General features: G+C 37.1%; 2 protein-coding genes across 4 annotated transcripts; one reads left to right on the top strand and one right to left on the bottom strand.

Annotated features, from left to right (window-relative positions):
* Positions 1–9,433: 9,433 nt before the first annotated feature.
* On the top strand, positions 9,434–27,034 carry LOC149078040 (coiled-coil domain-containing protein 149). 2 transcript variants are annotated; one of them, XM_089241609.1, is made up of 13 exons: positions 9,434–9,513; positions 13,123–13,243; positions 13,405–13,563; positions 13,992–14,048; positions 15,105–15,209; positions 16,188–16,307; positions 16,580–16,752; positions 17,788–17,860; positions 19,951–20,032; positions 21,046–21,178; positions 21,455–21,537; positions 23,654–23,941; positions 24,144–27,034. In XM_089241609.1, the coding sequence occupies exons 2-13, from the start codon at positions 13,190–13,192 to the stop codon at positions 24,506–24,508; spliced, it is 1,692 nt and encodes a 563-aa protein (XP_089097735.1). In that variant the 5' UTR covers positions 9,434–9,513; positions 13,123–13,189; the 3' UTR covers positions 24,509–27,034. The 2 variants fall into 2 exon arrangements, with proteins under 2 accessions (XP_089097735.1, XP_089097736.1); XM_089241610.1 differs by lacking the exon at positions 21,046–21,178 and having other exon boundaries at positions 19,881–20,032.
* Positions 27,035–27,146: 112 nt separating this feature from the next.
* On the bottom strand, positions 27,147–126,748 carry LOC149078039 (lysyl oxidase homolog 2-like). 2 transcript variants are annotated; one of them, XM_089241607.1, is made up of 9 exons: positions 126,596–126,748; positions 116,396–116,805; positions 61,939–62,231; positions 58,987–59,169; positions 58,389–58,542; positions 50,822–50,956; positions 42,074–42,191; positions 37,656–37,908; positions 27,147–28,546 (listed from the first exon to the last, which is right to left on the bottom strand). In XM_089241607.1, exons 2-9 carry the CDS (start codon positions 116,679–116,681, stop codon positions 28,424–28,426), a joined length of 1,545 nt encoding a protein of 514 aa, XP_089097733.1. In that variant the 5' UTR covers positions 116,682–116,805; positions 126,596–126,748; the 3' UTR covers positions 27,147–28,423. The 2 variants fall into 2 exon arrangements, with proteins under 2 accessions (XP_089097733.1, XP_089097734.1); XM_089241608.1 differs by lacking the exon at positions 126,596–126,748 and adding an exon at positions 124,006–124,780.
* Between the last annotated feature and the right edge of the window lie 1,841 nt (positions 126,749–128,589).

Raw genomic sequence — 128,589 nt, 5'->3', positions numbered from 1 at the left:
TTGTTGATGGAAGTATATTTTCTTGATAGCATTAGAATGAATAATAAGCAAAATTGGGCGTGGTAGCCCAGGTCGATAAAATACTCGCCTAAAGTACTGAAGGATGTTTAGAGGTGTTTCGAGTTCGATGCCTGGTTCATCCTTGTCAGAAACTTTCCTGACACAGGGGTACAACAGAAACGTGAGATGACCACAGAAAAACATTACAACTGCAGGGAGTCCCACACTGAGGGGTTAGCACACCAACCTCTCGGTGAGTATGAAAAAGGCTGCCATTTGGAATCGGCAATGAATTGTTGGTCCTGTTCTAATTAGCCCTCGAGTGCAGAAATGTTTCTCAATCATTTATACAGTACTGGCAAAACTTATTTTCATTAGAAAAAACCATTTCCAAAGGCTAAACAACATAATTCATATCAAGTGTTACACAATTTTCACAAGGCATTCTGGCTGAACAATTAAAACAGGCATTAAATTATTAAAAAGACTAAAACTTTGCAATAATTTATAAATTTTTAGGCTTTTAAACAATTTGTAGTATATGGAAAATCATTTCAGAAATTGCTCACAAGTTATTACTCACAATTGTGTCACAATTTACTAGTAAAGTTTTTGAGGACTTTTGCAAATTGAATGGTATAGAGCATCTTACTACTGCTCCATTTCATCCCGCCCCTAATGGCGAAGCAGAACGTTTCGTCCGGACATTCAAAGAAGCTATGAAAAAAGCTGTGTGGGGAGGACACCACAAGTCAGAAGCACTCCAAAAGCTTCTAATAGCATGCAGGATAACACCGAAACCTGGTTGTGATAAGTCTCCTGCAGAACTATTGCATGGCAGACAGCCTAGAAATCTGCTCTCCCTCTTATTTCCTCCAAAGGATAAAAGCATTACATTTTCACAAGACAGTACTACCCACAAGTTCAGTATTAACAGCAAAGTTTTTTGTAAGAACTATTTGAATGGTCCTAAGTGGGTTAATGCCAAAGTTCTCAAACATCTTGGCAAAATGATGTATTTGGTTCAGACGAATCGTGGGAAATGGAAATGTCATCAGAACCAAATGAGAAAAGATCATTCTTCAGAGAAACATCCTGCAATGCCGTCTTCTGAGTGCTGTATGGACTATCAAATATTGCTGCCTCCTTCTACTAACGATTCAAGGTGTCCAGAGACCGCTCCCAAACCTGCCGATGGTGGTTCTCCGATTACTGCCAATACTTCAGTTGGACATCCTGAATGCTCTACACCGATTTCTAACACCTCTTCTGTTCTTCGTAGGTCGACTCGTAAGAGAACACCGGTCGAGAGATTCATTCCATTGTGAGGGGAGGAATGTTGTGAAAACTATAACAACTACGAACTAAAAACTGTGGTCAATGCCGTCCTTCTTCTGTTGTTTACCTTTTCTACTTCCCGGGCCACGATGTTTATCCACTCTGTATAACCACATTTAATTACATGTAATAGTTTTTTTGTCACATTAAAGTATGCTATTTTCCTACAATATGCTGATCAATGCAATTCCGTTTTCGGCTCCACCATTTCTTAAAAATACAACACAAATAATCAATCAAGGAAACAGTTATTTTTCCGGATATTATGCTGAGGTGAGCTCGGAAAGAAAAGTCATCACGTCTCCGCCGGGACTCGAACCCAGGCCCTCTTGCATACCGGGCAAGCATGCTACCATCTACACCACTGGAGACACATGAATCTGCCTTCCTAATTTCACGCACTGTGTCGTGAGGCGCTGAAGTAGAGGCATTAGTAGCCTCTCTTAACTTCAGGAAATGGCCCCCGGGTGGGACGGTTTAGAGAGATTTAGATGGCTTTTTTCTCAGCCAGAGATATCAAGGAAACAGTTATTTTTCCGGATATTATGCTGAGGTGAGCTCGGAAAGAAAAGTCATCACGTCTCCGCCGGGACTCGAACCCAGGCCCTATGCAAGAGGGCCTGGGTTCTTACAACCCAACTGTTGATAAGCTCGAACATTGCAGGAAGCGCCATCAGCTGTAACTGACCATGTTTCGACATCGATGTCATGAGGTTTTGCCAAACTAACATTAATCAATTGGCATAAAACATCAGAATTGATCTTATCTACAAAAAAGTAGGCAATTGGTATTTTGAAATTCTTGGTGAAAGACACAATGGCAAAAACCAATGCCTCGGAAGCTAGGCAATGCTCTTGGCCATCCACTAACCCAGCACATTCAACATACCCAGAGTATTTTTGCCTGCTTTTATCCCACGTAATTTGTTTTCTAATAGACATAGAGTCGATTATTAGAGCACAATTCAGGAGAGTGCTTCCTGGCGATGCAAAATTTTCAACATATGAGAAAGCTTCACTCATGAAACCTGGGTAACATTTGGTAGAGCTCACCCATGATCTCAGCATTGCTGGGTAGGGAAGGGTAAACTTTTTCCGCAAATAATTATACGAACGAGGAGAATAAAAATATAAGGTAAGTGCAAACTCTTTCATACACGATGTATATCGTCTCTCACTTGGTTTAACATTTTTATTCCTCAGCTGATGTACTAGTAGTTCGAATGGGACATCTCCAAAAGTGTCTTTCAACAATGTAACAGTTTGCGTAGGCATTCCACATACTTTTTGCGCCGTTGTTAACAAAGAGGTAACATCAGATATTTTTTTGTCCCTTTGTTTCAATTTTTGCTGGAGCAGTTTCATTTTTCACCTCAGTTCAGCTTTGGTGGGACTATCTGACTTTGGCACTTCAGAGCTGATCTGGCTTGGAAAATTAGTGCTACCTTCCCTTGACAATGTGACTGTAGTTAGTTCCGATATTGCTGCAGTAGCTGCTTCAAATTCATTATGGCTATCTGAATCAGTGTTTCCCATGTTGTCATGATCCAGAACTGAAGTTTTCAACCTTTTAGAAACCTGAAAAAAAAAAGCCTAATTAAAATATTTATTTCATATACTGTGTAAAACCTCTTATAATGGCCACCTCCGAACTACTGCCAAGTTTTGTTGAAACCAAAGGTGTTTCAGACTTAACATTACAAGTAACTTCCGATCAACTATTTCCAGGGTTGGTAGGTTTTTGACGGTTTAAACTGTCACATAAAAAACCTCAGATATTGCTTTTCAATATAAAAATTCCCACTGAAAATACACACGTTAATTGCATGTAATGTTTAAAGTGACTGTTATACAAAGAATAAATATTTAATATGATTGTAAAATAATTTTCTACAGCATTAATTTTGATAATATATATATATATACAGTTCTTTTTTAATAAAATATACAATTTGTATAAAGCATAGCATAAACACTTAAGGGAAAACTATGGAATGATCTGACATTCTTTGTGACTCAAGATGATTCTTGACCTTCTAAAATTTCTCCAACTGCTTATATATGTCCATTGATATGAACCATCTGCTATACTCAGTGGCGTAGCCAGGTTTTGGTCCATAGGGGAGCGAAATTGCGAAAGGCGCCATTTTTTTATTTGTGCTTACGGCGCAAACTTACATTAGTGGAAAGAACTTTAAATTTCCCAATTTAAAAAAATCAAATTTATTTTGTTTTCGGTTGATGTTATTTTTTAAAAATTAAATTAATTACCTTTCAATTGATTAATGTATTTTAATTTTTTAATTAATTTTAAATTCCATTTCATGTTTTGTGTACGTATACAAATGCAAACACCAAAACAACTGGGAAGTCACCCTAAAAGGTAGTTGGAAAAAAATTTAGATTAAAATATAAAAAATGAGAAAAAGGAAAAAAATATATATTTCTCTCTTTCTTTCTCTAAAATTATTCCAAGATATGAAAGTACAGAGAAATCTTCATGCTTTTCCATTTAATCTGCCGGCAAACCTCACGACACCATAGTTCATATTAGAAAGTATTGTAAGCCCTCGGAGATGAGTGCTAATTGGAAAACACCAGATAATATTTAAAGAGTTGACTCCCCGTTTCGTGGACACTTTTTTTCTCTGAAATAGTATACGTATGTATCTTCAGTTACTTTTAAACTTTCCTCGTAATACATGGACAATTCCAGGCCCGGTCCAGGTGCCCCAAGTGCAAAAGGGACTTCATGAAGATGAGATCCAGTTAAAATTTCCGAGAGTGAACTGTTAGGCAGGCATTTCTAAACAGGTAGAGGGCCTCAGAAAAGGCCCTTTGATGCTCTTAAGAAGGCTCTGCGTAGACCACCAATAAGTTGTTGTCGGAAATAAAGAAACGAATAACGCCCGGAATTCTGCTTTAAAAAGCGATGAGTATATATATAGTGCATTTCATTATTTTATTTCGGAAATATTCAACAGATTCTCAAAGTGCGCGTGGCGCATCGCCACCCCTTTTCTGAGGGACGTCTCAACGCGTTGGTGTATTGATGCATGCTTATTCAGTTCTTTGCTGTGGGTTTCTTTTTACATTAGACCAGGAGGTTCTCCAACTGTGCACTGCGACACCCTGGTGCGCCTCCAATCTTTGTCAGGGGCACCACGGAGGTGACCTGACAAAGGTTTTTCAAAAATATTTTTTATTAAACAGCTTTAGGGAGCAGGCAGAGCTTGCGGATAAGTATCGAATAGGGGAAAGGGACACCTCGGGTGGAAAAAGTTTGAGAACCCCCTGCGTCAGGCAATTCCGGGAAGTTACGGATAAATTATGATTAAGTCGGGGGGGGGGGGGGACATGGGTGCCAAAAGTTTAAGAAATACTGGGATTAATTGGAGGGGAGATATACGTGTCACACAGGCCATAACTTTTCCAGGAACCAGGAAATAATTTCTCAGATTCTGCACCCTGCTTCATATGCATAATGATGAAACAAACAGTGATTCATAGGAAAGAGAAACTACGCCATCAAAAAAAGATGTGTCTGAAAAAGTCACATTTTAATATAAAACTATGCACTATCACCATATGATATAGCACAATATATTGCCGTACAAATATATATAGAGAGAAGACTATAATTTCCACTCCCATTGCCTACATATCAGAGTGCTATTGACCCAAAATTATAGGTTTTTATTTACCCACCATTAAGAAAAACTCTTAGTAGGAACAGCATCATCTTTCAAATACCGTTCAGAAGAAGACTTGTAGCTGTCAGCTGTGAAATGCTCAGAAGAAACAGCAGATGTTTTATTAGGACGCCAACTTTTCACAGCTTCCACCCATTGTTTAAGAACTTCAGGGTTTCAAAGAGGAAACGTTTATTTTAAAGCAAAAGTATTTATTAATTACCAGGCTTCAAGAAAGCAATGGAATCAATCAATTATTGTTCATAATAATAGCCTAACTGATAATTACAATACATTGATAATTTATATACTTACATATTATCAACGTAATTATAACACTTTGATGATCATGATAGTTATTATTTTGCATAAGCCTAAAAACTTTAACCCAAATAGTAATAAGCAATTTCTACACGATTTCAAAAAAATATTTACGAATTAGAAAAAATTTATTAAAAAAGTTATAAAATTCCAATGGAATTAATTTGTTATTTTGAATTATGCTCATCAAACAGAAATTGAACGTGAAATGAAAACTACAAGTGTTTAATTTTACAAATTTAGTATAAAAATGAATGCATCTTTTAACACAAAACCACGTGCACTTACTTATGAAACTGAAGTTTATTTCCATCTCCCTTCAATTTTCCCCATCGGTTGGTGCAATTATAGGCAGAACACATTATCACCATTTCTATATGTGCGGATGGACAACTATACTAATGAAATAATATGAAAACAACTGAAAAAATACTAAAGATGAGAGTTTCCCCCCATTGCCTACATGCTGAAACCCGGCAATGTTTTGCCCGCAGCGATGGTAACCTCGTCAAGCAAAATTTCCCTCGAAAATTTCCCTTTTGACTAAATTGTTCCCACACATTCCGAAAATTGTGCTCTCAAAATTTACCACAAACGCCAAGAAATTTCCCACGAGTTACCATCACTGTTTGGCCGTCTCCAGGTAGAATAGAGACGGCCCTAATCTGATGCGCCACTCTAGGAAAACACAAACGCGTAGCGTAATTATGTAACACGTTTCTGCCGGCGCGAAATGGTCTAATTCGGCTCACGCAGCGCAAGAAACCTATTCCTGGGAAAACCCGGCTTTAGATCGTAAAAAGTGAATTATTCCACACTGTACTTTATAGTAATGTGCTGCCATCTAATGTCAAATTTAAAAGTGACTCATATGGTGATGATGAAGTTCAAAGTGAAAAAAACTATATTCTTTATTCCGCTCAGTTCCTTATAAACAAAGCTCGTGAACTGAACTGGAAATTTAAACTATAAGTTCGGTTATTTTATTTGAGCATAAGGAGACGTCCAAAATAAAGAGCCTCTTTAGAGAGAGCAGACGACAGAAAACAAGTCGGTTCCCTAGAAGCTAAGCTCACAAACAGAACTGGTAGTTTGAACCGCCAGTTCAGTAATTTTTTAAGGACGCAAGGAGACGCCCAAAACAAGTAACCCGGAGAGAAGCAGACGACATTACTGGTCGGAAGACTGGACGGACTTATTACTGGAGGGAGCATCCAGCCACCGCGACTGCAGCGACATCAAATGCAAGGAAATTACGTGACTCGGTCAAAACAAACTTCCCGCCTGGCAATTTTTCCATAGAAATGTATAGTTCGGTCTCTAAATATTCTGTTTTAAAGATTTAAAAAAAGGTTAGAGAGAAGGACTCATCTAAAGAGAGATGAAAAAAGATTAAATTATTTTCATTTAATACCGGAATCTCATGTCTTTCATAATTTCTTGAATTTTCCTTCATTAATTATGGAATTTTCCTTCATTAATTATGGAATTTTCCTTCATTAATTATGGAATTTTCCTTCATTATTTTTTGAATATTCTTTCATTAATTCTGGAAGTATTTCCTTTATTAATTATTATTTCTTTCATTACTTCTGAAATAATTGCTTTCATCAATTCTGGATTTGTTTCTTTCATTAATGCTGAAATTATTTCTTTTATTAATGCTGGAATTATTTCTGTCGTTGATTCTGAAATTATATCTCATTAATTCTGGAATTATATCTCATTAATTCTGGAATTGTCTCCTTCATTAATTTTGGAATTGTCTCCTTCATTAATTTTGGAATTGTCTCTTTCATTAATTTTGGAATTATCTCTTTCCTTCTATTCTGGAATTATCTTTCATTAATTTTATTAATATCGCTTTCATTAATTCTTTCACTAATTTTGGAATTATCACTTTTACCAATGCTGGAATTATCACTTTTATCAATGCTGGAATTATCACTTTTACCAATGCTGGAATTATCACTTTTATCAATGCTGGAATTATCACTTTTATCAATGCTGGAATTATCACTTTTATCAATGCTGTAGTTATCTCTTACATTAATTCTGGAATATTTTCTTCCATTAATGCTGAAATTATCTTTTTTTAATGCTGAAATTATCTTTTTTTAATGCTGAAATTATCTTTTTTTAATGCTGAAATTATCTTTTTTTAATGCTGAAATTATAACTTTCATTAATTTTGGAATTATCTCGTCCATGCTGAAATTATTTTTTCATTCATTGTTCTAAACTCCTATTTATACCATAAGAAAATAACGGGAGGGGGTGGGGTCCGTGTTTGTTTTCACCGAGTCACGTGATGTTCCGACGAAAGATATTGGGAGACACAGTTCTCAGCACTGCCAAGGCGGAGACCGCTGACGTCCTACTCTCTCCAGAGGCTTGATTTATATACTGTTGGTGCTGCCATTTAATCTCGAAATTTCAGGCAACTCATGAGATGATGAAAGAGAGATAGAGTTCTTTGTCATTTTTTGGCATGAAATTTTTTTATGAGACCAAAATTTCGGTAACAAAATTCGTACACTTGCAATAATCGATTTTATGTAGAAAAAGTAATTATTTCTTTCCACAAAAACATACGGACAATATGGATGATCGAACAAATAAGTTAAACATGGATTATGTGGTCTTAAAATAGGGTTACCAGATTCAAAACTGAAAATGAACCTTAGGCAGTGCCGCTTAACGCATGCTTCCCCCACCCCGGCCCGTGCCCGCAGATCATCAAGAGAAGAGGTGCCTCAGAGAAACGAGACGTAGTTAAATTTTTCGAGAATTTTCCAGGTAGGGCTTCCAAAAAATCCCTTAGCTCGGGGGGGCCTATGATGCTATTACGACGATCCTGCCTGTCAGCCCTACTCTTGTGGAAGTCATGGAATTACAGTAATTGATTCCTTTACTTCTATTAATTTACATTAATTACGCAAAAATAGCAATAAAAAATTCGAAAAATGATCAACTTTATCGAATTGCAACGTATATTTGATAAAGAGATGATGAAGCGCTTTAAAAGTATGACAAAATTTTATGACTGTTCAATATGATTCGAGCCACGATGTCAGCAGGTGGACCAAGTGCCCGAGTGGCATGGTGGTAAGATGCTCGTCTACCATCGCGACGGTTGTTGTCAGGGTCCCGGGTTCGAACCCAAGGGACGAAATAGATAAGTTATTTTCCCTAACGAACTCGAGGCGACCACCGATAGACAGCGCCTTCACTTCCAACCCATCTCACTAATGGCAGTAAATTGCAATATAGCGATATGGCCAGAGTTGGTGTTTGGTGAAGTAGCAGGTTGACCACGCGCTAATTATTATTAATAATCTATGAATTTTGTAAAATTAATTTAAATGTAATTTTCTCTCAATGGATCGTGTTTGATTACGATCCAGACTATCAACGCGTTCCTGAAATAATGAAAAAAATTAGTGTAATAAAATGCGTTCTCTCTGAAAACAAAATTCCCCTCCAAGATTTATGTTCGCAACTCGAAAAGTTTGTAGGTTGGGAACAACTACATAAAATGTTTTTAGAGGGAGCCGCAAAAATCTTTTTTTGCATTGGGCCGCGAAATTCTCCTGAGCCCGACCCTGTCTCCGATTTTGAATTTAAATATCTCAGGGAATAATGCAGTTAAAAACATGTGATTTGTTTGTTGGGCTCAGAAGAGAAAGAGCAACAACTGTCTGATTGGAAATTAGAAGGGGGAGGGATCGTACAAAAATTTACATTTTTTATTTTGTGTACACTGTATTTTGATCCTCAAAACTCGTACAGGATGATTTTTGGTCATATTTTGAGAATTTTTTGAAGGTTCTGCCTAAAAATTATATACGAAAAAGGGCTCCTCGAGTTAAACAGGGCTCCGTCATAGAAATTATATACTGAAAAGGGCTCCGCGAGTCAGAAAATGTTGAGAACCGCTGATCTAGATTAAGCAAGGTTGAAAAAAAACCTCGAAGCTGACGAGAAAACTCTTATTTTTAAGAGTATCATCTTAAAATAAGAGCCAATAGTCTCAGAATATACGAGATTTATCACAGTAGCCTTTCTTCACCAATATCCAGGTAAATATCATCATGTAGCAACTAGTAAACAAACTTTCCGGTATAGACCCGCTAATAATGAGTTAATTACTGAATGTTTCGTAAGTGCATTATTTATACTGGAATTTTTTATTCGATTATTATGGTGTAATTTAATGAATTGTTTTGTAATTACGGAGATATAACTGCAATTATCTTTGATATTGATATTTGAAGTCACACTGACTGATTCATATTTCTCTCGCATTAGCCGCGCGTATATAATTTACTGTGCTTATTTTCTTATCGAATACCCTTGTAAAAGGGTGAAAATGTTAACATGACCAACATGGGAATTTCCGTAGTGTTGAATTTTACACGACTTCGGAGCAACAGCTGTTTGCCAAGTCGGAGCTCGTGGTCTCTCTCGAATGATCGCTTTAAATAACTAAAGTCCCTACTTTCATCCTCCACTCGGAAATATACAGTAATACCTCGGTATAACGTCATCCCTGGGGACAGAATGAAGTTGACTTCATAAGTGGGGTGCAAATGCATGCCCCACCCTCCCCACAACATCCTAGAGCTGTAGCATTTATTGTGCAAAAAAAAAAAAAAAAAAATGATGGGATTCATCCCCTGGGGACTAGGGCTGCAACTAGGTTGGAGCAGGCAGATTTTGTGGCTAAGGTACTGAACTGGGGGAGGGGGGGGTGCCGAATTCACCATTTAACTACTCTTTCTACAATAGGTCGCGCACATAGTGCAGTGACCAAGAGGTACAGGAGTGTATAGTAGAGACTGTAAGACCAGACGTGATCCAGGCTCTGAATATGTATAGTAGAGACTAGCGGCAAAAACAATTTGTATGGTTTTGTTCTACACTGCGCATACTTGAAAAGCGGGGCAAAGGAGAGAAAGAGGCTACCCAATGAGATGTGCAATGTGAACAAACCTGTTTGTTTTTCACCTTGATCTGTTGATTTTTGCTATTTGTTGATTTGCCCGTTTCTCCTCCCGTTTTTGTTTTCCTCTTCTGCGGAGAATTTACCATCATCACGCCCTTACATTTCAGAACCTAGTCATTTTCTCGATCTTCTTCCTCCTTTACTATGTACAAACATCTCTTCTCCCACCCCATGCATTTTTTTCCTTCTAGTTGCACTTCTTGTAATTCATAACTCTTTGCTTCACTTTGAGCGCAGCCTTTCGCAGAAGCGCCAAAATGTATGCTTGCCCCGGATGACAAAGTATCTAGTTGTATCCTTGCTGACGACTTCCCAAGCTGAAGCTCCTACCATGTTGGGGTCCATGGGAAGTAATTTGGTAATGAATAAAGCACCAATTATACTAGTAGGGATGTACTAAATGTGCTGTTTATACTAATAGGGATCTTAAAGATGATAAAGACATTTTACTCGATGGACGTTATATCAAGATCTGGTTGTATCAGAGCAGGGCAAAGCATGCTGGGCATTATTACTAGGGCTCGGATTTTTATGATGTAAAAATTGTAAAAATATACAAGCATTTATGACATATAAAATGTAATTGAGCTATAAAAGTTAAAAAGAAATATGACCTTATAATTTCCCCATTATTTCATCTCTTCTTTTTGCAGTTATTGCTTATTCTTCAAACTTCGAGATGCTAATGCGAGCTGATCTCCCCCTTAAAAAGTCTCGCCACAGAGAGCAACAGGCCTACGACGATAAAATATTCAATCATTACGCTTCACTCATGGTTAGAAAAGCTGATTGCAGATGGCAGCACTACACATAACGAAATTACACAAGAACAAAAACTTTGTTAGGTTCACAACATGGACACGCACATTCTGACGTGTACCTATTCGTTAGAAGTTCCACAGAGGAATAGGATGAGGTGCATGTCTCGTTTAGTAGTAGCTATTGCTTGTTATCTTATCAAGTTAAAAAAAAGCACATTAATTTACCTTTTTTTAATTAAAGTTCTCTTGCAAAATTCAAACGGAAAACACTCCTAGCTTATGCCACGAAAGTAGAGTGGGCAGCGGTTTCGGGTGGAAACAACGAACACCATCATAAAATTGTCAAATTTTAAAGTTGGGGGCGGTGGCAAAAATCATAGTTATGGCCCTGCCATATACATGCACAATAACTGTTTTTTAGTAAGTTCCATAACCTGCATTAAATTTTATGAGATGCAATTGCAAGTGTTTAAAAGAAACAAAAACCCTGCTATTGTTCAGTGTCTTTTAAGAAATATTTGAATTAACTACTTTGCAAAAGTTTTTTTTCTTTTTTAAATTCAATGAAAAAATACTAGATGGAGCAATATTTTAAGAAAGTTTGTCATAAAGCAGATGTTTAGTTTCTGCAATCTCGTTGATTGTTTCTCAAGCTTAATTGCAATGTTGCTGCACATTAAATCGGTTTTGTGTTTGAATTTAGTATTTTGTTAAATATGTCATAAGTTCAAACACAAAACCATCGATCCTTCTTTGAAACTGAACACAACTCCAGTCTAACATCGTTGGGCAATTCACTATTGTTTTACCCTCTGTCAGAAGTGACTTGTGCCGTGTGTGTGTGTGTGTATGGCACATCTGAGTGATATACCTAATAGTCTGCATGCGTATCTAGTGGTGTGCGTGAAGTTAGTGCTGGTATATGTATTTCGAATTGTGAACGAAGCGCAATGCATGAATATTTTTGTATAGTTGCAGGCAGGGCCACAAATACGAGAGAGCTGGGCATCTGGTGCACCAAATGCTGAACCAGGAAGGGCACCAGTTTGCCTTTTGTTTGTTCAAAATTAGGAGGAGCTGAAATGGGTACTTGCTTTGGGGGACAGTGTCAATTTTTGTTTTCAGTTGCGGACTTGTTGTGAGGCTTTTTAAATGGGGCGATTGATTCACATTTGCATCTGAAGCTGGAAAACAGTAGAAAACCAACTCCAGTCAACTGCCATTGTATCATCCGAGGGACTTGATCCCAGGTCCTTGTGATTCGAATCCCGCACTACGCCCTCAGAGTTCCCCTTCACAAACATAGCAAGAGAAGAAAAAAGTGACTACTACTACTAGGAATCCAAATTCTTTTCAAAAAAAAGAAAAGACAAATTCATTTTAGATGCATAACTATATCTCTGAAGAAAATGCCCTCAGATTAGAAATTTTGGTGATAAAACGGACCAAATAACGATCTATTGCTTGAAAATTCCTTAAATATGACCAACAATTTGAAACTGACTAAAATATGATCAATAGCTTGAAAATGGCCAAAATATAACGTCATAAAAATCCGCCCTAATTATTTCATTTGCCCTTCTCCAGCGCAGGTGGGAGAAATTGCAATTGTGGTTACAGTTGCCCTTCTCCACACACAAAATTTCATGGGCTAAAATCTTAAATTTTTGTTTCTTTCGACACTGTGAATTTTACTAACACGCCAGATTATTGGACAGGCGGGACTACCACATGGCCGGATTATCAACTGTATATACACTAATGCAACATGTTCTGACATTTACAGATTCGTTAGAAATTCTGCAGATGAATGTGTACAGCATGCATTCATCTGCTCTGTCAGGCTGCTATCGAAAGCGCTTCAAATAACACATTTGGAAAAGCTGTTCATGACAAGCTTTTCATTGCGATGATCATCTTGATGATAGTTCAGTACTGTTTTCTTTTCATTTATTGGCTGAATACGAAAATTGTAATTTCTAAATTGGTATCTTAACTCCAGGTCCCGGAATCTTCCATACATTTATTTGAGTCAACCAAAATTGCTTATCAAGTCTAAGAAAAGTGTCATGGCTGGAAAATTCCAAAAGCTTGAGGCCGAATATCAGTATTTATTGGGAGAGGTATGAAAGACTTACTTTAATTCAATTATCGCTATCATTTAAATTGTGTTCACAGGTGACCCGTTTTATAAGAATGAATTGTTGTCACAAGAAATGCTGATCGCTGAATGCTTCATCGCATGGTTTTTTCATGCTCAGATTCTAATCAATGTCTTTTTCAGTACAATAACTTGAAATGCAAGCTCGAGTGCAAGACCGATGCTTTAGTCATCCTCAGTCATGAACAGTCCAAGTGTTGCTCTGAGAGGGATCAGTACAAATTGATGGCAGAGCAGTTGAGAGAGCGGTACAGTGCACTGAGGAAAAGAGTCGAAGGATGGGTAAGACATCAATCAACTTGAAAAGAAAACTTTTTTAAAACAATTCATTGTTTGAATTTTTTTCTGAAAAATTATCCTCATGTTCAATTAGTGGAAAAATTTTAATCTAAATACAAATTCAAGGCCACAACAGGCAAAATGCCCAACGAGGTGGCCGAGAAAAAGATGCACATAACAAATATGGATGTCATATAATTTCTAAAATACAGCAACCCAATTAAAATTGTAATTACTAACAATATATATACATGATAAAATATTATACATTGCCCATAAAATGTATTTATGGTTGTCTTATTCTAAGTATGGATAGCTTCTTGATTGATGTACAAGTTGTTGATCATTGAGTGATAATTATAAATTGATAATTTTTTAAGAAATGAGTTCATCTTTTCATGGATATTGAAATTCATTGAAATTTGTTTTAGGGTCCATCCTTGTTAGGTGCATATGATGTCCATGGACTCAAAGGAGAACGAGAACAGGTAAATAAGAAACTAACTCTTTTTATTAGTTTTATTATAATTACCAATACTAGAAAAGTTCCAACAGTATCATATACAGTTAAGTCACATTAATGTGACTGACCATCAGAGGCTTACGCAAATGGAGTAGGTAATCATAATGTTTTGCCCGAATTTTGGTGTTGAGTAGTCATCATGATGTGTAATCTCTGTGTAGAGTAATGGTTCTTAATCAGGTGTCCTAGGAGAGGTTTTAAAGTGTAGCTGTTATGGCCTTCATTCAATGGGGTTGGGGTAGGGGGATCCCTAGCCTTTGTTTTATTTGTACAAAGGGACTGCGGAGCACAGAAAGTTATGAACCTCGGGCATAGATACTTTATTAAATTCAAGGGTGTCTTGCATTCTTTCCTCTAAGTTGTAAAACGCCACCAGTGCTAATGATGGAATAGATAGATGGGTGGGGGGGGGGAACTTTCCTTGCAAAGCAGGCCATCACTATACGCATTCATACGAGATCACAGTATCCTTATCGGTTAAACTGCTGAATGTTGCATGAGATAATGTAGCTACCTGTTTTTAGCAAGTCATTGCCAAAGCTGCAATGGTTTCCAGTTATACATTATACTGTATACCAAGGGTTCTCAAACTCATTGGAGTTACTCAGAACTCATAGAGTTACAGCTCCCTGATGCGCTGCCAACCTTTGTCAGAGGTACCACGGAGTGGCAGTCCTAGTAAAGGTTTTTCCTAAGAGATTCTTTGTTAAGTTGCTCTGGGGAGCCACGGATAAGCATTGATTAGGGTAAGGGGTGCTGTTAGTGGAAAAAATTTGAGAACCTCAGCTGTATACAGTAAAACCCCTCTTTTAAGGACTCTGACAGGGCAAAGAAAAGGTTTCCATAATAGTGGGTTGAATGTTTATGTAACAGGAGTTTGAAATGAATACTTTAAAAGACAGTTAAGAGGGGGTTTTACTGTATTTAACAAAAAAAAAGCTATCTAAGGCAAATAGTATTTGTTAGCTCATCATTTGCATTAAGAGAAAAGGAAATATTTTTTTCTTTGCTTGATTTGCAGAGCTTGGTTCAGTTGCTGTGCGAATTGAAAGAGCAAAACAAATACCTTCAGCACGAGGTTGATGAATTGAAACAAAAACTAGCAGATGCTGAAGGAGACATCAAGGTACGATTTTTTTTCCACCCGCCAATGCATAATCTCTATCTATTACTTGGTTTTGCCATTCGTCATTTTCATTTTAACAGCCATATTTTAAATTTCGAATGTCAAAATGAAAGATGTGAGCCGATCTCCTCATTAAAAAGTCTCGCCACAGAGAGCAACAGACCTACAACGGTACAAATATTCAATCATGATACTTCACTTATATATTTGGAGAAAAATTTACTGTCCAATTGTGTTGATATGGGATATACTGAAAAATACTAAATTTTTTTTTCAGTATATCTCATATTAACAAGTGGAAAGTACATCTTTCTCTAAATATATGTCGCCATATGGTGGTCTGATGTCATTTATGAACCATTACTAGCTTATTGCTGTCATCGGCCATTACCCCATTCAGCATATATATATGTGCTCCATTGGTTAAATATTTTATCAGCCACTATAGCTTAGTTGGTATTGCACTCAACCAGCATTCGAGGGACCCAGGTTTGAGTCCCAGTAGCGGAAGAGATAAGATTTTTCCAAAAATCATTATCTGCAAAATTAGGCAGTTTTTCAGTATATCTCGTACTTCACTCATAGTTCAAAAAATAGATGGCACTTGCCGCCTTGCAGTCCAGTGGTTAGGAAGCTAGCTTCTGACTGTGCATGTCTGAGTTTAAATTCCGGTTTGGACATGGATGTCTACTAACACATTCTCTGGACAGATCTTATGGGTCTCTTAGGAATATGTGAAGATCATGTGTTAGATGGCAGAACTATAACGAGCATTACACGGAAACAAATTTCACGTTAGGTTCACAAGACATGCAGGCACATTCCAACATGCATTTATTTGTTATAAACAGAGATATATGGACGAAGTGTATGTGCGATTTAGTAGTTCTTCACTTTTTATATTTCCTCTATTACGCTTTTGTCAGTTTTATTAGGTTATGGTATTCATATAACATATATTTTATTATAATTGTTCAGATTCTGAGAGAAGAGCTGAGTAGGAGTCGTTCGAATTCGCTTCAGGGAGAATTGCCAAAATTATTGTTACAAGATGAAAGAGAGAACCTGGTGAAACAATTGGAGATGCTCCGACACAAAGTAACTACAGTTTTATTGATGTATAACTGAAATAACTGAATACAAATTTATTGATCATTCAATAAAATGATTTGTTACCAAAACGCAGTGTTCAAAAATACAGTGAATATGAGTTGCTCAACATTTTGTTGAGGCCCTAGGCCACTTAATTACCTATCTTTGTAATGGGACCATGACTAAAGTAATGATTTGTAGTAGTTACATTTCATGGTATCTTTCTCATATTGATTTTGCCATTTGTTGTACTAATTAATAGTTTTATCTTCCTGCAGTGCATACAATTGGAAAGAGATTTGGAAGCTATTCTGGATGAAAAGGAAGAACTTGTTACTGCCAGAGATGCTTACAGGCATAAATTTGAAAGGTTGAACCAGCAGTTGAACTGCCTGCTGAGAGGTGATCAACCTACCTATGTTGACATTGATGGGGTGATCATGGAGAACAGGTATGTACAGCACAACCCGTTCCCAGGATAATCAAAACTTTACTGCATGCCTATGTTAGTTCCAACATTTTTACTATTATGTTCGAAAAGTTCTGAGACTTGTTTCATTATGAAAGAATGAATACAGGTGGAACCTGTTTATTTGGTGTTTCCTTCAAAGTAACTACCCTGTGCATACAATTATGCATTTTTTGCCATTGCTCATAGAAAGATGTAAATATGGACTGCAAGCCTTTTTTTGCCACATCCTCCAGTGCCTTCGTTGTTCATTGCTGCTCACTTCTTCAAAACCTGAGAACTGAGAATTTTTGCCACTTAAGCAAATTCTTTATCCGTGGGAAAAGTAAAGTCACATGCTGCAAGATCAAGAGAACAAGCTGGTTGTGGAAGTGTTAGAAGGAGGAACCAGGAGGAACCTGTGAATCCTTTAATATCTGCAGGATTTGGTGAGATGCAAGTGACCAGATCTTTCGAAGGCCAAGTCATTGGTGCGTGCTCCATCACAACAGCTCCGGTGTCCCTCTTTGTGTCGGATTACCTGTCAAAACATCACATTTTAATACGTCTACAACCAGCTTACTCCCCTGATCCTGCCCCATGTGACTTTTTCCTTTTCCCCTGATAAAGAATTTGTTGAACGGGCAATGATTCTCAGGTTCCAAAGAACTGCAACGAGTGGCAATGAAGGCACTGGAGAATATGACAAAAAAAAGACTTGCAATTCACATTTACATCTTTGTATGGACAATGGCAAAAATGTATAATTGCACAAGGGCAGTTACTTTGAAGTAAACACCAAATAAAAAGGTTCTATCTGTATTCATTCTTCCATAATAAAATAAGTCTCAGAATTTTTTGAATGTAGTAGTATATCTTACTGCAGTTGTCTCCAGGCGCTTTGGGAAGAGAGGACTAATTCCTTGTTATTTTGAGAATTGGACAATGGGTGAAGTGACTGGACTTCTGATTACATTCAAAGGTGTTAATAATAATATTTATAATTACTTATAATTGTTGATATTTTTATACTCCTAGGTATTTACAGGATAGAATAAAACTTATCATTGAGGAGAAGAACATGGCAGCTGCCGCTCTATCTAAATGCAAAGTGAGTTTGCCTGTAAAGATTTAACACTATTGAATATTATGACCACTCGTGCTATTTCTTTCTATAGACGCTCCCTATATTTTCTTGAAAATTTGAAGTAGAGGTTGAAAATATCCATTTATTGCCAAAACAAAATTCAAAAGCTGAGTTGTGTATGTAGACGGTGAGCCCCCCCTTCGAGGTGGCCATGTGGATTGCAATTGGTCAGGGGTTATCTGGAAAACTGCAGAAGGATAAGGGGAAGGAAAGAAAAAGTTCTTTGAACTATGCTGAAAATTTTCACTTCGAGTTGAGGAAAATTTTCAACAGTGAAATACCACTGAAAGTTCTGTTGCCATCTGAAAACCCAAATATTCAACTTGTCTTGTAATACACACTTTTGAAGCTAAGAAATAAAGTGTGTTGTTGGATTTAAGTAAATGCAGTACAGTCGAATCCAGTTTTAACGAATACGTTGTAGCAAAAATCTCGTTTTAACGAATACGTTGTAGCAAAAATCTCGTTTTAACGAATACGTTGTAGCAAAAATCTCGTTTTAACGAACACTTTTCTAATCCTCCAGATAAGTTTGCATAGGAACAATGCAAAGACCTGGGATTCCTTTATAACGAAATTTCGTTTTAACAAAGTTATTTTTTCAGTCTGTTGGAGTTCGTTATAATGGGATTCGACTGTATTACTCTAAAACCGTAGCAGCGCTAAGAAAAATTCGCTTGAGGTACCCTTGAATTTCAGAATTAATGTAGATATGTAAACTGACCACAATCAGAATTTAAACTCTGTAGATTCCATCGAACTGCTGCATGAAAATTTGTGATATGTCCAGTAGGATAATTAATTGTGTACAAAATTTCTGTTTTCATACCATGTCCAGTGTATCTAACTTTCACCAATAAACATCATCCTTCTGCATCTCCCCCCCCCCCCTCCGCCACCAACAGATAAAACTCCAAAATTGTTCAGTATAGGAACAATAATGGAAATTCAAAAGCATCTCTTTAGTCTATTTATTGTGTAGGTAAAATTTTATCCAAACCAATCTATTAGCGATAAACTCTATCAGCCCTAATGTCTATTGAATAACTGTATTGTTATGAAAATGATCACCTTGATGATAAAAACTTAGATTTTTTTAAAAATTATTATTTTTTTTAACCACAGATGCTCAACCCTTGACCCACTGGCCAAACGTGGCCCCTCTGAGTTATCTCATGTGGCTCGGGACCTCAAACCTAATTTTTTTTTAAATAAACTAATTGGCACATTACCAGATCACTTAAATGACCCGCTGTGCACTTCCACATAACTTTAGTGATTCATGATGCTTTTACAGATCACCCAAATGACCCACGGCACATTTCTAGAACATTTTAGTGTCCTGTGACTCAGTTCTAGGTTACTCAGATGGTCAGTGGCACAGTTCTAGATCACTGAAAAGACCTGTGGTACTTTTCCAGATAACTTTTAAGTGGCCCACAACAATGGTAACTTTAGCCCACTGTCATCACTTAAGTTATCTGGGATAACTTAGTGACCAACAGCATATTTACAGCTCACTCGATTGACCTGCAGCATAGTTCCAGATCTCTCAAGCGTCCACAACACATTTTCAAATCCCTTGTCACCTATCAAGGCACTGTTCGCAGTCACTTAAGTGGCCAGCGAGACATTTTTATATCATTGAAATGGCCCATACTGTCCAAAAGGTTGAGCACCCCTGTTCTAAACCAGTATTTCTCAAAGTGGGCAATATCGCCCCCCTGGTGGGCGATGGAATGGTCCAAGGGGGTGATAGAACCTACTGATTTAACATAGGATCCTATGGGTTTACTTGAGTTGGAGGGCGATGAGAGGAAAAAAATTCTGATAAAGGGGGGGGGGGGGCGATGGAACAAAAAGTTTGGGAGACTATGTTCTAAACTGTCTTTTTCATTAAGAAATAGGACGACAGATATTGAATTATAATCAAAACCACAATTCCCTCGTTTTTTGCTAATTATTGTGATTTTTTTTGTATTAGTGGATGGCTGTGCCGCGTTTGATAATTTTGATGTACTTAAAAAGATGTTGTTTTTATCGTCTTAACAAAGGCTTTATTGGAGAAGAAGAGAGCTGGATCTGGATTTCAGCTGAGTTCTATTGCATCAGGACTAGCGATAAGTGCCAAGCAAAGTATGTACTCCTGTTTAATCATGTTTTTCCCATTTTTTGGCTTATCACAGGGATGTCTGTATACTCATGATCAGATTAATGCTAAATTTTGTAAAAAAAAGTAGATGAAAAAAATGGCCGGTCTGGTTCATATCTTTGGATGCAATGATTGTGATATATTTTTTAACATAACAATTCTCAAAGGACAGGAGAAACGTAGCATTGTAAAGGAGTTAGTATTATAGATTGAGGTGCTCAACCTTTGGGGGCATTTCACATTGATTTGAAAAAAATGTCACGGGCAACTGAATTAAATGATCTGTAAAAATGCCATGGTCTGTGTGAGTGATCTCGAACTGTGTCGCGAGTCATTTCAGTGATCTGTGAATGTATTTCAGGTATTTTAATTGATCTGTAAATGTGTAGTGGGTCATTTAAGTGATCCGAAAATGAGCTGCAGCTACTTAAGTGCTCCGGAACTTTGCCACAAGCTGCTTCTCAAGTTATCCATAAATATGTCACGAATCAATTAAGTGATCTGGAACAGTGCCAAAGGTCACCTTAGTGACCTCAAAATATGCCGCGAGGCACTTAATTGCTCTGTAACTGTGCCACACATCACTTAAGTGAATTGTAAATGTACTGCGGGTCATAAGAGTATCTGGGAATGTGCTACAGCTCACTCAAGTGATGTGAAACTGCATAGTGAGTCACTCGAGTGATCTGTTTGTATGTTGCATAGTTCATTTTTACAAAATTAGGCTTTGAGTCGCACAAGCCACATTAGATTACTCTGAGGTACACATTTATCCCATGGGCCTTGGGTTGAGCATTTATGTTGTAGAGAGAATATATCAACACTCTGAAGAGTGCATGTGGACCAAGGAGCAATATCATTATATAAAGGGAATACAGTTATATAGTTCTTTTGTTATGTATCTCACAAAATCTCAGCTTGAATGCTGTATATCTCAGTTTGAAAGATTCAAAACATTTACATTAGTTTCTTCACTCAATTGCTTGTTTTTTTCCAGTCGAGCATCTTCTTCAAAACAATCACTTTCTCGATAAAGTAAAGAGCTCAGATTTCCGTAACCTTCTCCTGACGCTATTGGAAGCTTTGAGCGATAAAACACTAGCACTTTCTCATCAAAGGAAGACTAACAAGTAAACTTGCTCTAACTAACATTTTACTTCCCCCCCCCCCACCATTAAAATGAGGCTTACTTTTTTGCATGTCATTGATTTCCTAACCATTCCAATTCAGTGATCGAGTATTTTTTTTGCTGTGTTATTAATCCGTTTATTTTTATTATGAAATTCTTTGCATTGGGTGTGCATGATGCTTACATACTTTCATTGGTACAACAAGTCAGCAAAGGGTGCTTACATATGAACAACAAGCTTTATGAGTTATCGTTTTTTTTTCTAATGTTCTTCTAGAGTTCTTGGTAGCAGAGTAGCGGAGCTTGAACAGAAGATTAAGATGCTTGAAGCGACAAGCCTTTGGCAGTTTCGAGATGCAAGTAATTACAATTTCTTGTACTTTTCTAATGCACACCATAAAATAAAACTTTTAACTATACAATATCTGAATATCGGTACATGTTCACATATGTACATTCAGAATTTTCAATAATTTGGAATGTTACTGCAAGGTTCTTCAATCCTTTTTGGGTCTGCTGTGCCCATCACCAGCAGAAAAGCACTCCACATGACTATTCTGCTTGAACTTAAATTACTGTGATGTTTATCATTGGGCGCAACTTGAAAAAGGAGTTTAATTGAGGACAAGGCTTCACAAATCTGAAAAATATTTAGGAGCCAGCAAAATTTCCTAGGAGCGAAGCATGATTTGTCCCTCACGGAAAACAGTCCTAAATAATGTTTTTGACTTCATTGACTTAATGCAGCACCTCCTAGAGATAAAAGGCCACCGCACTCTGATTGTGACGACGTCAGCATGTAGTCCATTTTCCCTCAGAAAATTCAGGGGAAAACATTTTCCTGCTCTTGCCAGTATCATCATTGTGTGGAAAAGAAATGACCAGGCTCAGAATTGGCAATTTCTATATCCCACATCTGATCACCATGCGGTATTTGTGAGCCAACCAGGAAGATTCTACGCTAAAATAAGAAGAAACAATTGGATGCTGTGGTTGAAAATGTGGCAAACTTGCTAGGTAGTCTTAATGACGTTATAGATGAACTTGGCAACTCCTGCGGAGCCCTTCTATCTGTAAGACATGCTGCTTAACTGCCCCTTCTTATGTTGAAAGACACATTGCAATGAAATAAAAACATTGTGCGTCCTCATTTAACTCTAATTTAGCAATCACATGTAGAAAATTTTAGGTGCCAATACCAATTTTCTAATTGTTTATGGCAGCCTAGGATTTTTTGAGCCCTGAATTGGAATATTGGCAACTTTTTAGTATGAAATCAGACACAACCATCAAGCCCTCCTGGGTGGTTCCATAAGCAAGAAGTTGACGCCTGATGTACAGTGTTGTATGTTTGTGACTCCCATTATTTACTAGTCAGGGCTGTTTTAACAAATAAACTTATGCAGGTATGGTTCAAGGAGAAGGAGGGAATCCTAAATTGGGGCTGCCTGGTGCTCAGGTCTGGCAAGGTAAACCCCCCCCCCTCCCCCCACAGTATCTCTTTGCCTAGAGGCTCATGATGCTGTTCTCTGACGAGAATGAAATTTATCATTATACAACATTTGTAATAGTTTGACCATATTCCCCCGACATTAACCGGCATACCAGGGAAACATTGAGGTAGACCAGCATGCTGGGAAATTCGAGTCACAGAGTAGAAAATTATCAAATATTTGGACATTAATAATCGATTGAATTGGCTGATGCTTATCTGATCTGTGAATTTTTAGGATGCGTTTTACAAACTACGTTGGAGATGATTTGAATTTCACGTTTGTTGCTTTGAATCTTGGTTTATTGTGAATGGTGGGTACTAAGCATGTTTGTTCCTGTAGATTAGATTTCTGCATTTACTCTGCATTCTGAACATGCAGAGCATATTATTTGTATTCCATATTGGGCTGAAGATATTTAGGTTAGAGTGATAAGTAAATGCTCAATTTCTATTACTGTTATCAAATACTTGGGCAAAACACATTTGCTACATTAAAAACTGTTACTTTATTCTACTCTCCTTTGCGTATTTATTCACTATCTAGTATTTCCATTTGTCTTCTGAATGTATCATGTAATCCTTACTGAACCTCACTGTTCCCTGCATGCCAGAAATAAACCACACTCCAACATTGTCGAGGGGAATATGGTGAAGCCGATTGAGAAGGGTCAGCGCTGCTCAGTGTATAATTCACACATTGTTGCCTGTAATCATGCTACAAGTGATATGTTTTTTTTTGGTAACATGTATTTTGATAAAGGATTATAATGCATTTCTTTGTCATTAACGGAAGAACCTGAAGGTGTCAATGAAGCATCTAAGTTTTTAATCCACCATCATATGTTCCCTAGAGTTGTTGCTGAAAATGTCACCCATTAACTTACTAAAACAGATTTTCAATTAATTTTAATATTTTCCATACATATTTTTCTTGTGTACATTCATACTGACTTGAATGATTCGAATGGTTTTCCTTTTCAGACAGGCTAACGTCTGCGCTCAAATCGGACATTGATTTGCCAGAGGATCCTAGTTCTAAAGAAACGACTCCTCAGCACTCAGTTGGTTCCATTGATAGCAGTAGCATCAAACTACTGAGTCACATATCATCCATTTCCCCAGAGTCGGTACTTGATGGAAAAGAAGCCTTAAATTCGAAAGAAAAATGTGATTCTCGAGATGATGGCAAAATCAAAGATGCTGGTAGACCTGAATCAAGCTTCAGTGATCTTGATTTGTTGCCTACAAAAGATTGCAATGCAGGCATCGGTAAGATTTTCGTGTTGATTTCTTGCTTATTGGTATGCTCGCTTATTTCTTGGTATATTTTTTGGTACGTCTTGCATATGGTGTATGTTTTTCAGTTGGATCAAATATTTGTATTCACAAGTGTGCAAAAACAGTGTCGTGGTTGTACTCATATTTATCTTTTATATGCAGTTATAGAATAATGAAAAGTGTTTTCTTATAGGTGTCTGGAGCCCAAAGAGAAGCATAGTGTACCATAGAGCTAACAGTTATGCAGGATCCATCAACGGCACGCCTGTTTCATCGCCAATTCACAGGAGTCATACGATACACAGTGATTCTGAACTCACTCCCACCAAGAGACCTTTGTTACGAATATATTCCAGCTGCAGTCTTCCCACCCCGTGTGAGAATAAGATATGTGATCCCTCCTCTCTAGACATTGATGACCTCCCACCGAAGTTACAAGAACTACTTGTTGCAGCTCTGGCAGAACTAGACGATAACCCAGATGGCAAGAAATCAAATGGACAAACTGCGAAAAAGGAAGTTTGCTTCCCAGTTGAACCTGATGACCCAAGTTGTTGATTCATGCACATCAAGATGATGATGTCTAACACATTTTCAAATATGGGTCATGCAGGAGTTTTCAAAATCCACTATGTTGCTGGAAGTCAGCGGACACCCATTGATCTTAACTCTGGCGGTACTTGTAATTAATAGGATGTGGGACTTTTTTTTTTTGCTTTCACTAACACATTAACCTTACTTTCCTGGGTAGGATTTTGTCGTTTTGGTAAAATTTAGATTTTTTTGTTGTAAAATTTTGGATAATTTGTATGGGATTTTTGAATGAGTGGATATAGAATATAACTGATGCTCCTACTCATCCCAAAAATGCTCTATAGTTGCCACTCAATTTATGAACCTCCTATTCATGAACCAACACTCTTTTACTAATCAGTTCTTTGGTTCATTTCTTTGAAGGGGCGCGGTAGCCCGGTCGATAAGATGCTCGCCTAAAGTACCAAAGGATGTTTAGAGGTGTCGCGAGTTCGATACCCGGTTCGTCCTTGTCTGAAAACTTTCCTGACACAGGGGTACAACAAAAAACAGCAATTTGACCGCAGCAAAAAAAAAAAAAAAAAAAACTGCTGCTGCAGGGAGTCCCCCGTGGAGGGGTTAGCGCACCAACCTCTCGATGAGTATAAAAAACAAGCCTGCCGTTCGGAATCGGCAGTAAATTGTAGATCCCAGGCTAATTAGCCCTCGTGTGCAAAAAATGACTGTGGTGCGACAAAAATGATCAATGATCAATTTCTTTGAATGCTTTCCCCCCCATTACAGACATTTGATTTTAAAAATTAATCATTTGAGTTTTCCAGAGTTTTTAAAAATGAGTGTTGACTGCATTTGGTTTTAATCGGGGCTTTGAGAGAGTGACACTTAAGCATGTTAACCAGATATATGGAAGGGAGAAGTGACACATACAGAGACATTGCTGATACAGGGAAAAAAGCTGGTTAGAAACTGCTGTTACTACAGTGTGTAGAGTACATTATTGCCCGAAATGTTTTTTGTTCATGTTTCCATGAATTAAAACTAACTGCCCTAGACCAAATTATCAAAACTGAATCCATAGCATGACATTACCTTCACCAGATTTCCCTCTTGTTACAACAGGCTCAGATTAATATCATTTGCTTGGCATCATACACAACCATCTGAGTGCCTGATCATGTATTATAACTAGTCATTTCAAAAGACCCTTTCCTGTTGGCCAATCGTGATGTTTCTTACATCAATCCAAATGCAAAAATTGTCAATAAGAGTGACTCAGTAGCAACATCATGAATCATAGTATGTTTATCTCCCAACAAATATTCCTATCACTAATCTGTTTATCTGAACTGTGACGGACGTTTTTTGTAATTATCGACAAGTATGTCTGATGGGAATTTTTCACAAAATGCTTTAAAATTCTCTAGCACCAACTACAGTGGAACCTTTAGATACTGCTTGGGCGGACACTCCTCAACAAAACAAAAATGTTGGTCCCATTTTGTCCATTATCAAAAGGTTCCACTATATTTAATTTTTCAAGGCTACCATAATGATTATTTGGTTCATTGTATCGTTGACGTCTCTACTAGACAATTAGTTACTGACAGCTAGAGTGGAGCACATTTAACTGCTGGGAAATCTCTTGAACAGAATGTCAAATTTATTGACCCTTATTAACATGTCTCTTACAAGGAAAGGGTCCCAAGGCAACGCCCTCAAAAAATTATGAAAAAATGTAAATTCATTCATCTCACCCAGAAACACATAAAGACAAAAAATTAGCGGCAAAGTGCAATTAATAAAGCCGCAAAAAGTTAATAAAAATGATAACAGTTGGCTGCTCATTGCCACTCATGCTTAGCGAGATCTATAAAAAGATTCTTTTCACACTCTAGCTCTCTTTTTTTTTCCATTATTTTTTTTTTCTCCAGCTTTTCTTTTCTAGCAACTATTTTTTCCCCTTTCTTTGTCTGTGCTGTACGTGATTATATATTGTTTGAATGGCGTCACTTCTAAGACTGTCGGGCAGTGCCGTAAATAGCCATAAATAGCCTAAATGCAAGAATTTGCATTTAGGCCCCTTGGGCCCATTTAGAGCCCCCTCCAAGTGGGCTCTGTGCGGGAGCACCCGCCTAGTTATGGCACTCCTGTAGGATTGTGGGATTTTTAAATTAATTTTCTTGGCCTCTATATATTAACATCCAAAATATTTATATAAAATTTTTGTTTTTTGAGTGACCCATAATAATTCCACCAGATTTTTCTATATATTTTTGTGCACATTAAAATGAGTAGAATCAGTGGCAATTTTTTCAAAGACGTTACCTTGGGATCTTTTCCTTGTTAGATGAATTGAACTTTTTCCATTGATTAATATTGACAGCAGACAGTTGATTCTGAAGCATTTTTGTCTTCACTAATGTGGCATCAAACTGGTTTATCAATTTCAAATTTTCAGCAAATGGGCTGTCTGGTGACTTTTTGGCCATACACTGTATCTCTAGTCAATAAGTTTTTTTTTTCTTTATATCATAAATAAATATCTGTTTGTTATTCATCTCATTCTATTTTCTGTTTTTTCCCCTCAAATCATATATTCATTATTGGATGAGAAAAGTTTGAAAAAAACCAATAAATATCAAGTAAAAATTGATACTTATGATCATCACGAATCAAATCACTTTAATTTCTTCAATTTAATTCACACAAATTCTCTATTTTGGACGGAGGGAAGAAAAAAGACGAGAAAACTTTCGGAATCATGATCTTATTTTCAAGTCGTACATCATCAAAAAATTTCAATAATCTTCATTGCAATAGTTTTCAATAATAACATTCATTTTTTCGCATCAAAATTACTTTAATCTATAGTAGTCTATACGGTTATATTTTTTGAAACTGATATCATTATGTTCAGAAAGTTACACAAGGAAAAAAATATAATCTACAGGTGGCGCCTTGGAGTGATTAAAAGAAAAGTGTAGGCAACATCTGGCCATGCCTCTGAAATAGCCGAACAAAGACAATAACAACAATAATAATAATCATTATCAGTCCACTCGTGGAGCACTGTAGTCCACGACAGTGTGCAGATCATCTCATTGATAGTGTATATCCATGGTAATGAACACAGACACATAAATACATGTGGTCGTATAATTGTCCACCTTCATCTGAAAGGCAATGTCTTTGGCAAAATTGGCAGCAAAGATACAAAGCAAAAAAAAAAAAATATATATAATAAAACACAATTGGCATTTTAAGACACGAAAGGCGTTGATACAACACCACATTCAATAACAGACGTAGATAACACTATTTTTTTTAGAGTACGTATATCGATGACAATTGCCACATATATACGGACGGCCATCTCGTCTTTGTAACATTTTCACCATCACACGATCAGGTATGTCAAATACCGATCAATTGTCCTTTTATTGTCAGAATACACACACCACACATACATAACAGGAGGAGGCCATTGCAGATGACATATGCACTGATCCACGGCAGTGATTTTTTACACTTCACGAGGGCAGTAAATGTTTTTTTTCTGATGAACGACTGTATGGATTGGATGTCACAATTCTTGTGGATGTACCAAGCACTCCTCGGATTCATCCGTTGTATAACTTACTATATGGAACGTTGACGAAAAACAAAAATATCATCTGGAGCATTGTGTCTGTCCTCTTTGCTGATTGAGTATTTGATGTGCATGCTCAACCGAGATTGATGAAAATAACGCTTTTCTTCTTTTAAACGAGTCCTCGAAGATAGAAACACCTTTAACATGACAGAGAAAGGAAGAAAGAAAACACTTATATTCTTAGGATTTTTCGTCTGGATATCTCGCACACACACACACACACATAATGTCTAAGAATTATTCCTCACTGGTTTTTTTTTAATAGATCTAATTTGATAAGTAGTTCTTCAAGGCCTTCCCAACGTGCAGTTGTACACTTGCGCCGAGACGTAGTCGAAATGTACGATACACGTCGCGGCGTTGTTGTCGTAAGAAAGCTCGGCTACCTTCAGCTCTGGGTTGACGGATACCTGCGAAATAATAGAGAACGGGTGAATATAAAATTACTAATAAATGATAAAACCTCAAAGGGGAGGATAGAGCACCAGTATGACCCCCCACAAGAATGGGACTGACAGGCCCGGGCCTAATCACATCATTTTTTATTTTTCACGCAATAAATATACTAATATACTATAAAGGTGGGGGGGGGGGAGGCGTGAAAGATTCCAGCCCAGTGGCCCTGCTCCTTGATGTGAGGGCCATGAGCACCAGTAAAACATATTTTTGGGCGCACTTGACCGGTTTCGGCTGAAGCGCTGTTATTCTCAAACGGTATGCCGTGAGATGATAATTTTGAGATAAAAATTATAAGATGATTTGTGATTGCGAGTTTGAACGTGATATATTTACGATTTCCTAGAAGGCAGACATTTGAAAACATGCTAAGACAAACAACTGTGAAGTGGACATTCGGCAATGTTGTAATTCTGTCAAAATCGGCATCACTATATTCATCATGCTCATCTAGCCTTAGCACTCAGAGACACATACTCGTGGCATTCAAGACGGCGTAGAATATAGTGAAAGTCCGTTATAACGAGAATCTCGATACAACGAGTGATTTGCAAATGGTTGTGAAATAGCTAATGTTTAAAGCTAAAGAAATATTTGGTTATAGAGAGTTCAAAATTAGGAATAATTTGCTATAGCGTCAAAAGATTTCTAAAAAAAGTGTTTGTTTTTCCTTCTCTCTTCTTCAAGAATTGTCTTCATCGTGGCACATCCTCCTCGTAAAAAACTTACTCTGGAAGTTCTTCAAAGAATGGACACAAAAAGTCCAATTGTTTTAACCCCATTTTATCTTTCCGATTTTAGGGCTTTTCGCCACTATACACATGGGTTATGTGATGATTTTACTCGACTTTAGTCTCTTCTAGTGATTGAGGCTGGGATTACATTATAAAAGTTAGATAAAAGATCTTTTAAAAAACTTTTATAGTGCAATATTAGCCAAAATAGAATTAACTGCTACGAGTCGAAAAATTCAATTTCATGACAAGTTCTTTCCATTAATATTAGAAAAAACGATCTGAAAGGCATGTTAATGCAGATAAAGTAGCAAATTTTCTACAATTTTAAAACCTGACAAAGTAAAACATGGAAATTCGCTTATGATGAGACGTCCGTTACAACGCCAATTTTTACTGTACTTTCCCTTGTAACTTTTGCGTCATAGTAATGTTGCATATCGATTACATCTTTGCTATAGTAACTGGCCATCAATGGAGTAGATGATACTGTCGATTGATTGCGTTTAGCCAATGATACGACTTAGGGGGTCATTCACGTATCACATCAGCATCGAGGACGAGGGGTTTCAGATTTGCTGACTTTTGATGACAAGTGGGGGGGGGTGGGTTTGAAGGTTGCTTACGTCATCAACCTCCCCTTTTTGAAAATATGAAATATTCTAAGCTGCTGACGGGGGGAGGGAGGGGGGGTGAAAAATGGCTGAAAATCTGCTTACGTAATACTTGAATGGCCCCTTATTGGTCATGGAGAGAATGTTAAAGCTCTGGGAGGAATGAAGGGTGGGGGGAAAGAGATGACACAGAACAGGAAAGTTCTACAGATTACAGACCTATAAGTTTCATATCTTTTATGTGCGAGAAATGACTAAATGGTCTACGTAAGGCGGCCTCGAGATATATTTTCGCCCCCTCCCAAAAACAACAAAACAGACCAAACAGTTTGAAAATCCGCAGATTTGTGTCTACTCCATGAGTAGTTTTCTCAAAGATAACATGACAATTGAGTTGCTGAAGCTCTTTACCCCCCCCCCCCCCCAGTCTTATGTACAGTGTATCCCGCTTTTAACGTTTTCCTGCTTGATACGCCTCATTTTCATGGTTCCAACTTTTACTAATACAATGCTCATTGAGATTTCTCGTTTATAGCGTGTCCCCCCACCTCACAACTATGACAGTTTTTCGCAAAACATAAGCGGGATCCACTGTATACTATAATGACTCTATAATTTACTCATATCTGGTTGCATCAACATTTTTCTAATTTTTTCTATCCTTACCTCGGATTTGATGCCTCGTGTGGTTACCCCCTCGTCCCCGGGTCTACGAAAGAAAATCGGCAACTTGGGTTATTGTAATCACACTTTTCCACACACACCTCCACTAAAAATCGCGAATCTCCGCTACTTAGAAATGTTTAAATTTTGGAAACCATTTTTTTTTACGGGTACCGGTACCATGGTGTACACATAACCCTCAAAGAATGACATTGACATCTTCAGTCTCTTAAAAAAATGTCTAGGTCGAAGTTAATCAATGGCTAACGTGTGTTTCGAGGGCGGAATACAAATAACAATCATTTTTTGGTTTAAAAAAGGAACAACTTTCACTTATTCCCCTTAGATGAAGGTTATGACAAAAGGAAGACTTCATAAAAGAACAATGGCGTCTAACAAAGCAACACAGATACCTTGTTCGATTAAACTGGCCCTTTTTGAAACACTTCAAGCGTTTAAAAAAAACACATTTTTCCGAGAGAAAACAATATCCGTTGTGTTTCAAAACCTCTCGTTCTCATTATTCTGAAGATTATTGCCACGATGGGGTCATCATTATTTTGTGATCCATTATTTATTGGGAGATTAAAAAAAAAAATGTTATTAAATAATTTCGAAACGTGGGATGAGATGGTAAACACGTGCGGGGAAAGATTACTCGTTCTTTCTGACATTGTATTCGTGATTCGTTTTTACTATGAGGACATGTTATTTAAATTTGTTTTAAATGGATGACCGACCGACTCTGATGCGTCACGTGGTTTTCATTTCTTTGCGTCATCAAATGATCCTTTTGAAAATTTCGAAATTGTGAAGAAACATGTCGAGAGAAATTTACTGGCCCGTAATCAACCTCAGTCAACTCAGGAAGTTAAGACCGACTTTCGGGTCATTCAAATATTACGCCAGCATCGATGGGGGTTTCCGATTTGATGACAAGGGGGGGGGGGTTTGAATAATGCTTACGTCATCAACCACCCTTCATGAAATATTCTTAATGGCGTCTTACTCGGTACGCCAAAAACAAGAATAACCTTTCTATAGTTTGTGGGCACCTGAACTAACATTCCCCCCCCCCCCCATCGATAAGTCTTAGAGCCATTTTAGTGATCTCTAAATGTTTCGTGGATCCAAGTGCTCTGGAACTGTGCCATGCATCACTCAAGTAATCCGTAATTATGCCGAGGATCACTCAAGTAATCTGGTAATAGGCCGCGGGTAACTTGAGTGATGTTTAGAACGGCACTGGGTGCCACTTAAGTGCTCTAAAAATGTACCACATGTCCCTCAAGGGATCTCTAAATGTGCCACGGATCGCTTAACTGTTCTGGAGCAGTGTCACGGGTCACTTATGTGGTCTGCTAATGTACCACAGGTCAACTTGAGTGATCTGAAAATGTGCCACTGGCCATTTAAATTCTCTGGATTTGTGCCACGGGTTACTTAAGCGATCTGTAAATGTGCCGCTTTTCCTGACCCTCAAAGCGATGCTGATGATGATTATGACGTCTATTCAAAAAGCCTCATTACTGAGAGTATTGAAAATGTGTCCAACCATTATAAAGGCATAAACTATATGCTAACAGGTTTAGAGAAGTGACAAACCATTGTAAAGACATAAAACACGTCTGAAACGCACTGCTAGGGAACCCCGGTAACCAAAGTAAACGTTCGGAAAGTGATTGTTGAGGCCCAAAAACCATTGTTGCCCAACCGTTTTTTGCCCATTTGGGGCATTTGCCCTGCTCTGACGAAATTTTAAAGTAGCCTATCGTTTAAGTCGGGTCCCATTTGGTATACAGTTGCATCCCGTTATAACGAACTCCAAGAGACGGAGGAATCACTTCGTTATAAAGGAATTCCAGGTTTTTGCATTTTGTTCTTACGTAAACTTATCTGGGGGGGATTAGAAACATGTTTGTTAAAACGAGATTTTCGCTATAACGGTATTCGTTAAAACGGGATTCCACTGTATATGCAAAAACACACACACACACACACACACACACATCAATTAATAAGCCTTTTACTGTGGCATTTTTCAAGTTTTATAAATGTACTTTTTTTTTATGAAACTTTTATAGTGTAATCCCGGCTATATACGGGCCATATCAATGAACAAGTAGGATCATCAAATATGTCATCATATTGCCTCAATGTGATGAGCTCCAATTTAAATAATTTCTTCGGTAAATGTCTAGGAAACAGACGTAAAAGCGACAAAAACCGTGTCGTAATATCCGAAGTCGTTTCCATCGACGTTATAAGCAAGGTTCATCAACATTGTTTTCATCGGGAAGTAGTTCAGACCACCCCAGTTATTGACGTTATAGCCAAAGTTTCGATATAATCGAGGTCGTTATAACAGAGTTTGACTGAATACCCATATGGCACAACTTAAAAAATCGGCCAGTGCACAAGAAGACGTTGGTCACCTTGTCTCTATTAACGCATGATATTTCAGAATTTTCAGGTGAGGCATTAATTTTTTACCTCTACGACATTGGAATAAAGAAAAATTTTATTAAAAAAAAAACCCCTATATATGATGCAAATTTTGATGTAAAAATTCAATTTTATGGTCTTACTAAAGCTCCAAAACATTTCAGTCACGTGTTCGAAAACGAAAGTGAATCTGTGTCCAACATGCTTGAGCTATTTTTTTTTATTGCACGCACATTCCTCTTTCCAGGAGCTTTCTTTTGCAACACGTGTTTCAAACGCTCGAGCAGCGTCTCCACATGCATATATAAATTAGTTCTTTGTTCGAACCGATGCCACCGGAAGATTTTTGTAAACGCGAATAAAATACCGAATCATTTATTTCTTGTTCTCTTTTGCATAACGCACCCTAATTTACTCGTTTGAACAGGTATTTGGGTCAAGTATTCGTCCGACTGAGCGCAGCAAATTAAATCGCACGTGATCAACGATCGTCGTCGTCGTCGTCATCATCATCATCACAAAATGACGATGTTTTTCTTATCGTGAAGGAAATTTTATTACGATCTTTTTTTTTTTTCTTCTTCTTTTTTCAAATTTAGACACGGCCTTGATTTTTACAAGATCTTGATGGTAGACTTTTCGAAATTGTGGTTATCGGAAGCAGCAGGACCACAATTAGGCAAATAATGAGGAGTGCAATCGCACCGGGCCGTAAAACGGGATTAAAATACATTGTGTATTTCATCACTTTAACCGCTCAACGATGCCCTAGCTTAAATTTTATAACATTATCCCTTTCAGATCCGAGCATTCGTTTTTTGGAATTTTCAAAATGTTTTTGCATTATTTCGATGCTCAAAAATGCATTAAAAACGTAAATGTCAGTGTAAATCCTTATTTTTAAAATTTTTATTCATTTTTTTCAGCCAAGATGATGCAGGGTATATTCATCTTAACATGCAAATTTTTTCCACAATTTTATTGCTATATATTATGTAATATTACTTATTCCGGAGGCACTCTTGGTAGCCATCTTAAAAAACCTCTGAAATTTCAGCTTTCAGTGCTGCCCTCTGATGAAAGCCCCAAAGTTTATATTCACCATATTTGTAACTCAAAACTTACACAATCCTTCAAGTCAGGGCTTAACTCTCTGAGGTCAAAAGAAAAAAAAAATTATAGTGAGAAAAAGCAATACACACATTTGTGGAACCACGGTCTGAAAGGGTAATATATAGGGTGGTGAGTGTTGTATTCACATCAATTTGAGCAGAAAAACTTGCGTGTGAGCATACACTATCAATTGCACGGGGTTTCGAATTTTTTTTACAGTAGCACCTCCCTTTAAGCTTCCAAATTTTGCCGTTTATAACAAATTACCGCTCTAAAAAAAATGCTCATCATAGAATACTTTCGTGAATTCGAAACTTTGGTTTCGGAAACCCTGCGCTATTATATCTCATACATGTATCTATGGGCGTTTGGCAGTTAGTATACCATGGATCGTTGACTTGGTTTACATCCAGATATTGCAGGTCCTTGACCTCCACGTGAAAAGCTTTAGATGCAAGGTTATAGCGTGCAATTTGCATGTGCGAAATTATTACTTTTTTTTTTCAGAATGATGCTATAGTGCAACAACTGTCCTACTCATGGATTCTAGATTACTTTACGTCCGGCATCATCGATAATGGTATCCTAAAAGTGGATTCTAGATAACTACACCTTTTCACTGTCAGCGGTAATTGTACCGTAGCTCCATCTCTTCTCTCCAACATGACCGAACCCACCAGTGTAAAGGGGCTTATATCCGTGGTAGAGTTGGGCTTTGTTTGGTGTTACAGATTACTACACCTTCGATATCATCTGTAGCACTGCATTCTAGTCCTGGATTCTATATAACTTAACGGTTGCCACATTGGTGGTCGACTGAAGTTGGTTTACTGTAGTTCCTAATTTCAAGGCGCGAATGCGAGCTGATCTCCCCTTTAAAAAGTCTCGCCACAGAGAGCAACAGGCTTACAACGGTAAAGTCTTCAATCAGTACACTTCACTCATAGTACATCTGATGGCAGAGAGAGATGTGCAGCACTCCACACGTTATTACGCTCGTTACACATAACAAGCATTATACAGAGACGAACTTTACGTTAGATTCACAGCACGGACACGCACATTCCAACATGTGCCATTTCGTTAGAAGTTCTGCAGAGGAATATGGACGAGGTGCATGTGGGTAGATAACTAGTGTTTCCGCTCGAGAATTCCCGCCCGCCTGTTCTCGGGAGTATTTTGCGATTTCTCGTTTCCGAAATCCCGAAAAAAAAGTCCCAAGAAATCGGGGAAATTACTATTGTGACACATGAATACTGAAAATGAAATATAAAAATGAAATTTAAAAAAAAATCAATGGTAATATTTGTTCAAAATTTCATTAATTTTCTTTACCTGTAGCATTGCTTGGCAAAGAGATACGGGGGGGGGGGAGGGAGCGGCTGGAGCAAGAATGGATTGAAAAAGAAAACGTGGAGGGGAAGGGGCTTCCAGTTTGAACTGGATATATGAAAAAGGGCATGGTGTTACAATTCCGGGGGCCGCTTATAAACAATCTCTACATTTCTAGCTACATTGTAGAAATTTAGTGCATCGTGATTGGCCGAAATGAGTGGTGAGCCATTACGTCACTCCTGGTGAAATTTTTGCTGGAGACGTTTAACAATAGATACATTTAATTGTGCTGGAATCAAACATCCACCGTTGGAGTAATGGTTATAGTATGAGGCTCACGTACCGAAGGTTGTGTGTTCGTTTCGGTTTGAAACCCATCCAAATTTTTTTTCTATCTTTGCTGTCATTTATTGATTTACTAAAAAGTGTGGTCCACTTTTGTTTCTGATTTAATCAAATGCGGTCCACGTGCATCGAGAAGACAGTAATAACGGCTCGCAAAGCTGGGCCCAACTATCATTTACTGATTCAATAAAAAATGATTTAGTTTTTCGTTAATGAACTTTGAAATTCAGTTTCGCCCAAAACTCCGCCTCTTGTGACGTCTTGCTAGCTTTTTTGCTCGCATTAACCAATCACCGGCGTGCTAATGCTTCCTGTGTTACTAAGAGAGTAGGGATTGTAATTACGCTTCCGGGCCTGTGTTGTGATTTCTAAATGTGTTATAGCGTGTCAATGGCTATCCCAATTATTCTATGTGCGGGGTTCGACCATTTCTGAAAAGCTCTCTGTTTATTCTGTCCAAATTCTAAAGTCAAAGACGCATAACACCTAATATATTTTCATCACTCATCAGCACCCCTCACTTTATGGCCCTAGTTAAGGGCCACTTTTTCCATATAGAATAATTGTGTAATGTCCACCAATGCTTTCTTCCTTGCTTTTCCTCTCTCTGCAACCTCTTATTACTTAAAAACTAATCTTTTTTGTCTTTTTCGCCTATCCACCTGCAAGTGACTGAGAGGAAGTTTTAGGGCTTTACGAAGCCCAATTCGGTGCACCCCTTCCCTGGGAAAGTTTTTCGCTCACAACTGACCCCCTGTTTTTTAAGCAATCCAATCCTACAGGAAAATAAAAGAGGGGGGGGCGGAGGTTGCTTTTTTTTTAATTTTTAAGTGGGATGACCACTGACCACCTTTAAGAAAAAAAACCGTGATGTACAAGAGGAGGGAAAATAACTTTATGCAGTTGACGCTACAAATTTCAAACGTTTAGACGCAGTTTAAAACGCAGAATTCTTGAATGCTTGACTTCCAAAGACATTTCCCCCGTATATTCACTTATTATTCTATTCTGTATTTTTAATTTTTAAATCGAGTGATTCTCTCTAATTCACGCTGTAAAAGTTTTAACTTGATATCGTCCGCCGCATGCGCCAGAGGCACGAATGTACATTTTTTTTTTTAGCAGCTGTTTGGATACATTGTTTTGCTATCTAAGTTGTGCCTGAAACGCGAATGTAACACACGTGTGTTTCAATAATGCACTATTGAAGCACACGTTACAAAACATTTTAGGAAAATAACTTGCATAGAGTAACATGGGTAGAGTAAACATTCAAATGTCATTTCCCACGTTCTTTTTTTTTTTTTTGGTGAGGATATTGCACACTCGTAATTTTGGCACGACGGAGCCGATAATATTGATTATTGTACAAGTAGAATTTGTTAAAATTACATTGCCTGATACATGGTAATTGGCTCAGCTGAATAAAGGCATTCTTTAGTTTTGATATATTTTTAAATAAAAAGAATTTCTTATTTGGGAATTTTTATTTTGGAGAATCTCTCGCGACCCCGCTAGTTCATTGACGCAACCCCCCCCCCCCCCGCGCGGGGTCGCGACCGACGGTTGGCGCACCAGTGGTATAGGTGACCAACGTTGTTCTGACTCATTCTATTGGAGCGATCAACGACACCGTGTGGGCGGAATAAAATTCTTTTTTTTATAGCTAAAATACTATGACACACGCTGCTTTAACGAAATGAAGACCTAAATTGGATCGGACAGCGCGGGGTAATGTCTTGCCGCCTCTTCACTAAATGTGAACCCATTTATGGTCAGTCAGAAATAAAAGGAAAAAAAAAGTGGCCATTTACCTTGAAATAGTACGTCCCGGGCCTAAGGTCAGTGACGTCGACCCACTGGCAGTCGATGTTGTGGTGGTAAGTGTCGACGCATCCCACGGATATTCCTTGGTCCCCGTAGTTCGCACACGCGTACTTCTTGGGGATGTTGGTGTGGCACTCGTTGTCTTCTAGGCAGAAACTTGCCTTGTGGCCCTCGGCGACCTTATTGCCTCTCGCGTCGATGATATCGAAGTGGGCAAAGACCTCCATGCTGTGATAGTGCCTTCGAGAGGGGGAAAAAAAAAAAAAAGATCAATAATTTTTAAGTGTTGTTATTGTTGGCTATTCAAAGAGATCCATTGTTGATTTAAGGGACAAGAGACGTTCAAAATGAAAAATTGCATTTCTTTAATGTTTTCAGCCGATGTGTTTTAAAATAGTCTTAACGCATGAAATAAGCGCATTTCTGCATATCTCTAATCAAATTATTCATCTAAATTTTATGTTTAATGAATAATTTATTGAAAAATAACCGCAAAATTGAAATGAGCGATATTTTGTTCCTGCGTTTCCTATTTTGACGAAATCCAATGATATTTTTCATTTTGCTTCCACAGACTCACATGAATATTTTCAGCAGGCGTGTTTCAAGATATGTTCAATGGTATATGATAGAAAGAAAAAAAAAACACGAATGTGCCAAAAGAATTTCTTTTGGCTTTTTTAAACAATTAAATCACTTTTTATGCGGTAAGTAGTGATGGATCTACAAGTAGAGCTCTGGATATCTCAAATAGGCCATAAGAAACAAGTATGCTAGAACTTTAAATGGAAATTTGGTTTAAAAAAGACATTCTGAATCTCCGTTTTCCGACAAAAAACAAACACGGAGAAAACTATTAAGTATTAGATTTAATTTTTACGCAAAAAAAGCAAACAACAGAATTACTGGAATTTACTTATGTCCGAATTACTGGAAAAGAAATGACTTAAGAATCAATGAAAGAAATAATTTTTAAATTAGTGACAAAAATTGATAAAAAGATAATTGTGTGTGCAAAACTATTCAAAGAAGTGTAATTTGAAGTTTTTTTTTAAAGAAAATAATATTTCAGAATTATTTTCAAATAAATGATTACAGAACCATTTAATGCGATTTCAAAATAATTAAAAGTGATGGATGGAAATTTTTTTTTAGAATTGGTAAAAAAAAGAGATTTCAAAACTTATCACAATTGATAATAAAAGAAATAATTTCAGACCTTAATAACGTCTTCAATTATTCTGGGTTCCCTGTTCATCTCGGAAGGGGGGGGGGGTTTAGCAAAATTATCAAGATATGGCTGTACATTACATTAAGCCCTTCTAAATCCTGATTCTATCTTACAATTTTAAATACCTCAGCATAAGTTGGGGGCCCACGGACTTCGTGGGAAGTTTCAATGTAGCCCGCGATGTCTGAAAGGTTGAAAGACCCCTGCCTTAAACAATTCTAACTCGATAACGCTGATTATTTCTTCCTTTTTTTACAGTTATAATCTATAACTGAACTCAAAATTTCTTTACAGTAATTAATCAAAGTTACGAAACCGAAACCATATTTCATGTCCAGTGTTTCAGACACATTTTCATTTAAAAGAAAACATTTCCCTATAAAAGTTAATCTTTTATTTTCCCACGATGAGAGAAGGAGAGATCCATTGTTCATGTTTCACATCTCTCACATAAAAAACGATTACACCTATACGAAACTCCGCCCATCCAACACGGCCGTAACTTCAAAATAAAATAATGAAAAAAAATTCATATTGTGATGAACAATAACCGCGATATTTCTTCACTAATTCAAAGATTAACTGAAAAACGTTTTTCCATTTTTTTTTCTCGTTGTTATATCCAAAGAATTTTATTATTATTTTTTTGACAATTTCCTAGACTCCACCCTTATAACTTTTTTTTTTATTACTCTTTTATATAGGCATCTCTTAGAATATTTTTTTTTCCTACAGAAATTCTCTAAGAGATAGGCCCCCATGCTGTTTCACAAAAAATTAGGCCTTTCGTCTTTTCTCCTTATAGCACACATTGCATAAATCAAATGACCTACATAAAACATTTTTTCCTATTAGTTTCATTTTCGTTTCGCCACGGTCCTTTTTATCTTTTCACTTGTGAAAGTGCCTGATGCTTCATATGTTATCGGAAACGTGTGTGTGTATAATACATACTATATAAAGATGCGGAAGTAATAATAATAATATGAGAGAGGATATTATCGAAAAGCTAGGCTACTATTATTATTATTGTTATTGTGCTATTACTACTTACAATGTGTCACTGGCTCGAAAATCACACATTAATAATCCTGACTTTTATCACAGAATAATTTCACACTGACCTCGTTTCCGAAAACGAGTAAGTAAATTACGTAATAAGAAAAATGTGAAAGTAGAAGATAACTTTTATTTATTTATCCTTTTTTGTTGGAAGTGTTATCTCGGGAGGATAATAAACGCGTCGTGACAAATCCAATCAAAAGAAAAGAAATCCAGTTGTGGGTTTTTTTCGTATGAGTTGGATTAAGACGAGGCAAGAGTCACACAAAAATTAATGATGCCTGACCAAGTTGCAGTTTCCGTGACATCTTGGTCACGGGTGTCTCTCGATGTTACTGATTGGTTGATTTTCCTTTTTGGACCGTGGAATCCAAGGTCGAGTCTTAGATTTGAGTCATGGGGGTTTGGGATTCTTAGAAAATGACGATGACTCATTTTATTTTGAGCCCTAAAAAAAAAGGACTCGAGCTCAGGGACGTGTCAACGTGTTCGGAAGCAAGACAAGACCGGATTCGGGCATGTGCGATTGCATCAGGCTGCAATATATTAGGAGGGGGGGGGGGGCGTAAAACTGGATTTTATTGCATTTGTTCCGTATAATATTTCTACGATGACTGATTTTCAAAAGTCGGAACTTGAAACTCTATTGATCTATTGATGGAGAATTTTTGCGATTCAATAACAGCGCTAGTGAATTTACGTGGCCCTCAAATCCTTGAATGAGGCCTTGATTTTTGACAGGACCTCAGACTGAGATTTTTAGCTGTCTTATATTTATTTTCAAGAAAATTTATAGTTTTGAACACTGGAACTTAAGACCTAAAATTTATAAAAATTGAAAGAATTGGTAGACTTGAATGCGGTTTGCGAAAAAGTTATTCTCACGAGGATGGATTTGTTTTGGTATAGAAAAAATAATTAGTTCGAATTTTCGACAATAGAGGGCACTGAACATCAGTCCGGCCGGAGTGATTAGACCTGAACTTTTCTTCAATTTCTTCTGTGTCCGAAACGTTCGTACATCTTCAGCCGGCGATTCATGACTGAAATGAAACGACTTCACACCACTAGTGCTTCATCCACCAATGTGAACATCGCAATGAAAACCTTACGTAAGCGAAAGAAACAGGAAAATTCAGAAATGAGCTGTTAATCGCGTACACTCTGCATTTTATAGTACTCTGATTTTTGAATATTTACAATGATTTGCTTTCTTGCAGTGCCCTCTATAGACGAAAATTTGAACTCAAGTATTCCTGTTAAGAAAAACAAGAAAGAAACAACATTCCCCCATCGTGAGAATAAATTTTTCGCAAAACGCATTCAAATATACCGATTCCTCCAATTTTTATGAATTTTGAAACTATATTCACGAATGTACTGTAATTAACACACGCACACACGCACGAACACACACACACACAGGTTTTTTTCCCCCGGGCCATTTTGACATCACTGCTTAAGTCTCGGTGTTTTTCAATTAGCACTTATTCGAGGAACCCTTTGGTCAAACGTCGAGAAAACCATAGACCCCTCTGGTTATCTTATTAAAATCAAAGGCAAGAATGGCGGCCGTGTTATGAAACACATTCCGTGAACTCATTAGCTTGCAGACACCTGCGGTTCGCGGACCACCTTCTGAGATACCAGTTATGCAGGAGTAGCCAACCTGCGACTACTGAGTTTAATCACATGCACGTTGATTCACAAAATTTTTAAATTTCACAATATATCTGAAGTTTTAAATAGTACAGATTCAATGGCCATAACATGCGAATTGATCAACGAGGCGGCTGGTGAGGAATAAAAATACGGATTCATAAAAAAAAAGGGGGATGTACGGGATTTCTCCAAAGTACAGACTAGTCTCTCCTTATATGTGGGACTTCTGGCAACTCTAAATGAGAGCAATGTTAAAGAAGACGAGTCGCATATACCTAAGAATTTTCGTGTTAGAAGGCATGGATTATGGAGTGGGGGACACACACACACACATGATATCCAACATTCTCTGTAGTGTTGTTCTATATACAATATAGTGCATGTACATTGAGATGAGATTATAAAATTTCAATTCAATTCCAGGCATAACATTATATCTATGATACTTACAGATGGCAGGCATGCCATTGCCAAGCATGCTTTGGCAGGAACGGTCTGAAGTCAGTCGTGCCGAAATTTCCAATTCTGGCCGTGAACCTCAGGACCCTCCTTTGAAGATACTGCCAACCTAAACACATGAGAGCCAGTCATGAAACTATTATGGACAAATAATGATTACTTAAAATGTATAGGTGATTTCTCTCTTCAAGCCATCGTCCAAAAGGGCTATTTTTGAAGTACGCTATGGCAACGATTTATCGCCAAATCTTTGAAGCCTATGGTCCGAATGCGACGAATGATGGCAAAGTTCGTAAATTGGTGAGTTTTTCAAGGAAGATCTGCTCCAACGAGGCTAATCATATATGTCGTTCTGGTGTTCCTTAAACAATCTCACTCGTCTTCGAATCTATCACTCATAGCATTTGGATCATACACTCCGAAGATTTGGCGATGAATCTTTGCCAAAATCAATATACCTAAGGTCAAGAACCGAATAACGGGCTTTATTTCGCATAAAGTCATCCAATCAATCGTCATCATAATTTTCTTACCACCGTAAGTTACGAATCGTATAATCTTCTGATGTAATTCCAAATGGCTTCTGCTTGTGTGCTATTTGAAATCTTGGAGGTAAGATTGATGATTTATTTTATGGGCTCTAAAAAGACGTTGGTGACATCGCGCGTATGCGAAATCACGGCAACGCGTTTGAGATGGGCATTCCCAAAGGTCCTGAAGAAATAGCCCTCGTAAATGTGCAGTAGGTCTTGACTTCAGGAAGTCTTCAGTGAATTAAAATGTTCTCATAAAAAGGAAAAAAAAAAGGTCGAACACATGGCACATATATGTGTGTATATATATGTAATGAATATTTATACATATAGTCATATGCGTTATAACAGGGGGGTTCTCAAACTTTTTCCGCCCGCGGCGTCCTTTTTCATTCCTCCGCCGGCTCGCTCCAGAGCTGTTTCACAAAGAATCACTTCGAAAAACCTTTGTCACGATCACCACTCCGCGGTGCCACCGACAAAGGTTGGAGGTGCACTAGGGCACCGCGGCGCACAGTTTGAGAACCCCTTGCGTTATAATGTAATTTTTAAACTATGCAAATTATGTTCTTTCCAAATTTTGGAAAAAAATCATGAATAAAAGCTCCATTGCAAAAAAGACAAAAAAAAAACAGGACATTTTCATTAAAAAAACTCAGGAAGACCAAAATTACGGGAAAATACGGCAATGCCTGTTAAAGAGTCATATCAGTGAGCAAGTCAGAGCTATAAACATGGCCCCCACAAGACCGGGCTGACAGGGCCCGGGACAAGTATCATAATTTTTTGCTTTTTCACGCTATACATGAACTACAGAAGGGCCCGTGAGAAGAGAAGTCTGACGGGGGGGGGGGGGATCGCGAAAGATCCCAGCCTAGGGGCTGCCCTACTTCTGGAAGCGGGGGGGGGGCATGGCTATAAACATGCAATACATAATATGATTTACATTAACAAAAGTTTTTCTTTACGGGGATCACAGCCGGGACCCACCATTTACTGACGTCAAAGCCGAGGTGTGTCTTTATCACCGAGTTTGACTGTATTTCTGATGAATAGTTACGGCTGCAAACAGCTCGGAAAAGTGGAGCTTTAATTGTAGATATCCTGTATACGCACACGAGAAAAACTCAATTGATAATGAAAGTTCCGGTTGTTCGATCGAATCTTCGAATAATAGGAAACGGAATGTTCAATGCCAGGGATTTATTTATACTAGACGAAGGTCGTACACAACCATCAAATGCATTTTATATTCTTCTCGTATTTCGTATTGATTCGATTGTATGTAAAGAGAAAAAAAAAAAAAAGCGTGTCTTTCTCTTTTTTTTTTGTTGTTTTTTCCTGCTTTCTATGTGTCTTCTGCGTGGACGGTTCCGACCTTGTAAGAGATTGTATTCATTCCCCCCTTCGTGTACTTGGTTCCACATCCCAAAAAGAAAGAAGGGGGAAAACTATTTGGTGTCACACAGGATACCTGCTACTGTAATTCTTAGAAAAAGAAAAGAGAGAGAAGAGAAAAAAACAAAGATTGATGCTTCGAATTGATGTCCTTGGGTTGTAGGATGTAGCCATGAATTACATTCGAGATTCCATGCATACAATGAAACAAAAGAAAGGTTTTTCCCCTACGTGGTAAATCGTCTGTATATGCATGTATGTTTAAAGAGAGACAGACAGACAGAGACGGTAACATTTTTGACACCGTTATACATTGTTGAAGGATCAACGTACGCGCAACTGGAAATGACCAACACGAATTTGTTGATCGATAATTCTGCGTGATTCTCAGAATTGTCGATTGCGTTTGGCTTGAAGGTGTGCATGAGTGATCGGCCTGAAACTGGATAGGAATCAGCGAAGATGTGGAAAAAAAAAATAGATTGAGTGTTGAATTACAAACGGTTGAAAGTATTACGTAAAATTCATTCAAAATCACAGGAATTCACTGACAATTTTATGAGAAATCTTACCCTTTCTCGAATCCATTATGAATAATAATTTGAATTCAGGATCTTGTCTGCGAGTTGTACAAATTAATTTGCATAAATGTAAGAGAGCTACGCAGCAACTTATTTTAAACATGGAATCTGATGACATTGATATAGCTCTTATTCAAGAGCCGCATTTTTTCGCAGGCAGTCTTCCGGGGTTTCTTCCCTCTTACACAGTTCATTTTCATCGGTCAGCGGATGTGGTGAAGGCAGCCATCGTCATCCGATCTAAGAAAATATTTTCTTTTCTGGATGTTCGTAACACTGACTTCAACATGGTTACTGTACATATTTCAGTTGAAGGCATAGATTTCTCTCTTCTTTCTTATTATTTTGAACCAGCTAAAAACATTGATTCGGATCTCGGTAAACTCTCTTCAACTCTCTCGAACATAAATGTTTCTCGACTTATTTGGGGGATGGATGCCAACAGTAAATCAGATCTGTGGCATAGCTCTAATACTGATTCTCGAGGACTCAAACTCACAAACTTCTTTTGCACATGGCATCTTGTTGTTGTAAATGAGGACTTTGGCCCAACTTTTGTTGGTAATCAAGGAAGCAGTTACATCGATGTCACTGTTGTCGGTCAAGAAATTCTTAGACAAATCATAAATTGGAACATTCCAGATATTGATTCAATGTCTGATCACAGAATGATTGCTTTTAAAATACTTCTCTCAAATAGAAGAAATCCGCTACCTCCTTTGATGACGAAACTCTTTGACACCAGGAGAGCAAAGTGGAGCCGTTTCAAAACCTTTTGTTCACATTTTGAAAAGGATTTCGTTCGAAGTCTACAAGAATGTTCTGATCCTGAACTGTTGGAGGTTCTAGTCGAGAGACTACAAGACTTAATCATCAGTGCAGCAAATGATTCTATCCCGTTTAAGAGAATAAGAGAACACATTGTTCCTTGGTGGACAGCTGAAATTTCTTGCCTGAGAAAGCAGCTTAATGCCATTAGACGAAGATTCCAAAGAGAGAAATCTCTGCTTATTAAAGATATCTACAAGAGAAAATACCTTGAAACCAGATATATTTATAACCTCAAATTAAAGGAAGCAAAACTAACCTCCTGGAAGAGATTTCTTTCTGATATTGACACTCATAATGTTTGGAGTAAAATTTACAAATCAGTCAAAAACAACTTTTCGAGGACCGTTGAAATATCTGGTATTGAAATTTCTCCGGGAGTCTTCACGGCAACGTATGGACAGTCCATCAGCGCAATCATTGATAAGTCTTTTCCTCCAGACGAGAGAAATGACGATGATGATACTCACAGAGCCATCCGGTCCGATGCTGCACTTCCATTCGAAACAGCTGATGATGTGCCTTTTACGCTTGATGAGGTGAACGGTGTTGTTAAGAAATTGAAACTGGGGAAGTCTCCGGGTCCTGATGGAATTGACAATGACATTATTAAGCATTTCCACCAATCTTTCCCGACGCTATTGCATCTCTTATTCAACAAATGCTTACAACTCGGCGTATTTCCTCTGTCGTGGAAAAGAGCAAGGGTAGTACCTATACCGAAAAACAGAACATCTAAAACTGAAATCAATAATATCAGATGCATCAGTCTTTTGTCTTGCCTGGGCAAATGCCTGGAGAAATTATTCACTGTGCGTCTGAGATGGCATTTCTCGAAGACGGGTCAACTGAGTGATGACCAGTTTGGATTCACTCCTCAGCGCTCAACGGAGGACGCCGCTGCGCGTTTGTGTGATGTCGTAAAGAAGGGAAAGATGAAAAAGATGTATACAATTTTATGTTTCTTAGACTTCAAGGGAGCTTTTGATAACGCTTGGTGGCCTGGGATCTTGCACCTGCTTAGGAAAGGTGGAACTCCAAAGAACATTTACTTGCTGGTCAAAAGTTTCTTGAAAAATCGTTCAGCAGAAATTTCTCTAGGCAATGCTTCTCGAGTCTTTTACCCGGAAAAAGGATGTCCGCAGGGATCGGTATCTGGACCCCTTCTGTGGAACCTAATAATAAATGACCTCCTGCGTGTTCTTTCAAGTCACGAATACTGCTCAAAGATTGCTTTTGCTGATGATCTGCTTTTGATTGTTCAACGGAAGAAGTTTACTGATGCTTGCGGAACGTCTCAGGTAATTCTCGATCTGGTTACTTCTTGGGCCAAATCTTACAAGATGGAATTCAATCCTGAAAAAAGTAAAGTTATGATGGTGCATAAAAAATGTCCGGATGGAGGTGGAGTCAATGTAACTCTGGATGGCGTGGCAGTTGAAGAAGTTGAAGAAATGAAATATCTAGGAATCATTGTCGACAAAAAATTCCAGTGGAAAAAACACATCACATACCTCTCTAGGAAATGTGAAAGGGTTTTGAATGGCCTTTTGAGAGTATCTCAGAATACATTTGGATTGAAATCTGATGTCTTGTGTTTAATATACAATCAGGCCATCGTTCCTATTTTTACATATGCTTCCAGAGTTTGGGGTGATTCCCTGAAAAAGAAAATAAATCGTAAGAATATTCTGAAAGTTCAGCGGAGATTTCTTTTGAGAATTGTTAGAGGATATCGTTCAGTTAGCTACGAGGCACTATTTGCTATTTCTGGGCAAACACCCATTGACATCCTTATCCTCTACAATAACGAGGCCAAGAACATATTTTCAAGAAATTGTGATGACAATTCCCTTTCGGGTATAGTACCTTTTTCATCTCTTCCGCACCCAGCGACACGAGCTGCTATCGCACTTGTAAATTACAATGAAGAGTCTTTTCCTAAGTACGATCTCATCTGTTACACTGATGGCAGTAAAATTGATGGCAAAGTGGGTCTCGCTTACGTTGCTTATAAGCAAGAGAATGAGCTCCTGTTTCGCCAATTCAGATTAGAAAATAACTGTTCTGTTTTTCAAGCCGAGCTCCTCTGCTTGAATCTTGCCACCAAGTGGATTTCATTTTGTGTTGGAAACGATAATAATAGCGCGCTGATATGTTCAGATTCTCTCTCTTCTTTGCAAAGTCTACAAGATATAAATTCTACAGAAAAACTTGTGGTGGAGACACAATGTCTTATAAATGATCTTAAAAAGAAAAAATATATAATCGATTTCACACATGTTCGAAGTCACTGTGGCATCACTGGGAATGAGAGGGCAGATGATCTCGCACGGTCTGCTACACTTCTTAATGTCATAGAAAATGTGAAAGTCCCAAAATCTCACTATAAATATGTGTATCGACACAAATCAATCCATCAGTGGAACACAGAGTATGTCAGTTCCAAAAATGCCAGGCCGGTAAAGAAATTCTTCCCTTCGATTCCGGCGAGAAGGAAGTGTTACCATTTCTCCACAAATTTCCATCTGACCCAATTTATTACTGGGCATGGGAATTTTCAAAGTTATCTCGCGAGAATGAAACTTGCCAGTAGTTCGCTGTGTATATGTGGAACCAATGAAGAAGATCCTATGCATCTTCTTCTGTCGTGCAAAAATCTAACGAAGGAGAGGGTTCATTTCAGAAAAGAACTTAAGAAACTGTCTATTTCTTGGCCGCCTGCATTGTCCGATTTGGTCAAATCAAAGGAAGTCCTTCGCATTCTAAAAATATATGTACAAAATATCTTTGCGAAAAAATAATTGGTTTCTATTTTATTTTTTGTATATACAATGTGTACATTCTCATTTTCCTTGCAAGTGCTGTTTTCGATTCTTGAATAATTAATCAAAATTCCCATTTAAGTACTAATTATTATTATTATTATTGTTATTATTATTATTATTTATTTATTTTTTTTTTTCTCACTATCTTTGTATGTATGTATTGGTGTGTGTATATATATGTGTATGTGTGGATATATATATATACTTATGTGTGGTCGTATATTTTTCTATTCATGTGTGTGTATTGAAAATTTTTTTTTTTTTTTTTTTTTTTTTTTTTTTTTTTTTTTTTTTTTTCATTGCATTGATACCATATGGCATTCACTGGTGCAATATTGCGCTTTGAAGTGCATTCGTATATTGTTATTGTACATACTGATCTGATTTTTCCTTTCTTTTGTATTACGCTGTATTGCAAATTTTGAGTTTCTTGAACCGTATATGTTTGTTGTTGTTACTTACGTTTGTAAGCCTCGTGGCATACTCTGTGGAACACGGGGAGTTGTTTCTGAAGGACCCAAATAAAAAAAAAAAAAAAAAAAATCACAGGAATTCAACCGCATTGGATAAAATCTTCTACAGTCGAATATCCCGTTATAACGAACTCCAAGAGACCGGAGAAATCATTTCGTTATAACGAAATTTCGTTATAAAGGAATCCCAGGGTTTTCATTTTATTCCTTTGTAAATTTATCTGGAGGATTATAGAAAAGCGTTCGTTAAAACGAGATTTTCGCTATAACGGTATTCGTTAAAACGGGATTCAACTGTATAATAAATCTTAAAATTTCATTCAAATTGCAATTTGAAGAGTTACATTGGCTCTTACGAAAGGGGGAGGATTTTAGGGGAAAAATAAGTTAAAATTCTGTCAATAGAGGGCGCTGCACGAACGTCGGCAGGAGTGATTGGACACATGAACCTTTCTTCAATCTCTTCTGTGTCTGAAACGTTCGTAAAGCATCAGCCGGCGATTCATGGCTGAAATAAGACAAACGCCACCAATGTAAACATCACAATGAAAACCTTATGTAAGCGAAAGAAACAGGAACGTTCTCTGAAATGAGCTGTCAATCACGTACACTCTACATTTTATAGTACTCTGATTTGCATATTTTCAGTGATTTGCTTTGATTCAGCACCCTCTATAGACGAATATTTGAACTAAAGTTTTTCTGTACAAAAAGGGGGGGGGAAGTCCTCCATCGTGATAATAATTTTTTTCTCAAACCGCATTCAAATATACCTATTCTTTCAATTTTTATGAACTTTAAACTATTTATGAATTTATTGGACACCCTGTTATATATCATGTTACGTGTATTCATGCTCGGAACTCCTTTCGCGGGCCTCATGGAGCCTTCTGGCGGGCCATCAGGCCGCACTTTATTCGAGGACCGGAGGTTGTGCACTTCTCTTTTCCGTCACAAGTATGCGAAAGATTGTACATTTTCAACGGTTATCCATCGTTACACGAATTCGGATTTAAGATGATTTAAGATTTTCGGAACTTTCACTCATGCTTATGGAAAGTGCGAGAAGTTTCATTGGTATGAAAATTTGTTGCGGGCCTATTTAAGTGATATGTAAATGTGCCGCGGGTCACTTGAGTTATCTGGGAACGTGTCGCGGACCACCTAAGTGATGTGGAATTGCACCACGGGTCGCTGAAGTGATCAGGAAATTTGCTGCTGGCCTCTTATGTGACCTGGAACTTTGTCGCGTGTCATTCAAGTGATCTGTAAATATACCGTTGGTCTCTCAAATCATCTGTCTCTCGTAAAAATATGTCTAATGTAAGTTTTGTGGGAAATAAAATTAAAAATCATTATGTGACGAACCAGTGACTCCAATCACGGTTCTTGTCGTGGGGAGGGGAAGGAACTGGCTTCACCGGCTCCCCCTCCACTGTAAAATTCAATGCGGTGTGAATAATACAAAGGCGTTCTCACTCAAATTTTGCCGACCGGGGCAGTTGCCCATCCCCCGATCCCCTTGCTCCAGTCCTGGATGTTGCACCGCAATGAATATTATAGATATACCGATGAGAGAGTAATAAAAAAGGTTAAATCTTCACTATATTCTTTATAGCAGTTTTTCTCAATCTTTTTCAGCCCATGGGCCCTTTATACGTGGCCACGGGACATGCCCACATGGGCCTCATGGGGTGGTCATAGCCTTGGTTCTATGTGTACGGCTTTGCTTGATTTTCTGAAAGTATTTATATTTTTTTCCTATCACTAGAAGGCTTTATTTCTTCAAAACTCTCTGCGACCTCCCACCCACTTGTTGTGGCTTCTCTTTCATCTGTTTTTACACCCGTGGAAGTCCACCCGCAAGGTAGTCATATGGTCCCTTGTTGAGAGTAATTGCCCTATTCACGACTACCTACCATATACTATTAATTCAATACCAATATGTGGTAATAGCGCATTCTGAAAAAAGACGATAGTAAAATTTCGATGAAAATTGAGTAATCTGACACAGACACATCGTTTCACTGTAGTGTTGATGTATCAGATTTGGCCATAAAATCCAGACGCACACCCAGATGGTGTGTCCATTAATTACCTTGCCTTGTTCTGTCATACGCCGTCGATGACAAGCAGTTCTCCTCGAGTGCGCACTGGAGACTCGACATTGGAATGTTATCGATATACGACGTCCTTTCGATCTCTTTCTCGTCGACAACGAGGTCCGGTAAACCTAAGTTGAGAAATTATTATCGTTTTAATATAATGCCAACAAAAATTACGGTACTGGAAAAAACAAAGATACTTCGGTTAATGAACATTTCAGTTGACATATACTGAAGAGCCAAAAAAACTTGTAAACCTGCCTAATATCGTGTAGGGCCCCCGCGAGCCCGCAGAAGTGCCGCAACACGACGTGGCATGGACTCGACTAATGTTTGAAGTAGTGCTGGAGGTAATTGACACCATGAATCCTGCAGGGCTGTCCATAAATCCGTAGGAGTAAGAGGGGGTGGAGATCTCATCTGAATAGCACGTTGCAAGGCATCCCAGATATGTTCAATAATGTTCATGTCTGGGGATTTAGGTGGCCAGCGGAAGTGTCTAAAGTCAGAAGAGTGTTCCTGGAGCCACTTTGTAGCAATTCTGAACGTGTGGGGTGTCGCATTGTCCTGCTGAAATTGCCCAAGTCCGTCGGAATGCACAATGGACATGAATGGGTGCAGGTGATCAGACAGGATGCTTACGTACCTGTCACCTGTCAGAGTCGTATCTAGACGTATCAGGGGTCCCATATCACGCCAACTGCACACGCCCCATACCATCACAGAGCCTCCACCAGCTTGAACAGTCCCCTGTTGACATGTAGGGTCCATGGATTCATGAGGTTGTCTCCATACCCGTACACGTCCATCAGCTCGAATCAATTGGAACCGAGACTCGTCAGACCAGGCAACGTGTTTCCAGTTCTCAACAGTCCAATGTCGGTGCTGTCGGGCCCAGGCGAGGCGTAAAGCTTTGTGTCGTGCAGTCATCAAGGGTATATGTATGTATGTTTTCTTTCAGGTGGCAAAGGAGCTGAGGCGAGTGATTGGCAACTGAGATCCCACTGGTCCATCTGTGGATGGATTGGTGGAGACGGAGTGCGGTGGTGGCATGGACGGGTGCGGGCTGCCGGAGGGGGACGGACGTTTGGTTCTGTTCTGTTGCTCCTTTGGGCGATGAGTGGCGGACGGGGGTGTTCTTTCGTGGACTAGTGGAGTCGAGGGCCGGCGGAATGTTTTTTGCTGGGTCGGAGATCTGGCGGGCGGTCCACCTGTGCTCCTTCTTGACCATCGGAGGTTTCGGGAAGCTTCTCGGAGTGTGGCTGCTTGGGATGGAGTGGAGTCCCGGCTGGACGGACCCGGTGGCTTGCGAGTCGGGGGATGTTCGCCGGGCCTGGATGTGTGTCAGGAGAGTTCTTCCAGCATGTCCCAGCCTCAAGGTAATCCGCTTATATCCCGCAAGGGACAGAGCGGGGGCCATGTTTGGTGTTATAGTCATCAAGGGTACAAGAGTGGGCTTTCGGCTCTGAAAGCCCATATCGATGATGTTTCGTTGAATGGTTCGCACGCTGACACTTGTTGATGGCCCAGCATTGAAATCTGCAGCAATTTGCGGAAGGGTTGCACGTCTGTCACGTTTAATGATTCTCGTCAGTCCCGTTCTTGCATGATCTTTTACCGGCCGCAGCGATGTCGTAGATTTAATTTTTTTCCCGGATTCCCGATATTCACGGTACACTCGTGAAATGGTCGTACGTGAAAATCCAAATTTCATCGCTACCTCGGAGATGCTATGTCCCATCTCTCGTGCGCCGACTATAACACCACGTTCGAACTCACTTAAATCTCGATAACCTGCCATTGTAGCAGCAGTAACTGATCTAACAACTATGTCAGACAGTTGTTGTGTTATATAGGCGTTGCCGACCGCAGCGCCGTATTCTGATTGGTTCCATATCTCTTTATTTGCATACGCACGCCTGTACCAGTTTTTTTGGCTCTCAAGTTTATATAAGCACACACACACACACACACATGAGCTCTCTCTCTCTCTTTCTCACACACGCACAATACAGCCGCATCCGTGAGCTAATTTTTTTTAATCATAATGAAAATCTAATGAGTAACTTTCACTCGATCCAGATTTATTTATTTCCCTCTCGGAATCGCTTTCACCATATAAACCAATCTTTCTCTTTCAGAAAGATTTTGAGCCATTTCATGTAAAATGAATGATTAAGGAGGTTATTCAAGTATTACGTCAGCATCGACGGGGGGGGGGGGAATTCGGGTTTGCTGACATTTGATGAAAGAGGGAGGGGGGGGGGAGTTGAGTGATGCTTATATATATGTCATCAACCACTCATCATAAAAATATGAAATATCCGTAATGGCATCTTACTCGGTGTTCCAAAAACGGGGAAAAAACTTTCGCTAGTTTGTGGGCACCTGAACTAACATTCCCCCTATTGATAAGTCCTCTACAGAGCCACTATGGTGATTTCTAAAATGTTCCGCGGATCCTTCAAGTGATCTGGAAATGTGTCCGGGTCACTCAAATGCTCTAGATATATATCGCGGGTCGCTTAAGTGTTCTGGGAATGTGTTTCGGGTAACTTGAGTGATGTAGAACTGCACTGGGGGGGGGGGGTGGCGTTTAAGTGCTGTAAAACTGTGCCATATGTCACTCGAAGGGTCTCTAAATGTGACACGAATCGCTTAAGTGTTCTGGAACTCTGTCACGGGTCACTAAAGTGAATGTGCCACGGGCCTACTTGAATGATCTGAAAACGTGCCACAGGCAGCGGTCTGCAAAGTGCTGCTTATTTCATTAGTTCATTTTTACAAAATTACGTTTGAGGTGGCAGGCCACATTAGATAACCCCAAAGGCCACATTTGGTCCGCGAACAATAGGTTTAGCATATGTGGCTTAGAGGGTGGGTCGCAATGAATTTCTTAAAAAAGAAGTTTTGAGTTCTTAGCCTTTTTCAAACAGCATTGAAATTAACAGAAATTGATTATGTGATAACACATATAAATTTACTTTATTCCGATATTTAATTTTTTTTAAAATATTTTTTGTTTGAAAAAAAAAATTTTTTTGATCGTCTGGGGGGGGGGGCACGAGATCCCCCTCGTACGTCTCTGATCTCACCAATATGCGTTATGAGGAATGGGGACAGAGCTGACGAAATTTTTGCTGACGGGGGAGGGTCAGAAATGACAAAAAATCTGCTGACGTAATACTTGAACGGTCCCTTTAAAAGAGAGAGAGAGAGATGTTTTCAGTGTATTGTGGTAAAAAACTCTTACCACCAAAGTGAAAACAATCCGGATAATCTCTAGGACAGCGTTTCCTAATCTTTCTGAACCACCTAAAGACCCCTAAATTACCAAAAAAACTCGCTTGACCACATAGAACTTGAGTAGTGTGATAATATTACCCACATTGTACTTCCGTACTTTGATGTTACCGACATTTTAATTCACGGGAGCTCTCGTTTGAATTTGTAATCTTTATTAAAAAATGTGAAAAATTTTCATAATTCATAAATTATATTACGGCGATTGACGACTTAACGAAATGACTCTAACGTTAATCGCAATGTCCCGTAGTTTGCTGTACTGTATTTTAAAGGGTTTGCTGTAATGTACGAGATCAAAATTTCCCGTATTTTTACTCAGCGAAATACATGAACAATCATGGAGAGCGTTTTTTCCCCAGAAATACATTTTGTTTACTTGTGAATAATTCAATTGTTGAATTTATCTTTATTTCCCCATATTTGACAAATTCTAGCAATAATTGGGAATTTCGTCGAAAATTGAATTTTTTTACGTGACAATTATCCTTGACCTGCATTTAGGATCGAAATTGACCGTATTTGTCCCGATGGGAATATGGTCACCATTTTTGAACAAAAATAATGATATATCCAGTAATATACATATAATTAAACAGTTTTTCCCCTTCGATTTCTTGTTTTTATATCAGGTCTGCCTACGAACCACCTGTGCCATCTTCGCGGATTATAGGTTGAGAAACATTGCTCTAAGACAGTGTTTTTCCACCTGTGGTCCGCGGATCCCCAGGGTGTCCATGAGTACTTTGTTAGGGGTCCGCGGGATTATTTTTATTTACTGCCATTGCATAGATTCATTTCGTGCTGCGAAATTTTAATTTAGAACGTGAACTTTTTATAATATGCAAATTTATAAAATTCAATGCATTTTGAACTTTATGAAGCGGTGGCGTCGAAATTGACCTTCTGATTCTACATGGGGTGCATTGACCTTCACTAAAAGGGGGGGGGGTGTCCGCGACCTCAAAAAGGTTGGGTAACACTGCTCTAGGAACTCATATTTTCTATCTGCATGTGTGCGTGTGTGAGAGAGAGAGAGAAGCTGACTATATTACATAGCACATTATAACTCACACACTTTTGTTTCACTATCACTCACGAACTGCATAGCATATGTCGAGAGTGCTCCACCTTTCAGAGAGTGTGGACCACTTAATTGGTTTGAAAAAGTGTCGCGGACGACTTAAATGTTCTCGAACTATGCAACGGATCACTTAAGTGATCTGGAAATTTGCCGCCGGTCACTTTAGTGATATGGAAATGTACCGTTTAGATCATTTTTGCAAAATTATGTCTGAGGTCACGGAAAACCTCAGATGACTCCGGGGGTCACATTTTGTCAACGGGCCATGGGTTGAGTATGTGGGGGTGTACATAGTGTAAAATGTAAAGACGTTCAGTTTTTCACCTTCCTGCAAGTTCTCCTTCATCTAATTGTTAAGTTGTCTGTCTCAGCCTTCGGTCAGTTTTTGTCTTCTTTTTTTTTAAGTGCTCTTCTTGGTGTGTTTGTGAACTTCAAAGTTACTTTGAAAGTTCTGTGCAACTTTCGGGCTGTTCCTATATAGAATGAATTAGAGTATTTTCCATAGAAACAAATGGAAAATCACGTTTCGGATAACGAATGTGACTCCGGAACGAATCGTTTTCGTTAGCGGAGGTATCACTGTACGTACAAGGGGATTCGGAAGAGGAAAAACTCTCACGATACAAGGAAATGGTCAAACATGGTTAGAGAAATGGACTGGCCGAAATGCTCACATGAGAATATGCCTGTTCCTACTTCAATTAAAAACGAGGCTACATCGGGAGAAAAAAGGGGAGGGGGGTTTATTGCGCAATATTCTCTCTCTCTCTCTCTCTCAAAAAGAATCTAGGTTAAATAAATTACCAATTAAAAACTCACGAAATTACAGTAATTAGAACATGTCGAGATTTTGATCAATAAATTAAAGGTGGGGGGGGGGGAGGGAGAAACTGCTCGCGTGTTGCGTTGTCAGAGCAGAGAGTAAAGTGAGAGCAGCCCATAAATTGTTATTTAATCGCTAAAGAGAGAGTCTGTTTTTATTTCTTTTCGATTGGCAACAGCCGCGTAATGCACGTGCAATGAGAATCTTTAACCCCGTTTAAACATTATCTTTATTATTATTATTATTATTATTTTGTTAGTGAATTTAATTTAAAAGAAAAGTGGGGGGGGGGGGGAACAACGCGCGCGCGCGCGCAATATATAGCGATGGTGAATTGAGAAGGTGAAAACTTGTTCAGCCTGGAGCATCGTCATCATCATAATACGCAGCGGTGCCCATTCGCCACGACCTGCTGCTGCTGCTGCTCCTTTTGAATTTTTTTTATTTTATCTTTTTTTTTTTTTTAAAGATCACGTTCAAACTGGACTTGGTCACACCCAGAGCGAGCGCGAAGAAATAATAAATAAATAAATAAAGTGTAAAAATCCATTTGTGTGGAACGTTCGATGGAAGTGAACTTGTACGTATCGTATCGTCGTCTGATTTGTTGGGTTTAGGAGAATACATATTGCTCCACGAATATGATATATAGTCAGGGACGGGCTTAAGTATTTTGCGGCACGGTGCGAAAAACCAGCGTTGTGGCACCCTAAAGCCGGGTTTTCCTAGGAATAGGTTTTTTGCGCCGCGTGAACCAAACTGCATCATTTCGCGTCTGCAGAAACGTATTACATAATCACGCTACACGTTTGTGTGTTTCCCTAGCGTGGCGTATCAGATCAGGTGGCTATATTATACATAGTATATGGCCCTGGCATCAGCTACTCTGTCGCGTGCATGCTCCGGTTTGAAGGGGAGGGAAAGAAAACACAACAAAAATGAAGAGAAGATCGGTGAAACGCGCAGCGCACGACGCATTTGACTTCTCCAGGAGCAGTCCGCCAATCACGCCTAACGTAAAGCGCCGTCATGAGCCGTACTGCGCGCTCTGTAGAAAAACAGTCATACTGCTTTTCTTATTGGCGATTGGACGGCGTGTCGCGCTGGGCGATTCAAGTTGCGAACGGCACAGAAAACCTGCTCCTAGGAAAACCCGGCTAAAAACAAGTTTTTCACAATCGCGCTCAGCGTCCATTGGCCTCCTGGCGCAAGCAAGGTTCACATTGCGACCTGAAGATGACTATCAAAATGCAATTTTATTTTTAATGAAAAGCCATCGGCAATAAATTTAAACACTGGTGCCCGCTGCCCAGTTAAAAAAGCTGCAAGTTTGCCCCCGGGCACGTAAACGTTGAGGATCACTGCGGGAAAACATCTGAATGCAGGGAACCACAGTGGGAGGGCTGAATGAATGCCAGACCTCTGCCATCGGACTTTGTATGCCATCTCAGCTTTGTAGGGCTGTGAAAGCTAGAGAACCGAATACCTACCCGGGGATGAACTATCTCTGCGGTATTTTGGTCAGAGTTAACTACTGATCAGAGGACCGAAATTAAGGACAGAACTTCAACCACCGGTAGTTAAGAAAAACCACGAACTACCGTTTCAGAATGGTCACGTGACGTGAAATAGTAGTTAGGAGAGGAGAAAATTTTTTTGATCTTTTGAGAGTAGCGAATTTATAATCAATCGGAGTGTCGTTTGAGGCTTACAACTGCAAATAATTATTTAAAAATCATTTTTCTGCAGTAGTGGTGGCAGCGGTTTCATATTTACTGATTGTAAACCAACTTTTTGGAGAGATTTTTGGGAGAGATTCAGGGCCGCAATCAGATACTTTTCTAGCCGTATCTAGCTGGGTACTTTTGTATTAAGGGTTAAAGGAAGAATTTGGCACTCGTCCTGGTACATCCTCACCCCCTTCTTCTTGGCTTAGCGAAAGGGGGTTCTGTCAGAACGATAGACTGGAGCTCAGTGTCTGAACATGTCCTAAGAATGTCTTGAAAAGAATTTTAAGCTATTGGCTTTGTTAAGAAGTTAAAATCAAAATTGAACCAAAGCATATTTTTATCCCGTTTTGCGGCCCCTAAAATTTTACGGCTCTTTGCGGTCGCACCCTTCGCACTTGCTCAAGTCTGGCTCTGTATGTAGTGACAGAAAAAGACGCGAGCCAACTACAGTGCACACTGATTTAACTCAGACATTTATTGTAATGGAAAATAATAGGTGCTGGGATACTCTATCGCAGAACGTCCCATATTTTACGCTACGGCTCAATCGCATCAGATTGATGGAAAAATAATCAAGTCAACGGTCCGTTAATCCATCTCATATTGATGAAGATACTTACTAGCTGCGCATATTACACCGGCGATGTTCTCCTCTCCCGGACAGAAAACCCTTCCGATCCTATCGTGTAGACAATCGGCAATATTTTTCTCGTTTCCTGTGCATTTGACTCCGCTCAGGACCATATTGCTGTGATGTCCACCATACGCTCCGCTCTGAAAAAGAAATTTCTTTATCACATCAGGCTCTTTCTATGGTAATTAATATGAAAACATTAATCTTTATCGAACGCGTTTCAGTTTTGATGCTACACAGGGTAATTCAAATTTGCTTGTCCGCAGGATTATTTCTGCAACCGTTGACATTGACAAAAATGAGATCTGGTTGAAATTTTCGAGAATTTGCCTGATAGGGCCTCAGAAAAATCACTTGGCCCGGGGGCCCATGATGCTCTTACGTATCCCTGTTACGTATACAACCCGTTGAAAATTCTGTCATTTCAAGAAACCACACGTCCTTTAAAAACTTTTTGCAATTGGAAGTATACTTCTGATGTCAGCAGTTGCAGAGATAGTTCCATGATACAGTCCAGAGATAGTACCTGAACAATTTTAATGAGCCTTGTATATACTATCGTGCATAACTTGATCAGGACTGACCTGTACTGATGACCTGGCGTGTCCGAATCCAAGTTGGTTGCAAACGACATTCGCTTCCATGATCCCCCATCCGTCACCGCAAATGAGACCGAAACCATTAGGTCCGAGGTTGACTTCGACTCGACCTTCCGTTGTGGTCCGGCCACCGGCGAGTCTTACGGCTATGTCCTTGTCGGTCACCACCTGATAAAGAAAGACATCCATAAAGGGGGGGGAAGACAATTTTTAATATAAAAATTGAAAAAAAATATTCACGAGACAATGTTCGACATATCAGTGCCCTTTAAGATTCCCCCCAACCTGATTAACACAGTATTTCCCTATAAGTAGGTTGACCATATTGCCTCAGAAGATATGAGAAATTGGGATTCCAATATAAGGGAAAATAAACGACATCGTAAATTATCGCCAAAAACTAGGCCAAATGTGAAAAATATGGCCAATTATTTTTAAATACACTGAAACATCGCTAATGGCGGGAAGTGATGAAGCACTACTGCAAATTGCTGTGAATTAAAATGAATTCCACGAAATAAAAGGTTTTAAATATGTGATGTGCAGGGCCTGTATCTCGCATGGGCGATTGGGACCCATGCCCCCGACCCAAAAATTTTCAGGGCCTCCAAATAGGCTGCCTTTTGTATTTTAGGCAGAGTCCACATGTCCCTTTGCCTTGCGTATGACACTGCTTCAAAGAAGACTATATATAAAGGGCTTTAAAAGAATTCATATTTGCTCAGGACCCGAACTCATGAAGAACAGAACCCCTAGTGAAATGAATATTCTTATTTATAGTTGTGATTATCACAGGGGCGTAGCCAGAAATTTCGTTCGGGGGGGGGGGACCAAACTGACAAAACAATGGATTTGGTCATCTTTTAACCTTTTTTCGGTCATTTTCTCACATTTCGGGGGGGGGGGGACCAGACCCCCAAGTCCCCCCCCCCGCTACGCCCTTGGATTATCATAATATAATTTATGAAAATGAAAAATAATTACAATCTTTGATGAGTAAAAATTCAAGTAGATATTAGAAGAATGAAAATTCATTCATTGAAAATACGTGGAAAAACGGGTCATTTTCACAAAAGAAGTATTATGTGAAAGTCAAAATTACGTGAAAATACGGGAATTTCTCGGGAAATACGGGATGTACGACCACCCTACCTGCAAATTACTATTTATGAAACAGTGATTCTTATATAGAGGATGCGTCGTGACACTCCATGGTCCCGTGAGATCAGCCAAAAGTGCCACTAAGAGTTTTTGAATCAGTGCGTCGCGGTGTTTTAAGGTGCCACCGACGTACTTCAAGATGGGAAGGGGAACGTGCAAAAAATTTTGGAGCACCTACTCTAAGGATACATGGAAATTAAAAACCATGGTTTTTTAAACAAAAAGAACCATCAGAATTTAGCTTGGATTACTGTAGGTGCGTTCACCCAACCGCAAAAACTCTTCAAAGACGATGATTGCTCTTTTTTTTCTTCTTCTGTCTCTTCACACCAACACGGAAAGATAAAGAAGAAAAGATAAAGAAGCATCGATTCATTCATCCCTGAAGATAGACCAAGGACCAAAGTCACGCGATGTATGATCAGGAAGAGGAAGGACATTGTCATCCTGGACTGTTTTATTATTATTATTTTTTTGAACGTCCCTGGAGAGGATTTCTCACCCAGTCGTGATGAGATTTGATGATGATGACGATTATTATTATGCTATAAAGGGGTGATTCTGATCGCATACAAGACGCACCAATCGTAAGTCACGTCTTGAGAGCGACGGATAAGAGACGGCAATAAAAGATTCGAGAGAGAGAAGGCAATGACATCGTGCCCCATTGTCTCTGGCGTTTTGTTTATTTGTCTTGAATGAGTGATGTGTGCGTAAATATAACAATAGTGGGACATGTACACACGAAAAAAGTGAAAGCGACACTTTTATGCTAATTTAGAAATGAAAGATGATTCCGGGAAATAACCAATGTGTAAAATCAGGGATGAATCTTTTTTTTTTTGCAGATGAGAAAAGTAGACGCCAGATTTGTCGATAGCGTAGAAATATCTGATGCCAAAATTACGGAGATATTACGACCAGATGTCAGAAGTGGAGGAATGACAGATGCTAAAATTACGAGAACCAGATGACGGCATTGAGGAAATCACATTCCGGGCCGCAACTAGGGGGAGCAGGCGGGTCTCGTGCCCCGGGCGCTGGACCAGAGGCGGCACAAATTTCATTCTCAAACCTTACCTTCAACATTACAAGGGGGCGCAAAATGCGCACTTGTCCCGGGTGACCAAGCATCTAGTTCCGGCCCTGAGAACATTAGAACGAGATGACGGAAAGGAAGAAATATCAGATGTTGAAATTATACGAGAACATTAGAACCAGAGGTCGGAAATGAAGAAATGAAAGGTATTCAAATTACGAAGACATTAGAACTATGTGTCAAAAGCGTGGAAATGATAGGTATTGAAATTATGGAAGAATTAGAACCCGTATGTGTCAGAAGTGAAGAAATGCAAGATGTTAAAATTACGAGAAAATTAGAGCTAGATGCGGAAATAAAGAAACTCCAGCTGTTCAAATTACGGAAGTAATTAGAGCCATTTGTGTGTGTGTGTGTGTGTGCGCGCAAAGAAATGTCAGTTGAAATTACCAGAACATTGGAACCAGATGTCGGAAATTAAAAATTGTTAGATGCATAAAATTTAAGAAAACGTCTGATGTTTTTGATGTTAAAACCACTAAAACCTGAGACCCCAGATGTCGGAATCGAAGAAATGCCAGATGTTAAATTTACGGAAAAAGTAGGCGCCAGATATATATATATATATGTCGGAAGTGAAGATGTTACCTTTAAAAGGCCAAAGAGGTTATTTAAATGATTTTTAAGCACATTAAAAAAAAAAAGAAGATTTGTAGGCACCAAAATCGACTACCTACCCTTATCGGTGTCCTTTGCGCTGGTGGCTGTGGCGGCGCTGGTTGTTGCGGTTGCGGTGGTGGCGGCGGCGGTGGCTGCTGTGGTGGAGCCTGGGGTGCTGGGACAGGGTTCGGTGCGACGCTGTTCTCGGCCGACGAACTACTTGGCCTGAAGGCCCGTCCCCTCTGTCCTTCACACACGACACCGGCGGCTTCGGCGTGGTTGCAATCATGCACACCCCAGCCATCGAACCGACACCTGTCCAGCCTGTACTCTCTTCCCGTACAGAACATGTTGTCCATCCATATGAGATCTGGACAAAGAAACCGGAAAGAGCAATTTAATATCGACATTTTTATTACAACACAAACAACTTCGACATCACTTAGGCCTAGTACAGCCTTACATGGGCATCAAAGCATGTATACAAACTGTAAAAGTATCCGTTGAATCTAAAGAGCATATAAGTAATATGGAAATGTGCATACGTGTATGGAAATGTGCTTCTATTACAAGCTGTGCGGTAGTATAAAATACGTGGCAGGTAGCAGGTATTATTTAAGAGTATTCCGATTTTCATTTCCGTCATAGAAATAGTCCGCGGAGTCACGTGCGGCCTAGTACTAGGAGAAAGATAAGGTGTCAGTTATGGCTTTCGAACGTGCCGTTGAAATTGGGTGCCACGTCACATAAGATTTAAAACTCCCCCGAATGTACCTATAATCTACCATTTGGCGCTTGTCTTAGGCAAGGCCATAAGAAACCAAACACATATTAAAGAGTGAAGGGAGGGGGGAAGGGCAGAGAGAGAGATAAGTAATCTAAATAGGTCGTCGTACATTTCAGCAATATCCAAGGAAGAAAAGGCTCACGTAAATCGTTACGGAAGGAACGAAATGGCTAACCAAATTGGCATTTCCACCGAAAATTGGATAAAAGAAAGGGGGAAAAAGGCTCCTTTTTTTTTTACCTGTGCACAACAGATCCTTGACCCCGACATACCACGCTCACAAACACCATGTCATATTTGTCCTTAATCTTGGTAAATACATGTACATATAATAATAACAATAATAAAAGATGCCAAAATAACAAAGAAGAAGGAATTTTCAAAGTTCGTGGGGTCGTCCATATTTTACACATGTTTTCTGCCACTTCGTTTACGCAATGTCGGTACGATAAAATTGTAAAAAAAAAAAAAATCTTGGGTAAATAATCCAAGATACTACACTGTCAGAAAAATTTTCGTTTTCTACCATAAGGTCAAGATTTGATTGGCGGTGAAAAACGGAAAATAAATGTATAGTAATAAAAAATAAAAAAACTGAGAACATTCCGTGGAAGAAACAATAACAAATGAAGTTTCGTAATGCTATTATTATCATTGAAAAATTCCAATATACGCCAAAATGACTAGACGTTTCCTCAAGAGCTTGTTTTGTGTTGAACATTGGAGTCTTGTTTACTTCTTTTCGAGTTCAATATGTACGAGGATCGTTTGCTAAGTAAGGTAAATCCCTACGCGATAGCGGCACGATCATTTTTAGATTATTAAAATTATAAGCATCGCCCCCCCCCCCCCCCCCCAAAAACCTGTCTCAACAAGTTTGAGCATAAAGAGCTTTGTGGTTCATTTTTTGGAGTCGTTCGAAGTGTAGCAGTTACTTTGTAAATTGATGATTACAGTGTGCAGAGAGCGAAATTTATTTTTCAAACATAAAATAGTTATAAGCTGCTCAATCGAAGCTGAATTGCAATAAGTTCATGGGGACTCTACACCATCATTAAAGACCATTTATTTTTGGATTAATGAATTAAAACGGTTCACACGTCCCGAGATGGAACTAGCGGGGGGGGGGGGCTGTCCTGGGAGGCGAAATTTAGGGGGGTGGCAGTTTTTTAGATGGGAATAAAGACCACTGTTAGAGAATTATCGAATTTTAAAGTTGGGGAGGGGGGGGGGGTTGGGCTCAAAATAATGTTTGCCCCGGACGGCAAAAATCCTAGTTATCTCCCTGCAAACGTCCATCAAAGAAGAAGAGCGTCCAGGACACCCAGTTTAATCTACCATCCTGGATATAATTGAAAAAGTCAATGGTATCATTATGAAAGATAGCTGATGTTGTGGGCATTTCAATAGGACAGGTTCACAGCTTCATGAGAAATTGGAAATGAAAAAGCTTTGTGCAAGATTGGTGCCACGATTGATAACGATTGATAAAAAAGCGAATACAAAAGATATTTCAAAAGAAAATTTGACAATATTGGATCATAACCCTGGAGACTTTCGGCTTCGAGTTTTAACCGCGGGTGAAACTTTGATCCACCACTGTACACTACAGTCAAAACAACAGTGAGACATCCATTGGTGAAGCGGTGTAAAATTTCGACAAACAAGCCGAAAGACTTTTTGTCTGCTGGAATAGCGATGGCCACATTTTTTTTAGGATTCTCAAGACATAATCTATATGGACTACTTCCATATAGTGCCGGAGAATAACTACAGAACATTATTCCATACTTCGGGGAAATTCGAAAGAACAGCTGCAGCTGAAACTACCAAGATTGACGAACAAGAAAAGGCATATCTCACCAAGCCAATTTTCCCCATCTCGCACGTACATCATTGCTCAATGGCCAAATTGTATGAATTAGGCTAGCATAAATCTCTCATCCACCAAGCTCTATGGATTTAGCTCAACGTGACATTTTCCTGCTCCCAGTATTGAAAATTTCGCTTCTTGGTGGTTCATCTAATGAAGAGGCCATTATAGCTGTAAGTGGCTTTTTTTTTTTTGAAGAGATAGAGGAAGTAAAATTTTTTGACAGGACAAAGAAATTTGAATATCATTGAAAAAAAGTGCGTGGAGCTTAAAAAAAAAATAGCGATTGCCTCAATAAATCATTCACTAATTTCTAAGAAAATTTAATATAAAACGAAACTATGTGGGCAGTATTGTCCGAGTAAACACAACAACAACTACCCACGGGCAAATCCTCCATCAAAGTCGCCAACGTGGGCAGAGATGATATCCCGTTACGAGGTATATAAATCGAAACAAATAAACTTCATAGATCTAAGAAACCAATGAAAATTTCTATTTCAACTGAAAGTCATCAGAACTGACCACTTTCGGAAATAAAAACGAAACGAATTAACGTCTGATTTGTACAACGTGTTGACAGCGTCTGCTAGTCTTTGAGTAACATTATATGGCAGGCACCTGTGGATATTTGTCAGTAAATAAACGTCAATATATTGACATGGCTGTAGTGGTTTCGGCCTCCACAACAACAACAACAGCAACAAAAAAGAACCCACCCTAATAATAATAAATCTCTATTCAAATTAGGGGATTATGTGTTCCCACGCGGAAAATTTTGATACTGGTTTTTAAAAATGAATGGCTTCCGCATATAAAAAAAGTAGGATTGGATTCTTCTGTGGAGTATGAAGTGTTTAAATGAATTATTGAGTGATACGTATTTATCCGCCGCAGTCCCTGCGTCGCCTGTAGGAGACGTTAAACGGTACTTCAAAAAAGTCCACATAGCTGAGTGAAATACTCGCAGAGACCACAAAATTAGTTTTAGATGTAAACATTTGGTAGCAGAAGCTAATCTTAAGCAGTGTCATAGTTATAAATAAACTTGAAAAACGCAAAATCCAAAATGACCTCGAAAACTGAAAGAGGTTATGAACTCTTTCCTGCTTTGATTCGTTAATGTGGCATCACGAAAGCATGCACTATCCGAACACCTATATATCGGTGGAACATTTCAAGTACCGTATACAGGGCGCATGGCATTTTATTGGTGAACCGTATATCCAAGAGGCATACTTCCAATTAGGAAAAGTATCCAAATAACGTGTAGTACTCAGCTTTATCATTCATGTTGGAAGGGGTTGTACAGTTATTAATATAAACATGTCAAATAAAATGTCGAACACAGGCACTGTGCTCACAAAGTTGTTGCCTTGTCTCCTGATGCCGAAAAAAAAAAACTACTTCAATGTTTTTAAGTGCAATTCACTGAGATATTGAATTCGAAAAACGGATGAGAAATTACTGGTAGAACGGTTTCCTCAGCTTTTCGAATTCAAATATCTCTGCAATTATTGCACTTAGAAATGTGGATTTGTTTTTGCTTTTTACAACTTTCTAATTGGGTTTTTGAGCGCAGGGTGTCCGTATAAAAGTTAGAATTTTTCAAAAATAATTATACAACCCCTTGCAACATGAATGATATATCTGAATACTACACGTTATTTGGATACTTTTTCTAATTGGAAGTATGCCTCTAGAATCAACGGTTCTCCAGGAAAATGTCATACTCCCTATTACCTATGCACCCTTTCTACTTATACTCCGTTCGGCTATAAGCGAGCCTCATACTTGAGGATGAAATAGCAAACATTTGAAATCCATGTGAGTCGACCAGAAAAAAAATAGACATACATTACAGACACACACAAAAAATATTTCTAATTCAAAAGTATATATTCTGATATTAAAGTTATAATGAAAACCTCCAAAATATTTTCCTCTTGATTTTTTTTGAAGTCACTTTACCAGACAACTACAACGCTTTTCTAGTAGATCAATGGCTACCGTGTGGGTAGCCATACAATTTTTTCAGTTCCCTGGTTATATATATGGGAGAAATGGCTACCGTTTGAAGGTTTACTTCTATAGGAATATCTCTCGTTCATGGCCGTGCACTGTCCTGGGACTCTTGAGCAGAAGGAGGAGCCTCAGATGAGCTCGCACAGCTCTCACAATCGATTGCTAAACTCATAGAGGGCCCCCCCCCCCCAGTGCATGACTTTGCTCGAAGAGGGTCATGATGTTGTTAAGATGGCTCTGCTTTCACGGGCAAGATGAGACTCTTTTGTGGGTTGCATTTGGACTACGGACCGGAAGCTGCGCACCCCTGCTGTAAGAAGCATCGGTAAAACTCGGTTTGAATTTTTTGAATTTTTCCTCCTCGTAAACAGATCTCTGTATAAACTGACGCCTCTAATATTGAAACGAATTTTTGAACGAAATTGCTCGGCTTATGCAGGAGTATATACGGTATATAAGGACCTTTTCAAAGAGACTAAACGTTAATAATTCAAAAACAGCCGAATTTTTGGCTTTGTTACATTGAACAATCATTCCATTTTTTCAGAAACTTCACTAACCTCCGAGTGACTAGAAACAAACAAACCCAAAGGAAAGAAAAGCAGGGTCTTAACTACGACTGGGCGACCGAAGCAGTTTTCGAGACCTCAATCTTTAAAGTCGGGACGAGGTCCAAATAAGCTAATTATATTTAAACACATAATATACGGGTTCCAGATTCGAAATGTGCTCCAGAACTCCTGCATCACACGGTACAGCTCTGCTGAATAAAAATTCAAAAAATTTCTAGATCCTCACAAAACACATAATGACCATAATAGGCTTTATATCGCCATCTAATGGAGGACCATTAAAAGTTTTCCAAGTGACCCTCGCGCTTTCCAAAGATTGTTCGTTAGACTTAAATAGGTCTGTAAGATGTCAGACTGCACTTTTTACATATAATGGATATTTGTAAGAACCATCGAAACGCAGATGCGTACGTCATTTGCTCTATTTAAAAAAAAAATGAAAGTTCTTCCTATGGAGACTGGGGGGGGGGGGGTGTCTGGCGTCTAGACTAATACAGATCTTATAGCAAGAAATATCTCAAAATCATTTCGAATCTGTCTCGCCTACACATTTTCTCTATAAATAAGGGAGACGATAGAGGACCATGGAAGAAAACAACAACAAAAATTTAGTTTCGACACGGGACTTATCGTATAGAAAGATAGAGCAAATTTCATATGACCAAGAGAGGAAAAATGAAAAGTGATAATAGTAATATGTAAGTCAAGGCGAACGCGTCCATCTGTTCAATCGCGAAAACAATATTAAGTTTTGAAATAATGTTCGATTAAAAAAAATAATAAAACAAAAATATTTATCGGAAAGGCGCCACCAAAATTTCTTTCGACGCGTTTCTTCACATTTAAGTCCGATTTGTTTATTTATTTTTTTAAATAATTTCTCTTACAAATCAAGGAACTCATTTTTTCTCTCTCTCTTAAAGTTCAAGGTTTTCTATCTCCTCGAAGGTAGGGGGAAATAAAATGAAAAAAAAAAAAAAAAAATTCCACATTATAGTCGATTAGCCCTATTATTTCAAAGAATAGGTTACATACACATCGGCTTTTGTTCGTGGAGATGTGTGTGTAGCCTTTTCTCCACTCTCATTGGACATCCTCGCTCGCCCACCAATGACTTACGGACTGACCTAGAACTAACTGACCACTTCGCGCATTAATTTTTTTCCCCCCACAATAAGGTATTTCGAAATTTTTCTTGTTTGTATACACATTGAGAGGATTTTTATTTTTTTCTAATATCAGGTGAACAATGATCATTATTTGTTATTTCGTGTATATCCACTCTTTCCCGGAGGGTGTATAACAGTGCATATGCTCGCACGCAAACACATGGAATTAATGTTGTGAACTGAAAATTGATAGTTTCAAGCATTTCTTTTCACGATTAGAATTTTTTTTTAAACCTGGGGCTATCAAGTAAGCTATTGATTTGGTTAGAGGTGCGATGTATCGACTATTGATAATTTAGTATGGATTATGATTACTGACCCGATTCTTCTTTCAATCTATAAACTATTTGAAAACTATGCGTCTTCCAAAATCAATCTCAAGTCATGATGTTGTTCCTTCAATGATTATGAAACAATATATATTTTTAATGATTATATATCTAACAATGATATTCTTGAAACGATTATCTCACCAATAACGGTCTACTAGAAACAATGATCTGCCAACGTCAATCAGTGCTTTTTGCAACAATCAGCTCAACAGCAATGTTCTTTTCGAAACGATTTTATATCAACATTTTTTTTTATCTTTCAATAACAACCATCTTCCACAATGATTATCCACCAATAATGGTCATTTCGAAATGATAATCTAAACAACAACAAGAGGATCTTTTCGAAATGATAATCTAAATAACAAGAAGTTTTTTGAAACGGTAAATATCAACAATAATGTCAGTTTTGAAACGATATTTAAATCAACATGATTAATGCTTTGATCACTGATTTTTTGTTTGATCATATCAACATGTGAAATTGTTATTTAACCAACAATGGTCTCTTAGACAAACTTAACAACAATGATCTTTGGAAACAATCATTTGAACAACAATGATCTCGGAAACAATCATTTGAACAACAATGATCTTTGGAAACAATCATTTGAACAACGGTGATTTTTGAAAACAATCATTTGAACAACAATGGTCTTTGGAAACAATCATTTCAACAATAACAACATTCGTGAAACGGTTGCCTAACAAATAATTGCCTCTTAGACCACTTTAATAACAAAAATCTTTATGAGAAACGATAAATCTCTATAACAGTGGTCGTTTTAAAATAATCATCTCGACGACAATGGTCGTTTTGAAATGATTATCTCAGCAAAAACGAAACTTTTTGTAACGACTTTGTTGCTAACGTTTTCAATCATCGTTTCTCTGAACAATGATTATACGTATGTGAGATAATCACCTACAAATAGTCCTTTAGAAATGATCATGTCACCAACAATCAAATTTCTAAAACTAATAATGACCTCTACACAATGACTCCATCACAAATACAATTTTTCCCCCCAATTTCTGGATTTTGTTAGAATTCCGTTTATATAATTATATACTTAATATGATAGTGTGATTGAAATTATTTATATGCTAATTTAACTATGCGCATGCCGATATGTTCTAAAAAAGGCGACACAAAGACGGAAAGATACCAGTTTCTAATAGAAAAAAGAAGAATTAATGGGAAAACATTTTTGTTCCATGTTAAAGTTTAATACGAAACGATCATGTGATTTGTCATCGTCAGGGACACCAGGAGGAAGAAAAAGAACCGATATGAACACATAAACGATTTAAAATAATAGAGACCATGAATCATAATCAATTTAAAAAATTAGGTGACGCATAATTCACAAAATGTAACATACTTCTTCATAACACTTCCTTAGAAAAAAAGATCGATTTCTTACTGAAACGTTGACAAGACATCCCCATGATCATCATTTAAATAGGATTTTAGTGATTTTATCATCATGATCTTTATCCTTCTGGTACGCACCATAATTCATACGCGCGAATTTCACTGCTTTCGGAGAAAAATGTCATCCTATATTCTTTGCATCGGTGTATGATCTGCATATGAAATTTCTAGTTGTATTCGTTATCACCATTAATAAAATCTTGAGGAACGAAAGGGATTGCCAGCCACCTTCTTTTAAGTAAAAAATACCGATTCTTATATATACTGCATTAACACACCCTCTTTGTCTATAAAAAATGAATTTTGTGTGAATTAGTTTTAAAATTATTTATTTTCATTCCAACTTCTTAGTAGGAAAAAAAAAACAAACAACGGTGGACAATACGCAACGGCTTGTGATTCACACTCGAAATTCCTATGTTTGTTTTTAAGACGTACAAGCAATGGATTATAAGGAGGAAATTATACGCTGTTAATTCTCTCTCTAAAAAGCCATATCTCCAGAAAAGAGTGACCTCCCTGTAGGGCCATTTTCATTCCTGGCCAACACGCAATCTCATCCTTAATATTCAACGAAACATCTCTAAGGGAGAAACACTTGCGTTCTTAGAAAATCAGCCATTCGGAGAGAGGTGGTTCCTTAACACCTTTACGATCACAGACGGAATATTTCGTCCAAACGCCAGTGGAATTAATTCAATCCAGTTTTCTCTGTTTTCTTTCCTCTCTTCTCATCGTCGCGAAGCTTTATTTTAATCCTATGAACAAATTTGTTTCCCCCCCCCCATTTTTCTATATTCCTGTTATGAATTTTTTCCCTCCACATATAATGCATCTTTCTACTACATGCATTTAAGAGTGAAAGTGAACATGTACGGTGAGGGTGAAAAGAGAAATCTACTGTATACTGTCTTATCTGCTTATCTATTATACTGTTTTCCTCTTCCATATTTTGTCCCTTGTCTATTTATTTTTATTTTTCTATTTGCTTTTTTATTCCTTTTTTCTTCTATATATTTTTTTTTCTCCTCGTCTTTTTCTTTTTCCTAACGTATAGATAGGTTAGGACAAAGTTACCATTTTTATATTTGATTCTTCAAATAGAGATAATCCGAATATGTTGTCAAAAGCTCGTAAGCGAAGGGGTTAATATAGTTGAAGTGATGTAAAAAAAAAAGAGAAACTTCCAGACCCGAAAATATTGGCGCTATGGGAAGGTGGCTTTTTATAGAGGTTTCATTGTCAACCTCTATGAAAGGACCGGATTTCTAAGGAACGGAAGGTAACTCTCATAGAAAATTTTTATGGTATTTTGAGGTTGAATGATGAAAACAATTAGATGTATCTCAAATAACAGACTTCATACAGCATCGTGTAAAACTGATGGAAACAAAAACCGATCACAAACACTGATGATATTTATATCGCAGCAGCGACATGGTTGTTAAAGCACAGCGGGAAATAACGGAATAGTTGGTATATGAAAGTGATAGACAACATTCAAATCTGGCATTTCCTCCAGCGCATCATCTTCATCATTGAATTTGAGGCTAACGAACGGCGACACTCTTCCCGGAAACGGAAGGATTCGTACAAGTGGTATATTACGAATAACAGAGTCATCGGTACGAGTAACTGCCGACAAAACCCCAGCAAAAGACAACACAATGGAGTCGGACATGTGCCGAAACTTCCAAGAACGGCTGGAAATCATTAAACTCATCATGTAGAGGATTCACGGAAATTAATGACTATACAACGAGACCTATGAGTTGTCCTATATCAGTGATGGGCAAACTGCGGCCCGCGGGACAGATGTAACCCGCTTAGAAATTCTTATCCGGGTCGCCGCAGATTTCAAATTTATAGAAATTTTCAATATTTCAGTGTTTTAAAAAAATTCATTCCAAGGGGGCTGTTCTTTTTTTTCATATGGACAATATGGTTGTGAGAATTTAAACATAAACTGATTTAAAAACTTTTGCATATGCAAAAAATGTAACGTAACACATATGCAATAAATATGCACAAACTTATTGAAATATGTCGTCCCGCTCATGATAGAAGCACGAATGTGCAACGTCCTCGGAAAAAAAAACGTGGGAAATGACGTTTGTGTGTGAATGTTTACTCTACCCATGTCACTACTCTATGGAAATTATTTTCTTAAAATGGGTACATGTGTCTCAACAGGGCAGGGATCTTCAACCTTTCAGGTGTTGTGGGTTAAGTTAAACTATCCTCGAAGCCCGAAGGCCATCAAATCATACCGTGGTATTCTTGGTCATTAAACAGGGTTCATCAAATTAATGAAAACTTTTTATTTTATTTCTTTCATTATAAATTTGAATTTTTATTCATTTTATTTTCATATAACTTTCTTTAATTAATTTAAATCAACCAATTATTTTTTTTATTAAATTTGAAATTTGATCCAATAATTTTGGATTTTTTTTCATTAATTTTAAAATTTTTCATTAATTATAAAATTATTTCTTCCGAAAACTACTTTTTTTCATGAATTATTTTCTTTTGACAATTCTGGGAAATTGCTCTTGACAATTCTGAAATTACTCCTGTAATTCTGGACTAATTTCCTTCAGTAGTTTTATAACTATTTTTTTGATTAAGTACAAATTTTAATCGATTATGAAACTAATTATTTTTTTTTTGATAATTCTAAAATTATTTACTTTATCAAGGTGTTTTTTAGCATTTCTGTAAATTCTGCAGTTATGTGTTCCTTTTGGATGCCGACTTTGTCCTTTCGAAATATGTAGCCTATACATGAAATCTCATAGCCCTCAAAAAATGTTTTGGCTCGGAGTCCCCCGAATTCGTTACGACGGCTCTTTTAATTTATCAAATGCCAGCGTTACTATTGACTCTGGAAAGTATCTCATTTCTAAATACAGCAATACGGATACAGCTCTTTACGATTTTTTTTAGAATTTAATCGTTTTTCTATGTGAAGTAGTCATTCAGCAATACGCTCGGAGGGCCATATTTGGCCCGCGGGCCATGGGTTGAAGACTCCCTGCAATACGGGATACACATTCACGTTTCTGGCTAAACTTAGATAGCAAAATAAAGTATCCAACCAGCTGATTAAAAAAAAAGAGTGAAATTTCCCGTGCAGAAAAGATAATATTGAACTTAACTGCGTGTGCATAAACCAGGCAACATGATGGAAAATTCCATGCGCTAGATCAGTTATCTTCAACATCATTCTCACTAGCATCATGGTGCTCACTAAAGCACCCAGGAGTGTTCGATGCTGGTGCCTGATTTTGTGCTAGCGACGTAGACCGCCCCAAATGATCCATCCCATTCAAATTAGAAGCGAGAATTCTCATGCTGGTCTAGGTAGAAACCTTAAACCTAGGGTTCTTGAGACAATTTTTTTTCCTACGTCTATTTCGTGCCCGATGGGTGTTGATCGAACTCCAAATGAAACTGCCCTGTTCGAATTGAATTCCCGAATTCACATTATGCTAGTCTGGACGTCGAATACAGTGTATTATTTTTCCGATGCTGGGCATAAACAACAGTTTTAAGAAGGTGATTGCTGGTGGGATGCTAGTTTTGGAAAAGTTATTGCTAACGAGATGACAGCTTCAAAAAGAATACCGTGATGATATGGATGAAGTTTCCACTTGTGTGTGTGTGCCTGATGGCTTTTTAATTTTTTTTCTGCACAGAAAATGTCAATTTTTTTTATTTTGTCATTCCATTCATGATTAGGAATAATAGATAATTTTATGTAAATCATACTTAATTTTTTAATTCAAAAATCTTAAAAAATTTAGTTCACTTATTATCATTTTTTTTAATTAAATTTTTTTTCACAAAAGCTCTTATCTGAGTTCTTTCTTTTGCATGGAATATAAATAATTCAGTTTTTAGATAGATTATGTAACTGAAATAGATTATATGGCTATGTAATTAGATTACAATATTATGTATCTAGATATCATATTGCTGGTGCATAAAGCCATAGCGTTTGTGCAGATTTAGTTAAATGTTTACTTTTCGTTAGCGATCTCTAGGGACAAAGAGTACGATTCTCGAGTTAAGTCTATTTCGTGAAGAAGCAGATGCCCGTGTTAGGTACCGGCAAGTGGTTAAAAAGATCATTTTGAGAAGTTAGTTTTATAGGAACACAGATGATGGTTAAACAAAACCATTGAGATGATAGTTAAAAAATGCATTATGGAAAATGACAGTTAAAAACCCATTGTGAAGATGATAGTTAAAAAAAACCATAGTGAAGATGACAGTTTTGAGAGCTAGTTTAGATAATAGTTTTTGAAAGATCACACACACACACATTTAGTGAAAGATTAGTTTTTCAAAGATCACACACACACACACATTTAGTGAAAGATTAGTTTTTCAAAGGTCACGGTTGGTGAGATACTAATATAGTTTATAAATATATGATTGTTTCAAAAAGGACCATTGTTGAGATAATAGCTTAAAAAACCGTTGTGGAGATGATAACTCCGAAGAGATCAAAGTTGGTGCAGTGATAGTTAAAAAAACAGACCTTTGCGTGTGTGTGTGTGTGTAGATAGCTTCAAAAAGACACCTTTGGCAAAATGATCGTTTAAAAAAAAAAGACCTTCAGAATGAAGGTCATTTTGATACCTTCAGAAATATCGGTGAAAGGTGAGATGATAATTTCAAAATACACCGTTGTTGAGAATTTAGTTTCAAAAAGACCATTGCAAAAAGGTTAGCTTCAAAAAGATCATAAGTTAGAGACCATAAGTTAAATTGGTTACAAAGGGTTACGGTTGGTGAAATAGTTGAACAAAACCGATTAGTGAAATGGAATAGTCAAAACCATTGATGAGATGATTAGTTTCGAAAGATCACAGTTGTGGTAATAATTTCATCGGTTGTTGAGTAATAATTTCATAATAATTTCAAATATGACCACTGTGGTGATAGGTTCAAAAATACCACTGTTGAGATGATAGCTTCGAAAAGACCACTGTTGGCTACATTATCGTTTCAAAAAAAGATTATTCTCGTCAAGATGATGGCTAAAAATGTTTTTAGATAGATATATCATTATGATATACTTCAATATCAATAATATGACCATCATTTCTCTCTACCAGCGGTTTTTTCTCGATCAAAATCGTTCAATCATCACTCTTTGATTTGATCCTGATTCCGAATAGATATTTCATTTTCTTAATCATTTGATTCTTATCGTTTGACACCCAAAGAAGAAGAAAAAAAAATATGTAGCCCAATGTGAAAAATCCATCACACGTGAAAGTAATTCCCTCACACAGAGAGAAAAGAAGAGAAACCGTGACTGCTTTTCCTTTCCCGTAGCCTACTTGCTACTTGGTCAATATAATCCAGTTCTTTGATAAGAAGGTGGCAACAACGCATGAATGTCATCGAAATGTGTCGAGCACTGGTCAGTTCCTGCCATTGTGTGTGTGTGTGTACATGTGAGCTCGATTTATGAAAAATGTTAATTTGCACTTCAATAAGTCAGACAGACTATAGTTTTTGATTGAGTGGACATTAGTGTGTGCTCTCCTATTACTGATTTACATATCATGTTATCAAGTCCGTATACTCTACTTTTTTTTTTATTTACTCTCTTGCCTGTTTTCGTATGGCTGTTGGCTCAAGGCGTTCACTCACCCAACCGTGTGGGTCATTTTAAATTAAAACATAGTAGAGTCGGTAATGTAGTTTGAAATTAGTGAATAACTTATCACACGCATGTGAACTAGATTCTTATCGGAATTTTTTTCCCTTTAACTCTCATTTTGGAAATTAGCATGTAAGCTATGAAGAAAGGGGAGGATTTCTCCTAGACTGATCGAAAGCGGAAATTTTATCTTTAAAACTCCATATAATTTAAAGCGCAGAGTAATTTCCGGTAAATAATCCGTTAAAATGAATAAACCGCATTAACCCTTTAAGCGGCACAGCAGAAATCACCGAACATCCATCAAAATACAAATACAACGCCACAAAGGCAAAATGCCCAACGAGGTGGTTGAGAAATGCCATTATCTTTTCTTAATAAAGTGGACTTTCTTCCGATTTTCAGCAGGTGTGAACTAGGGGGTATGTGCACCATTGAAAAATCAACTTTATAAAATATCTGGGCTTGTCAATGCTAAAATAAGAGGATTTTAAGGCGGTGAGATATCTCGTCAAAGCCTCTTAAAGGGTCAAGAGAAACGACCGGGAGAAAATAAAATTGATAGATACATTGAAATTTGGTATAAAGCCGCACGCGCGTAACTTCAGGATTCCCAGCAAAGTCTGTTTGATAAGTTCACTGATTTCCCTAATGAAAAATTAATTAATCGTATAAGTTTTCTTTGACTATTTTACAATATTACGCGGCACTATACATTATTCTTAAGTAAAAATTTAATTTTTCGACTGTATTAAAAAAGAAATGCATAAAAAATGTTTCATAAGAATTTAACAGGGGAAAAAATTTATTTGATAAAAAATTTCAATTTCTTGGTTTGCAAAACAATTAGGTGATTACTCAACCTGGACAACACAATCAATAGCAGAAGGCTTCCACTCGAAGCTCGTGACATCATTGAAGAAGGTCATCTCACCTATAGCCATTGAATATGAATATAGCAAGCCGACTCATGCGCCATCTTTACCCTTTTTTTGCAGTATAGCCAATGGCTACAGGTGAGATGACCTTTTTCAGTGACGTCACGAGTGTCACGCGGAAGCCTTCTGCTATAGATGCTATTGGCCAGGGCCGTCTTAAGAGCATCATACGCCCCCGGGGAGAGTGATTTTTCTGTCTCGTTATCTGTTTAGAGGCGTCTACCTACCGATTTACGAATTTACTCTCGAAAATTGTTACTAGATCTCATAATCAAGAGGCCCCAATAACGCGCCACGCATAAAAGAGGCACTGGGCTCTGCAATGAATTGAGCCTACTTTTGCGACTGGTGGAAACTCTCACAAGTGTTTTTCATACGAAACTAGGCTCAAGTATTGGTCAAGATACACTTGTGTACAATATTTTTGTCAGTTATTTCTTTTGTAAACTTTAAGAGAGACTTGATACCCCAACAGTGATGGTGAAGCTTCTGTTTATAGTTCAAACTCACCTAAACGTTTTGCGAAGCTAATGACATTGAAAGTCTATCTCACCGTTCTGAACTGAGTTTATTAAGTACCTGCGAGAAATTTTAGATGGAGATATTTTTAAAAAAGTGATCAACGATTTTCTTTTCCCAAGATACATTTGCTAAACGCCATTAAAATGTCTTGAAAAACAGGGACCGTCAATGATCTCTATTCAAGGTACATCAATATTATCGATTCAAGGTACATCAATGATATCTATTCAAGGCACATCAATTTTTTCTATTCAAGGCACATCAATTTTCTCTATTCAAGGCACATCAATTTTCTCTATTCAAGGCAGATCAATTTTCTTTATTCAAGGCACATCAATTTTCTCTATTCAAGGCACACACATCAAGGATCTATCATTGTTCAAGGCATATCAGTGATCTCTTTTCAAACCACATTAGTGATCCAATGTGACACCTGTAGGAGCCGGAACGCACACTCTGAGAAACACTTATGTAGTATGTTTGCTGGTCCAATTAATTGTATCTCTCCGTTGAGACAGAGCGGCGGACCACGTTCTGGTTAGAAGGAGGAGCTCCAATTAACTTATTCTTCGAATACGACTACAATTTTTCTCAGGACTGTATATATAATGTTTAATCTGAATAAAAAATACTTTTCAAAAGAAAATACCTGTATTTACTCTACAGAAATGAATTATTTGTACTGTGATGTGTGTGAGATTCATGTTAATACGGTCTCGTAAGGAAATAATCAGCCTGTCTGCCCTTGGATGCAGGCCACAGTTTTTTCTCTCTCTCCCCTTGTCTCGACCCACATTAGGCCAGGCACGGTTAGGCCAACGACAGGCCTTTTCCTTTCTTTCTTTTTTCTCTCTTACAGAATGTTGAAGGGCTATCCAAGGCTGTTCGGCCGATTATTATTATTATAAAGAACGTTTCTTGCCACTGCCACAAATCAATGTTAGAACAACAAGAGCAAGGATCAATCGTAGAAATGAAATGCCTGTCTTAATCAGATCAATGAATCTTTTTTTTTCTGCTCCTATTAATCAATCGGATTTGAGATACGCAATTTGAGAAATTAAATGTCCGATAGTAAAATAATAATAGAAAAAAAATGTCCACGAAATTGATTAATTCGGATTTAAAACTAGTCGAATAGAAATAGGTAAGATTCTATCGATGCAATTTCAATTTATAATCGATTCTATCGATTTTTAATTTCTGATATGTTTTCGCTTCGTGAATATGCATGTCGTGATCAATTTGAATGGTTAATTTGTGAATTTAAATGAAAAATGTTTCCTTCAATGAGCATACGAAATTATAATTAATATATGATGCCCTAAAACATATAACTATTTTTATGCGAGGAACAAATCAAATTATCCTATTTATAGACTTGAAATATTATTTATATTTTCGTAACTATTCTATGGTTCACCCTTATAATACGCATTAAAACCCCCTTCTTTTTACAAAAACGGATGTAAATTGGTGCTGTTAGCATGTTTTTAATTGAAACAATGCATCAACACAGCAATTTAATTAATTAGAGTCGATGTTTCAACTACCTAAAATGGTTAATTAAGAGTAAAATACACAGTTTATTCTTGATTCTAATGTTATCTATAAACAGATAAAATCTTGCTTAGCAAAGTTGAATAATTTTTACTTTGAATTTCATTTCCTACTCTATCAATTCGGTGTGATTTTATAAATCTCTGAACACGTAAAATTTCAACTCTCTCTAGATAAAAAAAATATTGCATTTATACAGCCGTATTTTGTACTGCAATGAAACCAAAAGATGTACTTTCTAAAATACTAAAAAAAATTTGGAAAAGAACTTGGCATAATGGGTTTTTTTTCGAAAAGGTATTTGCCATGTATAATTCAAATATAAACGGAACCATAGAGGATTAAATAAATAAATTAAAACTGGTAAAAAAATATTTGATTGAGATACATAATATAATTAAATTAATTTTATTGATTAGAAAAAATCACTTTTTTTTCATTTTCTGTCACTTTCTTCATCGTTTTTAATTTTTAACATCTTTCCCTGATTTCTCTTTTTTTCCTAAGTTATCTTATATTTTTTTCTTATTCTACATGTTTTCTTTACGTTTTCTCACTTTTCTCTCTTTCTCTTATTTCCCCCCTTCGATTTCTCTTTTTACTCATTTTTTTAATTTTAAATTATTTTTCTTGTTCTATTTTTTATCATTTTTCTATACTTTCTTTAATCTTTCTCATATTTCGCCTATTTTCTAATACGCGTCACCTTAGTTTATCTTATATTTTTTTCTTTTCTCAATTTGTCTTATTTTATCCTGTTTTCTTAATTTGTTTTATTTTAGCCTCTTTTCATATTTTACCTTATTTTTTCCTCTGTTTAATCCATCTTATTATCTTGATTTATCTTATTTTCTCCGTTATGATTCATTTCGTTTTTCTCCTTTTTCTTAATTTATCTTATTTTTACATTCTTCTTAATCCTATATTTCCTATTTTTCCTAACATCTTTTATATTTTCACAGCTTTCTTCTATTTCTCTTTTATATCCTCTTTTTCTCTCCAGTTTCTCTTATATCTCTTCACTTACCGACTCCTTACATTCATCAGAATTTATATTGTTTCCCCCCCTTTCCTTAACCCCTTCGCTTACAAGGGAATAGCTAGAAATTCGGATGCTCTATATTTGACGAATCGACGATACATATGGTAGCCTTGTCCTAACCTAACCACATGTTAGAAAAATGAGAAGGAAAAAGTAGTAGAGAAAAGAAAGAAAAAAAAACCAAATGAAAGAGTAAAACAGTATAATAGTTAAGTTCAGTAGGAGTGTAGGTACAAAGTAGATTTCTCTTTTAACCCTCACCCAACCCGTTCTCTTTCACTCTTATAAGAAAGATACATCATGTGTGTGTGAAAAAAATCACTATCAGGGTATACAAAAAACAAGAGTAAAAAAAAATTGGGTTTGCAACAAAAGATATGGAGAGAAGAAAGAAAAAATATAGATCTTATTTGAATGTATTCTACTGGCATTTGAACGCAATTTCAAGTCCTTGATAGTAGAGTGATAAGTTGTATTATTTTTTCATTCTTCCCAATTTTTCCTCTCTTTCTAATTTATCTTATTTTTCTGTTCTTCCTAATTTTACTGTTTTCCTTATATATCTTAATTTTCTTATTTCCTAATTTATCTTATTTTTTTCATCCTTCTTAATTTTGTTACGTTCCCAACTACCTTAACTTTCTTTTATATATTTTTCTTATTTCTCCATATTTCTTTGTACTTAATAACTTCTTTCATTTAAATTCTCTGATTTGTCCCATTCATCTGCTTCCTTCAATTGTTTTTCTTACTTACTTCATTCTTTAATCAGGATTTCTTTGATATATTATTTCTGTAATTTTTCTTTATATATAATTTTATTTCTTCTCCAACTTTTAACTCCTTTCAATGTATAGTAATGCTATTCTTTAAGCTAAATAGTTTAGATAAAGATAATACCATATTTTATATTTTTCTATATCTGGATTTTCAATGTCTTCAGGGAAACCGAAACAAAAATTAATCGCATAAATAGAATACATTTCTAATCTTTGCTCTTGAAACGAAACATCGATATTTCGTAAATATTTTGGATTATTATGAATTTCTCTGATTACGAGAATAAAATGATTTTTTTCTCTATCACTGAATGCTTTAACAAATATCATTATAATCCCTGCTCAATGGATCGATAGCTCGTTACACGCATTATGCGAAAAGAAAAACTGATAATTGGGAATTAATATTGATAAGTCAAGTAATCAATAAATGATGATGATGATGTGTTGAATAAATTGAAAAATTTTGAATTCCATCTTAAAGGCTGTTAAATGTATTCATTAGGCCATTAATATATTTCTATTTAATAGACCATTGATCTGATTATAAATAAAATGCTGTATATATTTTCATCAGATATGCAAAATTTATGATATACAATTTGTAACTGCGGTCTATAATTTTTTTTAATTGAGGAAATAAACCGAAGGATGAATAATAATATGCTACAAAAAACAGAAACAAAATCGATTCAAATGTATTTTTTTTGGGTCGAATGAAACCAGTTGAGAGCCGACCGCAACAAAATGCAGCTGTTCGATGCAAGGTTAGCTAGATCCTTCATTAACGTGAGAGAATAATAACAAAAATAATTATAATTATCATTATTGTTATCAATAACTTCATTCATCTTATATGCTGTTCAATGTACGAAGAAACTCAATGAAAAATTAATATATACATATATATGTATCCATCATCTTCTCACAAATATTCTATTTATGACTATATTATAATACTGTATTTTATATTATAAAAAACATTTTCCCCTTAATACAATGAATGGTTTGTCAAACTACTTCCGTTGCCAAATGGCAAAAGAAAAAAAAAATGGGTCAAGACCTTCGATTTTTCTTTGAGAGGGAGGAGTAGTAGCCATTCAGAGATTCACTAAATAATAATAATAGTTATCTTTCATGCAAGGATGATAAAAAAAACAACGCTAACACCTTATGAAGACCATGGAGAACAATTTCAGTAATAATAATCTTTTCCTTTCAGCTCCTATTATTTCTACAGTAGCATGTCCGGAGTGTATCCATTATAATTAACACGCGTATACTATAAGCGGATTTTCATACCTCTTTTTGTTGGTCATATAATATACGATTATTCATAAAAGAAGGCGGGAATCTGACCCATAGACATTTTTATGAGATGACAAACCGATTATTTCCATTGGAATTTCAATCCCGGAACGAATAAAAAAAAAACCAGACTAATTTAAAAAACGAGATTTTTCCAAGGCTTATCTTCCCATTGATTGTTCAAGGTAATAATTGTCGGTTATAACAATATAACAACGGCCTTGGACAACCTGAAATAAAATTATAATGGTCTAATAGAATCTTGCTATTGATCCTTTGAATTGGATTATTCTACTGATCAGTTTTCGTTTTTCCTTAGACGCGAGAGTTTTTTGCTCATTTGATACGACCGCAAAATCGGTAAATTGATCATTATCATTGGATTGGTACTCGTTCAATCACATGCGCTTGAAAAAAGATTCAGTTTGAAAAAAAAAATCGTGCATGTAATTAGCATAAAACACAAACACACCGAAACAAGGAGACGCGGGGAATTTATAAGGAATATTTTGATATGTTGCTCTAAATTCGATAACTTGCATATATAACTTTGAATTCAACTACATCGTTATTATTTCAAATCCAGTTGCATTGATACTGCTTCGATTACTTACGTTTTTTAGCTTTGATTATTTACATCTATCCTGTTTTTCAATTATTTCATCCATAATGCTTGGATTATTTAAAAAATATCGCTTAAATTAATATCAGCTTAATACTCACATTGATATTGATTTTGTTCAATTACATCGATAGTGGTTTTTGTTCAATTATATCGATATCGGTTTTTGTGCAATTACATCAATATTGATTTGAGTTCAAAAACATCGACATTAATAAAGTTCCAAAAACCACTGATATTGATTTGAGTTCAAAAACATCGACATTAATAAAGTTCCAAAAACCACTGATATTGATTTGAGTTAATCTACACTGATATTAAATCGATATTAATTCGGCCACTCCGAACAACGGTCATATTTTGTTGAAATCGAACGCGTCCCATAGACTTAACATTACAAGAAACCTCCAAACAACGATTTCCAAATAACGGCCACTTTGAAGTCGGGAAAAGGTAAAAATACCATATCGCTATGAGAAAAATAATTTCCAAGCTGATTTTTAAGGGATTTTCCCGCTTCCCGAACTTTATGAGGGGAAGGGGAAGGATACTTTATTTTCTTGGGTACAAATGCTAGATGGGTGTGTTAAAGACAGTGGAGAGGAAAAAATCTTGAAGATATAATATAGGGGACAACAGAAGAGACCTGTTGTCAGCACTAATGACTAGAGCATAGTTTCCCAAACTTTGTGTTCTTCATGGTCTTCAGCTATCGGATTGGACTCGGGAACACCTTGGAAAGATTTAGTTCATAGTTTCTCAAACTTTTTGTTCCATCTCCCCCCTTCAATATTTTTTGTTTTCATCTCCCCAACTCAAGCCAACCCATAGGATCCTATATTAAACCCATAGCTTCCACCGCCACTTGGATCATTCCATCGCCCCCAGGGGAGACGATATTGTCCACTTTCGGGATCACTCGTCTAGTTGTAGGTCCAGAGTGAACAAAGAACTATTTGGGGTTGCTGGTACACTGTCTTGGTCCATATCAGTTTTTCCCGTTTGTTGTGTTCTACCTGAGCACTTCAAACCTGAATTTTAGAACGCTATAATAGTGCTGTAGATCGATTAATCCGTTATTAAATTTTACCAAAATATAATCATATATTTTTATATAATTATCGTAATAATTATCAGTTACAGAATGGATTGTGATTTCACATGCTATGCACATGGATCGCAAATTTTAGTTTTTTTTTCTCTCAATAGCGGCCACATTTTTACGGTCCTGCTAGTGGCCGTTGTTGGGAGATTTTACTGTAAATCGATATTGATTTTAATTACATCGGGGTATCAATTTAAATCACACCGATATCGATTTTAAATTTAATCGATATCGATTTAAATTGCATCGATAGCAATTTTAATTACATCGATAGTAATTTAAATTCAATTACATTGGTACGAGTTTCAGCTCAATTATATCGATATTGATTTGAATTCAATTACATTGGTACGAGTTTCAGCTCAATTATATCGATACTGATTTGAATTCAATTACATCGATGTAAGTTTGCGTTGAAATATATCAATATTAATTTTAGTTCAACTAAGTCGACATGGAATTCAGTCCAAAAACATCGATATTTATCTCAGTTCAAAACCATCGATATTTATCTCAGTTCACAACCATCGATATTTATCTCAGTTCAAAACCATCGATATTTATCTCAGTTCAAAACCATCGATATTTATCTCAGTTCAAAACCATCGATATTTACTTAAGTTCAATTTTTTTTCTAACTCTAATTCTTAACATCGATATACGTTAACATACTATTTTAATTGCTTACATTGATTCTATTTTAATCAATAACACTGATATTGCTATGATTGGTAAAATTCACCGCTGTTTAAATAGATATTGCTTTAATAACATAAACACACACACGCACGCACCGTACCGATTGTTACAATTAATTTACATAAACGAAATAAGACTTTCATACTCATATAGTGATTTGAACCAAAATAATGATAAATTTAATGCAGTTTTTGTCAGTAAATGCAGAAAAAAAATGAAAAAAAGTTTTCATATTATATTAAATTATTCGCATGAGCGTTTGAAAAAAAAAAAAAATGCCGAATCTCCATAAAACGAAGTGATTTCGTTCCATTGGATAATTTATAGAAATATTATTATAGAGAAATGATTTTAGTATAGTGTAGAGAGAGACTATATTTAATCCCAGATTTATCCCTTATGCAGACTTCGATATATCATGTCGATGGTAGTACATCGATGATAAAAATCGATCCACTTTTCAAAAACCAAAACTGATTCTTTTAGCGCCCAGTTTCCGGCATGATCTTTTAAACTTTCCATTTCTATATTTTTCCAGACGAAGATAATCTCGGGTCATTATCTGAGACTTAGAAAAAAATGGATAAGAATCAAATCATTTCTTTTGTTTCCGAACCACAAATAGAGTCTTATCCCTATTTTGCTAAAAACGTGAAGAAGAAAATTTCGTTTTCTTTTTTGGTTTACTCCGCAATTATCGGCTTTTCTGAATGGATGAATCGTTACCACGTGACCTTCTGGCATCATTTCTTTTTCCATCTTACCTAGGTTTCGGTACAACATATCTGATTAATCTTCACATGACTAGAAAATTAGCGACGAAAGGTCAGAAAGAGATGGAAATCGCCTACTTTCACTTCATGCACACATATATGGAGGATGTGCTCGTATATATTTGGTGCTTTGTTTGATTTCACTTAACCTTTCACACGAAGAAAGGCCCTTTATGCCACATAACGAACTTTGACGAGGAACTAAATGAGACATAAGAGGAAATTTCCAGGTCACGATATCGTTCATCTTTTTTTTTTTGTGTGTGTTGAATCTAATCGCTCCCTACATTAGAGATATTTATAAACTTATTTCACTAATTGAGATGGCGCTTCTTGAGCTTTTATTCGAAATGAGGAAATATCTTTTTCTCATGAGAAAAAAAAAATTCTGGAAGAAAAGAACATAGTGTAATTAACTTTATATGAAAACTCGAATAAAAACAAACCATTCGAGGAAGACCTGGCAGGGTTTTGGTTCTTTTTTACGATCAAATTAACTATATATTTCGACCCACTGGCACGGGGAAGAACTGGTCCTAAATAAATGTGACCCGTTTGTTATAAAGGACTCGAACCCAATGACATCGTGTTTCTAGGTAATAATGTAGCATTGTTTTTTTTAATGGTATGACTAAGTTTTTGACAACCACATGATAACCTCATTCTCTTGGTTCAATCATTGGTCGCCCCCTTCAGCTAATTTTGAGGTATATTTTTTAGCCTAGAAATATTAGTCATATGAAAAGCATTAAACTGCATTTTAAAATATGTATCTTACTAATTTGGATAGGAAAATTTTTAGTTTTCTTAGATTATATTTCCGTCAGGTTAAAAAAAAATTATATAGTATAATAACTATATGCATTCAGGTCAGAGAGAAGCCAGAAGAATTTGCTTGTGATTAAATGGTTTGTACCTTGGTAATGATAATGAATGGTCATTTGATAGAGATCATGATCTGAACTCCAATAATTAACATTTTTGAATCTCATGACCTATTTCCAGCAGAAAAAAATATTATTTGAAATCTTTATTTGTTGCTAGTATCTTACGTCTGTCTCACTACACCACTGAAATAAAATAGAGTAAAGGGTTTTTTTTTTTCAGTTATACATACACACGGACACAATCACTATTCAACACTGTATTTTTTTTTTTAAAGGTAAAGGGTAGGAAACATCAGGATGTGTGTATACTACTTAGAATGAGAAAAGGGCGTGCGAAGTCAGTTAAGTAGGCACTTTAAACGACGAAAGAGCGAGCGAGCGAGCGAGAGATAGATAGAGAGAGAGAGAGAGAGCGTTGGCCCAAGGTCTCATTTTCAACCTGTTCTTTACACGTCCTTGGTTGTTTCAAGAGATAAGAAAGAGATCGTGTGGATATGCTGCCGTCGTCGAGACGAGAAGAGATTGTCTGTGCTGTTTGGAACAAGAGATGGAGATAAAAAATAAAGAAATTCCCGAATAAATTCAGCCTGAGGTCCAGGCCCTTACATGGACTGGTTCTACTACGCCTTTAACTCGACTTATAATGATGTACAATTACTTACTCTCTTATTTTTTCGTCTTATATATACAGGTATCCATTGAAAGAAAAAAAAAAAGAGACAAAAAATATACTGTTACTTTACATTGAAATGAGCGTCTTTTTTAAAATCTTTCTCTTATTGTTTACTTCTCTCTAGGTTGATTGAATTAACGTGTGAATGTACTGCGTGAAGTGATTCATCCACGTGCTTTGAATTCAAACGGGTTCATGTTATTCTTTAGCGGTTACATAAAATATGTCATTTGAAAGAAGTTTATTTATGACAAACACGTTCGTTATTGCGAGGCATCGACTTCCGAAAAGAACACTCAGATCATCTTGACTGCGTTTTCGAACAATGCACAATGTTTTATTTTGCATGGTACATATATAATGTTTAATGTCCACTGCTATCCATAAGATGAGAGGTGTAGATTTTATGGTCACTACTCTGAAATCCCACATACAACTTATGAACATTCCGCTGAGGAATTGGAATTATTATATTGCAAGATGTATTAGAATACCGTATATACTTGTGTATAAGCCGACCCCCCCCCCCAATTCAGGACCACCAAAATGACAATAAATTGTAAACCCGTGCATAAGCCGACCCCGAAAAATCCGTGCATTTCAGAGAAAAAAAAATATTTATATTTTCATGCAAAATTAATAGCTTATGGAAATTTACAATAGAAAATGATTCAAACTTTTTAATCCGTTTTTTCCGAGTCTCCAAGCTCATCGTAATCCATCAGATCATCATATAGGGTGCGGCATCTTCGTTTTTACCTTCATGTGGGCTGTCATCGCCATCGGCATTTTCAAATAGGATATCACCTTCAGTTCCGTCCATCGCATTATTGATGCAACACTTTTTGAAGGATCGGATGATAATTTCGGTGGAAACAGAATTCCACGCCTCCTGTACCTATTGGTACACTAGGCCAATGTCAAGTTTTTCTAAGGAACCACTTTTTGTAGTTTCTTTATCATCGGAACTCATCCATTCGATCCACATATTTCTCAAATAGTCTTTGAAAAGCTTGTTGATGCTGACATCTGAAGGCTGTACAATCAACGTAAGCCACCACCAACCAATGATGTTTCCGATTTCTTTGCCTCGGCTTTGACATTATCAGTTCTGTGGGATTTGAACATATCCCATACCAATAATGCCGGTTTCTCGAACACTGCTACAACAATGACTACTGATTGCGGGGGTCGATATTTTCTCATCAAAAACTGACCCGAGTATAAGCCGACCCCCCCCCCCCCTTGGGGAACGAATTTTTCCACAAAAAAACTCGGCTTATACACGAGTATATATGTATATGATAATTGATTAAACCAAAAAATTCTTAGGGACACGTCTTTACCTGCTGATAAATAAATTATTGCCAGCAGCGAAGTTTGTTTAGAATTAATGGTGAAAATTAATTCATTTTAACTCTAACCATGTTAAGACATGGCAAATCCGACATGGCATTTTGCCTATTTCAGCATTTGATTTTATATTTATGCTTGACAGTCGCAACATATTCCATATATTTTGGGTATTTAATTCTCAGCTTGCGGACAAGCATTGATAGTCTGAATAATGTTTTTGTCAATTGCATTTTTACTTTCTTTTTTTTATTTGTGTTTCACGTTACTTTTTCGTGAAGTTTTTGGAGAAACACAACAAATTTCTAATTTGTCTCTGTTTTGCTAAAGTACGAGTTGAATTCGCAAAGCAGTCTTTAAATGAACATTAATCCAGCTTGATGTTACAACCAAGAAATTTATATTTTGTTCATTCCCCCCCCCCCCCGAACTTATGATCAAACCTTCCTTCTGGCTACCTAATGCCAAGAGAAAGACAACCAGGAAAAATATCTTTTTATATGTTTTGCAACACCGATTAAAAACTAAGCATGTTGAAAAAGCACATGCTTTTCAGAAATAATAGAAGTCTTTTAATGAAACATGAGGTAAATTGAAAATGATTTGCAATAATATATTTCCCACAAAAAAGTAGCCAAGAAAAGGACATTTAATAAAGACACTCGCCTCTTTTTCCTGAATAAATCTAATTTGTGAAGTAATTTAAAATTCCAATTGATTTAAACGGAAGTTCAAGTGATGGCTACTTTCTTCTTAACCACACAAAATTTGATAGGTGGTAAATGATGGTGTAGGACGGAGGTCTTTAACATTTTTCTAGTCGCAAGCACTGTTTGTACCCATCACCAAAAGAAGAGCATCCTTACGGCAAGTTTATGCATGATATCAGGATGATTTCAATCCTTCAATACAATTTGTACGAAGCGCTTACTTAAGACGTTGATCAAGTGCTCGCGAGCAATGGGTTGAAGATACCTGCTGTAGGACTTGAATCAGTGTTTTTCAATTGTCAAAAATGGGGAAAAGAAATCTGGGGAAGACTTTGGCTATAATCTATTGATAAAAATGTTTAAAATTATGAAAAAGTATATGGTAGCTTAAAAATATATTTCATTTAAAAAAATACATTTTTGTTTTAAGATAGGAAGCTATTTTGAAATTTGGAAAAATGGGCTGGTGACAGCAAGGTGAAGGGCATTTCCTTAAGAAATGAAAATTTGTTCAAGAAAATTATAAAAAAATCTATTGAGGAAAAAATTATGAATAGAGTGGGCAACTTGACAGAAACAAGAATACAAATAAAAAATGACGAAAAAATAATTCTGTGACATATATATGGAATGTAAACTGCTGGGGTCACAATTTAGGCCAATTTCTGGAGAGTCACTTAAATATATCGGTCTATCTGTCTGTTCTGTGAATCGGTAAAGTTTAGTCTATCCTTCTTCAAAATGTACGTAGTATAAGTATATATGTCATGAGTACTTTAAAAATTTGGGAAAACTTAAAAAAAAAAATGCGTGAAGTCAGCGCACGTGCACACAACCTTAATTCAATGCACATCCCTAGTCAATTTGTTAACCGTAGAGGAATGTGTGCGAGGCGCATATATGGTTAAGTAGTAGTTTCTTTCTTGGTTTACCAAGGATTTTTGTGAAACAATGACTCAAGCTAGAAACAAAGCTTTGAGGTATTGCGCATCGGCATGAAAGTAATGTCACTACGGATAAGCGCAGTGATTCACGTTGAAGGGAGGTCCAACAAAGTATTAGAAAAGACGCCTATTTTTGGCTAGTAGTGTATACCGGTTAACAAGGTAAACATGGTAAATGCTCATAGTACTTCGGGGGAGCGGGGAAATTACTTTGGTATGCACTAAACCTTTCCTTGACGACCATTTTTTTTACACATAAATAATGTATAAATGTATAAATGCGGAAAACACAGTAAAAGAAATTTTCCGCAATAGTCTGTATATTATTGCAAAGCATTCCGAATTGCATGAAAGTTCTGTATTGCACTATCAATGAAATTCCATTACATGGAAGGCAACATTAGTGTTTCTTTTCATCCATCGAAACATACAGCACGAGTCTCACATTGCACATTATATCGGTAATACACCATTTTCGAGAGCGTGTGCCAGACGTCATTAGAACCTAATGACTTTCCATCACGTTTAGAAAACCCATAAACTATATCTACGACTTGGGAAAAAAAAAGATTAAAACAACTAATTATTTATTTAAAAGCCCTTCTTCCTTGTTCTTAAATGATGGTATCGGGACTTGATGATGCATGATTCTCATTTTTTCAAGGCGATATTTGACTGATGGTTAAAAAGACAAAAAAAAAAGAAAAGAAAGATAAACCTGATGATAACCGGTAACGTTATCTTTTCTTCTTTTTTAATAAGACGATGAAGGTGACACGTTTTGTCCATAACAGACCGACCATTTCGTTTTTTTATTCCAATGATTAATGATGGTTGAACGTTAAAAACCGTCTCATCGTGTGAAAGGAAGAGTAAATATATAAGATTAATAAATGTAAAACGGTTAAGATCAGTAATTACTTCCGCCTAAAACACTGACCGACCCTCAAGACGTCCAAAACAAATAGAAGACGAAGAAGAAGAAAAGTTAATAATTATATACATTTTTTAAACAAATAGAGAGGAAAGAAAAAAACAAGGATGAGTTTGTTTACAAACGTTTTAGAAAAAAAGAAGAATGGCGTACTAATAAGCATATGAAGACAAATAAAACATTAAAATGAAAAATGGTTTCTTCAAAAACGGAGTCTCGAATAGTCATAGATTGAAGGTTGAGCTCGCGTGTGTGTGTGTTTGTGTAGTCAGTGTTTTCTATTATAACTAATGGTTCGAGTCTCGATACGACGCCCATGCGGAATTCAGTCTCTTTTGTCTTATGGGCACGAGCGCGAAAAAATACAGAATCCCATTGCATATCCTCACGAATGTCATTATGCACACATGCCTCATTTAGAATTAGGATTTTTTATCTTCTCGTACTTCATACAACACGAAAATTGACCAGAGGTTTCTTGTTTTACCCAACTGTTAAAGAAAATTTATTTGAGCTTTACAGGGCCATTGACGTGTTCAATGGGAAGTTTAGGAAAACACCCGAGAATTGGCATCTGTTTAGATCACTGTTTCTCAAAGTGGTCAATATCACCTCCCGGTGGCGATGAAATGGTCCAGGGGAGCGGCAGAAGCCGTAGGTTTAATATAGGACTCTTTGGGTTAGCTTGAGTTTGGGAGGATGGGGGGGGGGGGTGTCGAGAGGAAAAAAACATTTTGAAGGAGGGAGCGATGGAACAAAAATTTTGGGAAAAACTATGGTTTCGACGAATAAACTTTTCTCTGATGATCCTTATCAGAAATAATTTACAATTGACCAGTTACGGGACTGACAATGTAAATTATACAGAGTGTGGGATGAAATTTCCATTTCTCTCAATTAACGTTTTTTTTCCTTCTATTTCATTTTTCTCAAAACACACTCTGTTGATGATCACAAATGATGCACGCTCTTAAATAATGCAGTATTGCGACAAAATACAGTCAAACTTGGTTATAACGACACCTCGGCTATAACAACCGTAATTGGCCGTCTCCAGCTGGTTCCTGTGAAGAATAATATTAATAAACCTGCTCTGATGATAAGGTTATCAAATAATGCTCTAGTAAAAAGGTTATAAAATAATGCTCTAGTAATAAGGTTATAAAATAATTCTCCGGCCATAAAGTTACCAAATTAAGTTCTGTTGATAAGACAATCAAATAATGCTCTGATGATAAGACAATCAAATAATGCTCTGATGATAAGACAATCAAATAATGCTCTGATGATAAGACAATCAAATAATGCTCTGATGATAAGACAATCAAATAATGCTCTGATGATAAGACAATCAAATAATGCTCTGATGATAAGACAATCAAATAATGCTCTGATGATAAGACAATCAAATAATGCTTTAGTGCAGTTGTTCCCAAACCGCTAAATGGAGCATCAAGTGCTCAGCCAAAGATTTCTTGGTGTTCCGTGCGAGGATATTGGTGGTTGAATGGCAGAACCATTTTTTTAAAACTTTCATATGTTCGGATGGAGTACAGGGCAAATACGAAATTAATTTATCCACGTAAAACACTTGCGGCTTCTCCGAAAAAATAGTCTACCTTTAATTTCTTCTCTTTTAATTTTTGAGCATGTATTCAGAGAATATTTTTTTTTGAAAAGCATTTCACCCTACTAACGTCAATGCAGTTCTGCATTTTTCCCAACCATTTCCTGCAAGTATTTTGGAGCTCTTCAACTGATTAAACTGTTTAAAATGTCATTTAGCCAATGGACCACTGCTTTTGCGTTTCCAAATCTCTTCGCCATGAAGGTCTCTCTTGATTGGGCAAAAAAAAAGTAAAAAGTTTTTAGGAATTTTCGGAACAGTAAAGCCTGCTTTTGTCAAAATGGTTGTTGATTTCTGCGAGCCCTTTTCTCCGCATAGAGCAGGCAGACCTACAACATGACACTGTACTTTGATGACAACTTTTATAAATAAAGGCTTTATAACTCATGAATAAGCAGCAAAATACCGAGTGGTGATCGGGCCTGACTAAGGTACACCAATTTTTTTTAAGGTTTTCATCTACATTTATTCTTAAGTATGATTTTTTTATTAACTAAATTCCTTTCCACGAGCTGGCTATTGAAATTTTTTGTCTATCTCGCTTATAGATTTCAAGATAACATAAAAACTTCCTTAATTTTCCACCAGGTGGCGTTGTAACATTTATCATTTGCCGTGTACTCGTATTGCTATACCAATGCGTCACATTCATGATGCTATCTGTCATATTACCGGAGTTATTCAAGATTATATGAAAAATTTCCAATGCTCTTTATTTCTTTCAAATAGTTATCTTTTTTGCTCCCGGGCATCCCAAAATGACTCTTAGGGGTTGAAGAGGATTGTAAGAAGCTGCGCATGCCACTATGAGAGATCTTCAAGTATACATATTTACGGATATTTAGTGTTAGGAGATGTGCATATTGGTGTCTATTCCTGTTTCTGAGACTTTGAAGTATCAAGATAATTTAAATGTTTATACAAAACTAGCTCTCTCAGTGATGAAATTTTCTCCCAGAAAGTGCTGCTGCATGACGTAAAAATTTTAAGAACCACTGTTACAGCGTGTTAAGGTTTTCAAATTATGTTCTGTCGATAACGTTCTCAAATAATACATTGTTGGTTAAATGTTCTTAAATAATATATTATTGATTAAATGCTCTCAAATATTGCACCACTGGCGATGTTTTTTATTCACGTTTTCCCATCAACGCTATTCAACAATGTTTTTAAACAATATTTTTGTAAAGCAATTGCTCAAAATTAATCTAAAACATCCGATCAAGACAGCTTTTGTTTTTTTTCCTCACTTAATTTACTAATTTACTTTAATTAATTTACTTTAATCACTTAAATCAACATTCAGAGCCCAAACAATATTCAGTATAAATGAAATCAACTATATATTGGTACACATAGTCAAATTCTCTTATGATGACATCAGTCGTAACGACACCTTGGCTATAACGTCAATAATTGACGGTCCAAGTAGATTACTATAGAGAATAATGTAAATGCATATATTTGCCTTATTCGTTGGTGATTTCTTAGTATTATTGGGCAAAATTTATCTACTTTTCCCATAATGTTATTGAACCTTGCTTATAACGTCGATTAAACGTCACGAACTCGGTAATGACGACACCGCTTTTGATTAAATTTTCATGGTGTTATCCCAAGAAATTCTACTAATTAAGGCAATGTCTTCTGTGTTGTTCTGTTTTCCTTTCTTTGAAACAGAGCACAACTCCAGTCTATCACCACGGGCAATTTATTACTGATTGAGTTGTGCCGGAAGTGTGAGTATGTCTCTAACAATCTGAGTGCGTATATAATGTTGCGCGTGAATTTTTAGCGGTGCCATCTATGTTACAAATGAGTGAAGTGTGATGTTTGAATATTTGTACTGTTGTAGGCGTATTGCTTTCTGTAGCGAGACATTTTAACGGGGGAGATCGGGTCGCATTCGCGCTTCGAAGAAGTGTGACGCTGCTCATCGACACGACCCGTTATTTTCCCGGAAAATTTTGCCCTTCCAAGCCTTTTTCCCTGAAAATGCTCCGTTTTTCAACGAGAAGTTTACTTCAAATTTTTAAATCTTTACTAGAATCGGAAGAATGTGAAAGTAATTTGCGTGATTTATAAACTCTGTTGTAATGAATATGACTATGTTAATTTCTTTTCGCGTGAAATACATTTTAAACCACTGTTGATTTGCTGTAGTACTGCATTTCGATGCAAAGGTTATTTGCAAGCGTTATTTGGCAATTTCGCTGATAATTAATAAAAATTTTAGCGAGAATGGGCAATGTACGGAATTAATTATTTTCGTTATTTTTCAAGATCAAATACGGTCAGCGACCATGATGAGGATGACCATTGGTTATCTGATCATTACGGAATAATAGCTTCATGTACAGTGTACGATTGCATCTGATTACATTTTTCGTTGAACGTCCCGAAAACGCCAACTTCAGTTGTGACGACACCTCTGTTACAACAGACAAAAATTCCGGGGAATGTCCAAAATCGTTATAACCGAGTTTGACTGTATTATTATTATTATTATTTTGCTTTGTTTTGGTAGCCAGAATGACGTCACGAATCATGCAATCGCAATAAGGAATCGGCATCGCTTCGATTACGAGAAAAGCTTATAAACGGGTACATCGTGCACCACGTCTTATCTCTGGTTCTATTTATTTGCATTGACTATTTGTCTTCAAAATTTCCATGTTACGAGTAATTGTTTCCTCTACGCAATGAGGAAGTAAGTATACGTAATACCTGCTATATATATATATATATATATACATACATACATATATGGAATATACGTATGTAATTATTGTTATTACGCATCTGGCGTGCAAAACCGCGAAATGACGTTAATTGGGTGATTTCTAACCTAAGGGGGGTTAAACAACGCCACTGCGCTAAATAAAGTAATTTTGTTGTCTTTTTTGATGAAGGAAACTTGTGCTTGTGTGTTTCCATATAACACTCTCTCTCTGCTAATTAATGTTCTCAAAATGATTCTCCATTGATATTATTTTCTCTCAAATGATACTCTTCTAATAATATTGTCAAAGAACGCTGTGTTGTCAAAATGCTAATGTTTGTCAATAAATGGTCAGTTGATGTTTTCAAATGAAGTTCCCTCTAGAGCAGCGTTTCTCAGCCTTTCTGAACGAAAGGACCAGTAAAATGTCTGAAACGATTCAACGGACCACTTGCGTCCAGTATTACAGGGTATTCCTGTGATTTTTGGTTGTTCCTATTGTATTATACATTGGTCCCGAGTTTTCAACGATTCTTATTTGCAATAAATGTCTAATCTTACATATTTGTCAGAGTCGTTGTTATTTCCGCAATTTTAAGAACAATTGATGATTTTGACAACTTATGGCGACGTTTTTGGTGATAATTGGCGATGTCCCGTATTGTACCATATTTAATACCGTACTTCTCCGTACTTTCCTCAATAAAATATGGAAACAAGGTCTATTGACTTTTTTTTGGTGAAACACATTTCTGTTTGCAGCGATATGTGGCAACCCTTTATATCACATCCTTTGGAAATTGCAGCAGTAATTAGCAATTTGTCGTTAATTTCATTTACTGTTTACAACAGTGGTTCTCAACCTTTGTAAGCCCACACTACGGTCGATTTCTATTTTATTTTTTGCGCGTGGAAAGCCCGGTTATACACAAGACTAATAGGAAATAAATGGATAAAAATGAAACGTTAAACCACTCACGGCTTTGACTGATGTTAGGGCTCGGCGGTTGAGAAACACTGCCCTAGAGGAACGTGTACGAGGTGAACGTAAGGTTAAGTAGTGGTAGTGATGATGTTTTCACATAATGTTTAACTGATAATATTCTCAATCTTTGTTGATATGATGGTCTCTCTCTCTCTCTCAAATAATTCTCTGCTGATAATATTCTCGAATTCTGTTGATGGTGTTCTCAAATAATGCTTTGCTGATGTTCTTAAACAATGTTCAGCTGATAATATTATCAAATAACGGTTTACTGGTAATTTTAATTTCTGTTAATGATGCTCTCAATTATGCACTGTTAATTTTCCAAAAAAAAAAAAAAGGAGAAACAAAAAACTGTGGTGATATTGCTCTGTTGATTTACTCAAGTAATTTTTCAATATATATATATTGATGATATTTTCAAATAATTCTCTACTGATAACCTTCCAAACTCTATTTATGATATTCTCAAAAAATAATGCTCTGTTCATTCTCAAGGAACATCGTGTTGATAAAAATCTTCAATAATGTCTTGTTGATTTTTTCAAATAATTATCAGTCGACGTTCTTAAATAATGATCGGTCGATATTCTCAATAGTGTTGTATTGACAATATTCCCTAATTCGGTGGATGATTTCCACAAATAATGCTCTGTTGATAATATTTTGAAATAATTCTCTGTTGATAATATTTTGAAATAATTCTCTGTTGATAATATTTTGAAATAATTCTCTGTTGATAATATTTTGAAATAATGCTCTGTTGATAATATTTTGAAGTAATTCTCTGTTGATAATATTTTGAAATAATTCTCTGTTGATAATATTTTGAAATGATGCTAAAACTTGATACCAGAGTCTTGTGACCACGTAGGGGTACTGGAAATTCACGAAAATGATATGGCGTTAAATGGTGAACTTCTATGGGCGAAACCATAAATACTTAAACATGTGAACTTGGTGGATCAATGTCACCCATAATCAAACTAGCCAGCCGATGTGGCTTCGGGAATGATGAAATTTTCCTATATGCCCAGGAAAATTAAGATGTAGGGCACTTATGAAACAGCAAGGTGCAACTAGAACGAAATAAAACACCCGGAGGCCCGAACATTAGTTGACTTGGACCAGGACTCCGTGAAACGCAGATGTGACTTTGATTTGTCGTCGGTACTGCCTACACGACTAAAACTTGTGACATCCAATGCACGCGGACGGACCACCATCAACGGAACTTTGGTTATCGAGTCCAGACGTGCTAAGGACGCTACAATATAAATTTATACTTCGATTCTTAGACCACAATTCATCATAATTATTTTGTTGATTTATATGCTTGTAGTCGGACTTCTTGTTACTCTGTTATATAAATTTATATACATACATATGTTCATTTAGTAAAATTCCAGATGCACCCACCTTTCGGGAATGCTTCGATATCTCCTTGAGATGGGAAGCGGGGTGTGTCCGGTCCTTCAATATCACAACGAAAGGTAGATTTTATGAAGCCAAAGAAAATTACCATACCATTAGTCACAGTAAAAGAAAAAAAAGGACAGGTGTTCTTCCTGTATAAAATATGGTCCCAATTAACTAATATTATACGTATTTCAATGGGAAACTGTACCCCGACTTACGCCCGTTCAACTTACGCTGTCGTAGTTGGTCCCACCTATTGCGTAACTTCGGTGTATTAAAGTACGTATTTATCTCTCGTTTTGCATAATAATTTTCTCACCTTGCAACCCCAACAATGGCATTCAATAATTTTTATTCCCACTGAGATTCCAGTCGCGTGCCTTGAAATACGACACAAAACATCGTATTGAACACAAAGCACATATATTTTAGGAGATAAGAATTCTACTTGCATCACAACTTCCTTGACTTTCAGCTTGTCTCGATGGCCCTCGGTACCTTCATCTTGAACGTTGTTTATTACAAAGTGGCATTTTTTTTTTTGTGTGAAAGCACAATGCCTAGATAGAATGCATAGGTGTATACTAGAGAGTTTCGCCCATCTTCTAACACATATACGAGAATTGATATCACATTTTTTTTTTAAGCAAACTTTCTTTTCAACGGTTGTTTACGCACCAGGACATCCCACCACATTGTGACAGTCATTTCAAACCGAAGAAAAATATGCACGGGAAAACGACTGTATGCATTTGAAGATAATAAACGTACTATATTCACACAACGTGGTATATACTCGCTCGATACGGGATTTTTTTTTCCCCTCGTCACTTATACGGTGAACAAAAGCAAATTTTCATCCTCAATGCCCATTGATGTACATTTTTTTTTTTGTCTTTATAACTGAGTTACGATTCGCTGTTTGTATGTCTTCCGAGGACACCATATGTGTAGGCATCCCGTTCAAGTGGCGAAAATATCGTATAATCGTAACGAGAGTGACGTCAAAAGCAACACCATAACATACAGAAACACATCACGTTACAGAGGAATTCCTATATTCCAGAACGTTTTTTTTTTCTCCACAAAGGGCTCGGATTTTAGTATAATTTGATGGCCGTCACATTTTTTTTTCACACTCTTCTCATGGCCACGATCGGAGAGGAGGAGGATACTAGAGCATTGGTACCAGGACGTGCGTAAAAAAAAAAAGAATAAAATGTCTCATTTTTTATGCATGGCATTATGCATTATTTTATTGGACGGGCGTTGGAATTTAGCGCGAGGAATATCATGAATGAATTAGAATAAAATTTGTCCTCTCCAATGCCTCTTTGGTAATAAATCGTTTTTTTTTCTTCTTCACAAGGCTATTGGAAAACGTCTTTGGAACCGAGGAAATGTCATCACTATGTTACAAATCAATAGTTTTTGAGAAAATATTCTAATTAGATTCGTTGACTCTGATGGAAGTAATCAATGAAGACGTAGTGTATGTATGCAAGGAACATCGGATTAACCCTAAAAATCAGGTTATCCTCAAAAATTCAGTGAGAATAATATCCCGGAGAACAATGCTCAACCGTGGACGTGTTTTCAACACAACTCAATTAACGACATGCTTTCAATGATATTCAACTAACGATGCGTTGGTCGCGATGGTCAATTGCCGTCGTGTTTTCAACAATGCTCGATTTCTAGTGTGTTTCAACAATGCTCGATTTCCAGTGTGTTTTCAGCAGTGCTCAATTGTCAACCTGTTTTCAACAATGCTAGATTGTGAACGTGTTATCAACAATGTTCGATCACCAACTTGTTTCAACAATGCTCAACTGCCAACTTGTTTCAACAATGCTCGATCACCAATTTGTTTCAACAATGCTCGATCACCAACTTGTTTCAACAATGCTCGATCACCAACTTGTTTCAACAATGCTCGATCACCAACTTGTTTCAACAATGCTCAACTACCAACTTGTTTCAACAATGCTCAACTGCCAACGTGATTGCTACAATGTCTTTTCGAAAATGTTCAATTAACAATTCATTGATCACAATGCTGAAACAGGGCAAACCGAACGCAACCAGGCTCTGTCACTGGAGTGATTTTTAGCAAAGTATCCCGAAGGACGGAATTTTTTCGGGAAAAATTCCAGCCGGTGACCCGGCCCGACGAGTGCTCCCCAGTCAAGCATTCCTTTAGTACGATATAAGAAAGAAAATATAGCTAAACAATGCTCAACTATAGACATGTTTTTCAAAAATTTTCAACTAAGGAAGCGAGCGTTGGTCATAATGCTGAGTTGCCAACGGGTTTTCAACAATGCTGAACCAACGCTGTTATCAGATTAACTGCGTCCGAGTGGTGCAGCGGTAAGGTGCTCGTGTTCCACCTTGAAGGTCCTTACGTTCGAGAGAGAGAATCCGGGAAATATCAGGATTTCTTTACCCACTGAACTTGGGTGACCACCGATAAATGGCGAATTCACTTCCCACCCAACTCTACTGTTTGGAAATTTCCGAATGGTGACATGACTGGCGTTGATGCGCGGTAAAGTAGTATTAGATTAACTTTAATCATGTTTCTGTCTCAAGAGAACTAAACTGTCGTTTTTTGTCACTATATTTCTTAATGAAAGTAGTGCGTGTGTGTTACTAATAATGTTCAGTTAATGTTTTTTTTACTACAATGTTTTCAGTAATAATCAACATGACGAGGTGGTTCAATATTTTCACACCCGTCCACATTTGTGGCAGAAGATGGCCATTCCCCCTCTCCAGAACAATACGATCTCTGATTTTAGACCACATTCGTCGACTTTACTCTCATCTCCGAGGAATTTAGGCGACAAGTACAAGTCACAACAAAGATATGGTTACGCGATAGCAATCTGCATGTATTTCGAATGTTTTTTTCTTTTTTAGCATATGACGTTTCTGCCGAGATTTAAATAATTTATTAGGAAAAAGACTTTCAAAGAAATATACCGTTAATGATATAAATATGGAGAGAAACTTTTTTTCCCGATCATCATCGGCTGCAGAAAAACAAGCACTTATAGTTTCGATTTCATTAAGGGTATTTATGAATGAAATCGTGTCAAAAACAGGGTTGAGTGATGATGATGAGGGAAAATTAGAAAGACAGAGAGGGAAAAAGCAGAGCCTTTCCTTTTTCCCTTCAATTTCTTTTTTCTTTTGAAATGATGTGTGTTCTATCCCTCTTACATTCTCCATCTCCAGCACACACATCTTTTTACCTGTCGATGTAGGTCAACCGTTTTGTTTTATGCCAAGATGTTTTCCCCGTGGTTTTACTTATGAAAAGGGAAAAGGAGGGAAGGCAACTGAACTAAGAAATAAATAATTGCAGGGAGTGAAGGAACAGTTCAAAGGTTGCGAACGTGGGCAAAGAAGCAGAAGATAGAGAGAGAGAGAAAAAACTTCAGAAATGGAAAGGAAATAAAATGTCTACTAAAAAAAATTCTACTGGACAGTTTCCCAGAAACATGGAGAATTCTCTCATCCCGGTATATTCTATACATAATGGATAAAATCTTCTCCACCTCACTTAACAGCCAATAGAACGAAGTTCGCCAAAAAGTCTTAAATTAGACATCTGGAAATTCCAGATCCGTAGGTGTTTCGTAATGAGGAATAGCTTTGGCTGTTATGGAAAGTGGGTTGGGTCCCCTCTCTCTCTCTCTCAACATCTAGAGCTTTGACTCACCTGGCTGTTCCTCATCTACCGATGCCATGTCTCTCTCTCTCTTTTCTTATTCTGACATAATCCTATTTTACTTTCTGGTAGGCTGACTATCTTCTTTGAAGGTCAAAGACCGCAATGATGGTTTCTTCCTATTTGAGCTTGTGTGCGTGAGTGTGTATATATGACGCAATTGTGGTTTGTGGACTTCTCGCGATTGCCAGATCAGGATTTTTATTTTTCTTCACCCTCCATTTGCGATAGAGAATAACGAGTAATTTTGGATTTTTTAAGGAGGTGAGAAAATGGTGAAATGAAACGATTTGAAATGAATGTATAGTGAAACCTTGATGTAATGATACTCTGCTCACCAAGAAAATATATTGTTGTAGAGAGTTTATCGTTATATCGGGAGTCAGCAGTTTAACATTAAAGTATAGACATTGCCAAACAAGACTTGAAAAAATATCGTTGTAGACAGAGGTTCTTACGCTATGGGTTACGATCCGAACTTGAGTAGCAAGAGCTTCCGAGATGGGTCGTCCAAATCCAGTAATAGCCAGGGGCTCTTGAGCTATGGGTCACGACCAAAACTTGATTTGCAGGAACTTCCGAGATGGGTCGTCGAATCACTTTACATTCCTGTTATAAATGCACTTATTGCTTCACTGGTTTCACTAATTTCGAAGAACAAACAGTCTTACGCGTCACAAAGCTGATCTTGTTGTTTATTTTGGGTCGCGGCTGAAAAAGGTTAAAAACTTCTGTTGTAGAGGATTTATCATTTTATCGAATATCATTATAGTGAGGTTTCACGAAATTTAAAGTCTTGGAAAGAGTCGAAATTTTTTGCATTACCCCAGATATGAAAACTTGCAGCAGTGTTAGTTGAATTTCAGTCAAGTGAAGTATCCGTTTCTATTTGGGATTCAACTGTTTCCGGAAATGGAAAATGGGTTGTTGGATTGACACACACAGTTCCGTTCAAATTGTCCATAAACCTAGAAATTTTCGGTACCTCCAAGTCAGAGTCAGAATGTGATGTCATATAGGAGGTTACGGGAAATTCTGTTTTCTAACTGCATCGTTGAGGTTAGTTCACACTACGCGTGTTCGGGAATGTAGTGGAATGATTGAGTTCGAGAGTGATGTGCACGGCATTACAAGTCATGAGGCACGCAACAAGTACGGCTCGCGAAAATTCACCTGAGGGTGTGTTGTATTTATCAAAGAAGCTAGTGTGGAACTTTCCGATTTACGTGGATGGTGCAGCCGTCACAATTGACAGCCCACTTTTCCTGATTAGTGTTGCTTGAGTTTCGGATCCTTCCGAGTCAGAGTCTGACGGAAAACTTCAGTAGTATAGACAAGCGATTCTTAAACAGGGTTCCTTAGAGAGGTTTCAGTAGCTGCGTGAGCTTGAATAAGATATGAATTAACCTCTTTACGATTACGGGCGTAATATAACGTCCAAACGTCATTGGAATAAATTCAAACAAGTTTTCTGTGTTTTCTTTCCGCTCTCTTCACCATCGCGAAGCTTTATAGCAACCCTATTATCACGATTGTCCATTATCTCCGGAAGTTAATTTTTCTTTTACTCCTTTCTTTATAACGCATTTTTCTACTTTGTACATGTAAGAGCGCAAGAGAACATGTAGGTGAAAAGAGAACCCTAAAAAACATTTGCTTATCTATACCGTGGAATTCCGTTGTAACGAATACTGTTATAGCAAAATCTCGTTCTAACGAACACTTTTCTAATTCTCCAGATAAGTTTACATAGGAACAATGCAAAAACTTAGAGATCTCCGATCTCTTGGAGTTTGTTAAAACGGTATTTGACTGTATTATCTGTTATATTTTTTCTTCCGCTCCTTCTATATTTTTCCAATGTGCGGTTAGATTAGGACAAGGCTACCATATTTATCGCCGATTCGTTAAATAGAGTTAATTCAAATTTCTTGCCCATACCTTGTACGTAAAGAGGTTAACTTATGTTGTTTTTACATTATTGTGTGCTGAATATTATTCTTCGAAGGAATCCGTGGCCTTCATCTTACTGACAAAGAGTCTCTCCCTAGCCTCCGTCTTATTGACACAAAGGGTCCGTTGAGAACCTTTGGTGTACACGAGTGTAGGTCGATTGCCCTCAACTCGATTTAAAAAAACGGACAGGTCGTTTGCACCAAGTTTTATAATGTTATTTTTATGTTGAGCTCATGACAGCAGAAGAAATAACGTATTAACCGATATTTCACTGTATCCGATTATTTTGTAAGTGGGCACAACTTATCAAAATAGTCAATTATTCTGTAAATTATTGGGAAACTGATGGGAAAAGAAACCAAAAACGACGGTGTGAAAACCGTGTGTGAAATTTTGTTGACCAAAAGTCAAAGATAGATGACGATAAAAAGCAAAACTAATTTAAAAAAAGGAAATTGATTTACTTTGACGCGGAAAGAAACAGAAACCGAAACTGATGTAAAACGGAATAAAATTCGTCCAACACAAAAAAAAAGTTGTTAACCGATATGTTACTGCATAAAATTTCTCTACGGTTGAGCTCGATTTTAATAACTTTAAAAATAATAACTTACGACATAAATTTTCCAAAAAAAAAAAAAAGAAGCGATAAACGTATTTTTGTAACATGTATCAATTAATGTTTCAAGTCAACAGGAGAGCGCGCTAATAAAAATTGTATTTTTTCTGGCACGCTCGCCAATGCATTTTGATTGCTTTTCCAATTTCTTAACCAAATTGAGCATAAATTTTACATATGATTACTGGTTACTTCATACTTTCCTCCCACCCCACGTCACCTACAATTACGAGACTGGGGGTAATCGACCTGTTGCGGGAACACGCTCAAAAAATTCAAACCTTCCATTTTGAGGACAAACGACAGAACCCCGTGTAGCCGCAACGAGAACAAACAAAAGCTTGATAAGTCCACTGATGATCGTGAATCCCGCGCGCAGTAGTCTTTAGCATGAATACCGTGGGTGAGCCCATTTTAAAGATCGTGGGTGTCCTATCAGGAAATCTTTGATAGCATCAAAGGTTAAAGGAAGCTAGAGACCGTTGTCTCAATCGGTAAATCATCAAGTCACAGCAGAGGGTAGGGTAATAAGCCGGAAGAAGGTCCAATTTTTCCTGATCGTAGCTGGATACGCTACATCGAAGAGTTATTAAATGGCGCTGGAAAGAAGGAAGGGAGACATGGTATTTCATTTTGGAATGACCTTCAACCCCCTCACTCTGTCAGAAACGTTTATGATCTCTTTAAGGGAAATATTTGAGAGGCAAAAAAATTTATCCTGATTGGTATGGGATAGCGTTTCTCAACCTTTCTGTGGACCCAAGGACCAGTAATATATCTAAAACAATTCGACGGACCACTGATTTAAAGCATGAATGGTGGCATTTGTCCCGTATTTACGGGCATTCATTTCGTTTCAGGTGCTCTTGTCGGTTTTTATTTACTATTCTATATATATATATATATATATATGAATTTATATGAATTTATAATCTTAACTAAAATCGTGAATGGAGAAAGTCTTCGTACGTTATAAATTATATTATGATAGTACGACAATTATGGCTATAATTTATATTTATATATATATATATATATATATATATATAAATACTTATCACATATAATTGTGATGTTCAACATTTTTTCCCCCCTGAACTACATTCACTACGATTTCAGAAACCCTTTCACTTCCCACCCATCGGCACTTTATTAGAAATTTTAGCAACAACTGGTGATTTTGATAAGTTATGGTAAATTTCTTTGATGACAAGTGGCGATCAGAATTTTTTTACCGCATTTAAGATCCCTACGTATAGTGTTTTTTAAATGAAATATTCGCACTCTTCATGTGATAAATGTTTCATGTGAAATTTTTTTTTTCAGTGAACTACATTTTTGTCCAAAGCGATTTGTAGCAGTTCCTAATTTCCCAACGCTTCAGCAATAACTAGATAATTTTTCGAAAATAGAATTTTTTTAACTGCAATTAGTATTCAGGATCAGTTTCCGCATTTTCTCAATGAGATATGGTCCTCAAAGGTATGGAGGTCTAATTTTAATTAGGAGCCCATAAGATATTACTTATATCTGACTGCCTTATTGAGCCACATGACCTTATGCCTGAAAAGAAAAGTGTTTAACCAGTGTGTGCTACCAGCGACTAACTTATGGAGCTGAAACACGGACATTCACAAGCAAGACGATACAAAGACTACAGAAAACACAAAGGAGCATGGAAAGACGTATGTTAAGCATCACAAGATGGTGGGGGGGGGGGGGGGGGGAGAGACAGAAAACGAATTACTTGGATAAGAAGCCACACAAAGGTATACGATATCATGGAAAGAATTAAATGTTTCTGAGCTGTTTGAAATGTTTGAAACATTTCTGTGTTTTTTCAACGCTTTCTTGTAAAAATAAAATATATTGATTGATTAATATAAAATAGAAAAGGGCCGGACATATTGCAAGAAGACAGGACAACAGATGGACCACAAGTATTTTGAAATGGTATCCACGTGGTGTTGAACGTCCAAGAAGACGTCCCCAAACAAGATGGATTGACGAGATCCGAAAAGTGTGGCTGGAGTCAACTGGATGGACTGGTATCAGACTTTTGGAAAAAGTCTAATGGAAAAATATCACATACTTAGAAAAGACCTTCATCCAGCAGTGGATTGAAAATGGTTCATGGTGAAGATGAAGATATTACTTTTATCAATTACAACATTAGAACATTATTTCACATTCAATTAGAACTAATTTATCAAGTTTGCCTGCGGACCATCTGTGCTATCTTCGCGGACCAGACGTTGTCCGTGGACCATAGGTTGAGAAACACTGGTATTGGACATAAAATGACTTCAAATATGACAACTGTTCTCACCGTGACCGTCATATAGAGGTTTTAAAACATGACTGGTGTCTGTCCATTCAGAAAAGTCATCAAAAGAAGACAGAATCGCGTGTGTGTGTCGGTAATAATATTCATTAATCTTCCAATTCTTGTTTTTTTTCCATACATAAGAAACGAAATTCGCGTCACAAGTTCCCGAATCGGAAACATGAAATAAATCACCCGCGGCTTTTCAGTTAATGAGGAGACACAAAATATGTTAATAACAGGCGATTGATGCAATTAATTACCGATTTAATGTGTTGATTGATGTCTCTAATTACCATATCGACCGTAATTTGCACTTCAGAGTCCATTTCATCAACTGGCCACTGCACGGTGACGTGTAACGGCTAAGATCGGACGGATACAGTTGCCTAAGAGTTCACTCATTGATAAAGGTGGTTGTTTCTTTTTCACAAATATCTTATAAATGAATAGGTAATGAATTTCCGTAAATATTGAAGGTTATGACATAAATTTCTGAACATTTCAAAGGAACATGTGTATAATCAGTAAGAAGGAAAGCAAAATTTTGCAATTTTCATTTCTTCACTGGTTTATTTGTTGTACTGGTGCAAGAAATGATGTTCAATATGTAAAAGAAAAGTCATGGCCGATTTTATACGTGGCAAAATATTTAGTTTCTGATTTCGACTAGATGAGTATGCAATGCCAAATCTTCAACGTATCTGGATATAAGTCAATATTGGAAAAACCTCTACAAATGCTGAAATAAATTTTCCGTAATAGCATCTAATACACGAAAAAAGAGCGAAAAATTCTGCATTGATTGATCTATGTTTGAAAATATCTAGTAGAGATCTGGTCCGTACTTAATAAAAATGTCAGTTTCACTATTAAAAAAATAGGGACCACTTCATGATTCCTGTGTGGAGCCACTTTTGGTTCGTAGTTTAATAATGGTATCCATATTCATTGCCAAAATGTTCCTTCTTTTCCACATCGTGTTTTACAGTAACACGGTAGAGCTCCAACCGAATGTACACCCGTACATTGCCAAGGACATGACATTTCATGGAATGTGCTCGATTCGTATTCTATCAGCATTTACGAGACATCTCGTTCCAAAACTTCGCTCATTGACGTTTGCCAGTGCTCTCACTTTCAATCTGACCTCGCCAGGTCCGTAATTTTTGTAAGGGGGGGATGATATATGATTTCGCCACCACCTCCAATGTAAAAGCTTGATTTTGTAGCAGTCCTTATTGTTTCCCCCTAAAATTTGGCGCTCTCTCAAGATTGTCACCAGGGACAACTGCCCCCTTACTCCCGCCCCCACTTCTGGCCCTTGCCTTAGCTCACAGAGCTGTACACGACACCCCCCCCCCATTCACAGTAGTACTTAGGGCCACGCACATAGTGGGGGGGGGGCAAGATGTACGAATGTAGAAGAGAAATTAGCGACGAAAACAGTTGTATAGTTTTGTTATACACCACACACATACTCGAGGAGCGAGGCAAAGGCGAGTAAAAAAGAGCTGCCTATGGTCTCACCTCTCTGGTAATATGAATCCTTTATATCTATAGTTTAACCGTTTATATTTAAAAGTCGTATCAGAGAAGTTAATAACCAGAGCATATAGGACGTACATACACCCATTTCAAGAATAGGATGGCACGATATCGTTTATGTTTGTATGGAGCAATCTTAAGTTTCGAGTAAGGATAGGGAGAGTACAGAGAGAGGAGCAAAATGGATTTGGATGGTTTCTCCGGTCTAGAGACTGAAAAGTGTTTGATTTCCAAAGACATAAGATCGGAATAAGAGCTTCATCAGTGCTTTACTTCTTAGCACGTACGTTCGGAATCCCCAGAGACTCATTGGTGTTTAATTCCTTTAGACGTGGGATTGGAATTTAATGACCCATCAGTGTTTGATTTCTTAGGAAGTGGGATTGGAATCTAAAAACTAATCCGTGCTATACTTCTCACAACATAAGCATCGCAATACAGAGATTCATTGTGGTTTCAGTTCTTAGGGTACGAATACACAATGCACGCTGGTTTGCGATTCTGTGAGTCTGAGTTCGTTACGGATTGGTTAAAAATCTAGAAATTCAAGGTTTTTAACCAATCAGAAACGGTGCCGACTTGCAGAATCGGACACCAGCAAGCACTATGTGGGAAGCCAAGCAAAATCTTGTAGAAAACCACCCAAGTAATCCTGTAGCAGTGTGAGAGCAATGAATCTATCCAACGACAATGAAATTTTTCATCTTCGTACCTTAGCATGTAGGATCGGAATCCAGTGACTTATCAGTGTTTTATTTCTTGGGAGGTAGGAACGGAACCTAAACAATTATAGGTGTTTCATTTAAAGTGGGTGGCATCATTTCAGAGACTCTCATCGGTGCTTTATTTCTTAAGATACAATATCGGAATCCAGAGACTCATCGATGTTTTCTTTCTCAGGGAATAGGATCGTGACTCAGATACTCATTGGTGTTCTCACTTCTTTGAACATAGGATCAGAATCCAGAAACGCTTCGGTGTTTTCTTTTTTTTCGACTCGAGGATGTCAACGTTAATCCTCTCGCACACACATACACGCTTATAATTTATTACGACTCGCATATAGGTTAGCCAAACAGGAGGGGATCCAAAAAACCGACTTCATCGCATTAATTTGGAGGGGACAGAAGCTGACTCTATACATTGCATACTCTTTAAAGGCTACTGACCTCTCATCTTTGTATTCGAGGACATCGAAAAAGAAAAAAAAATATAGTTAACGAGAACCTCAAACATCTCGGATCCAGTCCACAGGTTTGAAAAAAAAAAACAACTTTTCCCGCGCTTTTACGTGTGGGCATCAGTTTTCTTCTTTTATATTTATTTTTTCATTCTTGTGTTTGCTGTCGGAAACTAGGTGACTATATATAGCTATTGAAATCAGTTGATTTCAATCGGTCTTTCTTCCTTTCTTATATCGCATTTGTGGGCAGACCAGCGTTTATTCATTGACGTCATGTCCATTGCCACTACCACCAACGTTATTACCACGTCGTCTTCTCTGCTAGTATCTACGTGCACCACCCACAAGGAAGTAATCGTTTGTAATAGTTTATTGAATACCGAAAGATATTTAGGTAAACCACACCTAGATTTTTTTTTTTTTCTTTCTTTTCTCTATGTTCCATCGGACACACGTCCCATTTTGAATATAATATCTGGGTGTTATTCACTGTGTTAGGGGTGTTTAAACCATAAACGCGTATTTTATCCTTATAACACCGCTTAGTTTCTCTATTATGTGTCATTCATCGGTAGCTACCAGCCACTGAATTGGATGATCGTTCTACTTATTATTCTTTCTTTTTTTGTTCTTTTTCTGAATATTTTCGTGGACTGGTCTTGCCATGTTACTGCTAGTTAGTTGAACGATCGGCGAGGATTTTATTTTATAACTAGCTATAAGGCTAATGAAAAAGGTGAGGCCACTGATTGATTTTTTTCTCTCGCATGTATAAATTTGATAGCATAAATATTTAGATTAAGGGTTTTGAACTAGATAGGAATGAAAATTGAGAGGGTTCGATAACCTTGTATGCAGAATACAATATAAAAATAAACGAAAAGAATATTAGCTTAGACGTTTGATCTCGATAAAGTTCCTCTATCTGATAACAAAAAAGTTAGATCACAAGGAATAAGTTCCTCAGACCTATGGTACGGGTCTGAGCTGTATCATGGGTGCTTGCAACCGTTATGAACGGTCTAATTAGCTTCAGAGAATGTAAGACTATAGTCACGATGAATAGGCTCAAATTGAAAGAGGGGTATTATTTTAGCAAAGACGGATGTAGGCGTTGGGGGCACCAGCTCTGACCAGCTGATCCCAGTTTCATTTATTACTGTATAAAATGATTATGATGTATCTACAGGATATACAGTAGCAGCGTTGCGATGGAATTAAACTCGGTAAAACAAAGAGAAGTAGAAGAATACCACGATTCAAAAGATACCAAGGTTTTATTGAATTTTCTGTGGTGCGATTATAGAAAACCGTAGGATTTGATTATATCGACCATGCTACAGGCCAAAAGAAACGGTAGGGCTTAATCGAATCGACCATGGTGCAACAAAAGAAAAGTACAGAACTTGACTGAATTGGCCAAGGTGCTATCAAAGGAAGCTATAAAGTTCTGTTGAATTGCTCGTCCACGTTGGCCAATTCAGTAAAGTTCTGTACTTTTCTTTTGTTGCACCATGGTCGATTCGATTAAGACCTACCGTTTTTTGACCTGCAGCACGGTCGATATAATGAAATTCTACGGGTATCTATTGGCAATCCTAAGGTTCTATTGGATTGGCCGCGGACGATCAAAGGTTTCTATTGAATTGGCCGTGGACGAATAAAGGTTTCTATGAAACGAAACGGTAGAACTCAACTAAATTAATCGAAGTATAAGCAAAGAAACAATAGGTTTGATCAACTCAAATTTACCGTATCCTCTAAAATTTATGCAACAATGCTGAGAAATATTCATGAATACAACATACGTGCTGAACACTAACTCCTGCATTATACACGTTCTGTAATTGGTTTATAATTGAAAACTTCTGGTTTGAAACATACTTGTCGGTGGAAGGTGAAAATCCTCCGTGAACAGAATTTTTGCAATGACTTTAAAAAGGCAGTTGATTTACAAAAAAATTTCATTCAAGCAATAAAACCCAAGTTTTTCGCTGCCAGGATCTAAGAATGTATTTCCTAGGACGTGGCGGCGTCTTTCTAATGTAATCGTTTTGAAAACCACCTATAAATTGACGGTTGATTTAAGACAGTAAGAGAAGTTCCATTATATAGATCCCGAATGAGATGGCGCCGTTCCGTGACACTAAAAATTGAAAAAAAAAAGTTGTTCTCGAGGTGCGTGAGTGTAATCGGTTCATCTTGCGCATGTATGACAAATATCATCTCTCATTTTTTTTTTTTTTTTGTATATGCCTGTCTTCCTCTGCAACAAGATCACGATCGCTTTCTTCTTCGAGGAAGGAAGTCTTTCACGTTGCAAGAAGGAAGGAAGCGTCACGGGAGAGGAAGAAGCAAATGGAAGGTTTTCGCTTCCTCGAATTCCTAACCAACAACTTTCATTTTTCTCATCCGATTGGAATTTGTTATTCGATTGAAGTTTTTTGTCTGTTTTCACTTTCAAGACCACGCGTGCTCCCCTCCCAAAAAAAAATATATATATATATATATATATATTTTTATGGAACCAACATACCATTGATAAAACCACGGAATATATTTCATCAGCATTTCGGGACACTCCACCTTCCGCAACGTATCTCACATCCGAGGCGTGGAACGCCTCAGCTATCCGAAAATCCACTTCAAGTAACCAGTCCTCTATCTTATGCCAATGTGCGGTCTTGTGGGCATCGCGAGGGCCTAGGTTTGATCTTCGCAGACGGCTCGGACCTGGTTAGCTACTAAATTTTTTTTCGTGGTTTTCTCCAACTTCGGGCAGCGAACGCGAACCTATTTTCAATTTCTCATTGAAAAAAAAAAAAGTCTCGCTACAGACTGCAAGCAGGCACGATGCTTTCAACACGATTCCGTATGAGCATGATAATTCAGGCATCCACTACTCTCACTTCCAACGTAGAAGACAAAACACAACAAGCTGACCATGACCTTCACTCTGTTCCCAATACAGAAGAAAGGTGGCAGAAATTATATCGAATAAGAAACACGGTATCATAAATAATTTAGGGCCAAGCATAGTCACACTAAACACTTTCCGACACGCACCCGTTTGTTAGAAATCCCCCTAGAAAAGTAGTATTCAATAGTAGTAGTGCCTATTTTATGCCAACCAAGCTATAGCCCCGACTCTGTCTTCAAAAGACATAACAAGCTCATTATCCCGAGGGATGTGGGCTATGTTGGAGAATGCCTATCTCTCAAGTCTAAAGATAAAGTTGTTTAAAGAAGCTTTATGGATCGAGAACTAGCAGCTAATAGAAAATCAGTGTAGATTATTAACCTTGACCGCGGTGCGACAAATGTCTCGACGACATCGTCATAAATTTTATGCCTATTAATCGCCGAACACAAGGAAACGATCGTAGACAACAGATACTATGTTTCCACGTCACGTTCAGGGCACTCGGATGAACACGAGAACAAGATCAGGAAGGAACGTGTAAAGACGGAACGTTAAAAATATGCATTTCTCGCGAGACACAATATACCGAATTCATTGCGAATTGTATTATATAAATGTTCGGGGTGGGGGGGGGGAGAGAGAAACACTTGTCAATAGGCGTGGACATTTAAAGAACTTTGTGCCCTCGAGGAACTCCAAAACTCGCCTTCCTCTGATACATCCCAGAAATTGCAAAATAACCGAGCTCGTAGAACACAGTTTAAATGTTTTCAGATCATAACCTACGATAACTACTTTATACCAGAGGAAGAATAAAAATAAATACTATATAAAAGGTCAAAAACATTTTATGTCGTAGAAAATAGCCACTTTAGTTTCTTAGTCACGTACGTATTATAAAAAAACAAGAAAGAAAGGAAAGGAAAACATCTGATGCAAGCTCGCGCACGAGCGCCTGAACAAGAATGACGATAATAATAATCATAACAATATAATAGTAATAATATATAGCGCTAATATAATGATATTAAGAAAAGGTCCACGACATTGCGCGGACGACGACGTAACCCGTGCTCTATGAATGCTCGAAATTAAGTGTGTGTGCGAGGAATTACGAATACACGTGGTTTTTTTATAACGAGGTAAATATCCTAATAAAATGAAGTAGAAGACAATGCTCGATTGTGACTAGAATAAGGAATCGGATTCGCGGACTACATCAGAAGCTATCATCAACAGGCATGAAAACTTTGTGTGTGTGAGTGTTTATTTCAAGGTCCAATTTATTATATTATATAATAGTCTTGGCGATAATATATATAGCAAAAGAAAAGAATGACAAGTTCAAGGGTTAACGTACTATGAGTGTATTAACGTCTAACGTTTGCATTGTGAGAGCTTTGTGGTAACAGTTCTGGACTTCACGTGTAATTCCGCATGGTCCAAAAAAATTGTGAGAAAGATTTAAGAATAATATGAAATAAGTAAACTAAATTTTTGAAAAATTCAAAGTACAGTAAAAGTACGTTTTATAACGAGAATCTCGCTATTACGATTATTTCGCAAGCGATTCTCAGAGAGCTAATGTTAAAGATACAAAAAGGATTAGCTTATAGCAAGTCATTTATTAATTGGAATCAGAACACATATTCGCTATAACGACAGCGGAAATTCTCGAAAAGCACGTTTTTCTTTCCCTTTCGTTAAGAATTATCCCAACGATAATTGTAATTATTACAATTGCCACAACGATTGTATGTAGGCCTATATTATTACAACGATTGTATGTAGGCCTATATTATTACAACGATTGTATGTAGGCCTATATTATTACAACGATTGTATGTAGGCCTATATTGCTACAACGATTGTATGTATATTGCCACAATGATTGTATGTATGCTTATATTGTTACAACAATTGTATGTATATTGCCACAACGATTGTATGTATATTGCCACAACGATTGTATGTATATTGCCACAACGATTGTATGTATATTGCCACAACGATTGTATGTATATTGCCACAACGATTAACAAATGTATATTGTATCCTACGAAAGGAGCCCCCAATCTTCCTCCTTGTCTTTAAGAATTTTCTCCTTCACGACCGCGCCCTCTGGGGCAATGAGCTAAAATCTAGTAAGCGACAGAGCCTGGTCGTGCTCGGTTTGTTCTGTAGGTGTGCTGGTTGGACAGGAGGGGCACAACCTCTGGTTTTGACATTGCTGTTATTTCCTTCCGAAAATCCTTCCCTCCTCTTCCATGGAATTTTCTAAAACTGGACACGGGGCAAATAGGTCTTAATCATTTTCTCTGCCTTAGGTGCTATTGGATATTTTTATAGTACAACGAATACTCTAGTTGCAGAAACTGTGCCATTCCATAAAGTGCTAAATTTTGTTACATATTGAACATTGTTTATGCATAAGCAGCTAATTATAGATGCATATTTCTGCAAAAGTAGTTCAAAATGAAAAAAGAAAGGTAAATTTATCTAGTTTGTCCCTCACCCCCATTTTTATGTTTCTACATTGAAAAAAAAACTAAAATCCGTTTGTAACGACAAGTCCGTTGCAACGAAAATTTTCCCTCTGATTCTGAACTCTCGTTATAACGGACTTTCACTGTATTTAGAAAAAATTCGATTTCATTTTTGTTTTCCCACGAGCTTTGAGGACCCATCATTATTCGAAACAAACGTGATTCTGTGAGCAACGGTAATTTTTCATTGACTTCAACAACAGGGAGAAAATAAACAGGTTTCTAAATGTATGGAGTCACGAATAATAATAAAAAAACGAACAAATAAACATACAAAATGCTAATTTACTTTCTTGTACGTTTGTTTGTTCATTTAAGAGAGAAAACGATTAGCGTGTTTTTCAAAGTTCCCACTTTTCTGTTTCACATCTCGAGCTTCATTTCATATTCATAATCTTAGGATGAAAAAGACAAAGAACTATTGTTTGTCTTACATCAGGCATTAACGGGGTTGAAACAGCGAGTTTAACCCCCCCCCCTCCCATCTTCACATGCATGAGATGTGCTAGTACAACTGTAGGAAATTATCTCAAGAGTGATCACCTAGTTCGATGCGCAATCACCGCGTCAGAGATAAATCAATCGAGCAATTAATTTGATGAAAAAAAACAAATTGGAGGAAGATAGGAAACCATATACAGAACTACAAGAGTGAGAAGAAATTTACGTGAGGTATCATCAATATTACCAAAATCGTGGAAGTTGGCATCCTATGAAGGTAGGATCGGAATCCAGAGACTCATCGGTGTTTTATTTCCTAAGACATAAGGATTGGAATACAGATCGTCATCAGGGTTTCAGTTCTTATGAGAATCATAATACAGTCGAATCTCGTTCTAACGAATACCGTTATAGCGAAAATTCCGTTGTAACGAACACTTTTCTAAAGCCCCAGATAAGATTGCATAGGAGCAATGAAATTCCTTTGTAGCGAAATTTCATTATAATGAAGCGATTTCTCCGGTCTCTTGGTGTTCGTTATAACGGGATTCGACGGTAGGTAGAGAATCTCCTATTCGGGATTAGAATCCAGAAACTCATCAATCTTTTATTTCTTAGGGTGCGATTATAGTAATGCACGCGTGTTTCCGATTCTGGAAACCCGCGTCGTATACGATTGGTTGAAAACCCGAATTTCAAAGTTTTTTAGCTTCAAATTCGGGTTTTTAACCAATCGGAGACGACGCGGGTTTCCATAATCGGAAACACGAGTGCTCTATAATCGTACCCTGAGGAAGTAAGATCGAAAGCCAGACACTCACCGGGGTTTTATTTCTCACGGTGTATATAATACGTGTTTCTTAAGATATAAGAATCGGAATTTTTAGATACTTTGAGATACTCACTGCGCTAGGACTGTTATGACCTAAACATGTAACGCCGTTGCTAATGGGTTAAAAAAACATGAAAAAGTTTTTTTTAACCTATCAGCACACAACGACGTTTCATCTTTAGGACATAAAATTCCGAGCCCTACTTATCACATTTTTTTCTTAGGACATAAGATCAGATTCCATGGGCAGAACGACGCTTCATTTCTCTGTTTATATATATATACAGATAAAAACGTAAATTGGATGTATTATATATTTTTTGTTTAATTTCCAATCAAATACGATCAGAATCAAAAGACACGTCAATTTTAATTTTTTGGAACAGGATTGAATTCAGAGACACATGAGTATGTGAATGGTCCATTGTCTCGACCGCTGCCCTTAGACATCATTTATATATATGAGTAATGCTACCAAGGTTCATTAAGTTTTTTAAAATGAAGTTTCGAGTAATGGTTGATTGCACTCCGTTAAAACGGAAATGTTATACAACGCAAAATTTCTAAGCGAATTTTTTTTTTTTTTCAATGTAAATATTTTTAACCGAAACCTGTTCCCGTGCGTTTCGTCGAGAGATTTTGTCAGGTCAAGTAGTTGCTGGTGCTCATACCTGCTCGAAAGCGGTCATTGGCAACTTGAGAGCGCGTGTCTGAGTGTGTAAAAATAGTAGTTTATTTTTTGTCTTTTTTTTTTTAAACTTTCGGTTAGACACAATGAGACTGTGGAGATTTCTATAGAAGTCTCGATGAATGATTTCTCGAGGTGATAGTTCAAGTGTGGACATGAAGCAATTCGTTTTTCCTTATACACCAGATGGATCAGGGCGTTATGAATAAACTATTGAATATTTTATATTATGCATTTTTATGTGACACTCACCCCTTCCTCTCCCGAACTGCGAGTTGAAAGTCGCTCTCACGGCTCGATTATATCCCAGCATTTTACATACGATGTACGCCTCTCGTATATCCCATTCGTCGTCACATATAGAACCCCAGCGTCCTCTGTAGAAGACTTCGACGTTGCCTTCGGTGGGATTCGACCCTCCGACAAGTCTGATTGAGCCATCGGGATATACTGGTCCAGCAGCGTCTTGACTGACGACTGTCCTCAGTAAAATGACTAGAGTGAATCCGATCATCGTAAGCTGACAACACTGCCTCATTTTCGATGGTGGGTAGAAAACAAACACAATAGGCGTATGCGTCAGAGAGCTTTCTTGCTTTCTCTAGACGTAGTGGACGTTTGAAAGTTGAAAATGAGTCCTCTTCTTCGGTGAAGAGATTGTCCTGAAAGGAAAAAAGTATTTATCAAATTGAATATCAAGATTTTATTATTATTCGGTTAGTGGAGACTTCCCTAGCTGCAAAATAGGTAGGTAGAGTGTAGGTAGCGTTTGTGGTAACTAACATCCACAGACTCAAAAGAATCTTATAGACGTATCCATATTCATCAGCTTACCAAGGTTCCGGAGTTTTTTTGGATATTTTTTTAAAGACCGGCTTTCGTGTAAGCCTCAGTCGTCAAGATAATGATGGCTGGTCTTATCTGAACGGTTGTGAGATGTTTTTGGAGATAGACACGTCATTGTATTTGCATACTCAAGATCTTTTATGAAATATTTTGTTCTTTTCTTGAATCAAGAAATGCGGTCATTTTGAATATGCTACCCGCTGTATGCAAAAGCATGTTAAATAAATCACGTCTGAATGAATAGCTAATTAAAATTGAAACGAAAATCGGTTTGTTTTCTATGAAGGGTTGAAATGCGGCATTTTTTTGGAATGATGACAGAATAAATTATAATCTAATTTATTCGGTAAACAACTTCTTCACTTCTTAGGTAAGAGAAAGAGAGAAAAAAAACACAACTAAGAGAGTTTATAATACATGACGACATGCTCAATATACATATATCGCAACAGCAATCCTCCCCCGAGCAAACAAGATTCGGAATGTCCTCTAGCCGCGCATGCGCAAGTCAAGGACGTCTGGCGGGAAATGGTGACACTGGACGTTGATGAAGGCAAAATTGGTCGTTTTTCTCTCGTTCGATACAGTTTAACGAGGTGAACCTTGAACTCAAAGAGCTTTTTAAAACTTCAAGTCACGGAGGTGTTAACGTCGGAACGACCGAAGTGTCGTTTTTTTCCTTTTACCAACTCTCACCTCGTTTAGAAAGTATGGACAGGCGTTCTTGCTTCGAGAGGAGTAACAGGATCTTGCTAGAATTGTTGGGTGGACCAATTACAGTATGATATTTTTCAAACTTAAATATCCTCCCATCAGCACACACATACACACACAAGCATACTTCCTCTTCCAAATCTACTAAAATAACTGTTCGGAAGAAGACATGAGAAAAATGCTCATATATCCTGGAACTTCTTCGGGCTGATGATGCAATCGTTGTGAAAAGCGGTTTCATTTGACCATTAACCTAGAAATCTTATTCTTAACTGAACTTTGCCAATATCTTTTTTTTTTTTTGAAGCACTCGATCGGAATCGAGATCTGAACAAAATAATAATGAAATTCATTAATTGCTTTGTTTTCCTCCTCTCTTTTGTTTTTTCAATGCAGTCATCTCACCAATATAGTAAACTTAGACGATGAGCTCATAAAAAACACATAATCGGAACTAGCGAACAGATCCGTATCTTGTTTGAAGCTGGATACGATGGGGGTAATTATGCACCGAGAGCAATATCGCTGTAAGCCAAAGAAAAATTATGAATGCTAAATTAAATCATTCAGAAGAATTGGCTTGATTTGAAGAAATTTACTTCGTTATTTAGATATGGTGTGGTATGGTTTAAAATTTTCTTTAGTCCTTTACCTTGTTTAATGTAAGACAATATGTCTGATTCCATCCTTGACATCTTAGACTGCTTTTGCTCTCTCTTTGATGAGGAAAGGGTACTTTAGAACGGTTTTCTATCTTCTGGATGGGATTTTCTTGATCTCTCTCTCTCTCTATTTTTGATGATAGGATGAGGATCTCCAATCATCTTCAACATATAAACAATAGTTTGTTTTCCTCTGATGATGAGGAGCAGAATCTTCGGACACTTCAAAGTGTGATTCTTTATTTATTTGACGAAAGAATTAAAATCTCCGATCATCTTTGATATTACAATATATATATAACGGGCTTTCCCCTTTTCTATGATATGGAATCAGAATCTCTGGTCATCCTTAAACACACAAAGATGGGATCCTCTCTCCCTTCTAGATGATAGAATGCGATTCTTCGGTCATCGTTCACATTACAACGATGTGTTTTTCCTCCGTCATGATAGGGGAACAGAATCTTTAATCATCCTTAACATATCAGAAATGGATTCCCCCCCCCCCCTTCCACGATAGGATGCGTTTCTTCGGTTATTTTCAACACATCAAAGATGGGGTTTCTCCCTTTTTGAAGACAGGATGAGAATCTTCGGTCATTTTCGACATTAAAACGATGGGATTTCCCTTATAGGATGTGAATCTCTGATCATCTTTGACTTTATAAGAATGGGTTTCCCCCTCTTTCATAATAGGGAATCTGTGGTCATCTTTAACACATCGAAGATGGCGTTCCCCTCTTTTGATGATAGGATACGAATCTTCGGTCGAATACAAATCTTCTTTGACTTTATAACGATGGGGGGGGGGGGATCAGAATCTTCTGTCATCTTTTAACCATCAAGGATGGGGTTCTACCTCTTTGAAGATGATATGAGAATCTTCAGTCGTCTTTGGCAGTAAAACGTAAAACGATGGGTTTTTCCCCTTTCTCGACGATAATATGCGAATCTCCTGTCATCTTTGTTATATCAACGATAACTTTTAGTTTTTGATGATAGCGATTCCGAATCTTCGGGTCTTCCCTAACACTTCAATGACAGGTATGCGCTTCCCCCTTTGACGAAAAGACGGAAATCAGAGTTGCTTTTAACACAGCCGGAATAGTTATTATTGTTTGACAGTAGGGTGCAGAAAAATCTCCGGTCGTCTTTGTCATATCAACGATAGTTTTCCCTCTTTGACGATAAAACAGGAATCCTCTGTCATCTTCATCATGTCACCTGTGTGAGGTTTTTTTTTCTATGTTATGATTGGATAAGAACCTTCTGTCATTCTTGACGTATCAACAATGGATTTTTTTTTCTCGTTGAAAATAGTATCAGAATCTCTCCGACTATTTTTAACATACCAGGTATGAGCCTTTCTTTTTCATAAAAATAAATCTTCAGTCATCTTTCAACCATTCAGGCGGGTTTTACCTCTTTAAGGATACGATGAGCCTTCGTTCATTAAATGGGGTTATTTTTCTTCTTTTACGACAGGATAAGAATCTTCTGTCATCTTTGACGTATCAACGGTGGGTTTTCCCCTCATTAACAATAGGATCAGAACCTTCGACTGTCTTTACCATACCCGGTACGAGTCTTTTTTTTTTCCTGATTGAGAAAAGGAGGATAAATATTCAGTCAATTCAGAGGATAAGGAGGATAAAGGGGAAGGATAAATATTCATTAGCAACTCAGATGGGTTTTATCGCTTTAAGGTTACCGTGAATCTTCGGTCATCTTCGACAACCTAGACGGAATTTTCATTCCTAATCGATGGCATGAAAATAAATCTGAAGCCATTGGTATGTCACGTGATGTTTCTTATTGTATTTGTGGATGATCAATTACTCTAGTTTCAGTCTAAGATTCTGGAATTGGAAATAATGTTGAACAATCATAAGTTTTTTCACTTCAGATAAAATCGCAGAAGATCCTAGGCTGTCATCAAAATTTTGAACATCGCAGATTAACCGTTTAAATAGACTAACTGTCAATCGAGATCATAGAAAATTTTAATCTTCATCTACTATCAATCGTTTTTACCTTAAGATGATAACGGTTAGGGAAATTCGATAACTTTATAACTAAGAGAATCTCTTTTTCAAGAACCAATCTGTAATGACTGAAACTTTTTTGTGGAAACTCATAATTTCTCACCTATAACAAAATATGATTATTGAACTTCCGTGTTTTATGCTCTGAGATTGTTTAAAACCCCTCACACATGTATATTCTACTGTTAATTCACATTCACAGACAAAAGCCAAACCATTAGTAAAAACAAGATCACGAAACCATAGAAAGGGAGTTCGTGGCAAAAAAAAAAAAATAAATAATAATAAAAAGGTGAGATAGAGACAGAGCAAGCAACTCAGCGGTCAAGCTTTCTAAAGCCCGCGTCTGCTCTGCATAAACGAGGACAAGGCCTTTCTCAGATTCAAAAGTGAAGAGAAAGAGAGAAACAAAACCGTTGCTCGCATTTTAAGCGATCGATTGCAAGCGATTTAATTTTCAAACGACGTGCAAACAAAAAAATGAAACCGGGGCTGAATTGCCCCCATTATCAAGAGTACATATTATAATGTACATATGTAATACAACATTTCCATAACATCTATGGTCATGAATACTTGATGAGCAAAGCCTGGCAACTTATTGTTGATTCTCGACTGGATGTCTCGGAAGGCAGCTCGAAAGGGTTAGTTGTTCGAAAGGTCAGTCTTGGGAGACAAAAATGACAGCTGATCTCCATGGTGTGGAAATCTGATTTCTCTGATAAGTTCTGTCAGAGCACATCGCAATCACGGTTGAAAAAATATATCTGGGGTTTTTCCTCCCAACAGATAATAGCAAACTGTTATCACCAGCTTTCGTTTCATGTCGCGATCGATCAACTCCACAGCATTACAATTAGTAATTTGACTAGCAATATATCGGTGGCTCTTAACCTCTTTTCCACTCCGCTCCCCCATTGCAATTCAATTCACTTCCCACACTTCTTCGGATGCAAAGAATACTTAGCCGTGCCCCCTGGTTAAGCAGCAATTAGAAATGACTAAAGCCCCTTCAAAATGCCATACTTTTTTTAAAGAAAGTAGGCTTTTTTTCTGATTTTTAGCAGCCGTACACTGGGTGGGGGTATAAGGGAATATTTTCCATTGAGAAATTTACTTTACAAAACATCTGTGCATGTCAATGCTGAAATAAGAGGCTTTTAATTAGGCGAGATATCTCGGCAGTGCCGCTTAAAGGGTTAAGAACCACTGCTATATGGATCATGCTTAACATCTTCGATATATATTATTTCTATATTCCAGGAAAGGTAATGTCTCCGTGATGGGGATTTTAGATGGTGAAATGGGGGAAAAATTGCAGATTTTAAGATTTGTCTGTAAAAAAAGGTTTCCTGCAAAAAAATTCCGTGGAAAAACGTTCACAGATACTTTATTATGTGAAGCACTTTCAATCAAATTATAAATGTTTGGAAAAAGAATTGTATAACATTTATTTTGAGCGAATTTCACATTAAAACTGACATTAGAATATTTTACGATAATTTTATCACAGAGTATTATAATAATAACACAAAGACTTAAATTTTTTTTTTGCATCATCAAGGTCATCGGTAAACGATTAGATAAACAAAGTTGCAATTGAAATATGTATATGTATATATGCATATACATATTTTTTGCTGTGTATATATACATATACACAGCAAAAACCTGTTTCATTTTCTTCTGTACGGTAACTGGAAGCTAAATTATTTTCAATTGAAATAAAACGACTTTCATGATCTTAGTTTGAAAATAAAATATTTGAATGCGTTTTGTGAAGGTAATTGTTTTCTTTTCACTTCACGAAAAACTTAATATCTCAAGAGTTTTTTAATATGAAAGTTTCCCCATGTGAACTTTCCCCATTAAACAGTTCTGACTGTGCAACGAACTAAAAACTAAGCAATACATTCAAAACTTTCTGATTTGCATGATTTTGAATTTTGAATTGACAATATTAAGTATCTTCAACGAAAAATATGTATTTTTCCATGTATATAGTCATGTCTCGAAAAGGTTTCATAATATTCTGTAACTTTTAGTTCATTGCGCAGAAAAAAATGCCGTAGCAATAATCTGTGTGAATAACATATTGATACAAGCAGTAGTTTTTAGTGTACAATGTCTAGCAGAAGTACTGAAAATATGCTAATTTTACATATATAGTAAGCAACACAATTTTTTTGCCAAAATATTCACGAAATGACATTCATTTTCTTAATTTTTTTACCATATCGAAACCAAAACCACGCGCATTTTATCGGAAATGATCTTTTCAAACAAAAAAGTACCCCGAAGGGGTGCAGTCACCGTAAAAATTTAGAAGAAAATCAACTTGTGTCTTCGCTTCCATCGTGATCCAAGCTCGTGGTCTGAAGTAAAAGCACTTGATCATCATTTAGTGAGCCCGTGGGGCAACAAAGTAATTTACTAACCTATCATAGGCCACACAAGCGGTTTTGAAAGAAGTCTCAGGCACAATGTAGTGGATGATAATCTTAAGTTTATTTTACCATTAACAGCGCAATAAAATTTAAAAATAATATATTTTTTTTTGTGGGACAAATCTCCATTGATGCTAGAAATCTTTCGAGATCCATAGCGGAAACGACTATAGAAAGTCCCAATCGGAGACATTTTCAACAAAATGGACTGAGGCTCAAGCAAATTATTGAACACTTGCACTGAAATCTCATATGAAAGATTTTCAATAGGTATACAAGTTTCGGCTTGCGGAGAAAGGAGTGGGGGAGGGGGCAAAATGTTAGGCACCCGAACTCATTAAAAACGGCTCCGGATCTACTCGGGATATACCGATAAGGACTTGATTTGATAAAAATGACTTCCAACATGAGTTTTTGTTGCAGGCTGAATTACACAGCCCCCCATTAGAAATACATTTTTATTACATGAATTATCATATTAGGTTTGAGTACGTATGCGGGCTACATCAAGTGACTCTACGCATCAAATCTGAAGGTTTAAAAATGTTGATGCAGGCAAAATTTGACAAAAAAATTCACATTTTTAAATACTTAAAATTTCCGTTCAAGTTTTTGTTCTAGCTACACTACAAGAATTTTCCAAATATTCTAGTATAACCCTCTGACAGACATTATAATGCTAATGTTTTCTATCAAAATGCTCCTTACAACTATGTTTCTTGTCAGATAAGAAACATATTTTCAAACATCACTTATTCAAATACCTTGAATCTTTGTGTATTCATTAGCACTGAGGTTTTACATGCTTTAACGAGTGGATTCCTCATTAAAATGAATCAAAAAGTTGATGCTGACGTTGAAATAATAAAAAAAAGTAATAAAAATTACCAGCAACTAAAATTCTTAAGGCATTTTTCAAATTTTATAAAAATATTCACAGAATTCGAGAAAAAAGTGAGGGCCTAAAGTGAATAGAAAATTTGTGAATGTTCTAAAAGGGTAGGGAATTTTTCCCATAAGAAATCACGGGAAGCCAAGGTGCTGCACCAACCAGCCTAAGCATGCACAGTGCAAAAACATTCCGAAATAAACATACCTTCGCGTTATGATAAGAAAAATAAATAAATTCATCGTAAAATTATACTCACTGCGTACAAGTTAATTCCCAATCTGAAATATTACTTCACTGCAATGATTCGTACTTTACACAACAGCCGCAATAAGTCCACGCTACGTTCTTCCAAAATGAAATTTCCTTCCAAAGATTAGCGGTGGGAGAAAAAAAAGAGAGCAAAAGGAGCTATTTTGTTTTCTGAACAGTGAAAGTATTTCCCGTCAAGACTCTTCACACCATATTTGAAAAAAAAAAAAAAGTCGGCTAATAATATAAAAGTTCCGTTTCTTCTCGGACTGATGATCACTCACAAAAGGAAATTATTCTTACCACGATAATAATAATAATGGGAAGGTGAAATCCTTATATACACACATGCATACATATGTAAAAGGAATGGTAATAAAAATGAAAAAGAGGCGAGAGATGCTCGCTATCCTCTCCTGAGCTGGTGGAACAGTAAAAGTGAACTGGTATGAAGATAGAGAGAGAGAGAGAGCGTACGAAGCGTGCCTTACGGCTAACAGCAACCCAACCGGTGACTGAATAACCTATTTCGAAAAAGAAAACTAGGGAATCAGCTGTTCATGTGGAAGTTGGAACAGCTACTGCTGTTGCCGCGGCCTGTAATACAACAACAACAACATAGGAAAAAAAACCTCCGTTGGATTCTTCTCCGTTGACTTTGGCTTGTGTGGTCGGTTGGAGGTTTTGATTTTCTTTTTCCTCCATCCTAGAAAGTAGGACTTGTTGGACTCTCTCTCTCTCTTCCTTTTCCCTGCCTATCTCAACGTATCTTGATCTCGGACAACGGTGGTTGGCGACGCATCATCATCTCTTCCAGGTGGGAAAAAGTTGTAGACATCAAGAGGAAGAGGTCTTTTGTTGAAACAAAAAGAGAGAAGAAAAAAAACCGCTTATATGGCCCAAAGCGAAGTAAAAAAAAAAATGAAATAAATAAGTATTACTAACCGTTTATGAGAGTCCTAATTTTAGATACTACCCATTATGTGCCCATCTTTTTTTTGATGTAGTATTTAGAAGAAAGAAAAAGTGGAACTTTTACCACTTTGATTTTTTTTTCTCTCTCTTTTGATTTTCTTCCTTACTTTCTAAATTGTTTTTTCTTCCTCTTGAAAAATTTGGACTATATAAAATATTTCGTGTGATCACATCGCGTGCGTATCCGTCATGGTGCTTTCTACCGGAAATTAAAATGATTGAAAAAAAGCACGAATGCGTTGGTCCGTTGAGATAATTTCGTTTTTATGAATTGAAAATTATGATTTTATTATGTTGAAATGAACATATATTTCTTGAAATGGCTTTCTGTATATTATCTGCTAAGTTAGACTATCCAAGAACTTGTATTCGATAACGATTTTGAGTCTTGGTATGTTTCGATATTTTAATTGGTTTCGGAATCATCGACGTGGAAATTTGTTAAAATATTACCGGGTGAATTTAGGGTTTGTCAACTTTTATTTTATGGATACGGCGTAAGGAAGGAAACAGTTGAAATAAATTTTTTTTAAAACACGGTACAATGAAATGGACCAGTTTTTTCAGACTGAATTTCGGTTGAGGCTGTAAGAAAATAACTCAGGGAATTCCTATTGAAATTTAGGAGGTGGTGCTGTGAAAAGAATCTGGAGCTTCTGGACGGATTTTCAGCAGCACTGCAATTGTGAGGCAATGGTTTCGTAATATGTTCCAATTAAAATTTCGGCCGTGGTGTAACAGAAAAATGAGAAAGTCCCGGATGGATTTCCAGCAGTGTTGCAACGCATTGCGATATCGAATCCTGGTTGTAATTTTGGCCGGAAGGCAACGGTTCTGCTACAGGTTTCAATTAAAATTTTGGCCGTGGTATAATACAAATATACTGGCAAGTTTTGATGGATTTCTAGCAAAGCTGCAAGAATTGAGGTATGAAATCCTGATCGTAATTTTGACCGCGGGGCAATTGTTTCGCTATAAATTCCAATTGAAATTTGGCCGTGGTCCAATAGAAAAACACTAGTAGGCCGGACGGATTTCTGACTATGGTGATATGGAAAAAAACAGCAAGGTTCCAGTTAGAAAATTTTGACTGAGGTAAAATTGAGAACTATAGGTTCTAGACGGATTTCCAGCTGTGGTGCAACGAAAAGAACCGGAGGTTCCACTTGAAATTTTGGCTATGGTACCTGGAAAAGAACTAAAATGTTCTAGATAGATTCCTGCCTGTGATGCAGAGAACTAGTAGGTGCTGGTTGAAATTTTGAACCATAGTGTAACGAAAGGAATTCCGGTCAAACTTCATCTGTGGAGCAACGGAAAAAAAAAAATCAGTTGGTTCCTGAAGAAATTTTAGGTGAAATTTTAGTTGTGGTACAGACTGAAAAATTGGACTTCATTCAATGTCACCAGTAGACTCCGGACGGTTTTCCAGCCATAATACAACAAGGAAAAAAAATAGGAAAAACATTATAAATTTTAAAGAACACATATTTTCCAATTTACAAACTTAATCTATTTTAAAAAATGATGTTGCTAGATAAGAATAAGAAATAAATAATTTTTAGTGAATCAAAAATTAAAATTTGAAAATTATAGTGAAGTAACACGTTTTTTTTACTCACTTTTTCTACTAACTGTTCGTAGTAAAATCCTGAGGTTTAAAAAAAAAAAAAATTAACCGCCAAAATGCTCACACACTGAAATGTAAAAAATAAAAGGAACGGTCAGGAAGATTCGCGTGGCAATAGACACGGCTGCTTGAACACAAATGACTAGCAAAGTACCAGTTGCAGATTCTTATAATGGTTCTCTTTTTCTGGGAGAAGAAATCAAAAAAACGCGTGGTGATGATGATGATGATGGCCAAACAGCAGACGACTCAGTGCCCACTTTCCCCTCGCTGTCCACTGTCACTTTCTTTTTCTCCTCACCTTCCACCAATCTTTTTAATACAATTTTCTCTCGTCTGCTTTTTTTCTTCTTCTTCTTCTTCCTTTATCATACTAGTAGTAGTTGTTGTTGTTGTCTTATAAGCTAGTTTATGACTTTTTAAACGCGCATGCTCGGTAGTTTTTGTTTCTTTTTTTCTTTGTCCCTCAAAGAAAAATAAAGGAAAAAGAACCGGCGTTTTCTGTGATAAGGTAGGTAGGTATTTCCCCAAGTATGTTGGTTTTTTATTTTTCAATTTTTTTTTTCTTCTTATTTTCATACCACTATTATTTGCTTTTATCATTGTCTCTTGTATCTTGTTCTTCTTCTTCTTCTTCTTCCACAGCTGTAAAATCCAGTGACGTATGCAGGTTGTAGAATCGCTCTGGTTGGTTGTTCGGTTGTATTCGTCATCATTTCAGAATGAAGAAAGGCTATATGGTTGCTTGCTTTGCTGACTGAGGTATGCATGCGTGCAGGCGTTGATGATCAGAGAGGTGGGCTGGTTGGCAGGCGAGGTATTGCATTCCGGTTTTTCTGAAGGACGAATACCGTACCCGAGAGTCGTCCGCAACAGTCTGCTTGGTAGCGTTGAGGAGAGAAGACCACATTCGTATCGGAAAATGATCGGGTCTCATCGTCCGATGCTCGGCCGTTATTCGTGGATAAACAGTTCATCGCTAATCCTTCAAACATAGTGTGTGTGTTTTTTGAACTGTGAACCATTGTTGCTTAGAGCATCGTCAAAGACCTCTATTGGCCAGAGCATTGTCAAAGACCTTTGTTGACAAGAACATTGTCAAGGACCTTTGTTGACCAGAGCATTGTCAAAAACATTTGTTGCTCAGGACATTGTCAAAATTCTTTTCTACGGACATTTTTTAAAACAGAACCTTCATTGTGTTTACAGCTTTGAAGGAAAAAAAAACCTTGACGCTCATATTGCCATGAGAAACAACCTTTGACGCTAGAAATTTTGCTGAAAAACCTTTGTTACTCAGAGCATAATATAAAATTTTTATCACCCGGAGCATAATCGGAAACCTTCGTTACTAAAAATAAAGGAAAACTTCTAACTTAAAGTAGTATTCCTTAACCTTTGGAGGCCCGCGGCTCGGTTGATTTATTTTTTGAGAAAGGAAGGCCCAGTCATACACAAGACTAATGGAAAACAAATGGGTAAAAATGAAACGGTGAACGACTCATGACCCGGTACCGGCCCGGCGGCTGAGAAACACTGACTTGGAGCAAAACCAAAAATATTTGGTGCTGGAGCATTGTCAGTAATTTTCAATTAATTTATTCTGAGTATTTTAAAAAAAAATCATTGTTTTATTCAAAACATTGTATCAGGGCATTGCCAAGGAATCTTCATTTCTCCTATAGGGGGCGTTAAAAAATACGTTTCCCTTCACAGAATAGTCAGAAACCTTTGTTATACAGAGCGTAATCGAAAACGTCCCTCATTCAGAAGCATGATCAAACACCTCTGTTTCTCAGGGCATAATCAAAAACACTTGTTACTCAGAGCATTATCAAAAATCTTTGTTGCTCATAGCATTACTGAAAGCCTTTGCCACTGACATTTTTTTAAATAGAACCTTCGAGGTGTTTACAGCTTCGTTTGAAAAAAAATACCTCGACGCTCACAGTATCATGAAGAATATCCTTCGATGATAGAAACAGT

The sequence above is a fragment of the Pholcus phalangioides genome, unplaced genomic scaffold (genome assembly GCF_987345545.1).
Source record: "Pholcus phalangioides strain wild (caught in Gottingen) unplaced genomic scaffold, Ppha-v1.0 ptg000014l_1, whole genome shotgun sequence".
NCBI classification, from domain to species: domain Eukaryota; kingdom Metazoa; phylum Arthropoda; class Arachnida; order Araneae; family Pholcidae; genus Pholcus; species Pholcus phalangioides.
The sequence above is the reverse complement of the archived record's forward strand: the minus strand, read 5'-3'. Positions and strand labels throughout refer to the sequence as shown.

Coding starts and splice junctions, on each gene's coding strand:
- LOC149078040 (XM_089241609.1), top strand. CDS start 13,190: ATGGCTGGAAAATTCCAAAAGCTTGAGGCCGAATATCAGTATTTATTG. Junction 13,244..13,404: donor ATCAGTATTTATTGGGAGAG/GTATGAAAGACT, acceptor TGTCTTTTTCAG/TACAATAACTTGAAATGCAA. Junction 15,210..16,187: donor ATGCTGAAGGAGACATCAAG/GTACGATTTTTT, acceptor ATAATTGTTCAG/ATTCTGAGAGAAGAGCTGAG.
- LOC149078039 (XM_089241607.1), bottom strand. CDS start 116,681: ATGAGGCAGTGTTGTCAGCTTACGATGATCGGATTCACTCTAGTCATT. Junction 42,192..50,821: donor GTATGACAGAACAAGGCAAG/GTAATTAATGGA, acceptor TCATGTGTTTAG/GTTGGCAGTATCTTCAAAGG. Junction 37,909..42,073: donor CAATGGCATGCCTGCCATCT/GTAAGTATCATA, acceptor CCCCTCTCGAAG/GCACTATCACAGCATGGAGG.